Source organism: Podarcis erhardii (assembly GCF_964252035.2).
Source record: "Podarcis erhardii genome assembly, chromosome: 7".
Lineage (NCBI taxonomy): Eukaryota > Metazoa > Chordata > Lepidosauria > Squamata > Lacertidae > Podarcis > Podarcis erhardii.
The window spans coordinates 10,260,965-10,383,179 of record NC_138511.1 but is presented as its reverse complement, the minus strand read 5'-3'; the positions used below and the strand labels follow the sequence as shown (position 1 = coordinate 10,383,179).

The window sequence follows — 122,215 nt, the reverse complement described above, 5'->3', positions numbered from 1 at the left end:
GACTGATATGAAGGCAATAAAGGAGAATAAAAGTTTGAAGTGGAAAGTTTGGTTTAAGTTGAAAGCTGCAAAATTGAGAGATCCCCTTAGGTGGGGATCTGAAGACCTAAGGATTACAAACTTGACCAATTTGGAAGTTGGAGTTTGGGGAGCTTTTGGACTTGGGAGGAAGATGAAGCCAGGTTTGGAGTACCCCACAAGCGTCAATCTTAAGGGGTTCAACATCAAGGACTGTCAAAGAGGCCGGCAGAAAGGAACTGAGGGGGACTGGAGAGCCTCGGACGTGAGATTCCCCAGGCTAAGCAGTATATTAGACTGATGAACACTTGTTGGGGACTAAAACCGGGAAAGGGGGGGGGATAGAGTTTGGTAATCCAAAGGGTATATAAGCATAATTTATTTTGTTTTGACTGTTTGGTTATTTATATGGAAGTTGGGAGGGCCGTGGATGGGAAAATTCGGTCGACTTTAAGAAGTATGTTCAAGAATAAGTAAAGATGTATAAGTATTGATGTTTAGATAAGTTAAAATTGATTTTTAGAGTGGTTGAAATGAAATGAAAATAAGGCTGGCAAAAGTAAATTGAGGTTGAGAAATAAGTAACAAGGACTTGCTGGGTTAACAACGTGAATTGGAATACAAGAAGGGGAGGTGCGAGGAGGTCGATGAAAGAAGTTGTATGAAAATAAGCATTTGAATTTTTTGTGTTTTTAACTGTTTTCTTTTTAAGTTTTTGTTTTTGTAGTTTTGTTATCTTTTTTGTGTCTATTTTTGTTGTGTTTGTTATGGAAAATGCCAATAAATATTCATTTTTAAAAAAAACGAGATCAGGTTAGTCTGACATGACTTATTTTTCAGAAATCTATGCTGACTATTGGTGATCACCGTATTCCTTTCTAGGTGCTCACAGACTGTTTGCTTAATGATCTGCTCCAGAATCTTCCCTGGTATTGATGTCAGACTGACTGGGCGGTAATTATTTGGGTCCTCTCTTTTCCCCTTTTTGAAAATAGGGACAACATTTGCCCTCCTCCAGTCTGCCGGGACTTCGCCTGTTCTCCAGGAATTCTCAAAGATGAGTGCCAGTGGTTCTGAGATCACATCTGCCAGTTCTTTTAATACTCTTGGCTGCAGTTCATCTGGCCCTGGAGACTTGAATACATCTAAACTAGCCAAGTATTCTGTACTATCTCCTTAGTTATTCTGGGCTGTGTTTCCTCTGCTGAATCATTTGCTCCAAATTCTTCAGGTTGGGCATTGTTTTCTTTATCGGAGAAGACTGAGGCAAAGAAGGCATTGAGGAGTACAGCCCTTTCTGTGTCCCCTGTTTGCATTTCACCATCTTCTCCTCTGAGTGACCCCACTGTTTCTTTGTTCTTCCTTTTGCTATGAGCATACCCATAAAAGCCTTTTTTGTTGCTTTTAACCTCTCTAGCAAGCCTGAGTTCATTCTGTGCTTTAGCTTTTCTGACTTTGTGTCTACACGTGCTGGCTATTTGTTTGAATTCCTCTTTGGTGGTTTCCCCCCTTATGCATTTTTTGTACACATCCTTTTTTAATCTTAACTCAGTTAAAAGTTCTTTAGATAGCCACCCTGGCTTCTTTAGGCACCTTCCATGTTTCCGTCTCATTGGTATTGCCTGAAGTTGTGCTTTTACTATCTCCCTCTTAACAAACTCCCAGCCATCATGAACTCCCTTTCCTTTTAGTATTACTGTCCATGGGATCTCACCCAGCACTTCCCTAAGTTTTATGAAGTCGGCTTTCTTAAAGTCAAGAAATTGAGTCCTAGTATGCTTGGCTGCTCCTTTCCGCTGTATAGTAAACTTCAGAGGAGCATGATCACTCGCGCCTAATGATCCTTCCACTTCTACCCCACTAACCAGATCATCAACATTGGTTAGGACCAGATCTAAAATGGCTGTTCCTCTTGTTGCTTCTCCCACTTTCTGGACAACGAAGTTGTCTGCAAGGCCAGTGAGGAATCTGTTTGACCTTATGCTCTTGGCTGAGTTTGACATCCAGCAAATTTCCGGGTAATTGAAGTCCCCCATTACTACTATCTCCCTTCCTTTTGCATGCTTGGCCATCTGTTCCAGGAAGGCATCATCTATGTCCTCCGTTTGGCTTGGGGATCTATAGTAAACTCCCACAATGAGGTCCCTGTTATTCTTTTCTCCCTTAATTTTGACCCAAATGCTCTCACTTTGGCTTTGAGGTTCTCAATCTTGGATCTCTTCACAGGTATACGCATCCCTGACATATAACGCCACTCCTCCTCCTTTCTTGTCTGGTCTGTTTCTCTGAAATAGATTGTATCCCTCCATTATTACATTCTAGTCGTGGGACTTATCCCACCAGGTTTCAGTGATGCCTATTATGTCATATTTAGTTTGCTGTACCAAGAGCTCAAGCTCATCTTGTTTATTACCCATGCTTTGCGCATTAGTGTACAGACATTGAAGTCCATTAATCATTCCCCCGTGTCTCTTATTTAAGGATTTTTTCCTCCCACCACTAGGTCTGCATGCTGTTTGCTCCATTTGGTCTATGACATTTGGATGACCATCTTCATCAATTGATAGACTCCTACCTTCAGAAGCACTGTCTCCCTCCCCCACATTAGTCAGTTTAAAGCCCTCCTGATGAGGTTTCTGAGATTTTTGGCAAAAAAAATTCCTCCCAACCGTTGTGAGGTGCAGCCCATCGCTTGCCAGAAGTCCATCTTCAAGAAACTGCAATCCATGATCTAAGAATCCAAACCGTTCCTGTTTACACCATTTGCGAAGCCAGCTGTTCACTTCCACTATTTTTCTCTCTCTCCCTGGGCCACGTCGTTCAACTGGGAGGACAGATGAGATGACAATTTGTGCATTTAATTGCTTCAATTTCCTGCCCAGAGCCTCATAGTCTCTTTTGATCTTCTGGAGGCTATTGCTTGCAGTGTCATTGGTTCCCACATGAACCAAGAGGAAGGGGTATTTGTCAGTGGGTTTTATGATTCCTTGCAGTCGTTCAGTTACGGGGGAGACAGCACACTTCCCGAAACATGTCAGGCCCACAGATCACTGCTTCTGTTCCCCTCAGTAGGGAATCCCCTATCACCACTACACACCTCCTCTTAGGTTTGGTCGGGTTTCTTCCGCGATCTGTCCGTTCCAAGGTCGCCTGCACATTCCCTGAGGACTGACTTTGCTGCTCGTCTTCATATACCTGATCGACTGTAATGAGGGAGAGATCCTCAAATGGAGTCTGCTCTTCGTCTTCCATGCTAGGGGAGAGGAGCTCAAAGCGATTGTGTATTTCTAAACAATCAGAGCAAACCCTGGGCTTCCTACTTCTTTGAGTCACGTTTCTCCATATATCTGGCTCCTGTGTTGGTGAACTAGCCTCCTTCTCAGGGGAGTCCCCTGTCTCCTCCTTGGTGGAGACGGTGTGCTCTGTTGCTTCCAAGAAGAGCTCCAGCTCTCTAATTCTTTGGAGCGTAGCTACACGTTCCTCCAGTTGCTGGACTTTGTCTTTTAAGAGGGCAATCAACATGCAATTGCTGCAGGTAAAGCTGCCTGCAACCCTTGGCAAGATGGCAAACATTGTGCAGGAACCGCAGGCAACTGCAGCTGTTCCCTCACTCTCCATCTTGAGAACATGTCGTTGGCGGGGGCTACAGCGGTCCTCCATCATAAGAAGTGTGCAGAGGGGACTTCCGGAGGCAGCATGGCGGCTGCAGCAGCAGAAAAGAGCTCCTGAAGCCAGCCAGAGTGAAAGGCTCTGTCTGGCCGATTCCCGGGCTCCCAGGTCTGCTGCTGCCAACACTGCCAACGGAGAGGAATCGGGGGTGCCCGGGGCGTCTTTCAAGGGAGCCAAAACACCCCCCCACGACCTTGATTGAGCCGGAAAGGCACCCGACCCCCCCCCCAACAGCCGAGAGGAGCTCCAAATCCAGGAAGACAGTGGAGCTAACGCAGAGAGGGAGAAAAAGAGAAGGGGGAAGGAAGAAGGGGAAAAAAGAAAGAAAGAAAGAAAGAAAGAAAGAAAGAAAGAAAGAAAGAAAGAAAGAAAGAAAGAGGAGCCCTAGCTTTGCCGACAAGGAAGAGGGGAGGTAGGTGAACACGGGAAGGCAAAGGACGCTGCGAAAAAACACGTGGCTGAGCCGACCGGAGCCTACCCCTCCATGCAAAGCCGCATGACAAAGGAGATCACAGAAAGGAAGAAACTACCCCCTTCTTTTCTCCTTTTTTCTATAAAAAACAACAACCAACAAACAAAATCCTTTTTTAACCCCTTCCTACCCCTCTCCCCCCTTTTTTAAAAAAGAAATTCTTTTTTATTCCCCCCCCCCATATACCTACTTTTATCATTTTTCTTTTTAAAAGAGGGGCCACTGCTGCTGCAGCCACCCTTTATTTGAATCTTTATTTTTATTTCTATCTTTTCTACACACTATTTAAAGACACACTTTTCCACACACACACACCCTCAATTTAAACCTCATTTTATTTTCACCTCAAACTCCCCTCTTAAGAATTAAAATGGCAGTACCCAGAAAACAGCCCTGAACCATCACAGGCCATTTCCTGGGACTGCCACTTCGCCCCAGACTTTCCACTCTCTTTTACCTATCCTCCTTTACCTATACTTTACTCATTTTTATTTTCATTTTTAAATAAAAAGCTCTATCTATCTATCTAAAGACAACCCCCCCTTTTTTTTACCTTTAATTCTCATTTTTATCTTTTACCTGTACATTTTTAATTACTTTTCTACAAATAAAAAATAATAACAATAATTAGGGGGAAATATTATTATCTATTTTATTTTTATTTTATTTTTTTTAAAAAACCACACATTTTTTCCCCTCTCTCTTTTTAAAGCCCGTTCTTGTCTATTTGTTGGCTTGTTCTTGAGGGGGGGAATCTTTCGCCCCCAGCTACGACCACCACTCTCTTTTAAAACAAAAATTTCCTCTATATCACTGCTATTGTTACTGATACTCTCCCCCTCAACTCCCCCCTTTTATTTTTCTCTCCCTTTTTTCTCTCCCCTCTCTCTCTTCACCCCTCCTCATTTTTCCCCCTTATTCCACCTTTCATTTTCCATCCCCAATTTTTTTTTCTATCCCTTTTATTTTTAAAAATCAACCCCCCCTTTTTAGCCTGTCCGTCAGTTTGTTTTTGAGAGGGGAGCCCTTTCCCCCCCACCCCCTCTTTTAAAATAAGACTTTCCCCCATACCATTGCAGCAGCTCACCCTCCCTCCCTCCTCCCCTCTCCCCCTCTCTTTTCTTCTCCTTCCCTCCCCCACCCTTCCCCCTCCTCCTCTCATTCTCTCTCCCTCCTCCCTCTCTCCATCCCCCCCTTCCCCTAAAGGAAACACATACACACATTCATATCACCCTATCATAATTTGCCCCCTCATACTATAGCTAAAACTACTGCTGCAATCTAATACCTCTGATATTACTGTACTATCTCTCCTCTCTTTCAACTCTCTTTTTGTCTCTCTCTCTCTCTCTTACTCCAATCTCCCCTCCCCCCCGCCTCCCCCCTTCTTCTCTCTTTCTTCTTCTTCTTCTTCCCTTTTCTCCCTCCACCCTTTACATATAGCCTATCTGTCTGTCTCTGTTTCTAAGCGCACTCCCAACCCCAATTTGCACCTTAACTGGACCCCAGTACCCCTTTTGGGTATATACAACCCCCTCCTAAACACATATTCCCCCTGGCCCCACCCCTCTAATCTCTTGCATCTCTACCTGCTAACCCCCCTCCCTTTATATGAACTGTCTGTCCGTTAGTCTACCCACCTCTGCTTACCTGCCCTCCCCCCCAGCCTCGGCGGCACCGCTGAGGCAACTACAGAAAACCCAAGAGAAGTTCTTAAAACACAGGCTAGAAGTGACACAAATGACCGCCTAATCCAAACGCTCTGTAAAAGCCACCAGCCAACAAAGCCTGATCAGCTCAACAACCCAACAATACCCAGGAATCACCACTGGCACAACTCCTAACCACCACACGCCCTACCCCAAGTGGACGCCAAGCCAACCTCAAACCAAAACTATCAGGGAGACTGAGATGACACCAACCAGGGAGATGGCAAACAATGCTAAGATGGTAACTCCCCTTCAAGATGATGACCACCCAATAACGAAACGAGATCTGAGGGAAATGGAAGCAAGATTAGAAGAAACACTGAAGGCCACAATGGCTCCCATGCAGGGACTAATCAACAATCTAACCTCCAAAGTAGAAGCTCTAGAGAACAAAAACCAAATGCAAGAAAAAATAATAGAGCAATACCGGGAGGAGAACGCACGTGTGAACAAGAAACTGGACGAACTGGTAAACCAAATGGAAGCAGAACACAGAGAGATGAAAATTAAGCAAGCCGACCTTGAAGATCGCAATAGACGCTGTAACATCCGCTTCCGCAACTTTCCTGAAAAAGCAGAGGAGAAAAGCCCAACAGACCTAATTATACGCTGGCTGAAAAACACAATCCCAGGCCTGAAACTTGAGGCAGATGACTTGGAGAGGGCTCACAGAGCCCTAAAACCTATGCCAAAACCCAGCGCCCCCCCAAGAGACATCATTGTATGCTTCACGCGCTACAAAAAGAAGGAAGAGGTATGGAACAACCTCAGAAACTCAACCAACCTTCGATATGGAGAAACCCCCATTCTGGCCCTACAGGACCTATCTCAGGATACTCTAAACCGGAGGAAAAGCCTGCGCCCATGCACCCAGCGTCTCCAACAAGCAGGGATCAAATACCGATGGGGCTTCCCCTTCCGTCTCATTGTAACAACCAATACAACACAACACATGGTTACCAACATACCTGAGGCCCTGCAACTACTAAAGAACCTTGAACTCGACCTCCCACCGGAATGGCAACCAACAAACCCACCAAGTGACAGCCCCAACCACGAGGAAACAACAGGAAGCAACTGGACGACGGTACAGAGCAAAAAGAAACAACAGAAGCGGCAGAACAACGCAAACCAATACAGGCAAGCACAACGCTCAGAACCGTCCCGCCGGCCATACGACACAAGAAACCAGACCAAGATTAACCAAACCAATTCATCGCAGATGGACAACCCAACAACAACAACAACAACCGCAGCTGAATGAAGCAACCAGGAAAAAAAAACCCACAAACCGAAGGACTGGTGATTTCTCCCCCCCTTTCCCCCTCTCTCCCCCCCAAAACATAGATTTAGTTAACACCATCAACATCCCCCCCAGCCCCGCACCCCCACAGAAACCCCCACCCCAACACCAGTCCAGATGACCTCAACCACATTCCCCATCACCCACACCTTCAACATCCTCATACTCCATACTAAGGAAAAACAACTCCAACCTTAATAACACAACCCACAATCAGGCTAAAATCTGATACCCAACCAGCAATATGGTGGCACCAGAGCGTACCAGCACCCACATCCCCACCCCAACACACCAACAATGTTGCTTATAACATTGGCAACATTGCTTACGAACCTTATACCTGACAGCGACGTTACAAAGTCACTTCACTCTGTCTCGCTGATCACCCCCTATCGCAGACAACAGGGGGGATGGCCTGTCCTTGAACATGGCCTTCCACACCAGCTGAGACCTAGGACCAACCGGCTAAATGCCAGATGGCCTAAAATACCCCAAACAAACACCTATATGACTACATATAGGAAACTCCCTACAACTTACCCCCTACTCTTTAACCCAAATCTCACTCTACTCCCACTAGCCCCCCACCCACCACACCCTAGGTCAGCGCAACCCCATTGGTTCTTTAAACAACACGAAGAGAGAGACACAAGACAACCCGAACGGGTTGGCAGGGAATCGCCCCACATAATAGATAAGCAAGATGGCTAACCTAAAAGCAATTACATTAAATGTGAGGGGGCTGGGAAACCCCATCAAAAGAAAACGCATCACCTCATACATAAACACCATGAAACCACACATCACCTTCCTACAAGAAATACACAACCCACCCAAAGGCAGCAAACTCCTGAGCGACCCCCGCTTCAGTCAACAGTGGGTCGCACAAGGCTCAGGGAAAGCTCGTGGTGTAGCCATAATACTCAGTAGAGACCTGAACTTCACTGCCACAACAGTCCTCAAGGACAAAAAAGGCAGATTCATTTTCGCTAAAGGGACACTAGATGGCAAAATCAAACTGACAATCGGCTCCATATATGCCCCAAACATGAAACAATTAGAATTCTTCCAGAAGACACTAAACAAATTCCTCTCCTTCTCTGAAGGGGAAGCAATCCTAGGAGGGGACCTCAATCTAAATATGAAAGGTTTATCCCTGAAAGATATCCACCCCACAACCCCATGGGCAACCTTCCTCCGAAGGAAACCCCCAACAACTAGGAACTCTTACAAGTTACTAAAAATGCTAAAAAACAGGGGTCTCTACGACATTTGGGGTGAGCAAAACCCGGGAGACATCAGCCATACATTCCAATCAGGACGCCATGATACAGTGTCCAGACTGGACAGCATTCTACTCACACAGGGTCTGATCCCCTCAGTGGAATCAACAAACATAGGTAACATTAAAATCACAGATCATGCCCCAGTAGAAGTCATCGTTAAAATAGGAGAAGGAACACAAACCACCCCATCATGGTCCTTCAGTCCCATCCTAACTACAAACAAACAAATTAGAGAGAGTCTCACAAAAACCCTCCAAAACTACTTCAAGGAAAACGATGTAAACAATATAACAACCCCCCTCCTATGGGACGCAATGAAAGCGGTCACCAGAGGAGCTTGCATAAAAGAGAAAACATTCCTTAAAAAACAAACCTCCTCAAAAATTAGCAAAATAGAACAAGACATCACAGCCCTCTCATCACGCTACAAACAAACAGGATCTAAAAAACTCCTCAAACTTATAGAACAAAAAAGGAGAGAACTAGACTCCCTAGAAATTAACAAAACAATGATCAACATTCTATACTCTAAACAACGTTTCTACGAATATGGAGGGAAAAACTCCAGATTACTAGCAAATAGATGTAGGAAAAAAGCACTCAAAACAAGAATACACTGCATCACCAAAAAAGACGGCAACATAACATTCTCCCCCGAAGAAATAACCTCAGAATTTGCAGAATTCTACTCCAACCTATACACCTCCCATAACCCACCAGAGAAGGAAATCAGAACATTTCTAGCAGGACTGACCATGCCTACCCTAACTGATGAGGAACAGGAATTCATGGACAGCCCTATCACCCCAGAGGAAATAGATGCGGTCCTCAAAAACCTGAAACCACACAAAGCCCCAGGCCCAGATGGCTTCACAGCAGAATTCTATAGGAAATTCAAAGAACCCTTGATGCCCTACATGACCCGCCTATTCAACAACATCATAAAAGGGGCCCCCATCCCCAAAACCTGGACCCACTCCAAAATAGTCTCCATCCCAAAACCACTAAAAGACAGCCTCAAAGTAGAATCATACCGCCCAATCTCATTAATAAACCAAGACTACAAGATATTCACATCAATCTTGGCCAACCGCCTAAAAATCTTCCTACACAAGTTAATAGCCCCTGACCAGACTGGTTTTGTCCCTGGCCGCAATATAACAGACCCCATCAGGAAACTACTGAACCTGATCGAACACAGCAAGGCAACCAAACTCCCATTGACAATTATGTCCCTAGACATCCTCAAAGCCTTTGATTGCTTGGAGTGGAAATACATATTAGCAGTGCTAACTAACATGAAATTTGGCCCCAACTTCCTACAAATCCTCAAACAAATATACTCCCAAGCCTCAGCAAAATGCAGAACTAACAATATGGATTCTAATACTATAGCTATCCAAAGAGGCACGAAACAAGGATGCCCACTGTCTCCCTTCTTATTTATCCTGGCTCTGGAACCCTTAGCAATCCGCATCCGAGCAGCCACAGACATCAAGGGAGTGGAAATAAAAGGCAGAACCTATAAATTAGGGCTCTTTGCAGATGACCTAATGGTCACAACACCAGACCCCATAAGCACAGCAACCTCCCTAATCAGAGAACTCAACACATTTGCAATGGTGTCGGGCCTACAGGTAAATTTTACAAAGTCAGAAGCTATGTGCTTCAACACCCCTCCTCACACCCAAAAAGAACTCACGAAGGTCACCAAAATAAAACTTTGCCACACCAAGTTCAGATACCTAGGGGTACAAATAACCAGAAACCTCAATAAACTGTACCTCCACAACTACAAGCCCCTGTGGCGAAAAATTAACAAAGACCTAAAGAGATGGAATAACACGAATTTCACTCTCTCAGACAAAATAGCCATGATCAAAATGATCACACTCCCCAAACTAACCTACCTATTCCAAACCCTCCCAATCTGGATCCCCTCAACCCAACTTCGCAGTTGGCAGAGAAAACTACACTCTTTCATCTTCTCACATAAAAAACCAAGAATAAGCCCCAAATACCTGCACCTCCCCACCTCAGAAGGAGGATGGGGAATCCCCAACATAGAAGCATATTACAATGCCAACCAAATACGCCATATAATCCCATATATACTAGAAGATGAGACAAAACAATGGGTACACCTAGAGAGGGACACAATTGAAAACACCTGCACCACAACATACCCACTCCTCCCAAACAAACTAAAGAAAATTCCCACAACACTTAACAGGTACACACAAACCATGCTCAAAGCATGGAAAACACAAATAGGCAAACTATCCCCAACCCCATCCCCACTAATCCCCCTGGCGTACCACCCATTATTCTACCATGCAGCACAAAACCTCCAGACAAAAACCTGGCGAACCAAAGGCTTATATCGCCTAATAGACTTTTATAAAAATAACAAACCCTTGTCAACACAAGAAATACAAGACAAACTAGAAGACACCCAAATGACCTGGTTAACACAACACCAACTACATGCCTTCTTAAACAACCCAACAGTAAAATCAGCAGCAACTAGGCCCCTGACAACCTTCGAAAACCTCCTCCTAACAACAAAGGGAAACGGTAAAGGGACGGTATCCGCAATATACAAAATACTACTCCAAAATCCCGCAAATCCCCTAGACACAATCAAAAAACAATGGGAGAATGACATAGGCTATGAGATTAACCCCACTCAATGGACCAGAATGTGGTCTAAACCCCCCTTTAAATCCATATCAACAAAAAGAAAACTCACACTGAAACTCACCTACACGTGGTACCTAACACCAAGGAAACTAGCGCTAATACACCCAGGAACCTCACCAAAATGCTGGAGAGGGTGCACCTCCTCAGGCACATACCTCCACATGTGGTGGGAGTGTCCCAAAATTCAACTTTTCTGGACAACAGCCATACAAGAAATATGTAAAATAACTAAGCAAGTAATAGACATCACCCCAGAATTGGCCCTACTAAACATCTTCCAAGACAACAATGCCCATTTACACCACAAAGAACTTATAACCCACCTGCTCTCAGCAACCAGAAACATCATAACCAGACACTGGAGAGACCTGTCAGGAGTAAGCATGGACCAATGGTACCAAATAGTATGGGAAACAGCCCTACTAGAAAAATTAACCAATAAACTGAAACTGACACGGGGACAAACAGAAGAAGACGCCTTCACCCCGGTATGGCTCCCCTTTATCACATACACAGCCCAACAGGACAACGACAATAATCCACCAACAGCATACAAATCAATATGGCTAACCTGATCCAAAACACCCACCCACCTCACTCACACACGAAAACAAAGATCACCACAGCCAATCACAAGCAAACAATCACACCCTAAGCCAACCCCAACCTCTCTCACCACCAAAGGAACACAAGTGAACAACACAAGCAACGCTGACACCAAACTCTACATACATTAAACATAATAGAAACACCGCCACCCGACCCCACCCCCATCCATCCTCCCTCTCCCCACCCCCCCTTTCTTTTTTCTTTCTGTTTTCTTCTCCCCCTAATGCCTCAACAAATGAAACGGATTTGTAAAAACGTTACATGGAAGAAGAAGAAGAAGAAGAAGAAGAAGAAGAAGAAGAAGAAGAAGAAGAAGAAGAAGAAGAAGAACGAGGCACTACACTTCTGTAAAACAAGAAAATCCTTAATAAAAAATATTTTTAAAAAATAAAAAAAAATAAGAAGTGTGCAGACAGGACAAATAACTCCCCCCCCCCAAAAAAAACCCCTAGGTCTCCCCCAACAAACGTTTGAGAATAGCTCCCCTAAGTCTAAAAGATGGATCAAACTGTGCGCGCCGCTAGGCACGGGCCGCTGCCCTGCAAGCTCTGATAAGCTCCTCCCACAGCTCCTCACCTGCCTCAAGAGAAACCCTGCCGCCTCTGACCTTTGCACAGGGAGAGCTGCTAATCAGCCACCAAGAAACACACACAGGAGGAAACCCTTTTTGCTCCTTCTTCAGCTGCTGCCCTGCAAGCTCTGTGTTGTTATCAGTGTTGTTATCAGTCTTTTAATTACCTGGGAATGTGCATCTGTGAAACATCTGAGGAAAGGGGTGAGCCCTTTGATCCAGGTTCTGGGAACCTAATGAGCTCAGCTGTCACAAGTTAAAATTATTAGCCCATAAGCTGGTCATTGGTGAATTTGAATATAATCAAGAATGGGGATTGGGTCTGGGTTCTGGTTCCACGTGAGATTTGTGAGTAAAGATCCTAAGAATGGCTGAGAAAGCGCGCTCTGCAACCTGCGATTCGCCCGGCTGTTAGTGTACCACCTTTGCTGGCAGCCATCCTGTGTCTCCTTGTAATGGAGATTCCTGCTGACTTTGTAATGCGGATCTACTGAAGGACTTTGAAACTATCCTATCTCTGTCTTTGTCCTTAGATACAAAAGATGTGCCTGCTTTTTAAGCATGTTAACTTTGTGTTCTTTTAAATATTTTTTTTAAAAAGAAACTTTCTTTTGTCTTATGTGCCAATCTGAGGGGAAACCTAAGTCCAACGCCTGACTACCGTATTTTTCGCACCATAGGGCGCACCGGACCATAGGGCGCACCTAGTTTTGGGAGGCGGAAAACAAGAAAAATTATTCTGAACCCCAGAAGCCAGAACAGCAAGAGGGATCTGGCTTCTGGGATACCGTGCGGCTGTTCTGGCTTCTGGGATAACCGCGCCAAGCCTCTTCAGGGCAGGGGGATGAAGGCTCCCCCTGGCCAAAGAGGCTGCGCAGGGCTAAGGCAGAAGCCAGGACAGGCACGTCGCTGAAGGGGCGCTGCACCTTCACAGGAGAGGCGTTGCGCAGAGAGGCGTTGCGCAGCGCCCTTCAGCGAAGCTGGAGAAAGAACAGAAGGAGACCCTTCTGTTCCTCCTGGGGCTTCGCTGGACAGGCGCGTCGCTGCAAAGCGGGAGGAGGAACAGAAGGAGTCCCTTCTGTTCCTCCTCCGGCTTCCAGGACAGGTGTGTCGCTCAAGGGGCTCTGCGCCTTCTCTCTCTCTCAGGAGAGGCGCTGCGCAGAGAGGGAGAAGGCACAGCGCCCCTTTAGCAAAGCTGGAGGCCTCCGGCTTCCAGGTCAGGCACGCTGCCGCAAAGCCAAGGAGCCTACATTTGCTCCATAGGACGCACACACATTTCCCCTTCATTTTTGGAGGGGGGAAAGTGCTTCCTATAGAGCGAAAAATACGGTACTTGGTTACACTATACCTGATGAATTTCTGCCTGCAAGTTTGCGGAAGCAGCTTGCAGAGTGGGGCAACTGGTAACAAAGGAGCATAGTCTTCTCCCTTGGACTGTGCCTCCTGGTGCCCTGAGACGGAGTGGTGGCAGCATTACCATTTCTGTTGCGTTTTGTTTTGTCAAAAAGCAAATGGCTGCTGGCCTCCGTTCCAGAAACCTGACCCAGCTGGAGGGTAAGGGCAGGTGAGGGAGGGGCGAGTGGCCGGAGCCCCTTTACTACAACAAATTATTTCTCAATTTATTGTTGTACATTGTTTCAATTGTCTGTTTTAACCATATTTGCACAGCAGTTTCTAATGTTGCGAGTGTCCTCTATTTCAGAGGCTTCTACTCTGCAGCCTCTTACAGTTGTTTTAACTGCGTGTCTTTGTTTTTTAGTTCTTATCTGTTTTAATTATCAGTTTTTATCCATCCTTTATCCGTGTTTAATCTTGTATTTTATTCAGATGTTTTACCCTATGCCTATTTCTTTGTCCTCATTTGCTCTAACAATGATCGGTTTTAAAAAATAATAATTCTAACTGCTACTTTATTTATATGCTCTTTCTTTTTTTTTTTTATCCTGGTCTGTGACCATAATAAAGTTCATACTAGTAGGTTCCAGAGTTAAGTCCCCTGGCCATGGCAACCTACACTTACCTCCAGGAGTCTTCGGGACGCCATCCTCTCAGGCCACCTCTGCCAACTGTGAGATGCTGAGGAACCTCAAACGGTCACAAGCTCCGTTGCTAGGCAACAGCAGTTGGGATCATGGAATTCCCTGCCTCAGTGCCAAGGTTCTAGGAGAGGCCGTGTGGCCTAGTGGTTAGAACAATGTTAATGCCATGCAACGCTAGGTTGATATATATATATATATATATTCTTTGAAATGTACAGTTTAATACTTTTTCTATTATTTGTATCCTGCAGACTCTTGTTGTCTCCTAAAGAAGCTGACAGGATTGCTCCCCTGTACTTACTTATGTGTTTGCCGTGTACATTTATGAACGTTTATTTTATATTCGGGGCCTTTGAATTCTTAACTCTGAACTCTGGATTAATAACATTTTAGGAATCTTCCAGAACGGCTAATTCTATTGCTGGGAAGGACTCCGTGAGCCCGGTCTATTTTAGGAGAGAGGGTGGTATGGGGTTGGGGGCAGGTGAGATGGAGCTGCTTGGCAGTGGCTGTGTCGTATGCCGAAAGCGTACGCTTCAATTCCCATGACCCACCTCCTTCACTTACTAGTTTCTTGGGGTTGGGGCTAAATCCATGATGGGTCAGAGAAAAATGAGCTGCGGCAGGAACCAGTTCAAAGCAAGGCAGATCTTAATTTTACTGTTGCGACAGAGTTTCTCACCTTACATGTTGCATGGAGGTGAGGAGCCAAGACAAGTATGTGTAACAACTTTTAAAGACATGAGAAATTGCCCATAACAACAACAATAATAATTTGTTTTTTTATACCCCCCCCCCTTCAATCTGGCTGGGTTTCCCTTAGCCCAGAGGTTTTTGACTTTTTTGAGTCCACGGCTCCCTTGACCAACTACATTCTTTCTATGAGGCTCAGGAGCCCAGCTATGTCACCCCTTGCCAGCAGAGCTGGCAGCCTCTTGTCCTTTTTCTGACTCCTTCCTTTGTGGAGTGTTCCTTCTTCTCCTCTCCCCTCTCCTTCAGAGTCCTCTGGACAGCCGCAGCTGCCGCCCCTTCCCTAAAGAGAGGTGCCTCCTCATGCTGCCCCACAGGGGCCTGGGAAGTACCCCCTGGCCAGCTCCAGAGCCACCGTTCGCCTGGGGAGCTTGTAGCCAGGGGTGCTGCAACAAACAGCTGTGCAAACCTTTGGGAGGCAGAGATGCAAGAAGGCATGGGGGGGGGGAGAAAGAGGGACAGAGGCCAGTGTTGCTCCCAGCACCCTTGACCATCATTCAAGGCACCAAAGGGTGCCACAGCACCCTGGTTTGAAAACCACTGCCCACCCAACAAGCATCAGACATACATCACAGAAAGAGGCAGTCTTGTCTCCTGGCTTGTCTCTTGTCATGATACCTGACAATGTTTGCTGGTTGCCCTTTCCTGACCAGTCTGAGCCTTTCCCTTGAAATGGTAAATACCTCAGTTCTTGAATCCATTGTCACAGATCTACCCCTATTTGAGATGTTTATAGCTTTTGAAGGATTTGTAAGTGAAAAGAACTATTGGGAAAGGTTTTTCCTTCAACTGCAGAGTAAATATCTGGGGTCATTAAGAGGGCTTCAGGATTGCTCTGTGAACTCAAAGAAAGTGTCTTTTTTTTCAGGGAATATTTTATAATTTTTGAATGGTGAAGGATTGGTTTTTCTCTAGGGTGCATGTCTGCACCTTCAGATTTGTGTAACACTCATGCCCACTTCTGTTGCCCAGCGCCTGCAAGCCCCCTACTGTGACATCATAGAATGCTTGCAGTTGGGGGTTTTTTAAACCAGGCCAGCAACTGCTCATCAGGAGCAGAACTGAGCAGCTTCTGTGAGTGAAGAGCTGTTTCTCAGAAGAGGAAGCCCTGGGAGAGACTAGGGTTCAAATCCCTCCTTATTCAGCTATGCAGCTCACTGGGTGACCTGGGGCAGGTTGTGTGAGAACTATGTATGTCATCTTGAGCTCCTTGGAGTAAAAGATGGGATATCAGTGCAGACGCCCTCAGAAGGTGGTGGACTCTCCTTCTTTGGAGGCTTTTTATACACAGAGGTTGGGTGGCCATTTGCAAGGGATTCTTGAATTGGATTCCTGTTTTGCATGCAATTGGACTAGATGCACCTTGGGATTCTTTCCAAATCTACAATTCTATGATTTTGTTTAAGTGTCATAGGAAACCCTTTCGAGACTGCTCTGAGATCCCAGGTTGGATATAAGCACCATAAATGAGAAAAGAGAGAGACACGTCGGCCTGTGAATGACCCCAGGCAGCTGGCAGAAGGACTCGGACATAGAGGCAGAGGGAACCTGGAGGCTTCAGGACGAAGTTGCTGTTAAGCACTGGACGCAGTGCCGACTGGAAAGGTGAGTGGCCGTCTGCAAGATCTTTCAGAGCTCCTCATGCCACTGCTATTAAACCAACTAGATTTAGCAGGATTATGCGTAGGGTTTCCATGTTGGGTTGCAGCTAGCACTGTGGGCAGGGTAAAGTCCTGGCACTTATATGACCTCCCACTGCGGACATTGCTGGTGCTGGCAGGGTTGAGTAAGGTTGGCACAGTGCAAACACACCGGTGCAGCCAAACTCGTGCTCATGCCAGTGTGCACACCACATCAACCTCACCTCCTTCCTCCTCTACCTGTTCCCTTTTGAGATGCAGATGAGGACATGTTTGTGGATGAACCCAGCTTCATGGCCGAAGATTCCCTGTGGTTACAGCAAAGACAATCCTAACCCAAGAAGGACAACAGGAAATGATTAATTGCACGAACATGCAATTGCCCTGCCCATTTTCTCCCCTATCTTTATAGGTATCAGTTCCAGCCTGTGACCTGGTAAGAAGCGGAAAGGAAGCTTTACCATCCCAAACCTGTGGTGGACATTGAACCTCCAAACTCTCTGGGGATGCATGCACCAGAAGCCACCGGTCCCACAGAGGGAGATGTTCAACCGTGGATCTTACAATTTTTCGGTGGACCTGAAAATCCTATTCAGGAAACAACCAGTGGGAAGGGAATCCTCCTCCCAGGCCTTGGAAGAAACACATTCTGCTCAAGGGCCAAGTGACTGTTTCAGTACAGATAAAGTGACAGTTGCAGGTGAACCAGGAAACTGAGAAGTGGTATACGAAACTAAATATGCAGGAGAGTGTAAATGTAAAGGGACCCCTGACCATTAGGTCCAGTTGTGACCGACTCTGGGGTTGCGGCGCTCATCTTGCTTTATTGGCCGAGGGAGCCGACATACAGCTTCTGGGTCATGTGGCCAGCATGACTAAGCCGCTTCTGGCGAACCAGAGCAGTGCACGGAAATGCCGTTTACTTGCACTTTGACGTGCTTTCGAACTGCTAGGTTGGCAGGAGCAGGGACTGAGCAACGGGAGCTCACGCTGTCGCGGGGATTCGAACCGCTGACCTTCTGAGCGGCAAGTCCTAGGCTCTGTGGTTTAACCCACAGCGCCACCTGCATTCCGCAGGAGGTGTAGATAGTCTTTAAGAAACGATGCTCTTCAAAGGCTGGGGGGGGGGTGTAACAAAAATTGGCAGTATTGCAGACCCTTTTTCTGACCTGAGAAGTCAATTGTCTCTTATTTAATCAGCTGAATAAACCAAGTCTGACCCCCTTTCCTGGGGGGCCAGGAGTGAATCTGGAACATGTCTCCCAGGGAGGAGCAGCATAGATTTAGGCAACAGGTTGTAGGCTCCATTGCTCTTCCCCCAGCGCAGCAGCACTCTTCCTTTCCCAACGGGATTCCCCCCTCTTCTTCACAGTAGGGTGTGCTCCTCCCTGCACACCCTCCAAATCGGCCTTCCAATAGACAGCCTTGGATTCAAGCGTTGGTTTCCAGCAGGGCTGTGAAGTGCTGAAGGGGGACAATTTGCAAAAGTTTGGCACCATTTTTGAGTGAATCAGATTTTTACTGAAATTGTCGCGGGTTAGGGATTTTTTTTTCCAAAAAAATGTTTTTCTGCAGGTTAAGGCCTCGAGGGCTGATTGTTTGACCTATGATATACAGTGGTGCCTCGCAAGACGAAAAGAATCCGTTCCGCGAGTCTCTTCGTCTTGCGGTTTTTTCGTCTTGCAAAGCAAGCCCATTAGCGGCTTAGCGGATTAGCGCTATTAGCGGCTTAGCGGATCAGCTGATAAGTGGCTTAGTGGATCAGCTGATAAGCGGCTTAGCAGATCAGCTGATAAGCGGCTTAGCGGATCAGCTGATAAGCGGCTTAGCGCTTAGAAAAAGGGGGGGGAGGAAAAAAACCCCGCAGGAACTCGCAAGACATTTTCGTCTTGCGAAGCAAGCCCATAGGAAATTCGTTTTGCGAAGCGCCTCCAAAACGGAAAACACTTTCGTCTAGCGGGTTTTCCATCTTGCGAGGCATTCGTCTTGCAGGGCACCACTGTAAACCTTTCTCTTTCCACAGCCAAACCTTTCAGGGGACAATTTGCAACAGTTTGGAACCATTTTCGGGTGAATCGGATTAACGTCAGAGAACTGGCCAAGACTGGTTGGAAGTAGCTCAGACTGGTTGCAACAGGTCTAGGCTGGTTTGAACCGGTCCATGCTGATTTGTGCTGGTCCAAACTGGTTTGAACTAGTCTAGGCCGCTTTGAACTGGTCTAGTCCCTTTATTCCAACGCTTTGCAACATATATACATGCTTAAAATATTGGGGCAACTGACAAAACTGTGATGGAAAGAGCATTTAGACCAGGGATGGGAGATCTCTAAGACTCCAATTTCTATCATATACCTGCCCTTGCAGGTTGGGGTGGATAGGAACTGGGAGTCTACCAACATATGGAAATAACAGGTTCCCCACCTCTGATTTAGATCTGCACCCTCATAAGCCAAAGTGCCAATGTCAACAAGCTCTGCATGCATTACATGGGCAATGGGAAGCAACTGGCAGAGTTTAGCAACAGACCTCATTATTCTGCAAAATGCAGAAATACTTTTTACTCTGCCCAATTTTGCCATGCAGAAGATGGCTGGGGGGTGAGGAAACTGGCTATCTGGCCATGAGGGCACTCGACTGATCTTGAGACCATACCCGTTGCTAAAATGCTAATCTGCAATTTAATTTCTAAAACTTTTTTTAAAAAACAAAAACAACAAGAGCCAGATACTTTTAAAAGTTTTAGTAAAATTATTTATGTACACCAATGCATAATATTTACATTTATATAATAATACTGATGGGCAGGGGAAGAGAACCGAACTGAACCATGGTACAACAAAAAGACACACTGAAATGGTGAAGAAAGAAGATTTTGAGAGGACGATTGAATTTAGGATTCACAGCTACACCCATGCTGCCAGCCAGCCTCAGAACAAACTCCCTTTTCCTGGACAAGTCTCTGCTACTCTGAATAACAAACCAGACAAGCTCATATTAGCTAGTGGGAACATGATGCCCACCTTAGTGAGGGGTTGCTGAGAAAATTCCAACAGGGAAAATAAATGTGGAAAACATTGCATCAGAAAAAAAGAAACCCACCTGCATTTCCAGTTCCACAAATGATTGGCAGGTGCTGTTATGAATCTAGTACCTTTGCAAACAGGTTTTTTTCTGGCCAAAGGGAAAGTTGGAAGTTTTCCGTACACACAAATCCTCTATAGTTGCTGTCCCCAACTTGATGCCCTCCAGATTTGTTGGACTACAACTTGGGTCAGCCACACAGCATGGCCAGCTGTCAAGTTGGTTCGGCCAAACACTGGAAGTCAGCTGCAGGAGACTTGCAAGACTCCTGGTACCACCAGATCTGGACCACTGCTTTAACAAAATTATAACAAAATGCAGTTGAACCCTGCGCAATCTGAAAGCGAAGGACAGCTTTTCTAAAACCTTATATTGCATCATACTTTAAAGGAACACAACTGGCAGCTACCTCAGGGATTCCTTTGGATAATATGCTTATGAAGGACAATCGTCTGGAATTATAGTGCTGTTTTTGGAGTACTACCACTCCCTTCTCTCACCTCATAGCATTCCATTCCCTTTCTTGTTTAGATCACTTTTTCTCTGCTTCCTTTATTATTGCTATTACTGCTTTTTGCATATTAGAAAATGAAAACTATTTTTTTAAAAAAGGATGATACAAGTTGCAGTCCAAAAAATGTGGAGGACGTGGTTGGGGAAGGTGGCTCTAAACGCATTATCCCAGAAGCACTGCCAGGGTGGAAAAACAGAAGCTTGCACAACTCATTTTGTCCCATTTTGCTTACTGCTTTCTGTCCACCCAACTCAGAAAACAGCTACTGATGCAGAGGTTTCCTATGCATGTATGAAGCTCTCTTTCCTGCAAGGGCTCCCCTAGTTTACTTCAAAAGTGACGGCAAATCTGTGCGAGTATTCCTCTGAAGTAAACAAAATACCCATGCCTAAGTTCTACACATGCTTAGTGGTTGAGCTACTGAGTGGGCTGTTGGTCTTTTCAAGAATTCTTCCTCAGCAACCTACTCCCCATGGACTTGTCCGTTGAAAGCAAAACTCCTATCCAGTATCTGCCTTGCCTTGTATTGTATTATGAAACACATACTTAGAACCAAAACCAACCCAGAGATCTCAGTCATTTAACCTCCTTTAAAATAAGATATGCTGGAAGCATAACAAGGCATTTTTTAAAAAAAATAAACCCACTTAAAACAATTAAGGAAATAAAATTAATCTTTTGTAATAAAGGGGGTGGGATAACAGCATTTGATCTTCAACCTCAAGTTGCCATACTAACCTTAATCTAATCCATTTTTTCCTTATTGTTCAAAGTGACGGATCTGGCAAGAGTTGCCAGGTCTTGTTAACCAGAGTGGTGAAAGCAGAGCATTCTGGGAACTGCTTATGCTAGCGGGGAGGGGGTCAGCCACTGGAATTTACGAACAGCCTCAAAGCCACACTTGTTTCGCCACAGTCTACTCTTTGCACATGTAAGTTGTCACAGAATTTCTGCAGAAAATGGCAAGACAACCACTGTTGCGAGTTCTTCATCACACCACTGCAAGCCAGTCACTCTTAATGCCCTCCATGGGGAGAGAAATCGAGGAAAACAAAGGTGTGTGTCAAATTCTTGAAGAATACGGGTGCCAATTTTCAGAGCAGAACAATACTGAAAGGGAAGACGCTACTGTTTATTTCACTGAGAACAGGACCAGAGACATTGGCTTCTGGATAGTTTGATGTTCCCACACAGAAGTAAATTCCAGTTGACAAGCTGGTGGTAAAGATTCACCTCACCTGGAAATTTTGAAGAGCATCCAAGAGCCTTTTTTCCACTTCAGCATTGCTCTTGTAAGTAGAAGCCTCCATCTGCATTGCAGGAGGTTGGAATAGACGACCCTTTGGGCCAATTCTAATTCTATGAACCTCACTCTGCACAGCGTCAGTGAATATAATCCTGCTGTGAGCAAGACTTCAGAAGGCCCATCTTCTCTTGACATTTGGCTTATGGGTATGTCCAGAGAAGGGCTTCTCTAATAGTTTCCTGGTGCGTGCTCTTAGTGTCCAAGTCAGATCATGAAGAAGAAGAAGAGTTTGGATTTGTATATCCCGCCTTTCACTCCCTTTAAGGAGTCTCAAAGCGGCTAACATTCTCCTTTCCCTTCCTCCCCCACAACAAACGCTCTGTGAGGTGAGTGAGGCTGAGAGACTTCAAGGAAGTGTGACTGGCCCAAGGTCACCCAGCAGCTGCATGTGGAGGAGCGGAGACGCGAACCCGGTTCACCAGATTACAAGACTACCGCTCTTAACCACTACACCACACTGGCTCTCATGGTTTTGTACTTACGCCTTGCCCCAATTTATTAGCTGTGAAGAAGCATGGAGGGTGGCCTGTTGACGCACCTTCCTACCAGCCTGATCGCCCAGCTGTCAGCGCTGAAGACCGAAACCAAAAAACATAGGGCACCCACCTGAAAATTTACCAATCAGTTTAATACTTTCCACTGGGAATTGTTGGAAAGAACTAAGAAAAAGGCTGTTACACATTGAGACAGCATCCTTGTTAGGCAAGGGTTCCAGTCCTGACTTACACAATATTATGGCAGAGGCAGCTAGTGAGCAATGAGCTAAATAGCGGTAAAAGGACAAAAAAAGTCAACAGCTCCTAAGCCTTGAAGCGGCACTTTACAGGCTAAACGGCACAAGGGATTGTACCAAAATAATTCTATAAAACCGTCATCCGTCAAGTCGTAAAACGCAAACGTGTCGTAAGATAAAAAACTAGAAATATGTACAGATCTTTGTTAAATGAATTTGTTTAAAAAAAGGAAAGTAAGAAAACCAACCTATCCAGGTTAGAGGGCTGGTTTCTGTCCTTTTTCAGCTTCAGAAGTGGGGTGGGTGGGGAAGAGGGGAGACCCAGGAGCAGCAGGGCTACCTCTGCTAGAGGCTCTTTGGGTCCCCCTCCACAGCCAGCTCTTCTGCCATCAAAGCAGCTGCCTTGGAAGAAAAGTTGCAAAGGACAATCATGCTGTTTGTATCCTTCAGTGCTAAGTTCAAGTAATTTACTGAGCTGAATGCAAAGGGCAGAGATAGAACAAGGCTAAGTGATACAGGCTGTTAACTATTTGATACAGGCAGCTGGAGGGAGAGAAGACAGCATCTGGTTATTGAAAAGAAGACAATCATAATTTGCCCCGTCTAACAGTCATGTGTTAAAACGGTACATAAAAATTATATTTTATATATATATATATATATATATATATATTCTGAGGAACTGAGCTTTTAAAAAAATATTACAGTACCAATGATTCTCGTTATCTACATCTATACAGCATTTCTCAAGCTGCATGAAAATTTAAATGAAATAATTGTGATTTATTAATTTACATAAAAATACTTTTTTACATTTTAAAGGAGAAATCTCAAACGGTTAAAAAAAAGGAGGGGCGTTTTTGCTTTGTTAAGAATAGGCAGCTCCAGCTACTGAGAGTCATGGGAGTTTGTCTGTTCTTCAATAACTTGTTTCACAATTTCTGCAAGTTTTAGTCGGTCCACTTTGTCTGTGAATCCTCTGCCTAAAATAGAAGACATGACCTTGGTTAGTCTCAAACTGGTGAAATGGGCAAAACAAAATAAAAAAAATTCCTTCCAGTAGCACCTTAAAGACCAACTAAGTTAGTTCTTGGTATGAGCTTTCGTGTGCATGCACACTTCTTCAGATACACTGAAACAGAAGTCACCAGACCCTTCTATATAGTGAGAAGGTGGGGAGGGGTATTACTCAGAAGGGTGGTGGGATTGGGTGATTTGCAGATAGCTGTGATGAGCCTGTTGACGACTCTTAACGACTGCAATAGGTCTTACAGGAAAAAGCAAGGGGTGAGAAGGTGAAAAATGGCTTTGTCATGTATAATGAGATAAGAATCCAATGTCTTTGTTCAGACCAGGTCTCTCCATGGTTTTAAGTTTGGTAATGAGTTGCAGTTCAGCAGCTTCTCTTTCCAGTCTATTTCTGAAATTCCTTTGTAGTAGAACAGCTACTTTGAGACATTGAATTCTTATCTTCCAGGGGATTGTTTGCAAAAGATTGGCACCATTTTTGAATGAATTGCAGAACGTCAGATTTTTGCTGAAATTGTGACCGCGCGGCTTTGGGATTTTTTGAAAAAAAGTTGTTCGGACGTTGAGGGCTAATTCTGTTTCGATGATAAAAACCCATCTGTTTCCACCGAAAAACCTTTCAGGGGATCGTTTGCAACAGATTGGCAACATTTTTAAATGAATTGCAGAACGTCAGATTTTTGCTGAAATTGTGACGGCGCGGCTTAGGGATTTTTTAAAAAAAAAGTGGTTCAGACGTCGTCGGCTAATTCTCTTTCCGATAATAAAAACCCATTTGTTTCCACCGAAAAACCTTTGAGGGGATCGTTTGCAACAGATTGGCACCATTTTTGAAAGGAATTGTAGAACGTCAGATTTTTGCTGAAATTGTGACCGCGCGGCTTAGGGGTTTTTTTCAAAAAAAAGTTGTTCGGACGTTGAGGGTTAATTCTGTTTCAATGATAAAAACCCATCTGTTTCCACCGAAAAACCTTTGAGGGGATCGTTTGCAGCAGATTGGCACCATTTCTGTTTTTTGTTGTTGTTTTTTTATATATATTTTATTAGGATTTTTAAACATAAATGCAAAGATAAAAAACAGCATAACATATATCATAACATACTTTCTTAACATCTTTGAACTCCCTCACACCTCCCGCTCCCACTTGCATCATTGTCAATTCTTGCCCGCAATTTATCATCTTGTTTACAATCTTGTGTCACATTCATTTAAATATAGTCCGTTAATTCTCCAATAGGTTTGTAATTTTTCCTCAAACTTACTTATCATCTTAATTCCATCTAATTTAGTGGTGCATAATTATTTATGATCTAGCATCCTTTCTTAACATTCAACCAAATTGCAGTGTTTTTTTAAATAAATCTTGAATTTCTTCCAATCTTCTTCGACCCTCTCCTCTCCCAGGTCTCGGATTCTGCCAGTCATCTCGGCTAGTTCCATATAGTCCATCAGTTGAATCTGCCACTCTTCCAGTGTGGGTAGATCTTGAGTTTTCCAATTCTTAGCGATGAGTATCCTTGCTGCCGTTGTTGCATACATGAAAAATGTTCGGTCCTTCTTTAACACCTTCTGGCCGACAATGCCCAGAAGGAAGGCCTCTGGTTTCTTGGTGAAGGTATACTTAAATACCTTTTTCAGCTCATTATATATCATTTCCCAGAAGGCCTTCACCCTAGGGCAGGTCCACCAGAGGTGAAAGAATGTTCCTTCATTTTCTTTACATTTCCAACATTTATTATCAGACAAATGGTATATCTTGGCAAGTTTAACTGGGGTCATGTACCATCTATATATCATTTTCATTACATTTTCCTTCAAAGCATTGCATGCAGTGAAGTTCAACCCAGTGGTCCACATCCTTTCCCAATCCTCAAACATGATATTATACCCAATGTCCTGTGCCCACTTTATCATAGTTGATTTAACCATTTCATCTTGTGTGTTCCATTTTAACAGCAAGTTATACATTCTTGAAAGTACCTTAGTCTTTGGTTCTAACAATTCTGTTTCCAACTTCGATTTCTCCACCTGGAACCCTAACTTTTTGTCATTTTTGAAGACTTCTTTAATCTGAGCATAATGTAACCAGTCTCGCACTTTATCCTTCATTTTCTCCAAACTCTGCAATTTCCAATTGTCTCCATCTTTTTCTAGTATTTCCCAATATTTTGGCCATTTGGCCTCCATATTGGGTCTTTTTCGGGCCTTAGCTTCCAGAGGTGAAAGCCACCTTGGAGTTTTATTTTCCAATAAGTCTTTATATTTTGTCCAGACATTAAACACTGCTTTTCTGACAATATGGTTCTTAAAGGCCTTATTGATCTTAACCTTATCATACCATAAGTATGCATGCCAACCAAAAGCATTGTTAAAACCTTCCAGGTCCAGTACGTCAGTGTCTTCGAGAAGTAGCCAGTCTTTTAGCCAGCAGAAAGCTGCGGCTTCATAGTACAGCTTTAGGTCTGGCAGGGCAAAGCCCCCTCTTTCTTTCGCATCTGTTAATATCTTAAACTTAATTCTGGGCTTTTTGCCCTGCCAGACAAATTTAGAGATATCTCTCTGCCACTTCCGGAAGCACTCCGTCTTGTCCACAATCTGTAATGTTTGAAACAAAAACAACATTTTTGGCAATACATTCATCTTAATAGCAGCAATTCGGCCTAACAAAGAAAGCTTCAATTTTGTCCAACTGTCCAAGTCTCTCTTAATTTCAGACCAACATTTTTCATAGTTATCCTTAAATAGACTCAGATTTTTTGCTGTTATGTTTACCCCTAGGTACTTTACTTTTTTAACCACAGTTAGTTCTGTCTCTCTCTGAAACCGTTCTGACTCTGTATCTGTCAAGTTTTTTCCCAACACCTTAGTTTTCTGTTTATTTAATTTAAATCCCGCCACCCGACCAAAGTCTTGAATCAGTTGTAATACTCTTTTTGTACTAGATTCCGGCTCCTGCAAAGTCAAAACTAGGTCATCTGCAAAGGCTTTAAGTTTATATTGTTTCGCTCCGACCTGAATCCCTTCCACCAACCGGTCCCCTCTGATCATATTCAAGAGCACCTCCAGAACCGAAATAAACAACAAAGGGGAAATCGGGCAGCCTTGTCGTGTTCCTTTTTCAATTTTGAACTCTTCTGTAACCACATTGTTAACTATCAATTTAGCCTTTTGTTCTGAGTATATTGCATCAATCCCATTCTCAAAACCCCGTCCCACTCCCATTTCTTTTAGATTTCCCTTCATAAATTTCCAAGAGATATTATCAAAGGCCTTCTCTGCATCTATGAAGATTAACACTGCTTTTGTGTTTATGTCTGTTTGCAAAAGTTCCAAGATGTCAATAATGTTCCTTGTGTTAGCAAACATATGTCTACCTGGGAGAAAGCCTGCCTGGTCTTTATGAATTACTTCATTTAAAACTCTTTTAAGTCTACATGCCAAAACATCTGCAAATATTTTGTAATCCACATTTAAAAGGGAGATGGGACGATAGTTCTTGAGTTGTGTCTTTTCAGTTTCCGATTTTGGTATCAATGTGATAAAAGCTTCCTTCCACGATTCCGGCGCCCTCTTCCCCTCCATAATTTCGTTGCTGACCTCCATCAATGGTTGTATCAAATAGTCTTTTAATGTCTTATAATACTTGGAGGTCAGGCCATCTGGCCCTGGAGATTTGCCCAATTGCATGTTCTGAATGGCTTGTTCAATCTCTTGTCGTGTTATTTTGCTATTCAGGATTGATCTGTTTTCTTGTGACAATTTTGTTAGTCCATTTTTTTTCCAAAAATTGTTTAATCTCAACCTCGTCTTGCGGCCCTTGAGTATATAATTTTTTGAAATATCTCTGGAAGCACTTTCTAATCTCCGCGGGGTTCTGAATGTTTCTTCCTTCAATTTCTAGATTTGTGACTGTGTTTAATTTTTGTCTCTTCTTCAACTGCCAAGCTAGCAGTTTCCCACATTTATTTGCTGATTCAAAAGTATTTTGTTTCATTAATTTGATCTTCCACTCTATTTCCTGGTTTATCAGTTTAGAATATTGTGCTTGGTGAAGTTTAATTTCTCTCAAAATCGGCTGTGATTTCGGATTTGATCTTAACTTCTTCTCTAATTCTTTAATTTTCTCCAAAATCTTATCTTTCCTCTCATTTTGTGTCCTTTTCTTTACAGCATTCTGTTGTATCAAGAACCCCCTCATCACAGCTTTGCTTGCATCCCAGATAATTCTTTTTTCCACCGTAGTGTTCATGTTTATCTCAAAGTAATCCTTCAAAACTTTTTGGGCCTTCTTAGTAATCTCCTGATCTCTAAACAAATTGTCATTCATCTTCCATCTAAAGGAACCGGTTGGTAGTAGTGTCATGTCCATCTTCAGTGCGTTATGGTCGGAGCAGGTCTTTGGGCAGATTTCCACCTTTCTGACCTTGGGTGCCAGACCTCTAGTTATCCATATTTGGTCGATTCTTGTCCAAGTCAGCTGGGCTTCAGAGAAAAATGTTCCTTCTCTTCCCAAGGGGTTCTTAGTTCTCCAAATGTCAATCCAATCCATATTGTCTGTCATTTCGAAAAAAAGTCTTTGGTAGTCTGCCATCTTTTGTAATGTTTTGGCTTTGTGACTTATCCATGTTAGTTGATACGACCCCGTTCATATCTCCCATCATAATGATGTTGTTATAGTTCAGATAGTCCAGCATAATCTCATGCAACTTCTTGTAAAATTCCGATTTCCCCTCATTTGGTGCATAGATTCCTAATATCAAAATCTTCTCTCCTTGATGTTGTATCTCAATTGCTAAAATTCTTCCATGTTCATCTTTGAATAAAAATTTAGGTGACAGGCTCTCTTTTGCATATATCACCACGCCTCTCTTTTTTACTCTGTCCGAAGATATAAATTCCTGACCAAGTCTTTTGTTTATTAGCACTTTTCTGTGGAGCCTAGTCACATGTGTTTCTTGTAAGCAAATAATGTCCAATTGTTCCTTTTTTAATATATGAAAAATTTTCCTCCTTTTTCCGGGATGTTACAGCCATTTATATTCCAGCTCAAAAGTTGCAGAGACATCCTGAATGAATCTGGTTAATTTTCTGGGGGTGGTACCTTGTTCGCTGGATCTTCAGGGTCCAAGGGTGCAGGTACCCCTGGTGCTCCAGGCCCAGAAGGTAGTTCAATTCCTTTTTGAAGGTCCTCTCCGTATGTAGTCAGAAATTTATCTCTGTCTTCCAATGTTCTAATTTTAACCTTCTTCCCTCTAAAAGTAAAAGATAATCCTTGGGGGAATTCCCACCTGAAGATAATTGAGTTGCTCCTCAACAGTCTAACCAGTTCCAAATAGTCGGATCTAAGGTCAAGCAGTTGTTTAGGAATATCCTTGTAAAGTTCAATTCTTTTGTCCAAAATGTCCAGTGACTTTCCGTAGTGTAGGCCCAAAATCTTGTCCCTTTTCTCCTTTGATCTCAATATTATTAAACAGTCTCTGGGCTTCTCTTTCTTTATAAGTCTTCCAAGCCTAAAAGCTGATAGAATTTTAAAGTCCTTTTCCTCTAATTTCCAAAACTTGGAAAATTCTTTAGTCAAAAACTCAGCTAAGTTGCCTTCTTCCACTTCTGGTACGGACCTTATCCTTAAGTTACTCTCCCTGTTTCGCAGTTCTAACATAGAAAGATAGGTCTGGTGTTCGCCTACTTGTTTGCTGAGTGGTTTTACCTCTTGTTCTAACTTTCCAAGTCTTTGGCTGGTATCCTCAGCCAATTTCCGATTTTCGCCTGTGGCCTCCGTCAGTTCTCCTATTGCCAGTACGTTCTGTGCTACTTGTCCAGTTAATCTATTTAAACATTCTGTGTTTTGATCGATTTTGGCTGTTTGCTCATCAGCTTTTTTATCCAATGATTCCGCTTTTTTATCCAAAGATTCCAATTTTTCATAAATTTTCTCTAAAATAGAAGCAGTTGCTCCTGAGGCCATATCTTCCAGTTGTAATTCCTCAGTTTCTCCCTCCCCTGCCCGTGGCAGAGAGGCAGCTTCTTCCTCAGAAGGCAAAGTAGGCACAGATGATCTACGTGTCTGTGAGGCTGCAGTTAAAGTTGTTAGAGTTGTTTGTCTAGCTCTTCCCCTCTTTCTTGCGCCACTCATTCCAGAGTTATCTAAAAGTCAAGGTCAAGCTGAGTTGTTCCCATGAGAAAGCAACAGCCCAGATGGTAACAATCAAACAGGAGGCCGGGAAAAAGAAAGTAAAATAATGTCACTGCTGTAAATCCCAAATCTTCTAGGGGGAGCTTAAAATGTCTTTAGGGAAGAGATCAGTTCCAATAAGATTAATAAAGTCAAATTTAATGTCCAAGAACCTTCAATAATAGGTTTTAGCAGAGTTAGTTTTAGCAGCCACAATGTTTCAGTCAGTGCATACTGGTATTCCAAATGATGCTTCAAAGTAACAAGTCCAAACTCCTCAGATTGTTTCAAAGTTTAAAATCAAAGTATCCAAATCTGCAAACTGGGTGCTCAGTTACACAGGCAGCTCCAGCACCTGGGTTTCTTACTTAAATTATAAATCCAATAGAAGAAAGGTATCACCATACAGATAAAAAGCATAAAATCCAACGCTTAAAGTCCTTATTCAACTTGCAAAGAAGTTCAATTGGTGCTCAGATCCCTTGGGTTAAAAGTTCTCTCTTTGCCTCCACTCCTCCAGCTCTTTGCTTTGAAGTTCAGTGACAGCGGAAGACGGACTTCCTGTTTTTCGTCATTCCGCTTTCAGCCAAATTTACTGTTTTTAAGTCCCAAAATTTTATAGAATCCTTTATTTACTCACGGGTTGTTGCTTTTCCAAATCAAAAATTTCCAGGAAGAGAGGTCAGCGCTCACCGGCAGCAGCAGCGCGGCTTCACTCCGTTGACTGCGAAACGACCCACAACGCCGCTACCCCTTCCCCGTTCCGGAGCCCCTTACGGGGTTCCTTCCACGTTTCGGGGGTTGCTCCTGGCGCCCGCCGGGTCCCGAGACCACAGGCGTTTGCTGCCTGTGGATTTCCGATGTGGGTCTCCGCTTCGCCGTAGCGGACGACCCGTTCTCAACGGAGCTCCCTCTCCGCTGTTAGAAGAGGGCAGCCATTGCCGTTCGCGCCGCCTCCGGAAGTCCGATTGGCACCATTTCTGAATGAATTGCAGAACATCAGATTTTTGCTGAAATTGTGACCGCGCGGCTTAGGGATTTTTTTAAAAAAAGTTGTTCAGACGTCTTCGGCTAATTCTGTTTCAATGATAAAAACCCATCTGTTTCCACCGAAAATACCTTTGAGGGGATCATTTGCAACAGATTGGCACCATTTTTAAATGAATTGCAGAACGTCAGATTTTTGCTGAAATTGTGACCGCGCGGCTTAGGGATTTTTTTAAAACAAAGTGGTTCAAACGTCTTCGGCTAATTCTGTTTCAATGATAAAAACCAATCTATTTCCACCGAAAAACCTTTGAGGGGATCGTTTGCAACAGATTGGAACCATTTCTGAATGAATTGCAGAACGTCAGATTTTTGCTGAAATTGTGACCGCGCGGCTTAGGGATTTTTTTAAAACAAAGTGGTTCAGACGTCTTTGGCTGATTCTCTTTCCGATAATAAAAAACCTTTTGTTTCCACCGAAAAACTTTTGAGGGGATCGTTTGCAACAGATTGGCACCATTTTTGAATGAATTGCAGAACGTCAGATTTTTGCTGAAATTGTGACCGCGTGGCTTAGGGATTTTTTAAAAAAAAGTTGTTCGGACGTTGAGGGCTAATTCTGTTTCAATGATAACAACCCCCATCTGTTTCCACCGAAAAACCTTTGAGGGGATCGTATGCAACAGATTGGCACCATTTTTGAATGAATTGCAGAAAGTCAGATTTTTGCAGAAATTGTGACCGCTCGGCTTAGGGTTTTTTTCAAAAAAAGTTGTTCGGATGTTGAGGGCTAATTCTGTTTCAATGATAAAAACCCATTTGTTTCCACCGAAAAACCTTTCAGGGGATCGTTTGCAACAGATTGGCAACATTTTTGATGAATTGCAGAACGTCAGATTTTTGCTGAAATTGTGACTGCGCGGCTTAGGGATTTTTTCAAAAGAGCTAATTCTGATTTAATGATAAAAACCCTTCTGTTTCCACCGAAAAACCTTTGAGGGGATCGTTTTCCACAGATTGGCACCATTTTTGAATGAATTGCAGAACGTCAGATTTTTGCTGAAATTGTGCCCGCGCGGCTTAGGGATTTTTTCAAAAAAACGTTGTTCAGACGTCGTCGGCTAATTCTGTTTCAATGATAAAAACCCATCTGTTTCCACCGAAAAACCTTTGAGGGGATCGTTTGCAACAGATTGGCACCATTTTTAAATGAATTGCAGAACGTCAGATTTTTGCTGAAATTGTGACCGCGCGGCTTAGGGATTTTTTTTTAAAAAAAGTGGTTCAGATGTCATCGGCTAATTCTCTTTCCGATAATAAAAACCCATTTGTTTCCACCGGAAAACCTTTGAGGGGATCGTTTGCAACAGATTGGCACCATGTTTAAATGAATTGCCGAACGTTGAGGGCTAATTCTATTTCGATGATAAAAACCCAAAGCCTTCTGTTTCAACCCCCAAACCTTTCAGGGGAGCATTTGCAACCGTTGGGCACCATTTCTGAGTGAATTGCAAAAAGTCACATTTTTTCTGAAATTGTGACCCCGGGGCTTAGGGATTTTTTGACAAAAATCATCTTCCGCCGGTTAAATTGTCGAGGGCTGATTTCTTGTTCTGTGATAAAAAGCCTTCTGTTTCAACCCCCAAACCTTTCAGGGGAGCATTTGCAACCGTTGGGCACCATTTTTGAGGGAATTGCTTAAAGTCAGATTTTTTTCTGAAATTGTAACCCCGGGGTTTGGGATTTTTTCCAAAACATCTTCTTCCCCCAGTTAAGTTGTTGAGGGCTGATTTCTTTTCCTTTGTTAAAAAGCCTTCTGTTTCAACCGCCAAACCTTTCAGGGGAGCATTTGCAACCGTTGGGTAACACGTCTGAGTGAATTGCCGAAAGTCAGATTTTATCTGAAATTGTGACCCAGGGGCTTAGGGATATTTTCAAAAAAATATTTTTCCGCCGGTTAATTTGTCGAGGTCTGATTTCTTCTCCTGTGATAAAAAAGCCTTCTTTTTCGTCCGCCAAACCTTTCAGGGGAGCATTTGTAACCGTTGGGTACCATTTTTGAGTGAATTGCCGAAAGTCAGATTTTTTCTGAAATTGTGACCCCGGGGCTTAGGGATTTTTTCAAAAAAATATTTTTCTGCCGGTTAAGTTGTCGAGGGCTAATTACTTGTCCTGTGATAAAAAGCCTTCTGTTTCAATGGCCAAACTTTTCAGGGGAGCATTTGTAACCGTTGGGTACCATTTTTTAGTGAATTGCCGAAAGTCAGATTTTTTTCTGAAATTCTGACCCCGGGGCTTAGGGATTTTTTCAAAAAAATCTTCTTCCGCCGGTTAAGTTGTCAAGGTCTAATTTCTTTTCCTGTGATAAAAAGCCTTCTGTTTCAACCGCCAAACCTATCAGGGGAGCATTTGCAACTGTTGGGCACCATTTTTGAGTGAATTGCTGAAAGTCATATTTTTTCTGAAATTGTGACCCAAGTTGTCGAGGTGTGATTTGTTGTCCGGTGATAAAAAGCCTTCAGTTTCATTTTTTTTTATATAATATTTATTAAAGTTTTTAAATACAAATGCAAAAGTAATAAACAATATAACATGTGTCATAACATAGTTTCATAGCTTCTTTGGACTCCCTCGCGTCTCCCGCCCCCACTTACATCATTATAGATTTTTACCAGCAATTTATCATCTTGTTTACATTCTTGTGTCCCATTCATTTAAATATAATCCAATAATTCTCCAAAAAGTTTATATTTCCCTCAATCTCATTTATCATCCTAATTCCATCTAATTTAGTGGTGCATAATTATTTATGATCTAGCATCCTTCTTAACATTCAACCAAATTACAATATTTTTGTAAGTAAATCTTAAATTTCTTCCAGTCTTCTTCAACCCTCTCCTCTCCCAGGTCTCGGATTCTGCCGGTCATCTCAGCCAGTTCCATATAGTCTATCAGTTGCATCTGCCATTCTTCCAGTGTGGGTAGATCTTGAGTTTTCCAGTGCTTAGCGATGAGTATCCTTGCTGCCGTTGTTGCATACAGGAAAAAAGTTCTGTCCTTCTTTATCACCCTCTGGCCGACAATACCCAGAAGGAAGGCCTCTGGTTTCTTAGGGAAGGTATACTTAAATACCTTTTTCAGCTCGTTATATATCATTTCCCAAAAGGCCTTCACTTTAGGGCAAGTCCACCAGAGGTGAAAGAATGTTCCTTCATTTCCTTTACATTTCCAGCATTTATTATCAGACAAATGGTATATTTTGGCAAGTTTAACTGGGGTCATGTACCATCTATATATCATTTTCATTACATTTTCCTTCAAAGCATTACATGCAGTGAAGTTCAACCCAGTGGTCCACAACCTTTCCCAGTCCTCAAACATGATATTATACCCAATGTCCTGTGCCCACTTTATCATAGCCGATTTAACCATTTTATCTTGTGTATTCCATTTTAGCAGCAAGTTATACATTCTTGAAAGTGCCTTAGTTTTAGGTTCTAACAGTTCAGTTTCCAACTTTGATTTCTCCACCTGGAACCCTAACTTTTTGTCATTTTTGAAGACTTCTTTAATCTGAGCGTAGTGTAACCAGTCTCGCACTTTATCTTTCATTTTCTCCAAACTCTGCAATTTCCAATTGGCCATTTGGCCTCCATATTGGGTCTTTTTCGGGCCTTAGCTTCCAGAGGTGATAGCCACCTTGGAGTTTTGTTTTCCAATAAGTCTTTATATTTTGTCCAGACATTAAACACTGCTTTTCTGACAATATGGTTCTTAAAGGCCTTATTGATCTTAACCTTGTCATACCATAAGTATGCATGCCAACCAAAAGCATTGTTAAAACCTTCCAGATCCAGTACGTCAGTGTCTTCGAGAAGTAGCCAGTCTTTTAGCCAGCAGAAAGCTGCGGCCTCATAGTACAACTTTAGGTCTGGCAGGGCAAAGCCCCCTCTTTCTTTCGCATCAGTTAATATCTTAAACTTAATTCTGGGCTTTTTGCCCTGCCAGACGAACTTAGAGATGTCTCTCTGCCACTTCCGGAAGCACTCCGTCTTGTCCACAATCTGTAGTGTTTGGAACAAAAACAACATTTTTGGCAATACATTCATCTTAATAGCAGCAATTTGGCCTAACAAAGAAAGTTTCAATTTTGTCCAACTAAAAAAGCCTTCAGTTTCAACCGCCAAACCTTTCGGGGGAGCATTTGCAACCGTTGGGTTCCACTTTTAAGTGAATTGCCGAAAGTCATATTTTTTCCGAAATTGTGACCCCGGGGCTTAGGGATTTTTTCTAAAAAAACTTCTTCCGCCGGTTAAGTTGTCGAGGTCTGATTTCTTGTCCTGTAATAAAAAGCCTTCTCTTTTGAACGCCAAACCTTTCAGGGGAGCATCTGCAACCGTTGGGTACCATTTTTGAGTGAATTGCCGAAAGTCAGATTTTTTTCTGAAATTGCGACCTCGGGGCTTAGGGAATTTTTCTAAAAAAACTTCTTCCGCCGGTTAAGTTGTCGAGGTCTGATTTCTTGTCCTGTGATAAAAAGCCTTCTGTTTCAACCGCCAAACTTTTCAGGGGAGCATTTGTAACCGCTGGGTTCCACTTTTAAGTGAATTGCCGAACGTCAGATTTTTTCTAAAATTGTGACCCAAGTTGTCGAGGTGTGATTTCTTGTCCATTGATAAAAAGCCTTCAGTTTCAACCGTCAAACCTTTCAGGGGAGCATTTGCAACCGTTGGGTTCCACTTTTAAGTGAATTGCCGAACGTCAGATTTTTTCTGAAATTGCGACCTCGGGGCTTAGGGAATTTTTCAAAAACATATTTTTCTGCCGGTTAAGTTGTCGAGGTCTGATTTCATGTCCTGTGATAAAAAGCCTTCTGTTTCAACCGCCAAACCTTTCAGGGGAGCATTTGCAACCGTTTGGAACCATTTTTCAGTGAACGGCCGAAAGTCAGTTTTTTTCTGAAATTGTGACCCCGGGGCTTATGGATTTTTTAAAAAAAAATATTCTTCTGCCGGTTAAGTTGTCGAGGTCTAATTTCTTGTCCCGTGATAAAAAGCTTTCTGTTTCGACCGCCAAACCATTCAGGGGAGCATTTGCAACCGTTGGGCACCATTTTTGAGTGAATTGCCGAAAGTCAGATTTTTTCTAAAATTGTGACCCCGAGGCTTATGGTTTTTTTCAAAAAAATATTTTTCTGCCGTTTAAGTTGTCGAGGTCTGATTTATTGTCCTGTGATAAAAAGCCTTCTGTTTCGACTGCCAAACCTTTAAGGGGAGCATTAGCAACCTTTGGGTATCATTTTTGAATGAATTGCCGAAAGTCAGATTTTTTCTGAAATTGCGACCCCGGGGCTTAGGGATTTTTTCAAAAAAATATTTTTCTGCCGGTTAAGTTGTCAAGGTCTGATTTCTTGTCCCATGATAAAAAGCTTTCTGTTTAGACCGCCAAACCATTCAGGGGAGCATATGCAACCGTTGGGCACCATTTTTGATTGAATTGCCGAAAGTTTACCTTTTTTTCTGAAATTGTGAGCCCGGGGCTTAGGGATTTTTTCCAAAACATCTTCTTCCCCTGGTTAAGTTGTCGAGGTCTGATTTCTTGTCCTGTGATAAAAACCCTTCTATTTCAACCGCCAAACCTTTCAGGGGAGCATTTGCAACCGTTGGGCACCATTTTTGAGTGAATTGCTGAAAGTCAGATTTTTTCTGAAATTGCAACCCCGGGGCTTAGGGAATTTTTCAAAAAAATATTTTTCTGCCGGTTAAGTTGTCAAGGTCTGATTTCATGTCCTGTGATAAAAAGCCTTCTGTTTCAACCGCCAAACCTTTCAGGGGAGCATTTGCAACCGTTTGGAACCATTTTTCAGTGAACGGCCGAAAGTCAGTTTTTTTCTGAAATTGTGACCCCGGGGCTTATGGATTTTTTCAAAAAAAATATTCTTCTGCCGGTTAAGTTGTCGAGGTCTAATTTCTTGTCCCGTGATAAAAAGCTTTCTGTTTCGACCGCCAAACCATTCAGGGGAGCATTTGCAACCGTTGGGCACCATTTTTGAGTGAATTGCCGAAAGTCAGATTTTTTCTAAAATTGTAACCCCGAGGCTTATGGTTTTTTTCAAAAAAATATTTTTCTGCCGTTTAAGTTGTCGAGGTCTGATTTATTGTCCTGTGATAAAAAGCCTTCTGTTTCGACTGCCAAACCTTTCAGGGGAGCATTAGCAACCTTTGGGTATCATTTTTGAATGAATTGCCGAAAGTCAGATTTTTTCTGAAATTGCGGCCCCGGGGCTTATGGATTTTTTCAAAAAAATATTTTTCTGCCGGTTAAGTTGTCGAGGTCTGATTTCTTGTCCTGTGATAAAAACCCTTCTATTTCGACCACCAAACCTTTCAGGGGAGCATTTGCAACCGTTGGGCACCATTTTTGAGGGAATTGCTGAAAGTCAGATTTTTTCTGAAATTGCGACCCCGGGGCTTAGGGATTTTTTCAAAAAAATATTTTTCTGCCGGTTAAGTTGTCAAGGTCTGATTTCTTGTCCCGTGATAAAAAGCTTTCTGTTTAGACCGCCAAACCATTCAGGGGAGCATTTGCAACCGTTGGGCACCATTTTTGATTGAATTGCCGAAAGTTTACCTTTTTTTCTGAAATTGTGAGCCCGGGGCTTAGGGATTTTTTCCAAAACATCTTCTTCCCCTGGTTAAGTTGTCGAGGTCTGATTTCTTGTCCTGTGATAAAAACCCTTCTATTTCAACCGCCAAACCTTTCAGGGGAGCATTTGCAACCGTTGGGCACCATTTTTGAGTGAATTGCTGAAAGTCAGATTTTTTCTGAAATTGCAACCCCGGGGCTTAGGGAATTTTTCAAAAAAATATTTTTCTGCCGGTTAAGTTGTCGAGGTCTGATTTCATGTCCTGTGATAAAAAGCCTTCTGTTTCAACCGCCAAACCTTTCAGGGGAGCATTTGCAACCGTTTGGAACCATTTTTCAGTGAACGGCCGAAAGTCAGTTTTTTTCTGAAATTGTGACCCCGGGGCTTATGGATTTTTTCAAAAAAAATATTCTTCTGCCGGTTAAGTTGTCGAGGTCTAATTTCTTGTCCCGTGATAAAAAGCTTTCTGTTTCGACCGCCAAACCATTCAGGGGAGCATTTGCAACCGTTGGGCACCATTTTTGAGTGAATTGCCGAAAGTCAGATTTTTTCTAAAATTGTGACCCCGAGGCTTATGGATTTTTTCAAAAAAAATATTTTTCTGCCGTTTAAGTTGTCGAGGTCTGATTTATTGTCCTGTGATAAAAAGCCTTCTGTTTCGACTGCCAAACCTTTCAGGGGAGCATTAGCAACCTTTGGGTATCATTTTTGAATGAATTGCCGAAAGTCAGATTTTTTCTGAAATTGCGGCCCCGGGGCTTATGGATTTTTTCAAAAAAATATTTTTCTGCCGGTTAAGTTGTCGAGGTCTGATTTCATGTCCTGTGATAAAAAGCCTTCTGTTTCAACCGCCAAACCTTTCAGGGGAGCATTTGCAACCGTTTGGAACCATTTTTCAGTGAATGGCCGAAAGTCAGTTTTTTTCTGAAATTGTGACCCGCGGCTTATGGATTTTTTCCAAAAAATATTCTTCTGCCGGTTAAGTTGTCGAGGTCTGATTTCTTGTCCTGTGTTAAAAAGCCTTCTGTTTTGACCGCAAACGTTTCAGGGGAGCATCTGCAACCGTTGGGTACCATTTTTGAGTGAATTGCCAAAAGTCACATTTTTTCTGAAATTGCGGCCCCGGGGTTCGGGATTTTTTCAAAAAAATATTTTTCTGCCGGTTAAGTTGTCGAGGTCTGATTTCATGTCCTGTGATAAAAAGCCTTCTGTTTCAACCACCAAACCTTTCAGGGGAGCATTTGCAACCGTTTGGAACCATTTTTCAGTGAATGGCCGAAAGTCGTTGTCAGAGCCACCCTGGGTCCCAGCTCACAAGAGACCAAAGTCCAGTCCAAGCTATATACAAAAGGTTTTATTGAAGATCATTGTCGTCATTACATCCAAACTCCGTGGCTCCGCATCTGTTACCCTTAGATGTTAGAAGTCCCCTCTGAGTCCGTCCCTCCCCTGCACCAATTTAAGAGGCTTGTACTGCTCCACCTTTTCCTCTCTTTCCTTTTCCGCAGGGTCTTCCTGCCCCCCTGTCTTCCCTCTTTCCGGGACTCCCCAGAGGCTGAGTCTTCTCCCGCCTGCTCCCCCCTCCTTCGTGCTTTGGCACCAGGCTCCTCCTCAGAGCTCTCCTCATTTCCGCGCGCCTCTATATTTGAACTTGGCGCGCATACGTTGCCTCTGACCTTCCTTTCTACAGTTACGCTGCTCTCGGTACTACACTCCTCCCTTTCAGGCAGGACGTCTTGCTCCGAACTCCTCCCCCTTCCTCCTTCCTGTCCTGCTCTTTCTGACACACTGGCAACTCCCCCCCCTCTACTCCGTTCCGACGGGGGAGCTGGTCCCGCTTTGCCACTCCCACTGGGGATTCCCTCTTCGTTCCCCTCTCTCTGACTGATTCCCTCTCTATTGCCCCTTGGCCTGACCAGGGGGGCTCCCTTCTGGGAATCCTCTGATTCGCTAGACGGACTTTGGGACAACCTCGGCTCGTTGTCGTCCTCTTCCTCCTCGCCCTCGCTCTCTGTCTCCTCTCTCCCTAAAACCCTGACATCCATCCCCCCCTCGAAGCCCCCCCTTCCCCCCTTCCGCTCATCGGGTGCAGGTTGTGGAAGCTGCCGCTCTTCGGAGGCGGACGCAGGATACAGATTCTGCACCTCCATCTCCTCTGTTTGCAGTTCGTTGTACGAGTGTTCGAATTCGGGTTCTTGACCCAAGGTGTTCTCTTCTCCCTCCTCCATTGGTACCTGGTCCGGTGCTGCCTGCCAAGGTCCCGTCAGCCATTTCCTGCGCCAGTCCTCCTCTGGTTGCTCGTCCCACCAATAAGAGGGTTCTGTGTCCACCCCCGAACACGATCCCCTGGGCGAGTTGGAGTCCGGCGACCTTTCTTCAGCTGAAGAAAAGCCGTGGAAAGTGCTGCCTGAACATGTGGGCGTAAAGAGCCAGTCATCAAAGTACTCGGCTGGCATGGGTCTATGAGGGAAAAGGGCATGGAACTCGTCTTTTAAAAGAGGTTCGTCTAAGGCGTAGCCCGGCACCCAACCATTGGCACTGACTGGGGCACCCTCTCTGACTAGAAAATATTCTACTCCCTCTTGCCCCCATCTCGAGTCCAGGATCTCTGTGACCTCGTTGAGTGGTTCGGCCCTAGGCGCCCTCTCCCTCTCCTGTGACTTAGTGTGTTGTTGCGTGACTGTGTCAGACTCCTGAAACCTGTGCGGTGCCTTGTAGGGAGTGAGCACCGATCTATGAAAGACCGGGTGCACTCTGGAACCTTCGGGGAGGGCTAGTCGAAAGGCTACAGGGTTGATTTTAGCCTCCACCTGGTACGGCCCTAACTGCCTGTGCCCCAGCTTCTTCTTGGCCAACGACTTGGCTGGCATCGCTTGGGCCGCTAACCACACCCAGTCCCCCACCTGGATCTCCTCTCCCTCTCTCCTGTTTTTGTCAGCCTGCACCTTATATGCTTGCTTGGCCAGCTCTAAATGTCTCCGCAACTCTTCGTGCACCTCCTGCAGCTCCGCTGCAAACTGGTCGGCTCCTTGCGGCACCCCCTCTCCCGGTGCCACGAACCCCGGGAAGGTTCTGGGGTGACGACCATTGTTCGCGAAAAACGGCGTCACCCCCGTGGACGCGTGCTTCGTGTTGTTATAGGCAAACTCTGCCATCGGCAGGTAGTCCACCCAAACTGCTGGTCGCTGGTTGGCGTAACATCTCAGGTACTGCTGCATGATCGTGTTGACCCTCTCAGCTTGGCCGTTGGTTTGTGGGTGTCTCGCCGACGTGAGGTTGATCTTGACGTTCAGGATACCTAAAAGCTTCTGCCAAAAATTGGAAACAAACTGGCGCCCCCTGTCGGACAGGATGGACTGCGGCAGCCCATGCACCTTGAACACGTGATCGATGAAGAGTTTGGCAGTCTGTTCCGCCGTCGCCACCTTTGCGCATGGAATGAAGTGCGCCATCTTGGTGAACAGGTCCACAACCACCAGTACCGCCGTCTTCCCCCTGGAGCTGGGCAGGTCAGTAACGAAGTCCAGAGCTACCCTCTCCCACGGTTGCTGTGGCGTTTCCAGCGGTTCCAACAGCCCCACTGGCTTCTGGTGTACTGGCTTGAACCTCTGACAAGTGTCACACCTGGCGACGTAATCCGCTACCTCTCCACGCATCCGGGGCCACCAAAAGTCTCTTGCCACCAGTTCTATTGTCTTCTCCTTACCGAAGTGGCCCGCACTGGGGGCGTCGTGCAACTGCTGCAGAACCTTTGCACGAAGCTCGTCGCTTGGCACGTAGAGGGCACCTTTGCGAGTTAGCAGCCCGTCGCGTAGTTGGAACTCTTCGCCACTCTGCACACCTCTGCGCAATTCCTCCATCTTGGACTGTGCGAACTGATCCACTTGCAACGCGCGTCGCACCGCGTCCAGATCTACTGTGGCGGCAGCGCACGACCACGCCTGCGGTGCGAAAATGTGCTTGGCTGCTACAGGCGCCGCTTCATCGAGATATTGCGGTTTCCTGGATAGCGCATCGGCTATAACGTTGGAATCTCCTGGGACGTACTCTATCCGAAAGTCGAAATCCGCGAAGAATTCCGCCCAGCGCATGTGCCTCTGGCTTTGGAGCTTCGCCGTGCGCCAATACTCTAGGTTCTTGTGATCCGTGCGGACCTGTACTGTGTGCTTGGCTCCTATGAGGAAGTGTCGCCACGCTTTGAAAGCTGCGTGAATGGCTAACAGCTCCCTGTCCCATATGGTGTAGTTTTGCTCCGCTTTGCTGAGCTTTCTGGAGTAAAAGGCACCGGGTCTCCAGTTTCCATGTGGATCTTCTTGCAGGAGTACGGCTCCAACCGCTCTGTCTGACGCGTCGGTCTCTAGTCGTATGGGCTTGCCTGGATTCACGTGCAGCAGCTGCTCCTTGGAGGCGAAAAGGCTTTTAAGCTTCTGAAAAGAGCGCTCCGCCTGCTCCGTCCACACGAACCTCTTTTTCTTGGAACTGAGAGTGTCCGTGATCGCTGCCGTCTCCTTTGCAAAACCTCTGATGAATTTGCGGTAGAAGTTGGCGAAGCCGATGAATCTTTGGACTTCCTTCCGATTGCGAGGGCTCTTCCAGTCCAACACCGCGCGGACCTTGGCGCTGTCCATGGCCAGCCCCTTGTCGGACAGCTTGTAGCCTAGGAAATCCACGTCCGTCACATCAAACTGGCACTTCTCTAACTTGGCGTAGAGCTTGTTCTCCCGTAGTCTCTGCAGGACTTCCTTTACGTCCTTCTCATGGGCCTCCTCTGTTTCCGAAAAGATCAGGATGTCGTCGAGGAAACACACGCATTTCTTGTAGAGAAGTCCCGCTAGCACGTGATGCATAAATGCTTGGAAGACGTGAGATCCATTTTGGAGACCAAATGGCATAACTCTGTATTCGTACGTGCCCAGAGGCGTGAACATGGCCGTCTTCCACTCATCGCCCTCCCGGATGCGTATGAGGTTATACGCTCCACGCAGATCCAATTTGGTGAAGATCTTCCCCTTCCTTACGGTTGCCAGGAGATCATCTATCTTGGGCATGGGGAAGGCCTTGGGTTTGGTCTTACTGTTTATGAATCGATAGTCCACAATGAGTCTTTTCTGGGGCGTGTCTTTCTTCTTTACAAAGAAAACAGGACTGCCCCCCACTGCTTTCGATTCTCGGATGAATCCGCGCTTCAAATTGTGCTCTATGAACTCCCTGAGTTCTTGCATCTCGTCCTCAGACATGGAATACAGCTTTGCAGTCGGCAACTGCGCCCCTGGCACCAGGTCGATGGCACAATCATAAGGCCTGTGGGGCGGCAACTGGTCAGCTTCCTTCTCGCAGAAAACCTCCAGGAACCCCTCGTACTTGCGGGGTACTGCCTGCACCATGCCAAGTTGCAACTGCTGCCCAGCTCCCTCCTCCTGGCTGGACTGGATGCAATGTTGAGCACAGTACGATGAGCAAAAGGTGATCTGCCGTTGGTACCACGCTACAGCAGGACTGTGTCTCTCCAGCCAACTCATGCCTAATACTATAGGCGTGTCTGAAAGGCGGGTGACATTGAAGCTGATGACTTCTCGATGATTTCCAATCCTCATCACCATGGGAGGCGTCTGTTGCACAACTTGTCCTCCTAGCAATTTCCTGCCATCCACCGTGACTACGTTCAGAGGTGTTGTCGCTGGCAGAAGCGCTATGCGATGCTGCTTGACAAAGTGCGTCCCCACAAAATCTGCGTTGCTCCCAGAATCAATCGTGATGGGGACTTCCAGGGTGGTTCCATTCGGCAACTGAAGTGTTGCAGTGAGCTGCACCGCTGGCTTGGGTGGTAAAGGGTCTGTGCGTTGCAAAAGCGCTGGGGACTGCTCTACAGATTCGCCTGGCTGAGCCCCAGCAGCTCTGCTTCCAGCCAGGCACTGTCGTTTCCCTGAGGTTGCTCTGCTTGCATCATTTCTGCTGCAACAGTTGCTAAAGCTGCAGTGTGTTTCTGCAGCCTCTGGGGACACTCTTTCGCCATGTGCTGTGCACTGTCGCAAATGTAACACTTCCTGGTCCCTCTAGGAGGCTTTGCCTTCACTGCACCGGAAGCTGGGGCTCTGGCTGTTGCTTGAGCCTTAGCACCACCAAGTTCCATGGGCTCCTCCCCCTGCCTTCCCAGTGGCGAAGGATGTGACTGACTGAACTCCCTGGGGATGAAAGAAGACGTCCTCGCTGGTGGACGCACCTGACGTTCTTCCTCAGTGTGCCAAGGACGTCCCTCGTGCCGTATCCCAATCGCCAAAGCCCTCTGCACAAGCTCCTCCAGGGTCTGGGGTCTGTCTCCCCTGGCAAGTTCATCCTTAATGGGACCGCTGAGCCCCTCCCAGAACAAATCCCTCACAGGTGCACAATCCTTCTCCCAGCTTAGCGCAGTCAGTAAAGCAAAAAATCTAGAATGGTACTGACGCACAGTGGCTTTGCCTTGCCGCAATCCAAAAATTTCCCTGCGTGCAAGATCCACATCTACAGTAGACTGGAAGCAGGCATCCATCGCTTTAATGAATTCATCTGCATCGCGGCGGGCAGGGCCATCTTCACGCCACAAATTGCGCAACCAGTCTCTGGCCGGCCCATGCAAGTGAGAAACAATAAACCCCACTTTCTCCTCCTCATCTTTAAAGTCATGACGAAGCAAGTGCAATGCATACAAAACGTCTGCTCTGAAACTGGGGTAGTGCTTCAGGTTCCCATCGAAGTGGGTGACTAGGCTGCCCCCCCTCCGTCCAAGTCCAATCCCCTCTGATCTGGACCCTGGGAACCCTTCCCTGCTTGCACGTTCCCACCTTGTTTGCAGGTCCTGGCAGCGCTTCTCCATTTCGTCATGCTTCTTCTGAGACGCAAGGATTGCAGCAGTGAGTTCGGAAACTGTAGTTCGCAGCGCTGTCAACTGCTCCTCCGCAGTCATGGCTGTCACCGTTCGTGAGCTTTGCAAAAAAAAATTTTGCGTTCTTTGGAGGGGACTTTCTGTCAGAGCCACCCTGGGTCCCAGCTCACAAGAGACCAAAGTCCAGTCCAAGCTATATACAAAAGGTTTTATTGAAGATCATTGTCGTCATTACATCCAAACTCCGTGGCTCCGCATCTGTTACCCTTAGATGTTAGAAGTCCCCTCTGAGTCCGTCCCTCCCCTGCACCAATTTAAGAGGCTTGTACTGCTCCACCTTTTCCTCTCTTTCCTTTTCCGCAGGGTCTTCCTGCCCCCCTGTCTTCCCTCTTTCCGGGACTCCCCAGAGGCTGAGTCTTCTCCCGCCTGCTCCCCCCTCCTTCGTGCTTTGGCACCAGGCTCCTCCTCAGAGCTCTCCTCATTTCCGCGCGCCTCTATATTTGAACTTGGCGCGCGTACGTTGCCTCTGACCTTCCTTTCTACAGTTACGCTGCTCTCGGTACTACACTCCTCCCTTTCAGGCAGGACGTCTTGCTCCGAACTCCTCCCCCTTCCTCCTTCCTGTCCTGCTCTTTCTGACACACTGGCAACTCCCCCCCCTCTACTCCGTTCCGACGGGGGAGCTGGTCCCGCTTTGCCACTCCCACTGGGGATTCCCTCTTCGTTCCCTTCTCTCTGACTGATTCCCTCTCTATTGCCCCTTGGCCTGACCAGGGGGGCTCCCTTCTGGGAATCCTCTGATTCGCTAGACGGACTTTGGGACAACCTCGGCTCGTTGTCGTCCTCTTCCTCCTCGCCCTCGCTCTCTGTCTCCTCTCTCCCTAAAACCCTGACAGTCGTTTTTTTTCTGAAATTGTGACCCCGGGGCTTAGGGATTTTTTTAAAAAAAAAATATTCTGCCGGTTAAGTTGTGGAGGTCTGATTTCTTGTCCTGTGATAAAAAGCCTTATGTTTCAACCACCAAATCTTTCAGGGGAGCATTTGAAACCGTTGGGTTCCACTTTTAAGTGAATTGCCGAAAGTCAGATTTTTTCCGAAATTGTGACCCCGGGGCTTAGGGATTTTTTCAAAAAAAAAAAATTCTGCCAGTTAAGTTGTCGAGGTCTGATTTCTTGTCCTGTGATAAAAAGCCTTATGTTTCAACCACCAAACCTTTCAGGGGAGCATTTGAAACCGTTGGGCACCATTTTTGAGTGAATTGCTTAAAGTCAGATTTTTTCTGAAAGTGTGACCCAAGTTATCGAGGGCTAGTTTCTTTTCCTGTGATAAAAATCGTTCTGTTTCGACTGCCAAAACTTTCAGGGGAGCATTTGCAACCGTTTGGAACCATTTTTCAGTGAACGGCCGAAAGTCAGTTTTTTTCTGAAATTGTGACGCCGGGGCTTATGGATTTTTTCAAAAAAAATATTCTTCTGCCGGTTAAGTTGTCGAGGTCTAATTTCTTGTCCCGTGATAAAAAGCTTTCTGTTTCGACTGCCATACCTTTCAGGGGAGCATTTGCAACCGTTGGGCACCATTTTTGAATGAATTGCCGAAAGTCAGATTTTTTCTGAAATTGCGGCCCCGGAGCTTATGGATTTTTTCCAAAAAATATTCTTCTGCCGGTTAAGTTGTCGAGGTCTGATTTCTTGTCCTGTGATAAAAAGCCTTCTGTTTCAACCGCCAAACCTTTCATGGGAGCATTTGAAACCGTTGGGCACCATTTTTGAGTGAATTGCTTAAAGTCAGATTTTTTCTGAAAGTGTGACCCAAGTTATCGAGGGCTGGTTTCTTTTCCTGTGATAAAAATCCTTCTGTTTCGACTGCCAAAACTTTCAGGGGAGCATTTGCAACCGTTGGGCACCATTTTCGAGTGAATTGCCGATAGTCAGATTTTTTCTGAGATTGTGACCCCGGGGCTTAGGGTTATTTTCAAAAAAACTTCTTCCGTCGGTTAAGTTGTCGAGGTCTGATTTCTTGTCCTGTGATAAAAAGCCTTCTGTTTCAACCGCCAAACCTTTCAGGGGAGCATTTGCAACCGTTTGGAATCATTTTTCACTGAATGGCCGAAAGTCAGTTTTTGTCTGAAATTGTGACCCCGGGGCTTATGGATTTTTTCAAAAAAATATTATTCTGCCGGTTAAGTTGTCGAGGTCTGATTTCTTGTCCTGTGTTAAAAAGCTTTCTGTTTAGACCGCCAAACCTTTCAGGGGAGCATTTGCAAGTGACCCCGGGGCTTAGGGATTTTTTCAAAAAAGAAAAAAAATTCCGCCAGTTAACTTTTCAAGGTCTGATTTCTTGTCCCGTGATAAAAAGCTTTCTGTTTCGACCGCCAAACCTTTCAGGGGAGCATTTGCAACCGTTGGGCACCATTTTTGAGTGAATTGCCGAAAGTCAGATTTTTTCTGAAATTGTGACCCAAGTTGTCAAGGTCTGATTTCTTGTCCCGTGATAAAAAGCTTTCTGTTTCAACCGTCAAACCTTTCAGGGGAGCATTTGCAACCGTTGGGTTCCACTTTTAAGTGAGTTGCCAAACGTCAGATTTTTTCTGAAATTGCGACCTCGGGGCTTAGGGATTTTTTCAAAAAAATATTTTTTTGCCGGTTAAGTTGTCGAGGTCTGATTTCTTGTCCTGTGATAAAAACCCTTCTATTTCGACAACCAAACCTTTCAGGGGAGCATTTGCAACCGTTGGGCACCATTTTTGATTGAATTGCTGAAAGTCAGATTTTTTCTGAAATTGTGACCCCGGGGCTTAGGGATTTTTTCAAAAAAATATTTTTCTGCCGGTTAAGTTGTCGAGGTCTGATTTCTTCTCCCGTGATAAAAAGCTTTCTGTTTAGACCGCCAAACCATTCAGGGGAGCATTTGCAACCGTTGGGCACCATTTTTGATTGAATTGCCGAAAGTCACATTTTTTTCTGAAATTGTGACCCCGGGGCTTAGGGATTTTTTCCAAAACATCTTCTTCCCCCGGTTAAGTTGTCTAGGTCTGATTTCTTGTCCTGTGATAAAAACCCTTCTATTTCAACCGCCAAACCTTTCAGGGGAGCATTTGCAACCGTTGGGCACCATTTTTGAGTGAATTGCTGAAAATCAGATTTTTTCTGAAATTGCAACCCCGGGGCTTAGGGAATTTTTCAAAAAAATATTTTTCTGCCGGTTAAGTTGTCGAGGTCTGATTTCATGTCCTGTGATAAAAAGCCTTCTGTTTCAACCGCCAAACCTTTCAGGGGAGCATTTGCAACCGTTTGGAACCATTGTTCAGTGAACGGCCGAAAGTCAGATTTTTTCTAAAATTGTGACCCCGAGGCTTATGGATTTTTTCAAAAAAATATTTTTCTGCCGTTTAAGTTGTCGAGGTCTGATTTATTGTCCTGTGATAAAAAGCCTGCTGTTTCGACTGCCAAATCTTTCAGGTGAGCATTTGAAACCGTTGGGTTCCACTTTTGAGTGAATTGCTTAAAGTCAGATTTTTTCTGAAAGTGTGACCCAAGTTATCGAGGGCTGGTTTCTTTTCCTGTGATAAAAATCCTTCTGTTCATTTTTGAGTGAATTGCCGAAAGTCAGATTTTTTCTGAAATTGTGACCCCGGGGCATATGGATTTTTTCAAAAAAATTATTTTCTGCTGGTTAAGTTGTCGAGGTCTGATTTCTTGTCCCGTGATACAAAGCCTTCTGTTACGACTGCCAAACCTTTCAGGGGAGCATTTGCAATCGTTTAGAACCATTGTTGAGTGAATTGCCGAAAGTCATATTTTTTCTGAAATTGTGACCCCAGGCGGGGCTTAGGGATTTTTTCAAAAAAGTCTTCTTCCGCCTGTTAAGTTGTCAAGGTTTGATTTCTTGTCCGGTGATAAAAAGCCTTCGGTTTCGACCGCCAAACATTTCAGGGGAACATTTGCAACCGTTGGGTACCATTTTTGAGTGAACTGGAGAACGTGAGATTTTTGCTGAAATTGTGACCCCGGGGTTTGGGGTGTTTTTCAGAAAAGTATTTTTTTGCAGATAAAGTTGTCGAGGGTAGATTTCCTGTCCTGTGATAAAAAGCCTTCTGTCTCGATCGCCAAACCTTTCAGGGGAGCATTTGCAACCGTTTGGCAACATTTTGGAGCGCGTCAGTTTTTTTCTGAAATTGTGACCCCGGGTTTAGGGATTTTTTTTGAAAAAAATCGTTTTCCGCCGTTTAGGTTGTCGAGGGCTGATTTCTTGTCCTGTGATAAAATGCCTACTGTTTCGACTGCCAAACCGTTCAGGGGAGCATTTGCAACCGTTTGGCACCATTTTTGAGTGAATTGGAGAACGTCAGATTTTTTTCTGACTTAGGGCTTTGGGATTTTTTCAAAAAAATATTTTTCCGCAGACAATATCGCTTCTCATGAAGACAAGTGCTCCTGATGATGGATTTGAACTAAACAAACCATTGGTTGCACCTTCAGCACTAGCCCTTGAAAATGCAAGCCATGATGTACAGGGATTGGAGCAGACAAATGCTTGCAGCTTTAAAGAATATAGACAGGGTGATAGTCCTGACTTCTCTCTTAAGCCTTTTCATCTTTCCCCTCTGTCCAGTTCTTCTCACTCTATTAGTTGTTTCCAATCTGATACTTCTGGCTGTAATAGAGCAAAACCTACGAAGAAAGCTACAGCAGAGGGCTTGGTTTCCAAAGTGGATCCCTCTGGCAAGAAGAAGCTGCTCCAGGCATGGGTTTCACCCTCTGGAACACATCCCAGTCAGAATCTGCAGAGTGACGCAACTTATCCTGCTGAGCTCCGACTTCATCCTGTGAAACCAATGCATACTACAACAAGCAAATCATCTGCAAAAAAACCAGAGCATAACATCGAAGATCCTTCAGATCCCGCCTACATTTATGGTCAGCTGACACACAGCGAGCTGATCCAGCTGGTCTTGAAGCAGAAAGATGTGATTGCAAAGCGAGATCAGCAGGTGCAGGAGCTGGAAGACAACATTGATAACTTGCTTGTCAGAGTTATGGAGGAAACCCCTAACATTCTTTGAGCTCAAGCTCATGCGACTAAGAAAGCTGGAAAGATGTGAAGGAACCAATTTAACCCAATTAGTGGCTTTCTTACTCAAACTTTGGAAGTAGTGAATGTGGAAAAGCTGCTTGTACCGAAACACATTATTATTTACTTGTCTTAGGATAGAGTTGACTTACCTAGGAGACTGCCTTATATAATCTACAAAGTCAATAGTCAGTGAATTGGAGAACGTCAGATTTTTGCTGAAATTTTTTCAAAAAAATCATTTTCCGCCGGTTAAGTTGTCAAGGGCTGATTTCTTGTCCTGTGAGAAACAGTCTTCTGTTTCGACCGCCAAAGCTTTCAGGGGAGCATTTGCAACCGTTGGGACCATTTTTGAGTGAATTGCCGAAAGTCAGGTTTTTGCTGAAATTGTCACCCCTGCAGCTTAGGGATTGTGTGCTGGTCCCGGGGGAAAGGTTACCTTTGGCCTGGGTCAATAGCCTGGAAACAGTCCACAAGGTGCTGGGTCAATAGCCAGTCAAAATAGTCAAAAGTCCGGTCCTGGGTCAATAGCCTGGAAACAGTCCACAAGGAGCCGGGCGAGGTCCGAAGCAGGAAGCCGGGCGGGGACAGGGGCACTGGAGAGTCAGGTCTGGGTCCGGGGAGGAACAGGTACTCAACAACGACGTTGCTCCCACAACCTGGGACCGGGCCGACTGGCCTTTATCTGTTCTGAGGCCAGGGGCGGTCCCAGCCCCCAGGAGACCCGCCTCTCTTGGCCTTAAGGCGAGCACTCCTCCTGGGAGCAACCAGTTCCCTTCGCCTCTCTGCCCTGAGCCTCTGCAGTTCAGGAGAGGCTAAAGGGTTACTGGGCCCAGGGGAGACTCACCTGCAGGCACTGAGTCCTCAACCACCTCTGGAGCCAGAGTGGAATCACCTGGTGCCTGCTGCTGAGGATCCGGCACAGGTGCAGGCACTTCAGAATCAAGGCCCTGCCCCAGTTTAGCCGGCCCTGGAGGCGGGGACTCCTGTGCAGGCTGGGATTCCTCTGGTTCAGCCTCTGAATCGGAATCCCAGGCCATCACAGATGGTTTCAGAAAAATGTTTTTCCGCAGGTTAAGTCGTCGAGGGCTGATTTCTTGGCCTATAATAAAAACCCTTTCCGGGGGAATTTGCAACAGTTTGGCACCATTTTTGAGTGAATTGAAGAATTGTAGATTGTTGCTGAAATTGTGACCCCGGGGCTTAGATTTTTTTTTTCACAGGTTAAGTCATCGAGGGCTGATTTCTTGGCCTAGGATAAAAACCCTTCTGCTTTCACCGCAAAACCTTGCAGGGGAGCATTTGCAACAGTTTGGCACCAGAGTGAATTGCAGAATGTCAGATTTTTTTGTGAAATTATGACCCAGCGGGTTAGGGCACAGACAGTTTGGAGCAGATCCAAGCCAGTTGGAGCAGGTGCAGGTCATTTGAAACTGGCCAAGTTGGATGGAACAGGTCCAGGCTGGTCAGAACTGGTCCAAGCCAGTTGGAACCTGTTGAGATCGGTTGGAACCGGTCCAAGCCCGTTTGAACAAGTCTAGGCTGGTTTGAACTTGTCCAAGCTGGTTTGAACCGGTCTAGGTTGGTTTGAACCGGTCTAGGCCCGTTTGTGCTGGTCCTAGCCAGTTTGAACAGGTCCAAGTGGGTTGGAACCGGCCCAGACGGGTTGGAGCAGGTCCGGGCCAGTTGGAGCAGGTGCAGGTCATTTGAAACTGGCCCAAGCTGGTTAGAAAAGGTCCAGGCCGGATGGAACAGGTCCATGTCACTTGCAACCAGCCCATCCCAGTTGGAACAAGTTCATACCAGTTGGATATGGTCCAAGCCAGTTGGAACCAGCACAAACCAGTTGGAAAATGTCCTGGCGGGTTCCAACTTGCCCAGACCAATTTGAACTCATCCAGACTGGTTGGAACTGGTCTAGGTTGGTTTGAACCAGTCCAAGCCGGTTGGAACATGTTCAGACCGGTTTGAACCTTTCCATGCCGGTTTGAATAGGTCTAGGCCTGTTTGAGCCCGTCCAAGCCGGTTTCAACCCGCTCAAACCAATTGGAAAAAGTCCAGTCTGGTTCTAACTTGCTCAGACCAGTTTGAACTGGCCCAGACTGGTTTGAACTAACTCAGACTGCTTGGAACAGATCTAGGCTGGTTTGTGCTGGTCTCAGCTGGTTTGTGGTGGTCCAAGCAGGTTTGAACTGGTTGAGGCTGTTTTGACCTGATTCAAGCAGTTTGGATCCTTTTGAGACTGGCTGGAAGCGGTTCAAGCCGGTTTGAACATGTCAAGCCTGGTTTGAACCGGTTTAGGCCAGTTTGTGCTGGTCCATGCCGGTTTGTGCTCTTCCAAGCCGGTTTGAACAGGTCTAGACTGGTTTGAGATGGCCAAAGTCAGTTTGAACAGTTCCAGACTGCTTCAAGCAGGACCAGGACAGTTGGAGTAGGTCAGGTCATTTGACACTGGCCCACGCTGTTTCAAACAGGTCTAGGCTGGTTGGAACCGGTCCAAGCCGGTTCGAACCTGTTGAAACCTGTTCGAACCAGTCTAAGCCAGCTCAAACCTGTTGAGACCTGTTTGAACTGATCCAAGCCGGATTGAACAAGTTCAGGCCAGTTTGTGCTGGTCCAGGTCAGTTTGAGCTGGCCCAAACCAGTTTGAAGAGCTCTAGACAGCTTTGAGCAGGTCCAGGCCAGTTGGAGCAGGTGCAGGTCATTTGAATCCTGCACAAGCTGATTAGGCAAGGTCCAAGCCAGTTGGAACAGGTCTATGTCGCTTGGAACCAGCCCAGACCAGTTGGAATCTATTCATACCAATTGGATCTGGTCCAAGCCGGTTGGAACCAGCACAAACCACTTGGAAAAGGTTCAGGTGGGTTCCAACTTGCCCAGACCAGTTTGAACTGGTCTAGATTGGTTGGAACCAGTCCAAACTGGTTGGAACCAGTCTAGGATGGCTTGAACCAGCCCAAGCCAGTTTGAACAGTTCCAAGTGGGTTGGAACTGGCCCAGACAGTTTGGAGTCGGTCCAAGCCAGTTGGAGCAGGTACAGGTCATTTGAAACTGGCCCAAGCTGGTTGGAACAGGTCGTGGCCGTTTGGAACCGGTCCAAGCCGGTTTGAACCTGTTGAGACCAGTTGGAACTGGTCCAAGCCAGTTTGAACAAGTCTAGGCCGGTTTGTGCTGGTCCAAGCCTGTTTGAACAGGTCCAAGTGGATTGGAACAGGCCCAGACGGGTTGGAGCAGGTCTGGGCCAGTTGGAGCAGGTGCAGGTCATTTGAAACTGGCCCAAGCTGGTTGGAACAGGTCCAGGCTGGATGGAACAGATCTATGTCGCTTGCAACCAGCCCAGACCAGTTGAAATTATTTGATACCAGTTGGATGCAGTCCAAGCCGGTTGGAATCAGCACAAACCAGTTGGAAAAGGTCCCAGCGGGTTCCAACTTGCCTAGACCAGTTTGAACTTGTCCAGACTGGTTGGAACCTGTCTAGGTTGGTTTGAACTAGTCCAAGCTGGTTGGAAGCTGTTCAGACCGGTCGAGGCCAGTTTGAACTGGTTTTGGCCAGTTTCAACCGGGCTAGGATGGTTTGAACCGGCCCAGGCCACTAGGAACCAGCCCAAACCAGTTAGAAAAGGTCCAGGCGGGTTCCAGCTTGGCCAGACTAGTTTGAACTAGCCCAAACTGGTTGGAACTAGCTTACACAGGAACAGGTCTAGACAGTTTTGAACCAGTCCAAGCAGGTTGGAACTGGTCCAGGCAGTTAGATCCTGTTCAAACCGGGTGGAACTGGTGCAAGCCAGTTTGAAAAGGTCTAGGCTGGCATGAACCGGTCTAGGCCGGTTTTTGCCAGTTCAAGCCGGTTTGAACAGGACTAGGCCGGCGTGTGCTGGTCCAATCCGGTTTGAGCCAGTCGAGGCCAGTATGTGCCGGTCCAAAATTTGAACTGGCCCAGACCGGTTGGAACTAGCTCAGACTGGTTGGAACAGGTCCAGGTAGGTGGAACAGGAGTATGTCTCTTGAAACCAGCCCTGATCTGTTGGAAACAGTTGATAACAGTTGGATCCGATCCAAGATGGCTGGAACCAGACCAAACGAGTTGAAAAAGTCCAGGCGGGTTCCAACTTGCCCAGACCGGTTTGAACTGGCCCAGACTGGTTGGAACAGAGCCAAGCTGGTTGGAACAGGTTTATGTCACTTGGAACCAGCCCAGACCTGTTGGAACCAGTTCATACTGGTTGGATCTGGTACAAGCCGGTAGGAACAAGCCCAAACCAGATTGAAAAAGTCCAGGCAGATTCCAAGCTCTCCAGACCAATTTGAACTGGTCCAACTTCCCCAGACCAGTTTGAAGTGGTTGGAACAGGTCTAGGCTGGTTTTAACCAGTCGAAGCCGAGTACAACAGGTCCCAGCCGGTTGGAACTAGTCCAAGCCGGTTTAAACCATCTCAAACTAGTTGGAGAAAAGTCCAGGCATGTTCCAACATACCCAGACTAGTTTAAACTGGGCCAGACTGGTTGGAACCGGTCGAGGCTGGGTTGAACCAGTCCAAGTTGGTTGAAACCGGTCTAGGCCGTTTGAACCAGTCCAAGCCAGTTGGAGCCTGTTGAGTCCAGTTTGAACCAGTCCAAGCTGGTTTGAACCAGTCAAGGCCGGTTTGAAATAGCCCAAGGCAGTTTGAGCAGTTCTAAGTGGTTTGGAACTGGCCCATACAGGTTGGAGCAGGTCCAGGCCAGTTGGAGCAGGTGCAGGTCATTTGAAAATAGCCCAAGCTGGTTAGAACAGGTCCAGGCCAGTTGGAACAGGACTATGTCACTCCGAACCAGCCCAGACCAGTCACAACCAGTTCATACAAGTTGGGTCTCGTCCAAGCCAGTTGGAACCAGCCCAACCCAGGTTGGAAGCAATCGAGGCCGGTTTGAACCGGTCGAGGCCGGTTTGTGTTGGTCCAAGCTGGTTGGAACCTGTTGAGAACGGTTGGAACCGGTCCAAACTGGTTGGAACCGGTCCAGGCCGGTTGGTGCGGGTCCAAGGAGGTTTGAATCTGCAAGGGTGTACCAAATACAGACCCTTCCATCGGGGTTTGGCTCTGCTGGTGGCACCTCCCGTTTCGCTCTGAGGTGGCATCTATTCTCCTACTTTCCCCAGTGGTGAAGAGGATCATTAAAAGATGCCTGCAATCTTGCCACGTGGGCAGATGGGTTACCACGATTGAGGCCATTAGGTCCTGCATAGCTTGAGGCTTTTCAGAAAAAGGCAGGGTATGGGTTTGCCAGTTTAGCAGGTCAGGAGTAGTGAATGGCACATATTGCATGGTAACAGGCCTAGACCAGTACAAACCTGCCTAAACTGGTTCACACTGGCCTAGACCAATTCCAACCAGCTTGAACCTGTTTCAAACAACTTGGCCTGGTTTAAACCAGCCTAGACCTGTTCCAACCAGTCTGGGCCAGTTCCAACTGGTCTGGGCAAGTTGGAACCTGCCTGGGCATATTCCACCCTCTACCACAAGGATGGCATGCATCTTTCCAATGCGGGAAACAATGTTTGGTTGGCTGACATATCTGCGGGGATTAGGGATTGATTGCAGGTCTGAGGGTACTGGCGGCGAGCTTGCTCCCCCGGATATTGAAGGGTAGTCCGACAAAGAATTCTGGTTTTTTTTAAAATAATGTTTATCGAGCCTTGAATGTCCTACTGTATGTGGACGATGCCGCCCTATTAGCTACCTCCCCCATCGGATTAAGGAGGATGCTTCAAGCTCTTCATGAATATGAGACCCAACACGAGCTCCAACTAAATTATGCCAAGACCAAAATAATGGTCTTTGCTGCTCAACTGAAACCTAATTTATGGTCAATTAATGGTATTCCTTTAGAGCAGGTCAGTTGCTTCAAATACCTGGGTCAAGCCTTTAGGTATGTGGCCCTGAAAGCGAAGTTATGGCTATGGCTCAAGCTCTGTTTCAGACCGGTGGGTTTGGCCCCCTTGATTCTGAGGGATAACCTTAAATCTCCATGGGAAGGGGAGATAGTGGAGGAAGTGCAGAAGTGCGGGTTGTCCTCCCTTTATATAGAGTCCATGACATATAGCCACGCAAAGGCAGTGATCGCCCAAAGATTAAGGGATATTGTCAGACAGGAGGACATAGCCTGTGTGAAACCTGGGTTGTTTCTTGGGGAGCAGATGTATCGGGCTGCTCCAGCTCGCTACCTGGCGGATATCCACTACGTGGAATACCGCAGACTATTTACTGCGGCGAGGCTGAATGTTCTTGACTCGGCGGTTCTGAAGGGAAGATATGGAGGAGTCCCATATGACCAGAGATTATGCCATTGTGCGTTGGGTGAGGTAGAATCCACAGAGCACATTTTACTGAGTTGCCCCTTCTACGACGATTTAAGACAGTATCTTATAACTCCATACTTACCCCAGCTCAGTCCCCGACAAAGAGGAAAGCAGACAGCATATCTGCTAAATAAGTCTTCTGGGGAAACAACTTTGTCAGTGGCTAAATTTCTTTTCCTGGCACTCAAGTGTCGGAAACGTATAACTGAATGCTTTGATGTGGGTTATCTGAGAGAGGTTTAGTACTGTGGCCCTATCTTATTTATGTACCCCTATGATGTTTTAGTCTATAATTCTGTATTGTGTTTTATCTCTGACTATCGGTCGAATAAAGGAAATTGATTGATTGACTGAAGCAATAATGTTTATTCAGAATTTAAGAATTACAAAAAGAAAGAAGAAAAATACAAAAAAACAAAAAATAAATACAAAGAAAAAATATAATCATTAAAAAAAGGGAAGAAAACCAGATTAAACCTTAACTTAACTTTCTTCCTTTACTTATTTCCTTGACCTCCTCACACCTCCCATTTTTGTATTCTAGTTCAAATTGTTATTTCAGCAAATCCTTCCAACCTTGTTTTTAACTTAATAATTTATCTTAATATATTATTATTTTACATTCTCTCTTTCATCAATTTCATCAATTCATTTTTACTTAATCCTTTATATCATTTCTACCAAAACCATATAATTTTCTTTTTCCAGCATCCTTCTAACAATCCTTAATTTTACAATATTTTTGAAGATATACTTTAAATTTTTTCCAATCTTCTTCCACCGACTCTTCTCCTTGGTCCCGGATTCTGGGGGGCATGGCCCCGTCCGAAGCCTATGGCGGCCAGGATCCAAGGCACGCCCCCAAGCGGTGACCCTGGGGGAGTGCCTAGTTGATGTGCATCAGCAGGGCTCCCCCTGCTGGTGTTAACCTTTCTGGATTTTCAAACAAGCAGGCTGAAGCCAGATGGTGGGATAGGATTAATGCCTAAGCCAATAGCACTCATCACCTGTAACCAATAAAGTTGTGGCCAATTTTAGCCCATTAACCTTAAAATAATGGTGTCATGTGTCTTTATTCCTACTGCTGGGAGGCGGGAACTCGCCACGCAACCTGGCTTGGCCAATTCAGCTCACAATGGTTCTCAAAGTCTCTGGGGTCAGTTTGACACCATAGTCCCCTGAGAAAGCCCTTTTGAAATTTGCTATCATACAGCCTGGTGGAGTGCTTGAATTACAAGCTGTTGAACACTCCTCCCACATCGCTATGTCCCTTGTGAAGTGCTTCTCACCAGATTATCAGAGATTCGCTTCCCTTTGTTCCCGATCAAAATGCAGTCACCTGATTTGGAAATGCGGTACTGAAAGGTCCACATTCAGTGCCCTGGCGCCCTGTTGCCATCAATTCTGTTGGAACCAGTTCAGATCGGTTGGAACCAGTCCAAGCCAGTTGGAACCACCTGAAACCAGTTGGGAAAAGTCCATGCGGATTCTAACTTGCCCAGACCAGTTTGAACTGGCCCAGACTGGTTGGAACTGGCTCAGATTGCTTGGAACAGGTCTAGGCTGGTTTGAACTGGTCCAAGTCAGTTGGAACAGGTCCAAGCCGGTTGGAACCAGTCTAGGCCAGTATGAACCGGTCTAGGCAGGTTTCTGCCGGTCCAAGCCAATTTGAACCGGTCTAGGCAGGTTTGTACCGGGTCTAGGCTGGTTTGAACCGGTCCAAGCCAGTTGGAACTGGTCTAGGCCAGTTTGAACCGGTCCAGGCTGGTTTCTGCTGGTCCGAGCCAGTTTGAAGAGGTCTAGGCCGGTTGGAACAGCTCTGTGTCACTTGGAAGCAGCCCAGACCTGCTGGGTGTTGGAAAACAAGCCCCCTCGAGAGAGGCTGGGCCCCCTCGTTGGTTCCCGGAACTTGTTTACCGGTGAACTTGTTTATCTGCCCTGGCTGGCATCCCTGCAGTCAAGGAAGATCTTGATAGGCGACATTTCCCAGCGTGGAAAAAGGACACCCCCTCCCTCCTTGCTTCCCTAGCAGGGAAAGGAGACAGTCAGAAAGTCTATTTACATCTCTTTATTTCTGACTTTGCAGCACTACAGAAAACATGTCCGAAGAGTTCAGTGTTCAGCAAGCAAGTGACAAAGACGTCCTTCACATACGCAACTGGAAGGTCTCATATTACACACTGCACAAATCTTTGTGAAGCCTGTGAACTTCCGGGAAGATTCTTTCCCACAGCTAGCCACATCATGTGATGTTTTCACCAAGCTGCAAGTTTGCAGCTGCATTGCTCTCATATCGTACCATCCTCTCCCATATGAATCAACGTTAGCTGCAAACAAAGCTTGATCCAGAGAAGAAAACAAACAGTTGTTATACACGTAACAATCCCCTGTTGTTTCAGTTCCACCATTGGAACTACCCGCCACTGTTTTCACCAATGTAACTCTCTGGTTGTCTGTTTTCCAAGGAATGAGTGCATCTGCATTACCTTGGCTAGGGAAGGTAGTGTTACGCTTAGCAACCCCCTGTCGTGTCTTTGTCTCTGACTTAGACACACTTTATTATTATTATTATTATTATTATTATTATTATTATTATTATTATTAGGCTTGAGTTGTCAACAATAGTAACACATGCAACAGCTGAATTAGCAAACTCTTGAGAATACCTCTTGGGTGGTACGCCCTTTGTGATTCTCTCAGACCTGCGAATGAGGTGCTGATCCTCTCTGCTGACTGGTTCATCTTCAGGATCTTTTGGAGAACCAGTTCCAACAGTAAACCGTGGTTCAACCTTAACGTGTGAAGGTCTAGCCGTTGTGTGTGAACCTCTCTCAATGACTGTGTCAACAGAACTTCCTGAGCTTTCTGTGTCACTCTCAGTACCAGAATAATCATAATCATCATAATCATCATCTGAATTGTCATCAGTGGGAAATGTGTGAAAAACCTCTGTCTCCTGTCTCGGAGTGCTCTCTAGAAACTTTGTGAGAATCACCTGACCAGATTCAGACAAAATTACTCTGTAGAGACCCTTTTCATAACCCACAAAAAATGCCTCTGGCATTCTTTATCCCATCTGGAGTTTCTGTCTGGATGTGAGATCCAAAAACCTTAAAATGCGTTACAGAAGGTTTCCTGTGGAATAGCCTCTCAAAAGGAGAACTTTCCATACCTTTTGAAACCTTTCTCACCCAAGTATAACAAAATGCCAATAAAGATTCAGCCCAATACTCACGTGGCAAATGTGAACTCAGCAATTGTGCATCCATGCCATTTTTCAACTCTTTGTTCACCTTTACACACACACTTTTGTTCCATGCAGCTCCTGAGACAGCAATCTTATGCTCTATCCCTTGTCTTTTGAGGAAATCCTGAAAATCCTGTGAAAGAAAAATTGGCTTCTCATCTGTGAAAAGATAATCAATATTAGCATCATGAACACTCTTAACCTTATCACAAAAATCCTTAAACCTTGCTAAGGTTTCTCTGGGTGATTCCAATATATATAGCCATACATATTGAGAATAGTGATCAACCAATACAAGGTAGTATTTTGCATTGCCTCTAGATGGTGCTAGAGGACCAATTACATCAGCATACACTCACTGAAAAACACTGGTAATCTTAGGTGCCTTTTTATCCATGGCTCCGTCCGATATACCTACAAGAGAAAGCATTTTAGACTCACATGCAGTACAACTTTTGTAATCATTCTTATCAAAAGTTAAGAGATACAGTCCGTCTTTCTCTCTGGCAGAAAGATACAGTTCTCCATCTTTAAAGATTTTGCAACTCTGCTTATCATAGGACAACAGTCCTTTCTTTGTCATCTGAGATACACTCAACATATTGAACTTTAAATCAGGAACAAAATACACATTGTTTATAGTCAAGTTTAGGCTTTCCAAATATACAGTCCCGATCCCTGTCGCTTCCATCTCCTGGCCATTGGCCTGTTTCACAGTGAAGCATTGCTTCTCAAACGTAGAAAACAATTCCCGGCGCAATGCCATGTGCTGGGTCGCTCCCGTGTCCAAAACAAATGCGTTTTCCACCGAAAATGCGGCTTTTGTCGACAGCAAAGCCTTAGCTGGTTCTGCCTGGGACTCGGCTTGACCTTTGCCTGAAGCCTCAGGCTTTGCAGAGCTCCCTCTAGCTCCTTTCTGTTGACATGGCTTCTTACAGTTCCTCCAAATATGCCCAGTCTGGTCACAATTGTAACAATGAACAGCGTTCAGAGCTACAGCTTGCTGCTCTGTAGCAAAAGTAGTGGGGGTGCTTGATTTCTGAGCTTCACTCCCCCCATCAGCAACAGCTATTGCAGCAAGAACAGGAACAGCAACAGCAACAGCAGCAACAGTCCCTTCACTCCCTCTTGGGGGCTCAAAGCTCCTCCCAGCTTTTGATGAGCTCTCAAGAATCTGGCCAGCGCCATCTTGGCTCTCCCCCTCTGGTGCAACCAACTCTCGGCCCTTGCTTCCCACTCCAGGTTCACAAGCTTTCCGGAGGGATTCCCAAGCAACCCTTGGTTCTTTGGCACCCTGTAGGACTGGCACAAGATAAGCTTCCACACTTTCAGTCAGAATTCTGATCATACGCTCCTCCAGCTCACTTTGAACTGCAGCCTTCTTCCCCTGTGCTTGCACAGCAACAGGCTGTGGGGGTTGCACTAAGTGCCAAAGCTGCTCTCCCACCAGCAGGTATTCCATTGCAAAACACCATTCTTCCCAGTTTTGCCCACTCAGTTTCTGAGAGAACAGAGCCATCTTAATTCCAAGCTTCAGCTTTCAGCTACGAGCTGGAAAATCCAAAAGTCTATAAGCTGTTTTCAAACTGCAAGCATCTGGCAGCTAGCTCAGCTTGGAAAGTCTCTTCCAACAGTTCTTTGCAGCCTCTGAGCTAATTTTACTGCTCCGGCTTGTTTCCCTTTGCCTTTGAAGCTAACGAGCTCATAAATCAGCCCCAGAAAGTACTCACGTCGTCGCTAGGCAACGGCAGTTATCAGCTCTCCCCTGGAATGCTTGGTATGTGGCTTTCTCTGGCTCCGTTTTAATCCAAAAACAGCATCCCTTTTGAGTGAACTGGAGAATTTTTAATCCGCGTACACCATCCAGCCATCAAACAGCAACCGTCAGGGGTCCGTGGAACATTGTAAATCATCAAAACACGTTTCCACCAGCCGTCCTTAGTCGTTGCTTTGTAGCCACCATCCGCGTGCTACCACATTCTTTGCAGAGGATGTTTACGATCCATCGACCATCCTCTGCTACCACATGTTGGAAAACAAGCCCCCTTGAGAGAGGCTGGCCCCCCTCGTCGGTTCCCGGAACTTGTTTACTGGTGATCTGCCCTGGCTGGCATCCCCGCAGTCAAGGAAGATCTTGATAGGCGACATTTCCCAGCGTGGAAAAAGGACACCCCCTCCCTCCTTGCTTCCCTAGCAGGGAAAGGAGATAGTCAGAAAGTCTATTTACATCTCTTTATTTCTGACTTTGCAGCACTACAGAAAACATGTCCGAAGAGTTCAGTGTTCAGCAAGCAAGTGACAAAGACGTCCTTCACATACGCAACAGGAAGGTCTCATATTACACACTGCACAAATCTTTGTGAAGCCTGTGAACTTCCGGGAAGATTCTTTCCCACAGCTAGCCACATCATGTGATGTTTTCACCAAGCTGCAAGTTTGCAGCTGCGTTGCTCTCATATCGTAACACTGGGACCCATTCATACTGGTTGGTTCCAGTCCAAGCCAGTAGGAACCAGCCCAAAGCAGTTTGAAAAAGTCCAGGCGGATTCCAAGTTCCCAAGACTGGTTTGAATGGGTGGAACAGATCCAAGCCGGTTTGAACCAGCTGAAACCAATTGGGGAAAGTCCAGGCAGGTTCCAACTTGCCCACACCAGTTTGAAATACCCCAGACTCGTTGGAACTGGCTCAGACTGCTTGGAATAGGTCTAGGCTGGTTTGAACCGGTCCAGATCGGTTGAAACAGGTCCAAGTCGGTTGGTTTAGGCCACTTTGAACAGGTCTAAGCCGGTTTGTGCTGGTACAAGCCAGTTTGAACCGGTCTTGGCTGGTTTGAATAGGTCTAGGCCAGTTTGAAATGGCCCAAGCCAGTTTGAGCAGTTCTAAGTGGGTTGGAACTGGCCTAGACCTGTTCAAACGGGCCTAGACTGGTACAAACTAGCCAAGACCGGTTCAAACTGGCTTGGACCAGCACAAACTGGCTTAGACAGGTTCAAACGGGCCAAGACCGGTTTTAACCGGCTTGGACCTGTTTCAACCGACTTGGACCGGTTCAAACCAGCCCAGACCTGTTACTAGGCAGCAAGGTGACCCTCTACCACGAGGATGGCGTGCATCCTTCCAATGCGGGAAACGATGTTTGGTTGGTTGACAGATCTGCAGGGATTAGGGATTGGTTGCAGGTCTGAGGGTACTGGCGGCGAGCTTTGCTCCCCCGGATATTGAAGGGTAGTCTGATAAAGGATTCCAGGGGCATGGCCCTATCTGAAGCCTATGGAGGCTAGTGCCTAAGGCACGCCCCCGAGCAGTGACCCTGCGGGAGTGCCTAGTTGATGTGCATCAGCAGGGCTCCCCCTGCTGGTGTTAACCCTTTCGGATTTGCAAGCAAGCAGGCTGAAGCCGGATAGTCGGATAGGTGGGAGGTGGAAACTCGCCAAACAACCTGGCTTGGCCAATTCAGCTCACAATCCGTTCTCACAATCCGGTCCAGCTCACAATCCGGTCCAGCTCGGTTGAAACAGGTCCAAGCCAGTTGGAACCGGTCTAGGCCGGTTTGAGCCGGTACAAGCCAGTTTGAACCAGTCTTGGCTGGTTTGAATAGGTCTAGGCCAGTTTGAAACAGCCCAAGCCAGTTTGAGCAGTTCCAAGTGGGTTGGAACTGGCCTGTTCAAACTGGCCTAGAACGGTACAAAACAGCCAAGACCAGTTCAAACCAGCATGGACCGGCACAAACTGGCTTAGATAGGTTCAAACGGGCCAAGACCGGTTTTAACCGGCACTGGTTCAAACTAGCCTAGACCTGTTTCAACCAGTCTGAGGTCTAGGCTGGTTTGAACAGGCCCAAGCAAGTTTGAACAGTTCCAGACAGCTTCAAGCAGGTCCAGGCCAGTTGGAACAGATGGATGCCATTTGAAACTGGCCCAGGCTAGTTAGATTTGGCCTACCGGAAGGGCGTGGACTTAATGTGGAACATTTTCAATGATTTTGATGATCTGAGGATTTCTTTCCCAAATTTAGTCATAATTTGGTCACCACTGTTGGAAAGGCGCACTTGGAGGGACTGCCAATGTCCTATTGCTATAAACAAATCCAGAAAGATCCTGGAACGCTCAGTGGCTCGAAGAGTGGCAGCACTGGGGGGGGGGCGGGACATTGACCAGCCCAACATCCAGTTCAGCAAGGTGACCCTCTACCATGGCGTGCATCTTTCCAATGCGGGAAACGATGTTTGGTTGGCTGACAGATCTGCGGGGATTAGGGATTGGTTGCAGGTCTGAGGGTATTGGCGGTGAGCTTTGCTCGAGTGGTGGTTAGGCACTGGTATGTGTATTATTATGTAGATGTATGGGGGGGAGCGCCATCACCTCCCCCGGATATTGAAGGCTAGTCCGGTAAAGGATTCGGGGGGGTGGCCCCATCCAAAGCCTATGGAGGCCAGGGCCCAAGGCACGCCCCCGAGCGGTGACCCCGGGGGAGTGCCTAGTTGATGTGCATCAGCAGGGCTCCCCCTGCTGGTGTTAACCCTTCCGGATCTTCAAGCAAGCAGGCTGAAGCTGGATAGTCAGATAGGACCAATGCCTAAGCCAATACTGCTCATCACCTGTAATCGATAAAGTTGCAGGCAATTTTACAAGTACTATTACAAATATTGTATCAGAAGGAAAGTCTGTAGAGAACCCTGTGGACATAAGAAGATGCTTTCAGAACTGTATAAAAAGGGTAAAGAAGATAAAGCTAAAATTGAGCAATTTATCAGAACTAATGGTTTGCAGAAGATTCCCAAAGGTAAAAGGATCCTACTAAATGGTTTAATCACAAGACAGGAGGTGGAAAGCGCAATAAATTTAATGCAACTTGGCAAGGCCCCAGGACCAGATGGTTTATCAGCAAAATACTATAAGACATTGAAAGACTGGCTTATCCAGCCATTGTTAGAAGTTTGCAATAAGATTATAGGAGGGGACAAAGCACCCGAAACCTGGAAGGAAGCCTATATTACTCTGATTGCAAAACAAGATCAAGATAGATTGAACGTCAAAAATTATAGACCAATTTCCCTACTTAATGTGGATTACAAAATCTTTGCCAATATATTGGCCAACAAGCTTAAGAAGGTCTTATACATGAGAACCCGACAGGTTTTCTACCTGGAAGACATATCAAAGATAATATCAGGAATATAGTAGATATTATGGGAAAATTGGAAGCAAAAAAATCTGTAAAGCAATGTTAATGTTCATTGATGCGGAGAAGGCCTTTGACAATGTATCTTGGAATTTTATGACACAAAATTAAGAAAGTATTGGGGTGGGTCGGGAATTCTTAAATGGTATCAATGAAATTTATCATGAACAAAAAGTTAAAATTAAAATAAATAATGTGGTATAGGAGGAAATTAAAATTGAGAAGGGAACCAGGCAAGGGTGCCCACTTTCCCCTCTGCTTTTTATCTCGGTCCTTGAGGTCTTGTTAAGTATGATAAGGACAGAAGAACAAATTAAAGGTATAGTAGTAGGATCCTAACAATATAAATTAAAAGCCTTTGCTGATGACTTGGTGTTGACGCTTCAGTATCCAGACTCCAGTGCAGTAAAAGCACTGGAGATGATACAGGAGTTCAGACAGGTAGCAGGATTTAAGTTAAATGAGAGCAAAACCAAAGTATTAGAGAAAAGTCTGGACAATGAGGAAAGAAAATTATTACAAAAAAAGACAGGCCTAGTCTTTGTGAAAAAAGTTTAATATCTGGGGGTTAATTTGTCGGTGAAAAATTTGAACTTCTACAAAGATAATTATGAGAAATTATGGAATGAAATCAAGAGAGATCTGGAGATTTGGTCAAATGTAAAATTGTCATTAATAGGTCGGATTTCTGTGGTTAAGATGGATGTATTGCCAAAGATGCTGTTTTTGTTTCAAGTCCTCCCAATTATTGAGAATGTGAAATGTTTTAAAGAATGGCAGAAAATTTTATCTAGGTTTATCTGGCGGGGGGGAAACCCAGAATTAAGTATAAACTACTAACGGACTCAAAAGAAAGAGGGAGATTCTCCCTGCCAGATTTGAAGATTTACTTTGAAGCTGCAGCTCTTTGTTGGGTTAAGGAATGGATACAACTGGTCGAGGCCAGTTTGTGCCGGTCCAAAGTTTAAACTGGCCCAGACTGCTTGGAACAGGTCCAGGTCAGTTTGAACAGGAGTCTCTTGGAACCAGCCCAGACCTGTTGGAAACAGTTGATAATAGTTAGATCCCATCCAAGACGTTTGGAACCAGACCAAACGAGTTGAAAAATTCCAGGCGGGTTGCAACTTGCCCAGACTGGTATGAACTGGCCCAGATTGGTTGGAACAGGGCCAAGCCGGTTGGAACAGGTTTATGTCACTTGGAACCAGCCCAGACCTGTTGGAACCAGGTCATACTGGTTGGATCCGGTACAAGCCGGTAGGAACCAGCCCAAACCAGTTTGAAAAAGTCCAGGCAGACTCCAACTTCCCCAGACCGTTTGAAGTGGTTGAAACAGGTCTAGGCTGGTTTGAACCGGTCAAAGTTGAGTGCAACAGGTCCAAGCCAGTTAAAACCGGTCCAAGCCAGTTTGAACCAGCTCAAACTAGTTGGAGAAAAGTCCAGGCAGGTTCCAACATGCCCAGACCAATTGGAACTGGCTCAGACTGGTTGGAACTGGTCTAGGCTGTTTTGAACCGGTCCAAGTTGGTTGAAACAGGTCCAAGCTGGTTGGAACCAGTCTAGGCCAGTTTGAACCGGTCTAGGCCGGTTTGTGCCTGTAAAAGCCAACATCCAGTTCAGCAAGGTGTCCCTCTACTGCGAGGGCGGCGTGCATCTTTCCAATGCGAGAAACGATGTTTGGTTGGCTGACATATCTGCGGGGATTAGGGATTGGTTGCAGGTCTGAGGGTATTGGCAGCAAGCTTTGCTCGAGTGGTGGTTAGGCACTGGTATGGGTATTGTTATGTAGATGTCTGGGGAGAGGAGCGCCATCACCTCCCCCAGATATTGAAGGGTAGTCCAGTAAAGGATTCTGGGGGTGGGGGGTGGCCCCGTCCAAAGCCTCTGGAGGCCAGGGCCCAAGGTACATCCCCGAGCGGTGACCCTGGGGGAATGTCTAGTTGATGTGCATCAGCAGGGCTCCCCCTGCTGGTGTTAACCCTTCCGGGTCTTCAAGCAAGCAGGCTGAAGCTGGATAGTCGGATAGGACCAATGCCTAAGCCAATAGCACTCATCACCTGTAACTAATAAAGTTGCGGGCTATTTTAGCCCATTAACCTTCAAATAACGGTGTCATGTGTCTTTATTCCTACTGGTGGGAGGCGGGAAATCGCCACGAAACCTGGCTTGGCCAATTCAGCTCACAATGCGTTCTCAGTCAGTTTGACACCATAGTCCCCTGAGAAAGCCCTTTTGAAATTTGCTATCATACAGCCTAGTGGAGTGCTTGAATTACAAGCTGTTGAACACTCCCCCCGCATCGCTATGTCCCTTGCGAAGTGCTTCTCAACAGATTCTCAGAGATTCGCTTCCCTTTGTTCCCAATCAAAATGCAGTCGCCTGATTTGGAAATGCGGTACTGAAAGGTCCACATTCAGTGCCCTGGCGCCCTGGTACCATCAATTCTGTTGGAACCGGTTCAGACCGGTTGGAACCGGTCCAAGACAGTTTGAACCAGCTGAAACCAGTTGGGGAAAGTCCATGCGGGTTCCAACATGCCCAGACCAGTTTGAACTGACTCAGATGGGTTGGAACTGGTTCAGACTGCTTGGAACAGGTCTAGACTGGTTTGAACCGGTCCAAGTCGGTTGAAACAGGTCCAAGCCGGTTGGAACCAGTCTAGGCCAGTATGAACCGGTCTAGGCAGGTTTGTGCTGATCCAAGCCAGTTTGAACTGGTCAAGGCAGGTTTGTACCGGTCTAGGCTGGTTTGAACCGGTCCAAGCCGGTTGGAATTGGTCTGGGCCAGTTTGAACCGGACTAGGCCAGTTGGTGCTGGTCCAAGCCAGTTTGAACAGGTCCAGGCTGGTTTCTGCTGGTCTGAGCTGGTTTGAAGAGGTCTAGGCCGGTTGGAACAGCTCTGTGCCACTTGGAAGCAGCCAAGACCTGCTTGTGCCTGTAAAAGCCAACATCCAGTTCAGCAAGGTGACCCTCTACTGCGAGGGCGGCGTGCATCTTTCCAATGCGAGAAACGATGTTTGGTTGGCTGACATATCTGCGGGGATTAGGGATTGGTTGCAGGTCTGAGGGTATTGGCGGCAAGCTTTGCTCGAGTGGTGGTTAGGCACTGGTATGGGTATTGTTATGTAGATGTATGGGTGGGAGCGCTATCACCTCCCCCCGGATATTGAAGGCTAGTCCGGTAAAGGATTCGGGGGGGGGTGGCCCCGTCCAAAGCCTATGGAGGCCAGGGCCCAAGGCACGCCCCCGAGCGGTGACCCTGGGGGAGTGCCTAGTTGATGTGCATCAGCAGGGCTCCCCCTGCTGGTGTCAACCCTTCCGGGTCTTCAAGCAAGCAGGCTGAAGTTGGATAGTCGGATAGGACCAATGCCTAAGCCAATAGCACTCATCACCTGTAACCAATAAAGTTGCGGGCTATTTTAGCCCATTAACCTTCAAATAACGGTGTCATGTGTCTTTATTCCTACTACAATTGGTGGTAATTTCAATTCTGCCCCTTTATTCGTGAAGGCTATTTGAGCTTGAATTTTAGATAGAAAATCACACCCCAAAAGGGAAATTGGACATTCTAGTACATAAAGAAACTGATGAGTGAGGGACCTCCCTCCAATCTGGCACTCTTGGGGTTGCAGAAAGGGTTTTAGAGTTTTATTGCCAGCTCAGACTGGTTTGAACAGGTCTAGGTTGGTTTGAACCGGTCCAAGCTGGGTGGTACAGGTCCAAAACTGGTTGGAAGTGGTTCAGACCGGTTAGAAGTGGTTCAGACCGGCCCAGACTGGTTGGAACAGGTCTAGATGGGTTTGAACCGGTCCAGGTTGGTTGAAACAGGTCCAAGCCAGTTCGAACCAGTCTAGGCCAGTTTGAACCGGTCTAGGTCGATTTATGCCGGTACAAGCCAGTTTGAACCGGTCTTGGCCGGTTTGAACAGGTCTAGGTTTGAAATGGCCTAAGCCAGTTTGAACAGTTCCAAGTGGGTTGGAACTGGCCCAGACAGGTAGGAGCAGGTCCAGACCAGTTGGAGCAGGTGCAGGTCTTTTGAAACTGAATTTGACCGGTTCAAACCAGCCTAGACCTGTTCAAACCAGTCTGAGCTGGCAATAAAACCCTAAAACCCTTTCTGGAACCTCAAGAGTGCCAGATTGGAGGGAGGTCCCTCACTCATCAGTTTCTTTATGTACCAGAATGTCCCATTCCCCTTTTGGGACGTGATTTTCTATCTAAAAATCAAGCTCAAATAGCCTTCACGCCTAAAGGGGCAGAATTGAAATTACCACCAACTGTAGTAGCTCTAAAGCCAGGTGCAAGCAGAACTGTGCATGCGTCGGCGTGGGTCTCGCTCTTGGAACTTTACTAATTAGAAGCCTGAAAAACAAATAACTCTGCAAACTGATAGCTGAACTAACTCACTGAAAACTGGTCTTAGGTCCAAGTCCTGGATTGGGGTGATTTAGTGTTTAAAGCGGTGGTTTATCTATTTATTTGGGAAAGACTTGAGAAGAACTTAACAAGATGGCCAAGTCTTTGAAAAAGCTGGGTGAAATGATTCAGCGTTCGGAAGCAAATGTCCGCACTGATATGCAAGACTTGAAAGGAGAGATGAGAAGAATGACTGCTACAGTAGAAAAAGTTATGAAAATAGCAGAGTATGCAAAAGAGGTAGCTGATGCAAACGTAAACAAAATAGAATCTCTGACAAAAAGGATTTCACAAATGAACGATAGACAGCGCAGAAGGAATTTAAAATTCTCTGGTATTTCTGAAGATATTGGGAATACAGACCTGGAAAAGCTCTCTACAATCATAAAATCCTCTTTACCTGGGCCTACCCTGCTACACTGTTGGTTTTTAAAGACAGCAGGAAATATTCTGCTAAGAACCCTGGTGAAGCAAAAAAATGCTAGCTGATTTAGGAGTTGGATTACAATGACAGACTGAGCAAGAACTCTCATGTTCGGAAGAATTACAGGTAGACCAACAGGGAGAGTCGAGTGAAGAATCTCAAGAATCTCCAGTGCAGAGACAAGAGAATAAAAGAAGACAGAAGTCAAGAGGGGAAGGAAACAGCAAGAAATAATATATACTAGCGACATCTAAAATGGTCTTTTGTAAATATATATATGTTGCTTTTTCTGATTTAAACTTTCCAAGAGCGAAGGGAGAGGAGTGTGGTTCTCCAAGATACCATGAGACAGGGATCATGGAGATCCCTAACTGAGTCTCAGTGGGGAGTTGAATGGGCCAGAATTGAAAATATAATATATGTACACAGAGGGATTCAAAAAACAATCAGTAGCTGGGATAATGGATAGATCTTTAAAGGTTTTATCTTTAAATGTTAACGGGCTGGCCTCAAACACCAAACGCTACAGGGTACTGACATTGTCAAAGAAAATGAAAGTGGATATACTATGCCTTCTGGAGACTCATAGAGCCGAAGCAAACAACCGACCTTTGTTATGCTCTCAGCAATGGGGCCTAATAGCAGAATCGAAAGCAACGAACAAGGCTAGAGGGGTCGCTATACTATGTAATGCAAATCTTAAGCCGGAGGTTCTGAGCCAGAAAAAAGATAACGATGGTAGATTTATATTCTTAAAAATTAAAGACACAAGACTTTCTCTTATATTGACTACGAGCTAATTAAAGAAGGGAATGAAATCAGTGTTAGAACAGCAAAGACTATGGGAATATGGATTTCAGACCATACTCCATTATTTGTGGAGCTGGGACTGGAAGAGGATGGAAAAAGTAGGAGATGGCGGTACAATAACCTAATAATGGCAAAAGAGATTGACAGGGAATATATTAGGAAACAGATTGGTTGGTATTTTAAAGAAAACAATGCTTCAGCCGAGATCCCGGTAGTATGGGACGCTTTCAAAGCTGTTGTAAGAGGACATTGTATCCTGAAAGAGATTGCGATTAAGAAGGATTGGTACTTGGGGAGACAAGAAAAAATTAAATCTTGCAACAGCAACAGGTTAAATTTCTAAGGAGAAGACAGGAGCAGTTAAGAAAGTTAAAACAGGAATTGGATGAGCTGGATATAGCTGGAAGAGAGATAATATGATCCAAAATTATTTTCAGAGAACCTCAATAGGATCATATAAGAGACTGGCAAACTATTTAAAGAAAAGGAGGGATAAACAGAGGGTGAAGGCCATTAAGACCAGAAGGAAAATACTTACACAAAGCTCTAGAGAAATAAAGAAAGAATTTGCAGAATTCTATCAATCTTTATATAAAGAAGAAAATAAAAATATAAGTAGGGAAAGTTTAGGGTTTAAAATCGAAGAAACTGATAGATGAAGACTGAAGGAGGAAATTTCTCTGGAAGAAATAGAGAATGTAGTTAAATCATTTAAAAGTAAGAAATCCCCAGGATTAGATGGAATTACGGCAGACCTTTATAAAGAAACAATTGATATCCTGGGCTCAAAACTGAAAAAAAGTATTTCATAATATCTTAGAAGGGGGGAAAGCCCCAGATACTTGGAAACTAGTGGAAATAGTAGTAATTGAAAAACTACAAAAGGACCCTACAGAGGTGGGGTCATACAGACCAATTAGCCTATTAAATCAAGACTATAAGATATTTACAAAGATCCTGGCAAGGCGACTGGAAAAGGTACTACCTAAAATAATTAAGGAAGATCAATATGGATTTGTTAAGGGAAGATACATAGGCCATCATATAAGAAATGTGTTTTAATAAATACATTTAATAAATATATTTTTTTATTTTTTTGTTTTTTGTTTTTTTTGTTTTTTTGTTTTTTTATTGTTTTTTTGTTTTAATAAATAAATTTATTAACAAGCAGGGTAAAAGGAAAATTGGTGGTCTTAAAATTGGATGTGTATAAGGCCTTCGACACAATTAGACATAAATTCTTATGGAATATTATGCAGGAGGTAGGATTAGAAGAGAACTCTGTCGAAGCAATCCGGGAATTGTATAGAAAACGGAAGGCTGTGGTCAGAGTGAATGAGGGGGTTCCAGATCAATTCAATATACAAAGAGGAGTTAAACAAGGATGCTCACTCTCACCACTACTATTTGCATTGGGTATGCAGTACTTGGCAGACAGAATACAAAACTCAGTAAGGATAAAAGGATATAAGGAAGGAAAGGAAGAAAATAAGTTAAACATGTATGCAGCTGCTATCCTATTATTATTTACAAACCCCTTAGAGGGTGTAAGAGAACTTATGATAATCCTGAAGGACTTTAAAGAGGAGTCGGGGAGTAAATTTGGAGAAGTCTGAAATTTTATTTTGGGATGTAAAGAAAGAGGAGAAGAAGGAAATTGCAAAAATGACAAAGATGGATATCAATAGGAAAAAAATTGAATACTTGGGGTAAATGTTATTAAAAATAGTGCTAGGATTCCAGATGTAAATTACAAAGAAGCGTGGAGAAAGATCAAGAAGGATATAAAACCATGGAATAATAAGAATTTATTTATTCTAGGTAGGGTTAGAGCAGTTAAAATGTTTTTGGTACCGAAATTATTATATTGAAATAAATATAGTAATAAGGTATAAAGTAATTACACTACCCATTAGGAAAATATGGTTCAAAACATGGAATAAGGTATTTTAAAATTGGATTTTTGGAAGTAAAAGAGTTAGAACCCCAGACATAGTAAATTATTCATCTCAAGAAGAGATGGGATGGGGAATACTGAACTTAGAATTTTACTATGAAACGTTCCAATTGAAAAATCGAATAGATATTGGATATAAGGAAGGGATTAAATGGATAAGACTGGAGAATGAAATAAATGAAAGAATAGGAAGAGAAGGGCTATTTAACAGAGATATTAACACAGCTTTTAAGAAGACAATAGGACCAAGGAAAACTGTGTTAGGAATCTGGAAGAACTGGAATACAAAATGGATGCCAACATACTCAAGGTGGATGCCGTTAAAATATATGCAGGAGGGTCAAAGGGAGCCTAGTTGGTGGAAGAAATTAGAAGATCAGGGATTTTATAAATTAAAAGATATGTTTGATGAAGAGGGGTGCGGCTGAACAGAGGGTTGGCTCACTCTCCAGGATGGCTCTGATCTTGGTTACCTCCAGTTCTTCTTACAGTAATAATAGCTGTTCTCCTTCTTATCTTCTTTTACTACCCAGGAGGAATTGTTGGTATCCTTGGGCTCCTTGAACCCATGGAGTTCCTTGATCATGATGAAGTTGATGTTAACCCTGATGTGACCTTGAGGAGACCAATGACAAAAGAAAATGTTTTTGTAAAGAATGCTAAGCAGATGCTTCAAATATATGGAGAAAATGTCACCCTTTATTATGAACACCCTAGAAAGGTAGCTGACATATCCCAGGACTAATCAGGGACCCTGACATTGTCTTGGCAGGCCTACTGTATAATCAAAGTGGCCTTTTCGTGACACCTCCTTCTGAAATGAATGATACCTCCTACCAATATTTCCGGTTCTCCAGAACCACCCAGGGCTTGTGCTTTTGTTGTTATGCCTCTGGATCATGGAACGCCAAATGGAAAGATTGGTCGCATGTCCAGCACCACCAACATAAAGGTTGGCTGGGAAATTACACACAGTGCACTGCTAAGTTTTGGTTGTGGGGTTCCTTCAACGCCTCTTACCAAAGCAACACCACATCCTCAGATCTGTATCCATACTTTCCCCAATATGCAGTCAACTTCACCGGACAGGGATCCATCTGCTCTGGCTGGCTGATCAAGGACCCCAATCATTGGTTCTTGTATAGTGGACTAGCCACTAATTACCACCCTAGTAATTATCAGTGTGTGGGAATAGGTGCCTTTACTTTCCCTGTAACTGTGGAGGCTTTTCCTCCTCTACCCTCTCTTAGAAACAGAAAGAGGAGAGGTCCAAGGGGAACAGTGCAGTGATGAGATTTTCCTGGCCTGGTCTGTGGGTGCTGTTGGTGGAGGCTTCGTTAGCATCCTCACCATCGGCATACATCCGGGAGTTGTGGCTGAACAAAACCGTGAAGCACTATTTGCCCTAACATGCAGGTTGGAGAAAACCATCAATGCCACTACACATATCCTCCGACAGTTGCAGTCTGAGATTGAGGATTTGAACCAGATAGCAGCAGCTAATAGACTTGCTCCTGACTATCTTCTCGCCAAATCAAGAGGTTTTTGTAAAATAGTCCCGGAAGGCAAATGCAGAGTGAAGTTTCATGACCTCAACAACACTACTGAGGACGAGTTGCCAAAATTACAGGCCCTTATAAATGATAACCATTGCTGCGTCTGTCGATTCTTGAGCATATTTTAAATGGGTAACAGGTATTCCTTATAGGTTTGCAACATACGCTTCTGGTTTCTTATTGAATGGTTTTTAAAAAAATCTTAATGATTTCTTCATGAACTTTGTTCCAAAAGCTTTTTATCTCCTTACAGCCCACCATATATAGTACATTGTTCCTATCTCGGTGTTACATCTCCAGCACACATTGTTTTTTTGCTTATAGTTTTTTGCCGATTCCTTGGGGCAGGGGTTAGGTATCATCGGTAGATCATTTTCATTAGATTCTCCCTTATTGTATAGCATGCTGTGAACTTGATGTCAAATTTCCACAGCTAACATTATGTTGTGGCCAAAATCCTGTGCCCACTTTATCATAACGTCCTTTAGCATCTCATCCTTGAGTTCCCATTCCAGAAGTAGATCATACATCCTAGATAGGGTCTTTTTATTAGTTTGTACTAATAATACAAGTCATTTTGTAATAATGACTTCTTTTCTCTAAAACCAATTTTCTTATCCTGATTAAATATATGCACTATTTGGTGATACTGAATCCAGCCGTTACAATACTGTTTAATTTCTTCATACGATTTTTAATTGGCCCAGTTCTACCTTTATTAATTGTTGGTAAGTTGCCCAATTTGTGTCCATGTTTGTCTTTTTTACCGTTATCATCTCCACTGGGGATACCCACCAGGGTATTTGGGGCTCTAATAGTCTGTGGTACTTATCCCAGACCTTGTATAATGAAATTCTGACTATATGATTTTAAAAGTCCTTATGCACTGCCACTTTGTTGTATGATAGGTAGGCGTGCCATGTAAACCTCGTATTCCAACCTTCTAAATCTAATATATCAGCCTTCTTCAAGAAGGTGGGGTTGGTTGTTAAATGTGTTATGTTGATTTAGATTTTGTATTGGTGGGCTGGAGTGTTGTTTCAGGACTCTTGTATTGTTTATTAGTGTGCATACATTAGTCTTGTGGCTCTTTTTAGTATGTTTTTATTATTTTAATTTATATTATGTTCTGATATTTTTATTATGAATTTTGTGCAGTGATTATTCTTATTATGTATTTTGTGCTTCGTATACTTGGTGTTGTGAACCACCCTGAGATTCAAAATCAAAAAAATCAACAATCCAAAACAACATCAACCAGAAATACAACAACAACAAAAAGGTTTCCTACCGCTGTGTACGGAAGGTCGTGAGGGCAGCACCACTCCTCTTGGGCCATCCTGATGGCGCTGATGTTCCTGGCGCTGGTCCAGACTGGATCCCGCGGAGAGCAGAAGATGGTATCACTGCAGCACAACTCTCATGTCACGTTGCCTTGGCCTGGCGCTACTCCGGATGTTCTGTCAGGAGGAGAAAGAGGCTCCTTGAGAAACGTCCCCTCCAGACATTCCACCAGGTGTCCCAATAGCCCACCAGATGCCTCACTCACCTGGCATGCAGCTCAGGAAGTCCTGCGGGTAAGGCTCCCTGTGAACGCAGTGGAGCAGCCTCCTCAAAAAGCGCTGGACCCTGCCTTTCTTCCGATGTTTATAGGCCCGCTGCATGATGTTCAGGCAGCTCCTCCCTGTCTGCCTGAGCCCTTCTTCCTCGTGCTGCTGCATCTCTTCCAGCCCTGAGGGGCAAGGGAGAAAGGTTGAGCAAGGCAGAGATACACAGGAAAAGAGCCATCCATCAACAATATGAAAACAGCCGTCAGGTGTGTTTGGGTGTGAGAGAGAGCAGTGAAGTCACATGCCAATTCTCTTTGCATGTTCATCTTGTGGCACCTCTGTCTGAACATACATCTGAGAATTTGCCTTCCCCTGAAGACCTTTCTCAGCAGAAGCATCCCTCCCTGCCCTCCGTACGTCTCACTCACATGTTCCATAGGATGCCATGTCGTGATGGTGGATGAAACTGGCATCCCGGAAAGCCAGATGACCTAGAGAGAGAAAGAGGCAAGAAAAGGGACGTCATCTCGGTGCAAAGCAAGTGGAGACAGAGGCAGCTCGGCAGGAGGACAGGTATGCTCTAGAGGTCTCCACGCTCACTCAGAGCAAGATCTGGGCGCAGATGGAGGCCTACCTAGCAGGTGGCCTGGGGACATGTCCATCCTCCCAGCCATCGTTACCAAGATGTTTCTGTCCATCCCTACCAGGGAAGAACATTGCTTGACTTACCCAGAAGCAGAGCTGCCACCCTGGAGACTGATGGCAGCCTGTTGGCGGACGGCTTCGTACATGTCAAGGCAGCACTCCGAAGGATGTCCTTGCTGAAGGTCTTGCTCTGTGGGCAAAGACAAAGGAGAATTGGCATCAGAGAGGCTTGAGAGTGTGGCAGAAGAGCCTTGCAGTCCCAGAGACATGCCTGGGCAAAGCTGCAAACAAAGCAGAGGGACCTTACCAGATGCTTGGCAGCCTGGTGGAGAGCAAAGTGGAGGCTAAATTTGTTGGAACGAGCCCACCACTTCACTTGTGGGGCTAGATGGCAAAGAGCCCTCCTTGCGGCCTGCAACACAAGAAGAGAAGAGGGTTACAAATTGCGGTACATAGTCTTGTAAGCTCCTGAGAACAATCCCTCCCTCCTACTGTGTAAGTCCACCTCTTTGGCCCTCACCTTGGCCACCACGTCCTCGTCTTCGAGGTGAATGAGGACCACAACCAGTTCGTGAATGGCTTCCTCTTCTGTTGTTCTTATGGGAAGACTTTGGTCTCTCACCCAGCCCCGAAGCAGCCCCAGATGTTCGATGGCTGATGCCCGGACGGAGGCTTCCTCCTGTAGGCAGAAAATATCAGAGGTTATGTTTCTCAGCAGATCACCTTCCTTTCTCCTGCCCACTGGGTGTTTTGAGGCTGCTCAGCCCCCTATCCTCCTCCTGGGGGAGACTGGGGGCAGGGGTGGCTCTCCCCCTGCGTTTTCCAGGCAGGCTTCCAAGAGAAGGTGCTCCAGAGGAACACCCTCCTGAAGCCAGAACATCTCCGCTGCATGCCAGTCTAAACCCCACCCTTCCTCTTCCAAAGCATTCCTCCTCCACCGGGTGTGATGTCATGTTTTCCCTAACACTCACATGGGCAGCCAGACCGCAGTAAGTTGCCGCCAGCATCTTCAGGTCTTCCTCTCCCAGCTCCCTGGAATGGTAGGCTTGGTCTACTAGCTCTATCAACTCTGGGAGGACATCGGCTTCTGCAGAAGGGAGGGAATCCAGCAGCAACAGCCGCAGAAGCGAAGGGTCCTACACAAAAGAGAGAATCTTTTCAAAGGTCTGAAAGGCCTCACGCCTTTTAGCACAGGCCCTTCAGTATTGTGCCAGCAAAAGAGTGCTGGACCATGATTAGAATCGAGATCTGTACCCCCCCTCCCTCCCTCCCTCCCTCCCTCTGAGCATCACTTGCCATGTCAGAGTCCAGAAGCAGGGATATCCCTCTGACGCTGAGCTTCCGGACTTGCAGGTGGTCGTGTTCCAGCCAGTTGAGGAGCTGCTCCAGTGTATCTTCACAGGGATAGACCTCCAGACGGCAGCTGAGCAGCTAAAGAGGCCCAAAGAGAAAGAAACTCTTCAGGGATGAGAGGCTGAGGCAGGTTCTCCTTTTACCCACCATTTGCAATTCTGCACAGAGCAAACCCACTGAAGTGAATGTACCAAAGTTTGTCATGTACATCAAATCCAATGGGTCTACTCTGAGGAGCACTAAAACAGGAAACAGTCCTTAGGCTCAAAGTAGCCCAACACTCGGCAGAAACCAAGCCAGGGCCTCCTTGCTGCACCCATTTCCTCCCGCGTCCGTCCCCCTCACCTCGATGTAGATAGCTGCCGCGACTTGTGGCATTCCGGCAAAATCCTGGTCCTCGAGAGCAGCGATGATGCTTTCCACCATGGGAGGGATCCACCAGCGTCGCTTTCCGACAGCTCTGAAATGGAGAAACAGATCTTGGTAAGGAAGGCAAAGACACCGCAGGAAGCAAACAGGGGCACAGTCCGATCCCGTGCCTTCAGCTCCGTTTGCCAGACCACTGGGGAAGGTCACCGCGTTCTTCCTCTTACCTCACCATGGCAGACAACCCCTGGCTGAAAGTCTCCCGGCAGAAAAGTTGGTCAACGATGGCCGCCTCCACTTGCTCTCCAGTGGTGCCAAGAAGGAGGTGCAGAACTTCCTTAGCCCCTCTGCAACAAAAGCAAGGCCAGTTTTACCAGGAGGGTCATTGCCACACACTCAAATTCCTTCCCCATCCCTCCTCCCTAGCAGCCGCCTGAAGGAGAGCCTCCCTTGCAAAACCAAGCTGGACAGGAAACGCCCCCCCCCCGAGGCTGAAGGGGAAAGGACTCCATTGGTCCCTTTGCAACACACTACTCACCCGAGGAATTCCAGGTCGTAATGGAAGTTGACAACCATCCCCAGGAGAGCGATGAGCAGCTGTGGGAAGTTCTGGCGCACAGCTGCCTTGTAGTCCTCCATCCTGAGGATGGCGTGCAACAGGCTGGTGAGATGTTGCTGGAAGAGAGAGGGGTGCAAGTCACTTTATCTGCTTTCCTGCAGAATACAGGAATCCCTAGATATTACCCTGGGAGGAAGGAAGCCAGAAAGCAGGTGGTCCTTACCACTTGGGTGGCAGATTCCGCCAAGGGGCTTTCGTAAAGCTGCTTGGCCGTAAGATGGATCAGTTGTTCTGGGTCGGCCGATGCTAACACCTCCTTCCACACTCTCTCGCAGTCTCTGTGAATGCAAAAACAAGAGCAATGGTCAGCTTCAAGTCTTCTGCTTGCTGCCATGCTCCAGAGAGAGGAAATGGCAGCAAGGGCTTTCTGAGCAAGCCCTGCAGCTTGCCAACCTCCCCCTTAGCCCAGTAGAACCTGGAGGGCTCCATACCCGAAAGGAAACTGGAGGAGATATTCAACCACTGTCGCCAGGTGGTGGTGCGACAAGATGGACAAAGCGAAGACGGCCATGCTTCTGCCTTGCACTGTAGGCCCCTGGCTGATCTTATAGAAGGCCTCCAGCAGCACCTTCACCTGTCAGAGAAAAGGAGAGAGTTGCTTGGAGAGTACAAGGAAGTGGGGCTGTCTGCAGGTGGATCCCTCCATCGCTCATTGAAAGAGGGACCCTTGACCTGTGCCACCACAGCCATCTTCCTTCCAAGGTACCACTCAGGGTCCTTGGAAGTATTGAACCCAGGCAGCTCCAGGGCACCAGTTCCCCTATCCATTGTGGGCCAAGAGAAGAAGCTTGCCAGTCTACTCCCAGAAGGAGGAGGATTCCCCATCCCTGAATCCATGTTTCTCAGGACCCTTGGCTGCGGTTCTTGTCCTGACATTGCCAGGCCCCTCTCAACTAACATGTGTCCTGGCCACCCAATGGCATGAGGTGGCCTCCCCTACACCAAAGCAGAGAATCTTCTTCTCTCCTACCTTTGCAGATGCCTTACCTCCACTTTTGTGCCGCCAAACTGCTTGATGAATTCTTGCAGTAAGTGGGAGATATCCAGTGGGTTGAAGCTGCTCTCGACAACCAGGTCTCTGGCCAGGAAGCACATGGCCTCCAAGAGCTGCTCCGCGGGGAGAAAAGCGCCAAAGACCTGAAGCAAGAGAGGGAGGTCAGAGATGCCCACAGGGCAGGGCTGGGGAGCAGAAAGCCCAGGTGCTGCCTCTGCGGAACCTAGAACACGTGGCTTGAGAGACAGCGACTTACCCTGGCAAGAGAGTAACAATTATTCACGAACAGTTCAGGAACCGGTCCTCCGGTGGATCTGAGGACCTTCTCAGCTCTGGTGATAAGTGTTCGGTTCCATGACGTTCGTGGCAGCATCTCTGCAAAGGAAAGCCAAAGGGTTAGTTTGGGTCTTGCTCACCCCCACCCCATGCTGGGATACATTCTTCTAGACTTACCTTCGTTGTGCCGCAGGATGGGCAGAAGATGGCAGAGAGCCTCTGCTGCCCGCTGCCTGCTCTCCGGGTCCGGATCCAATGCACAAAGGCAGGAAATCGCCACCAGTTGGCCACAGGAGGATGCATGAACCGCTACCGATGGCTGAGAAGAAACCCAGAGAAGGGACTGATAAGCAACCCATCACCGTTTTTCCTATAACATTTTTATTAAATCTTCCAAACATTCCAAAACATTTAGCATCCTCTACAGAAAAAAATCCAATTCTTTTTGACTTCCCACCCCTCTTTTCCTAATGTTTGCTTTTTTCTTCTTTTCTCAGCCATTTTACTCACTATGGCCCAGCTCTGTTCTCCAAATTGAGTATGTGCTGGGATGCCTGATTGTCCCTTGGGCACCTTGCAGGGTGGGCCTAGAAGCAGCAGCCTGAAGGCCTTGACAGCCCTTCATGGTTGCAATGCTTCCCTTCAGTAACGCCACTTCTGAGCTGGAGAGGAGGTGGGGTTGTGGGCTTCATGCCCTCCCCCTACGTACTCGGGGGCTGGCTTGCAGCCCCCGCAAGAGCAGGGAATCCTCGGGCACGTCACCTCCCTTGCCAGCCAATCGGCTGGCCTGGGAGGTGTGGCCAGCGCTATTTAGGGCCGGCGTGCCTGAGGATTTCCCTTTTTCTCCCAGTGCCCCAGCAGCTCCGGTTTTCCCACCCTTTAGGTTTGGCTCTTTGACATTGCTATGGACTTCGGTTGGTCGCCGTCAAGGGGCCTGGTAGGAATTTTTCCCGCTTGGCAAATTGGCACCAGCCATTTGGATTTTTGCCTACCTCATAGCAAATCATCACAACTTCCTCAGCATTGGTGGTTAGGCATTGGTAAGGGTATTGTTATGCAAATGAGTGGGGGGCGTAGTCCGGTAAAGGATTCCGTGGGGCATTGCCCTGTCCGAAGCCTATGGAGGTGAGGGCCTAAGGCACGCCCTCGAGGGGTGACCCCGGGGGAGCTCCTAGTTGATGTACATCAGCAGGACTCCCCCTCCTGGTGGTTAACCCTTGCCGGTCTTCTAGCAATCGGGCTGAAGCCGGTTAGTCGATAGGACCAATGCCTAAGCCAATACCGCTCAGTTCCTGTAATCAATAAAGTTGTGGCCTAATTTTGCCCATTAACCTAAAATACTGGTGTCCTGTGTCTTTATTTCTGTGGGGGAGGCGGGAACTCGTCACGCAACTCACATATTCCTGGATCTTCTTCAGGAGGGCGGAAAGATCTTGGAGCGCCTTCCTTCGGATCTTCCCATTCTTCATCGTTGCGACGACATCCGTAAATCTGTTCTTCAGCTGGTCCTTGCTGACGCTTTCAGGAGGAAGATCAGCCGCATCCGGAGAAGCTGTGGTTGGGATGCTGAGGGGAGAGAGGAGTAGCACTTTTGTCAAAAGGGTTTATTGCCTCCCGTCCTTCAAAGACCCCAAGCACCACACCATAGAAATGGACCGGGTTGTTTTTTAAAAGGAATTGATTATGGGGGAGGGGATTAGCACAGGATTACCTTGGAGGAAGATCCTCCCCATCTTCCAGGCTGATTTCCGATATTTGATCTTCATCAAAATCAATTCCCTGTCCATGAGAAAAGAGAAACAGGAACGTCAGAATGTGAAGAATGGATCAGACCCATTCATGATTTTGTATTGAGCAGGAAAGCACAGACGAGGTAGGTTGGGAAACAAACTGAAAATCTCTGGCCTCCATTTCCTTAGAGACCTTATTCATCCTTCTATTCATTTAAGCCTTCGGTTAAGAGTTTGGGTGTAATCCTTGACACCTCCCTTTCCATGGAGGCGCAGGTTACAACAGCCAAGGCGACATTTTTCCACCTTCGCCGCATCAAGCAGTTGGTCCCTTACCTTTCCCGACCCAACCTGGCCACAGTGATCCATGCGATGATCACCTCCAGGCTTGACTACTGTAATTCGCTCTACACGGGGCTGCCCTTGAAGCTGTCCCAGAAACTCCAGCGGGGGCAGAATGCTGCAGCGAGGCTCCTCACGGGGTCTCTGCCATGGGAGCATATTCACCCAGTGCTTTTCAAGCTGCACTGGCTCCCGGTGGAGTACAGGGTCAGATTTAAGGTGCTGGTTTTGACCTTTAAAGCCCTTCATGGCCTAGGACCCTCGTTCCTATGGGACCGCCTCTCCCGGTATGCCCCACGGAGGACCTTAAGGTCCATATATAGCAACACCCTAGAGGTCTCAGGCCCTAAGGAAGTTAGATTAGCCTCAGCCAGAGCCAGGGCCTTTTCAACACTGGCTCCGGCCTGGTGGAACACTCTGCCTCATGAGACCAGGGCCCTGCAGGATCTGATTTCTTTCCGCAGGGCCAAAAAGACAGAGTTGTTCCACCTGACCTTTGGCTTAGAATCAGTTTGATTCCCTCTTCTTAGAGCTCTCCTCCAAGTTCCCAGATTTTGTCTCAAATGCATGGATTAGATTGGAAACGGGGATGATGAGAGTGGAGGCTAGCATCTGCCTAACATCAATCTACAAATGGCTGACAATGAATCTGCTCCCCCGAGGGATAGCCCCTTTGATCCTCTCTGACCAATTCTAGTCGGGCTCGCAGACTGCAGTCCTGAACACCCTCCGGAAACTGGGTTTTGCCCCTCAAGCCCTTCTAAGTCTGGGCTTGGGCCAGGCAAATGCTACTGTGATAGGAATTGTATGGTCTTAGATATATGGCAACGTTCATAACCACACGTACATAGATCAGCACAGGAAAGCCAACCTGGAACCATTTTGATTCCTAAACTGAGCAAATGTTTCTCTGCATGGTCAAAATGGAAAAGCCTCCCCATTGTCTCTTCCTTCACAAATCCTGTCTTAATCTGTGTTTGAATAAAGGTGTGAGCCTGTGACCTGGCCCAGGAAATAAGTATTTTACCACTACAAAAGAATGGCCAGGCTCCCCAGGAAATCCAATCAAGTAACCTGCCAGACAGGAGATAAACAAGGACAAGAGAAAAACAACATTTAAATTTCTGTGATGTAGGTGGGATGTATCTGAGGGGTGGTCTTAGGTTACACCCCTTCCGTGATGTATGCATAATGTTTCTGGGGGTGGTCTTGATCTAGAGGATGGGAATTTCAAAAGTCTTTATAAGCCCTTGCACAGCATTTTGGGGGGTCCTCCTCCTTTCCTGTGTGTGAGGGGAGCACCCTGTTGCAACAGATCAATAAAGATCAAGCTTACTAGCTGCTTTGCTTCTCAATATTCTCTGGTTGGCCTCTTATTTTCTCCTACCAATAGGGAACCTATGTAAGGACTCTATATGGGCTCTCGGATACCCCATAAGGGAAAAGGGCATATTTTTATTTACAACACTACGGTCAGGCAAAGAATATTAGACACCGAGAGACAGCAGGACTGTGCAAGGTGCCCCAACTATAGAATTGGAGAAATCGAGAGAGATATAGCCGCACCGGCAGCATATCTCTTCTTTCTTGTATCTAGGGATGCAAGAAGGGCCTTTACACTCGCCAGAAGCGCGGCTCTTCCCTCGCCGGTCCTGGATGGAGCCTTTAGAAGGGTCCCATATGCTCAGAGACTTTGCACCTGTCCATTGGGAGAGATAGGAAGCCCAGAACACTTGTTCTTTAGATGTCCCTTTTATGAAGAGGCACGTAGTAAGATCATGGATCCCCTACTGGTGAGGCTCACCGACCTCCCACAAAAGCAAAAATTTGACCTTTTGCTGTTAGGCAAAGAGCAGAAGATGACCTGAATGGTCGCCAGATTCTGTGTACAGATCTGTAGGTGCAGACCATCGCCCAACTCAAAATAGTCCGGCATGAAAAGCCCCGTCTCTGAGTCAACTCCCTGGGATAGTCTATTGTTGCACATTTGTAATGAAGTTAAGGATTTCAAACTTTGGTCAAGAAAGGAGCAGAGTATGGTGGGTAATCAAAAAGCCACAAGAGTTATGGGAAAGAGGTCTGTTGCTTTAACCCTGCAGACCGACAGTCTCCAAATGTGTAAATTGTTATCTTAGGAAGGAAGTTCTCTAGTTTGATTTGGGGGCTTGACACCTGGGGCTTCAGCTATTCACACCCACCTAGTAGAATCATAGAATCATAGAATCATAGAGTTGGAAGAGACCACAAGGGCCATCGAGTCCAACCCCCTGCCAAGCAGGAAACACCATCAGAGCTGACATATGGTTGTCAAGCCTCTGCTTAAAGACCTCCAAAGAGGGAGACTCCACCACACTCCTTGGCAGGAAATTCCACTGTCGAACAGCTCTTACTGTCAGGAAGTTCTTCCTAATGTTTAGGTGGAATCTTCTTTCTTGTAGTTTGGATCCATTGCTCCGTGTCCGCTTCTCTGGAGCAGCAGAAAACAACCTTTCTCCCTCCTCCATGTTACATCCTTTTATATATTTGAACATGGCTATCATATCACCCCTTAACCTCCTCTTCTCCAGGCTAAACATGCCCAGCTCCCTTAGCCGTTCCTCATAAGGCATCGTTTCCAGGCCTTTGACCATTTTGGTTGCCCTCCTCTGGACACGTTCCAGTTTGTCAGTGTCCTTCTTGAACTGTGGTGCCCAGAACTGGACACAGTACTCCAGGTGAGGTCTGACCAGAGCAGAATACAGTGGCACTATTACTTCCCTTGATCTAGATGCTATACTCCTATTGATGCAGGCCAGAATTGCATTGGCTTTTTTAGCTGCCGCGTCACACTGTTGGCTCATGTCAAGTTTGTGGTCAACCAAGACTCCTAGATCCTTTTCACATGTACTGCTCTCAAGCCAGGTGTCACCCATCTTGTATTTGTGCCTCTCTCTCTCTCTCTCTCTCTCTCTCTCTCTCTCTCTCTCTCTCTTTTTTGCCAAAGTGCAATACTTTACATTTCTCCCTGTTAAAATTCATCTTGTTTGTTTTGGCCCAGTTCTCTAATCTGTCAAGGTCGTTTTGAAGTGTGATCCTGTCCTCTGGGGTGTTAGCCACCCCTCCCAGTTTAGTGTCATCTGCAAATTTGATCAGGATGCCCTTGAGTCCATCATCCAAGTCATTGATAAAGATGTTGAATAAGACCGGGCCCAAGACAGAACCCTGTGGCACCCCACTAGTCACTCTTCTCCAGGATGAAGAGGAACCATTGATGAGCACCCTTTGGGTCAGTCAGCCAGTTACAAATCCATTACAAATCCACTGAGTGGTAGCATAGTCAAGTCCGCACTTTACCAGCTTCTTTACAAGAATATCATGGGGCACCTTGTCAAATGCCTTGCTGAAATCAAGGTAGGCTACATCCACTGCGTTCCCTTCATCTACCAGGCTTGTAATTCTGTCAAAAAACGAGATCAGGTTATACTTCCGGGTTGGCGCCATCGACTAATGGCGGATTCCCTCCGAGCTCCGGAGGGAATCGGCTCCGCAGGATCGGGTCTTGTCCGCGGCAGCGACGCGGGGACCCTTAAAAATCACAGGCGCGGATGCCTGTGAGCGTGGTGACTCGGCGGGCACCATTTGCGCCCCCCAAACTGCGAAAGAGCCTTTTTAAAGGCTCCGGAACGGGGATGGGGTACGGCGTGGTGCTGTGAGTAGACTGCTCCTTCTGCGGAGCGAAGCCGCAAGCCATTGTCGGAGAAGCGCTGACTTTTTCCTTGGAACATTCGGACTTAAAGTAAGAACCCGTGAGTTAATAGGGAATTTGAAATTTAAAGAAATTTTGCTGAATTAGGCACGAGCGGGGAAGGGTCAAAAAGGAAGTCCCCCCCCCCCCTTTGTAAATATTTTAAAGCAAAGAGCTTGCTATTTAATGTCGAGAAAATCTCTTCTTTTTTCTAAAAGTGTTTAACCTTCATGGTTTGACGTTAAAAGAATCTTACCGGAGGATAAAAGTAACTTTGGGAGCTAAAGTTTTACCCCCCCGAACCCGGGTGTGTCCCGCGAGACAGCCTGTGGAGGAAGTATCGAAGAACTTGACAGCTGTCAAATTAGCTGTCAAAAAGAAAGGAAAGGGGAACTTTGTTTCTGCCGCTTCTGTTGGACACATTGGTTGCAATTTCTTGATACAAACTAATTTGTTTACTTGATTTAAACGGAAAGGCATTAAAGAACTAAAAATCCCCCTGGTGGGGGGGTAGAGACATTACAAGAATGACATTACAAGGAAGTAAAACTCATACTGAACTTAACAGAATACTTGTTCTCTTGGGAAAGTTACAAGACCAAACCAATGTTTTGACTACAAGTGTGAACACTTTGGCCTTGACATTAAATAACATTGTGGAAGCTGATAAAGATTTGAAGCGAGAAGTTCTAACTGAACAGTTAGGGAAATTTGAGAGCCTTGAGATTGTGGAGAAAGAGACATATGATGCCGAAGAAAAGGAGGGAGAAGTTGCAACCTTGCAGATGTCAAAGGAGAGTTACAATTTGGGGACTGATATGAAGGCAATAAAGGAGAATAAAAGTTTGAAGTGGAAAGTTTGGTTTAAGTTGGAAGCTGCAAAATTGAGAGATCCCCTTAGGTGGGGATCTGAAGACCTAAGGATTACAAACTTGACCAATTTGGAAGTTGGAGTTTGGGGAGCTTTTGGACTTGGGAGGAAGATGAAGCCAGGTTTGGAGTACCCCACAAGCGTCAATCTTAAGGGGTTCAACATCAAGGACTGTCAAAGAGGCCGGCAGAAAGGAACTGAGGGGGACTGGAGAGCCTCGGACGTGAGATTCCCCAGGCTAAGCAGTATATTAGACTGATGAACACTTGTTGGGGACTAAAACCGGGAAAGGGGGGGGATAGAGTTTGGTAATCCAAAGGGTATATAAGCATAATTTATTTTGTTTTGACTGTTTGGTTATTTATATGGAAGTTGGGAGGGCCGTGGATGGGAAAATTCGGTCGACTTTAAGAAGTATGTTCAAGAATAAGTAAAGATGTATAAGTATTGATGTTTAGATAAGTTAAAATTGATTTTTAGAGTGGTTGAAATGAAATGAAAATAAGGCTGGCAAAAGTAAATTGAGGAAATGGAAAAAATTTAAAATAAGATTTGCAAAGATAAATTGAGGAAATGGAGAGAGAGGTAAAATAAAATTACAGTATGAAAAAATAAGATTATTACGTTAAGGTTGAGAAATAAGTAACAAGGACTTGCTGGGTTAACAACGTGAATTGGAAGGGGAGGTGCGAGGAGGTCGATGAAAGAAGTTGTATGAAAATAAGCATTTGAATTTTTTTGTGTTTTTAACTGTTTTCTTTTTAAGTTTTTGTTTTTGTAGTTTTGTTATCTTTTTTGTGTCTATTTTTGTTGTGTTTGTTATGGAAAATGCCAATAAATATTCATTTAAAAAAAAAACGAGATCAGGTTAGTCTGACATGACTTATTTTTCAGAAATCCATGCTGACTATTGGTGATCACCGTATTCCTTTCTAGGTGCTCACAGACTGTTTGCTTAATGATCTGCTCCAGAATCTTCCCTGGTATTGATGTCAGACTGACTGGGCGGTAATTATTTGGGTCCTCTCTTTTCCCCTTTTTGAAAATAGGGACAACATTTGCCCTCCTCCAGTCTGCCGGGACTTCGCCTGTTCTCCAGGAATTCTCAAAGATGAGTGCCAGTGGTTCTGAGATCACATCTGCCAGTTCTTTTAATACTCTTGGATGCAGTTCATCTGGCCCTGGAGACTTGAATACATCTAAACTAGCCAAGTATTCTGTACTTTCTCCTTAGTTATTCTGGGCTGTGTTTCCTCTGCTGAATCATTTGCTCCAAATTCTTCAGGTTGGGCATTGTTTTCTTTATCGGAGAAGACTGAGGCAAAGAAGGCATTGAGGAGTACAGCCCTTTCTGTGTCCCCTGTTTGCATTTCACCATCTTCTCCTCTGAGTGACCCCACTGTTTCTTTGTTCTTCCTTTTGCTATGAGCATACCCATAAAAGCCTTTTTTGTTGCTTTTAACCTCTCTAGCAAGCCTGAGTTCATTCTGTGCTTTAGCTTTTCTGACTTTGTGTCTACACGTGCTGGCTATTTGTTTGAATTCCTCTTTGGTGGTTTCCCCCCTTATGCATTTTTTGTACACATCCTTTTTTAATCTTAACTCAGTTAAAAGTTCTTTAGATAGCCACCCTGGCTTCTTTAGGCACCTTCCATGTTTCCGTCTCATTGGTATTGCCTGAAGTTGTGCTTTTACTATCTCCCTCTTAACAAACTCCCAGCCATCATGAACTCCCTTTCCTTTTAGTATTACTGTCCATGGGATCTCACCCAGCACTTCCCTAAGTTTTATGAAGTCGGCTTTCTTAAAGTCAAGAAATTGAGTCCTAGTATGCTTGGCTGCTCCTTTCCGCTGTATAGTAAACTTCAGAGGAGCATGATCACTCGCGCCTAATGATCCTTCCACTTCTACCCCACTAACCAGGTCATCAACATTGGTTAGGACCAGATCTAAAATGGCTGTTCCTCTTGTTGCTTCTCCCACTTTCTGGACAACGAAGTTGTCTGCAAGGCCAGTGAGGAATCTGTTTGACCTTATGCTCTTGGCTGAGTTTGACATCCAGCAAATTTCCGGGTAATTGAAGTCCCCCATTACTACTATCTCCCTTCCTTTTGCATGCTTGGCCATCTGTTCCAGGAAGGCATCATCTATGTCCTCCGTTTGGCTTGGGGATCTATAGTAAACTCCCACAATGAGGTCCCTGTTATTCTTTTCTCCCTTAATTTTGACCCAAATGCTCTCACTTTGGCTTTGAGGTTCTAAATCTTGGATCTCTTCACAGGTATACGCATCCCTGACATATAACGCCACTCCTCCTCCTTTCTTGTCTGGTCTGTTTCTCTGAAATAGATTGTATCCCTCCATTATTACATTCCAGTCGTGGGACTTATCCCACCAGGTTTCAGTGATGCCTATTATGTCATATTTAGTTTGCTGTACCAAGAGCTCAAGCTCATCTTGTTTATTACCCATGCTTTGCGCATTAGTGTACAGACATTGAAGTCCATTAATCATTCCCCCGTGTCTCTTATTTAAGGATTTTTTCCTCCCACCACTAGGTCTGCATGCTGTTTGCTCCATTTGGTCTATGACATTTGGATGACCATCTTCATCAATTGATAGACTCCTACCTTCAGAAGCACTGTCTCCCTCCCCCACATTAGTCAGTTTAAAGCCCTCCTGATGAGGTTTCTGAGATTTTTGGCAAAAAAAATTCCTCCCAACCGTTGTGAGGTGCAGCCCATCGCTTGCCAGAAGTCCATCTTCAAGAAACTGCAGTCCATGATCTAAGAATCCAAACCGTTCCTGTTTACACCATTTGCGAAGCCAGCTGTTCACTTCCACTATTTTTCTCTCTCTCCCTGGGCCACGTCGTTCAACTGGGAGGACAGATGAGATGACAATTTGTGCATTTAATTGCTTCAATTTCCTGCCCAGAGCCTCATAGTCTCTTTTGATCTTCTGGAGGCTATTGCTTGCAGTGTCATTGGTTCCCACATGAACCAAGAGGAAGGGGTATTTGTCAGTGGGTTTTATGATTCCTTGCAGTCGTTCAGTTACGGGGGAGACAGCACACTTCCCGAAACATGTCAGGCCCACAGATCACTGCTTCTGTTCCCCTCAGTAGGGAATCCCCTATCACCACTACACACCTCCTCTTAGGTTTGGTCGGGTTTCTTCCGCGATCTGTCCGTTCCAAGATCGCCTGCACATTCCCTGAGGACTGACTTTGCTGCTCGTCTTCATATACCTGATCGACTGTAATGAGGGAGAGATCCTCAAATGGAGTCTGCTCTTCGTCTTCCATGCTAGGGGAGAGGAGCTCAAAGCGATTGTGTATTTCTAAACAATCAGAGCAAACCCTGGGCTTCCTACTTCTTTGAGTCACGTTTCTCCATATATCTGGCTCCTGTGTTGGTGAACTAGCCTCCTTCTCAGGGGAGTCCCCTGTCTCCTCCTTGGTGGAGACGGTGTGCTCTGTTGCTTCCAAGAAGAGCTCCAGCTCTCTAATTCTTTGGAGCGTAGCTACACGTTCCTCCAGTTGCTGGACTTTGTCTTTTAAGAGGGCAATCAACATGCAATTGCTGCAGGTAAAGCTGCCTGCAACCTTTGGCAAGATGGCAAACATTGTGCAGGAACCGCAGGCAACTGCAGCTGTTCCCTCACTCTCCATCTTGAGAACGTGTCGTTGGCGGGGGCTACAGCGGTCCTCCATCATAAGAAGTGTGCAGAGGGGACTTCCGGAGGCAGCATGGCGGCTGCAGCAGCAGAAAAGAGCTCCTGAAGCCAGCCAGAGTGAAAGGCTCTGTCTGGCCGATTCCCGGGCTCCCAGGTCTGCTGCTGCCAACACTGCCAACGGAGAGGAATCGGGGGTGCCCGGGGCGTCTTTCAAGGGAGCCAAAACACCCCCCCACGACCTTGATTGAGCCGGAAAGGCACCCGACCCCCCCCCCCAACAGCCGAGAGGAGCTCCAAATCCAGGAAGACAGTGGAGCTAACGCAGAGAGGGAGAAAAAGAGAAGGGGGAAGGAAGAAGGGGAAAAAAGAAAGAAAGAAAGAAAGAAAGAAAGAAAGAAAGAAAGAAAGAAAGAAAGAGGAGCCCTAGCTTTGCCGACAAGGAAGAGGGGAGGTAGGTGAACACGGGAAGGCAAAGGACGCTGCGAAAAAACACGTGGCTGAGCCGACCGGAGCCTACCCCTCCATGCAAAGCCGCATGACAAAGGAGATCACAGAAAGGAAGAAACTACCCCGTTCTTTTCTCCTTTTTTCTATAAAAAACAACAACCAACAAACAAAATCCTTTTTAACCCCTTCCTACCCCTCTCCCCCCTTTTTTAAAAAAGAAATTCTTTTTTATTCCCCCCCCCCCATATACCTACTTTTATCATTTTTCTTTTTAAAAGAGGGGCCACTGCTGCTGCAGCCACCCTTTATTTGAATCTTTATTTTTATTTCTATCTTTTCTACACACTATTTAAAGACACACTTTTCCACACACACACACCCTCAATTTAAACCTCATTTTATTTTCACCTCAAACTCCCCTCTTAAGAATTAAAATGGCAGTACCCAGAAAACAGCCCTGAACCATCACAGGCCATTTCCTGGGACTGCCACTTCGCCCCAGACTTTCCACTCTCTTTTACCTATCCTCCTTTACCTATACTTTACTCATTTTTATTTTCATTTTTAAATAAAAAGCTCTATCTATCTATCTAAAGACAACCCCCCCTTTTTTTTTTACCTTTAATTCTCATTTTTATCTTTTACCTGTACATTTTTAATTACTTTTCTACAAATAAAAAATAATAACAATAATTAGGGGGAAATATTATTATCTATTTTATTTTTATTTTATTTTTTTAAAAAAACCACACATTTTTTCCCCTCTCTCTTTTTAAAGCCCGTTCTTGTCTATTTGTTGGCTTGTTCTTGAGGGGGGAATCTTTCGCCCCCAGCTACGACCACCACTCTCTTTTAAAACAAAAATTTCCTCTATATCACTGCTATTGTTACTGATACTCTCCCCCTCAACTCCCCCCTTTTATTTTTCTCTCCCTTTTTGCTCTCCCCTCTCTCTCTTCACCCCTCCTCATTTTTCCCCCTTATTCCACCTTTCATTTTCCATCCCCAATTTTTTTTTCTATCCCTTTTATTTTTTAAAATCCACCCCCCCTTTTTAGCCTGTCCGTCAGTTTGTTTTTGAGAGGGGAGCCCTTTCCCCCCCACCCCCTCTTTTAAAATAAGACTTTCCCCCATACCATTGCAGCAGCTCACCCTCCCTCCCTCCTCCCCTCTCCCCCTCTCTTTTCTTCTCCTTCCCTCCCCCACCCTTCCCCCTCCTCTCATTCTCTCTCCCTCCTCCCTCTCTCCATCCCCCCCCTTCCCCTAAAGGAAACACATACACACATTCATATCACCCTATCATAATTTGCCCCCTCATACTATAGCTAAAACTACTGCTGCAATCTAATACCTCTGATATTACTGTACTATCTCTCCTCTCTTTCAACTCTCTTTTTGTCTCTCTCTGTCTCTTACTCCAATCTCCCCTCCCCCCCGCCTCCCCCCTTCTTCTCTCTTTCTTCTTCTTCTTCTTCTTCCCTTTTCTCCCTCCACCCTTTACATATAGCCTATCTGTCTGTCTCTGTTTCTAAGCGCACTCCCAACCCCAATTTCCACCTTAACTGGACCCCAGTACCCCTTTTGGGTATATACAACCCCCTCCTAAACACATATTCCCCCTGGCCCCACCCCTCTAATCTCTTGCATCTCTACCTGCTAACCCCCCTCCCTTTATATGAACTGTCTGTCCGTTAGTCTACCCACCTCTGCTTACCTGCCCTCCCCCCCAGCCTCGGCGGCACCGCTGAGGCAACTACAGAAAACCCAAGAGAAGTTCTTAAAACACAGGCTAGAAGTGACACAAATGACCGCCTAATCCAAACGCTCTGTAAAAGCCACCAGCCAACAAAGCCTGATCAGCTCAACAACCCAACAATACCCAGGAATCACCACTGGCACAACTCCTAACCACCACACGCCCTACCCCAATGGACGCCAAGCCAACCTCAAACCAAAACTATCAGGGAGACTGAGATGACACCAACCAGGGAGATGGCAAACAATGCTAAGATGGTAACTCCCCTTCAAGATGATGACCACCCAATAACGAAACGAGATCTGAGGGAAATGGAAGCAAGATTAGAAGAAACACTGAAGGCCACAATGGCTCCCATGCAGGGACTAATCAACAATCTAACCTCCAAAGTGGAAGCTCTAGAGAACAAAAACCAAATGCAAGAAAAAATAATAGAGCAATACCGGGAGGAGAACGCACGTGTGAACAAGAAACTGGACGAACTGGTAAACCAAATGGAAGCAGAACACAGAGAGATGAAAATTAAGCAAGCCGACCTTGAAGATCGCAATAGATGCTGTAACATCCGCTTCCGCAACTTTCCTGAAAAAGCAGAGGAGAAAAGCCCAACAGACCTAATTATACGCTGGCTGAAAAACACAATCCCAGGCCTGAAACTTGAGGCAGATGACTTGGAGAGGGCTCACAGAGCCCTAAAACCTATGCCAAAACCCAGCGCCCCCCCAAGAGACATCATTGTATGCTTCACGCGCTACGAAAAGAAGGAAGAGGTATGGAACAACCTCAGAAACTCAACCAACCTACGATATGGAGAAACCCCCAATCTGGCCCTACAGGACCTATCTCAGGATACTCTAAACCGGAGGAAAAGCCTGCGCCCATGCACCCAGCGTCTCCAACAAGCAGGGATCAAATACCGATGGGGCTTCCCCTTCCGTCTCATTGTAACAACCAATACAACACAACACATGGTTACCAACATACCTGAGGCCCTGCAACTACTAAAGAACCTTGAACTCGACCTCCCACCGGAATGGCAACCGACAAACCCACCAAGTGACAGCCCCAACCACGAGGAAACAACAGCAAGCAACTGGACGACGGTACAGAGCAAAAAGAAACAACAGAAGCGGCAGAACAACGCAAACCAATACAGGCAAGCACAACGCTCAGAACCGTCCCGCCGGCCATACGACACAAGAAACCAGACCAAGATTAACCAAACCAATTCATCGCAGATGGACAACCCTACAACAACAACAACAACAACAACCGCAGCTGAATGAAGCAACCAGGAAAAAAAAAACCCACAAACCGAAGGACTGGTGATTTCTCCCCCCCTTTCCCCCTCTCTCCCCCCCAAAACATAGATTTAGGTAACACCATCAACATCCCCCCCAGCCCCGCACCCCCACAGAAACCCCTACCCCAACACCAGTCCAGACGACCTCAACCACATTCCCCATCACCCACACCTTCAACATCCTCATACTCCATACTAAGGAAAAACAACTCCAACCTTAATAACACAACCCACAATCAGGCTAAAATCTGATACCCAACCAGCAATATGGTGGCACCAGAGCGTACCAGCACCCACATCCCCACCCCAACACACCAACAATGTTGCTTATAACATTGGCAACATTGCTTACGAACCTTATACCTGACAGCGACGTTACAAAGTCACTTCACACTGTCTCGCTGATCACCCCCTATCGCAGACAACAGGGGGGATGGCCTGTCCTTGAACATGGCCTTCCACACCAGCTGAGACCTAGGACCAACCGGCTAAATGCCAGATGGCCCAAAATACCCCAAACAAACACCTATATGACTACATATAGGAAACTCCCTACAACTTACCCCCTACTCTTTAACCCAAATCTCACTCTACTCCCACTAGCCCCCCACCCACCACACCCTAGGTCAGCGCAACCCCATTGGTTCTTTAAACAACACGAAGAGAGAGACACAAGACAACCCGAACGGGTTGGCAGGGAATCGCCCCACATAATAGATAAGCAAGATGGCTAACCTAAAAGCAATTACATTAAATGTGAGGGGGCTGGGAAACCCCATCAAAAGAAAACGCATCACCTCATACATAAACACCATGAAACCACACATCACCTTCCTACAAGAAATACACAACCCACCCAAAGGCAGCAAACTCCTGAGCGACCCCCGCTTCAGTCAACAGTGGGTCGCACAAGGCTCAGGGAAAGCTCGTGGTGTAGCCATAATACTCAGTAGAGACCTGAACTTCACTGCCACAACAGTCCTCAAGGACAAAAAAGGCAGATTCATTTTCGCTAAAGGGACACTAGATGGCAAAATCAAACTGACAATCGGCTCCATATATGCCCCAAACATGAAACAATTAGAATTCTTCCAGAAGACACTAAACAAATTCCTCTCCTTCTCTGAAGGGGAAGCAATCCTAGGAGGGGACCTCAATCTAAATATGAAAGGTTTATCCCTGAAAGATATCCACCCCACAACCCCATGGGCAACCTTCCTCCGAAGGAAACCCCCAACAACTAGGAACTCTTACAAGTTACTAAAAATGCTAAAAAACAGGGGTCTCTACGACATTTGGGGTGAGCAAAACCCGGGAGACATCAGCCATACATTCCAATCAGGACGCCATGATACAGTGTCCAGACTGGACAGCATTCTACTCACACAGGGTCTGATCCCCTCAGTGGAATCAACAAACATAGGTAACATTAAAATCACAGATCATGCCCCAGTAGAAGTCATCGTTAAAATAGGAGAAGGAACACAAACCACCCCATCATGGTCCTTCAGTCCCATCCTAACTACAAACAAACAAATTAGAGAGAGTCTCACAAAAACCCTCCAAAACTACTTCAAGGAAAACGATGTAAACAATATAACAACCCCCCTCCTATGGGACGCAATGAAAGCGGTCACCAGAGGAGCTTGCATAAAAGAGAAAACATTCCTTAAAAAACAAACCTCCTCAAAAATTAGCAAAATAGAACAAGACATCACAGCCCTCTCATCACGCTACAAACAAACAGGATCTAAAAAACTCCTCAAACTTATAGAACAAAAAAGGAGAGAACTAGACTCCCTAGAAATTAACAAAACAATGATCAACATTCTATACTCTAAACAACGTTTCTACGAATATGGAGGGAAAAACTCCAGATTACTAGCAAATAGATGTAGGAAAAAAGCACTCAAAACAAGAATACACTGCATCACCAAAAAAGACGGCAACATAACATTCTCCCCCGAAGAAATAACCTCAGAATTTGCAGAATTCTACTCCAACCTATACACCTCCCATAACCCACCAGAGAAGGAAATCAGAACATTTCTAGCAGGACTGACCATGCCTACCCTAACTGATGAGGAACAGGAATTCATGGACAGCCCTATCACCCCAGAGGAAATAGATGCGGTCCTCAAAAACCTGAAACCACACAAAGCCCCAGGCCCAGATGGCTTCACAGCAGAATTCTATAGGAAATTCAAAGAACCCTTGATGCCCTACATGACCCGCCTATTCAACGACATCATAAAAGGGGCCCCCATCCCCAAAACCTGGACCCACTCCAAAATAGTCTCCATCCCAAAACCACTAAAAGACAGCCTCAAAGTAGAATCATACCGCCCAATCTCATTAATAAACCAAGACTACAAGATATTCACATCAATCTTGGCCAACCGCCTAAAAATCTTCCTGCACAAGTTAATAGCCCCAGACCAGACTGGTTTTGTCCCTGGCCGCAATATAACAGACCCCATCAGGAAACTACTGAACCTGATCGAACACAGCAAGGCAACCAAACTCCCATTGACAATTATGTCCCTAGACATCCTCAAAGCCTTTGATTGCTTGGAGTGGAAATACATATTAGCAGTACTAACTAACATGAAATTTGGCCCCAACTTCCTACAAATCCTCAAACAAATATACTCCCAAGCCTCAGCAAAATGCAGAACTAACAATATGGATTCTAATACTATAGCTATCCAAAGAGGCACGAAACAAGGATGCCCACTGTCTCCCTTCTTATTTATCCTGGCTCTGGAACCCTTAGCAATCTGCATCCGAGCAGCCACAGACATCAAGGGAGTGGAAATAAAAGGCAGAACCTATAAATTAGGGCTCTTTGCAGATGACCTAATGGTCACAACACCAGACCCCATAAGCACAGCAACCTCCCTAATCAGAGAACTCAACACATTTGCAATGGTGTCGGGCCTACAGGTAAATTTTACAAAGTCAGAAGCTATGTGCTTCAACACCCCTCCTCACACCCAAAAAGAACTCACGAAGGTCACCAAAATAAAACTTTGCCACACCAAGTTCAGATACCTAGGGGTACAAATAACCAGAAACCTCAATAAACTGTACCTCCACAACTACAAGCCCCTGTGGCGACAAATTAACAAAGACCTAAAGAGATGGAATAACACGAATTTCACTCTCTCAGACAAAATAGCCATGATCAAAATGATCACACTCCCCAAACTAACCTACCTATTCCAAACCCTCCCAATCTGGATCCCCTCAACCCAACTTCGCAGTTGGCAGAGAAAACTACACTCTTTCATCTTCTCACATAAAAAACCAAGAATAAGCCCCAAATACCTGCACCTCCCCACCTCAGAAGGAGGATGGGGAATCCCCAACATAGAAGCATATTACAATGCCAACCAAATACGCCATATAATCCCATATATACTAGAAGATGAGACAAAACAATGGGTACACCTAGAGAGGGACACAATTGAAAACACCTGCACCACAACATACCCACTCCTCCCAAACAAACTAAAGAAAATTCCCACAACACTTAACAGGTACACACAGACCATGCTCAAAGCATGGAAAACACAAATAGGCAAACTATCCCCAACCCCATCCCCACTAATCCCCCTGGCGTACCACCCATTATTCTACCATGCAGCACAAAACCTCCAGACAAAAACCTGGCGAACCAAAGGCTTATATCGCCTAATAGACTTTTATAAAAATAACAAACCCTTGTCAACACAAGAAATACAAGACAAACTAGAAGACACCCAAATGACCTGGTTAACACAACACCAACTACATGCCTTCTTAAACAACCCAACAGTAAAATCAGCAGCAACTAGGCCCCTGACAACCTTCGAAAACCTCCTCCTAACAACAAAGGGAAACGGTAAAGGGACGGTATCCGCAATATACAAAATACTACTCCAAAATCCCGCAAATCCCCTAGACACAATCAAAAAACAATGGGAGAATGACATAGGCTATGAGATTAACCCCACTCAATGGACCAGAATGTGGTCTAAACCCCCCTTTAAATCCATATCAACAAAAAGAAAAGAACTCACACTGAAACTCACCTACAGGTGGTACCTAACACCAAGGAAACTAGCGCTAATACACCCAGGAACCTCACCAAAATGCTGGAGAGGGTGCACCTCCTCAGGCACATACCTCCACATGTGGTGGGAGTGTCCCAAAATCCAACTATTCTGGACAACAGCCATACAAGAAATATGTAAAATAACTAAGCAAGTATTAGACTTCACCCCAGAATTGGCCCTACTAAACATCTTCCAAGACAACAATGCCCATTTACACCACAAAGAACTTATAACCCACCTGCTCTCAGCAACCAGAAACATCATAACCAGACACTGGAGAGACCTGTCAGGAGTAAGCATGGACCAATGGTACCAAATAGTATGGGAAACAGCCCTGCTAGAAAAATTAACTAATAAACTGAAACTGACACGGGGACAAACAGAAGAAGACGCCTTCACCCCGGTATGGCTCCCCTTTATCACATACACAGCCCAACAGGACAACGACAATAATCCACCAACAGCATACAAATCAATATGGCTAACCTGATCCAAAACACCCACCCACCTCACTCACACACGAAAACAAAGATCACCACAGCCAATCACAAGCAAACAATCACACCCTAAGCCAACCCCAACCTCTCTCACCACCAAAGGAACACAAGTGAACAACACAAGCAACGCTGACACCAAACTCTACATACATTAAACATAATAGAAACACCGCCACCTGACCCCACCCCCATCCATCCTCCCTCTCCCCACCCCCCCTTTCTTTTTTCTTTCTGTTTTCTTCTCCCCCTAATGCCTCAACAAATGAAACGGATTTGTAAAAACGTTACATGGAAGAAGAAGAAGAAGAAGAAGAAGAAGAAGAAGAAGAAGAAGAAGAAGAAGAAGAAGAAGAACGAGGCACTACACTTCTGTAAAACAAGAAAATCCTTAATAAAAAATATTTTTAAAAAATTAAAAAAAAAAAGAAGTGTGCAGACAGGACAAATAACTCCCCCCCAAAAAACCCCCTAGGTCTCCCCCAACAAACGTTTGAGACTAGCTCCCCTAAGTCTAAAAGATGGATCAAACTGTGCGCGCCGCTAGGCACGGGCCGCTGCCCTGCAAGCTCTGATAAGCTCCTCCCACAGCTCCTCACCTGCCTCAACAGAAACCCTGCCGCCTCTGACCTTTGCACAGGGAGAGCTGCTAATCAGCCACCAAGAAACACACACAGGAGGAAACCCTTTTTGCTCCTTCTTCAGCTGCTGCCCTGCAAGCTCTGTGTTGTTATCAGTGTTGTTATCAGTCTTTGAATTACCTGGGAATGTGCATCTGTGAAACATCTGAGGAAAGGGGTGAGCCCTTTGATCCAGGTTCTGGGAACCTAATGAGCTCAGCTGTCACAAGTTAAAATTATTAGCCCATAAGCTGGTCATTGGTGAATTTGAATATAATCAAGAATTGGGATTGGGTCTGGGTTCTGGTTCCACGTGAGATTTGTGAGTAAAGATCCTAAGAATGGCTGAGAAAGCGCGCTCTGCAACCTGCGATTCGCCCGGCTGTTAGTGTACCACCTTTGCTGGCAGCCATCCTGTGTCTCCTTGTAATGGAGATCCCTGCTGACTTTGTAATGCGGATCTACTGAAGGACTTTGAAACTATCCTATCTCTGTCTTTGTCCTTAGATACAAAAGATGTGCCTGCTTTTTAAGCATGTTAACTTTGTGTTCTTTTAAATAAATTTTTTAAAAAGAAACTTTCTTTTGTCTTATGTGCCAATCTGAGGGGAAATCTAAGTCCAACGCCTGACTACCGTATTTTTCGCACCATAGGGCGCACCGGACCATAGGGCGCACCTAGTTTTGGGAGGCGGAAAACAAGAAAAAATTATTCTGAACCCCAGAAGCCAGAACAGCAAGGGGGATCTGGCTTCTGGGATACTGTGCGGCTGTTCTGGCTTCTGGGATAACCGCGCCAAGCCTCTTCAGGGCAGGGGGATGAAGGCTCCCCCTGCCCAAAGAGGCTGCGCAGGGCTAAGGCAGAAGCCAGGATAGGCACGTCGCTGAAGGGGCGCTGCGCCTTCACAGGAGAGGCGTTGCGCAGAGAGGCGTTGCGCAGCGCCCTTCAGCGAAGCTGGAGAAAGAACAGAAGGAGACCCTTCTGTTCCTCCTGGGGCTTCGCTGGACAGGCGCGTCGCTGCAAAGCGGGAGGAGGAACAGAAGGAGTCCCTTCTGTTCCTCCTCCGGCTTCCAGGACAGGTGTGTCGCTCAAGGGGCGCTTCGCCTTCTCTCTCTCTCAGGAGAGGCGCTGCACAGAGAGGGAGAAGGCGCAGCGCCCCTTTAGCAAAGCTGGAGGCCTCCGGCTTCCAGGTCAGGCACGCTGCCGCAAAGCCAAGGAGCCTACATTCGCTCCATAGGACGCACACACATTTCCCCTTCATTTTTGGAGGGGGAAAAGTGCTTCCTATAGAGCGAAAAATACGGTACTTGGTTACGCTATACCTGATGAATTTCTGCCTGCAAGTTTGCGGAAGCAGCTTGCAGAGTGGGGCAACTGGTAACAAAGGAGCATAGTCTTCTCCCTTGGACTGTGCCTCCTGGTGCCCTGAGACGGAGTGGTGGCAGCATTACCATTTCTGTTGCGTTTTGTTTTGTCAAAAAGCAAATGGCTGCCGGCCTCCGTTCCAGAAACCTGACCCAGCTGGAGGGTAAGGGCAGGTGAGGGAGGGGCGAGTGGCCGGAGCCCCTTTACTACAACAAATTATTTCTCAATTTATTGTTGTACATTGTTTCAATTGTCTGTTTTAACCATATTTGCGCAGCAGTTTCTAATGTTGTGAGTGTCCTCTATTTCAGAGGCTTCTACTCTGCAGCCTCTTACAGTTGTTTTAACTGCGTGTCTTTGTTTTTTAGTTCTTATCTGTTTTAATTATCAGTTTTTATCCATCCTTTATCCGTGTTTAATCTTGTATTTTATTCAGATGTTTTACCCTATGCCTATTTCTTTGTCCTCATTTGCTCTAACAATGATCGGTTTAAAAAATAATAATTCTAACTGCTACTTTATTTATATGCTCTTTCTTTTTTTTTTATCCTGGTCTGTGACCATAATAAAGTTCATACTAGTAGGTTCCAGAGTTAAGTCCCCTGGCCATGGCAACCTACACTTACCTCCAGGAGTCTTCGGGACGCCATCCTCTCAGGCCACCTCTGCCAACCGTGAGATGCTGAGGAACCTCAAACGGTCACAAGCTCCGTTGCTAGGCAACAGCAGTTGGGATCATGGAATTCCCGGCCTCAGTGCCAAGGTTCTAGGAGAGGCCGTGTGGCCTAGTGGTTAGAGCAATGTTAATGCCATGCAACGCTAGGGTGATATATATATTTATATTCTTTGAAATGTACAGTTTAATACTTTTTCTATTATTTGTATCCTGCAGACTCTTGTTGTCTCCTAAAGAAGCTGACAGGATTGCTCCCCTGTACTTACTTATGTGTTTGCCGTGTACATTTATGAACGTTTATTTTATATTTGGGGCCTTTGAATTCTTAACTCTGAACTCTGGATTAATAACATTTTAGGAATCTTCCAGAACGGCTAATTCTATTGCTGGGAAGGACTCCGTGAGCCCGGTCTATTTTAGGAGAGAGGGTGGTATGGGGTTGGGGCAGGTGAGATGGAGCTGCTTGGCAGTGGCTGTGTCGTATGCCGAAAGCGTACGCTTCAATTCCCGTGACCCACCTCCTTCACTTACTAGTTTCTTGGGGTTGGGGCTAAATCCATGATGGGTCAGAGAAAAATGAGCAGTGGCAGGAACCAGTCAAAGCAAGGCAGATCTTAATTTTACTGTTGTGACAGAGTTTCTCACCTTACATGTTGCATGGAGGTGAGGAGCCAAGACAAGTGTGTGTAACAACTTTTAAAGACTTGAGAAATTGCCCATAATAACAATAATAATAATAATTTATTTTTAATACCCCCCCACTCTGGCTGGGTTTCCCTTAGCCCAGATGTTTTGGACTTTTTTGAGTCCACGGCTCCCTTGACCAACTACATTCTTTCTGCGGCAGCCCTGTGAGGCTCAGGAGCCCAGCTATGCCACCCCTTGCCAGCAGAGCTGGCAGCCTCTCGTTCTTTTTCTGACTCCTTCCTTTGTGGAGTGTCCCCTCTTCTCCTCTCCTTCGGAGTCCTCTGGACAGCCGCAGCTGCCGCCCCTTCCCTAAAGAGAGGTGCCTCCTCATGCCGCCCCACAGGGGCCTGGGAAGTACCCCCTGGCCAGCTCCAGAGCCACTGTTCGCCTGGGGAGCTTGTAGCCAACAAACAGCTGTGCAAGCCTTTGGGAGGCAGAGATGCAAGAAGGCATGGGGGGGGAGGGTTGCTCCCAGCACCCTTGACCATCATTTAAGGCACCAAAGGGTGCCACAGCACCCTGGTTGAAAACCCCCGCCCACCCAACAAGCATCATACATGCATCACAGAAAGAGGCAGTCTTGTCTCCTGGCTTGTCTCTTGTCATGATACCTGGCAATGCTTGCTGGTTGCCCTTTCCTGACCAGTCTGAGCCTTTCCCTTGAAATGGTAAATACCTCAGTTCTTGAACCCATTGTCACAGATCTGCCCCTATTTATGTGAGATGTTTATAGCTTTTGAAGGATTTGTAAGTGAAAAGAACTATTGGAAAAGGTTTTTCCTTCAACTGCAGAGTAAATATCTGGGGTCATTAAGAGGGCTTCAGGATTGCTCTGTGAACTCAAAGAAAGTGTCTTTTTTTTTCAGGGAATATTTTATAATTTTTGAATGGTGAAGGATTGGTTTTTCTCTAGGGTGCATGTCTGCTATGTGTGCACCTTCAGATTTGTGTAACACTCATGCCCACTTCTGTTGCCCAGCGCTTGCAAGCCCCCTACTGTGACATCATAGAATGCTTGCAGTTGGGTTTCTTTTAAACCACACCAGCAACTGCTCATCAGGAGCAGAACCGAGCAGCTTCTGTGAGTGAAGTGAAGAGCTGTTTCTCAGAAGGGGAAACCCTGGGCGAGACTAGGGTTCAAATCCCTCCTTACTCAGCTATGCAGCTCACTGGGTGACCTGGGGCCAGGTTGTGGGGATTAAATGAGAATGTAAGAACTATGTATGTCATCTTGAGCTCCTTGGAGTAAAAGATGGGATATCAATTCAGACGCCCTCAGAAGGTGGTGGACTCTCCTTCTTTGGAGGTTTTTTATACACAGAGTTTGGGTGGCCATTTGCAAGGGATTCTTGAATTGGATTCCTGTTTTGCATGCAATTGGACTAGATGCACCTTGGGATTCTTTCCAAATCTACAATTCTATGATTTTGTTTAAGTGTCATTTTATTGATTAGATAGGAAACCCTTTCGAGACTGCTCTGAGATCCCAGGTTGGATATAAGCACCATAAATGAGAAAAGAGAGAGACACGTCAGCCTGTGAATGACCCCAGGCAGCTGGCAGAAGGACTCGGACATAGAGGCAGAGGGAACTTGGAGGCTTCAGGACGAAGTTGCTGTTAAGCACTGGACGCAGTGCTGACTAGAAAGGTGAGTGGCCGTCTGCAAGATCTTTCAGAGCTCAAGAGATCTTGTGAGATTTCAGGAAGATCTCACAAGATTTTGCTAGCCTAATACTGCTATTAAACCAACTAGATTTAGTAGGATTATGCGTAGGGTTTCCATGTTGGGTTGCAGCTAGCACTGTGGGCAGGGTAAAGTCCTGGCACTTATATGACCTCCCACTACGGACATTGCTGGTGCTGGCAGGGTTGAGTAAGGTTGGCACAGTGCAAACACACCGGTGCAGCCAAACTCGTGCTCATGCCAGTGTGTTCACACCACATCAGCCTCACCTCCTTCCTCCTCTACCTGTTCCCTTTTGAGATGCAGATGAGGACATGTTTGTGGATGAACCCAGCTTCACGGCCGAAGATTCCCTGTGGTTACAGCAAAGACAATCCTAACCCAAGAAGGACAACAGGAAATGATTAATTGCATGAACATGCAATTGCCCTGCCCATTTTCTCCCCTATCTTTATAGGTATCGGTTCCAGCCTGTGACCTGGTAAGAAGTGGAAAGGAAGCCTTACCATCCCAAACCTGTGGTGGACATTGAACCTCCAAACTCTCTGGGAAGCCACTGGTCCCACAGAGGAAGATGTTCGACCGTGGATCTTACAATTTTTTGTCGGACCTGAAAATCCTATTCAGGAAACAACCAGTGGGAAGGGAATCCTCCTCCCAGGCCTTGGAAGAAACACATTCTGCTCAAGGGTCAAGTGACTGTTTCAGTACAGATAAAGTGACAGTTGCAGGTGAACCAGGAAACTGAGAAGTGGTATACAAAACTAAATATGCAGGAGAGTGTAAATGTAAAGGGACCCCTGACCATTAGGTCCAGTCGTGACCGACTCTGGGGTTGCAGCGCTCATCTTGCTTTATTGGCTGAGGGAGCCGACATACAGCTTCTGGGTCATGTGGCCAGCATGACTAAGCCGCTTCTGGCGAACCAGAGCAGTGCACGGAAACGCCGTTTACTTGCACTTTGACGTGCTTTCGAACTGCTAGGTTGGCAGGAGCAGGGACTGAGCAACGGGAGCTCACGCCGTCGCGGGGATTCGAACCGCTGACCTTCTGAGCGGCAAGTCCTAGGCTCTGTGGTTTAACCCACAGCGCCACCTGCATTCCGCAGGAGGTGTAGATAGTCTTTAAGAAAGGATGCTCTTCAAAGGCTGGGGGGGGGGGTGTAACAAAAATTGGCAGTATTGCAGACCCTTTTTCTGACCTGAGAAGTCAATTGTCTCTTATTTAATCAGCTGAATAAACCAAGTCTGACCCCCTTTCCTGGGGGGCCAGGAGTGAATCTGGAACATGTCTCCCAGGGAGGAGCAGCATAGATTTAGGCAACAGGTTGTAGGCTCCATTGCTCTTCCCCCAGCGCAGCAGCACTCTTCCTTTCCCAACGGGATTCCCCCCTCTTCTTCACAGTAGGGTGTGCTCCTCCCTGCACACCCTCCAAATCGGCCTTCCAATAGACAGCCTTGGATTCAAGCGTTGGTTTCCAGCAGGGCTGTGAAGTGCTGAAGGGGGACAATTTGCAAAAGTTTGGCACCATTTTTGAGTGAATCAGATTTTTACTGAAATTGTCGCGGGTTAGGGATTTTTTTTTCCAAAAAAAATGTTTTTCTGCAGGTTAAGGCCTCGAGGGCTGATTGTTTGACCTATGATATAAACCTTTCTCTTTCCACAGCCAAACCTTTCAGGGGACAATTTGCAACAGTTTGGAACCATTTTCGAGTGAATCGGATTAACGTCAGAGAACTGGCCAAGACTGGTTGGAAGTAGCTCAGACTGGTTGCAACAGGTCTAGGCTGGTTTGAACCGGTCCATGCTGATTTGTGCTGGTCCAAACTGGTTTGAACTAGTCTAGGCCGCTTTGAACTGGTCTAGTCCTTTATTCCAACGCTTTGCAACATATATACATGCTTAAAATATTGGGGCAACTGACAAAACTGTGATGGAAAGAGCATTTAGACCAGGGATGGGAGATCTCTAAGACTCCAATTTCTATCATATACCTGCCCTTGCAGCTTGGGGTGGATAGGAACTGGGAGTCTACCAACATATGGAAATAACAGGTTCCCCACCTCTGATTTAGATCTGCACCCTCATAAGCCAAAGTGCCAATGTCAACAAGCTCTGCATGCATTACATGGGCAATGGGAAGCAACTGGCAGAGTTTAGCAACAGACCTCATTATTCTGCAAAATGCAGAAATACTTTTTACTCTGCCCAATTTTGCCATGCAGAAGATGGCTGGGGGGTGAGGAAACTGGCTATCTGGCCATGAGGGCACTCGACTGATCTTGAGACCATACCCGTTGCTAAAATGCTAATCTGCAATTTAATTTCTAAAACTTTTTTTAAAAAACAAAAACAACAAGAGCCAGATACTTTTAAAAGTTTTAGTAAAATTATTTATGTACACCAATGCATAATATTTACATTTATATAATAATACTGATGGGCAGGGGAAGAGAACCGAACTGAACCATGGTACAACAAAAAGACACACTGAAATGGTGAAGAAAGAAGATTTTGAGAGAACGACAATTGAATTTAGGATTCACAGCTACACCCATGCTGCCAGCCAGCCTCAGAACAAACTCCCTTTTCCTGGACAAGTCTCTGCTACTCTGAATAACAAACCAGACAAGCTCATATTAGCTAGTGGGAACATGATGCCCACCTTAGTGAGGGGTTGCTGAGAAAATTCCAACAGGGAAAATAAATGTGGAAAACATTGCATCAGAAAAAAAGAAACCCACCTGGCATTTCCAGTTCCACGAATGATTGGCAGGTGCTGCTTTGAATCTGGTACCTTTGCAAACAGGTTTTTTCTGGCCAAAGGGAAAGTTGGAAGTTTTCCGTACACACAAATCCTCTATAGTTGCCTTCCCCAACTTGATGCCCTCCAGATTTGTTGGACTACAACTTGGGTCAGCCACACAGCATGGCCAGCTGTCAAGTTGGTTCGGCCAAACGCTGGAAGTCAGCTGCAGGAGACTTGCAAGACTCCTGGTACCACCAGATCTGGACCACTGCTTTAACAAAATTATAACAAAATGCAGTTGAACCCTGCGCAATCCGAAAGCGAAGGACAGCTTTTCTAAAACCTTATATTGCATCATACTTTAAAGGAACACAACTGGCAGCTACCTCAGGGATTCCTTTGGATAATATGCTTATGAAGGACAATCGTCTGGAATTATAGTGCTGTTTTTGGAGTACTACCACTCCCTTCTCTCACCTCATAGCATTCCATTCCCTTTCTTGTTTAGATCACTTTTTCTCTGCTTCCTTTATTATTGCTATTACTGCTTTTTGCATATTAGAAAATGAAAACTATTTTTTTAAAAAAGGATGATACAAGTTGCAGTCCAAAAAATGTGGAGGACGTGGTTGGGGAAGGTGGCTCTAAACGCATTATCCCAGAAGCACTGCCAGGGTGGAAAAACAGAAGGTTGCACAACTCATTTTGTCCCATTTTGCTTACTGCTTTCTGTCCACCCAACTCAGAAAACAGCTACTGATGCAGAGGTTTCCTATGCATGTATGAAGCTCTCTTTCCTGCAAGGGCTCCCCTAGTTTACTTCAAAAGTGACGGCAAATCTGTGCGAGTATTCCTCTGAAGTAAACAAAATACCCATGCCTAAGTTCTACACATGCTTAGTGGTTGAGCTACTGAGTGGGCTGTTGGTATTTTCAAGAATTCTTCCTCAGCAACCTACTCCCCATGGACTTGTCCGTTGAAAGCAAAACTCCTATCCAGTATCTGCCTTGCCTTGTATTGTATTATGAAACACATACTTAGAACCAAAACCAACCCAGAGATCTCAGTCATTTAACCTCCTTTAAAATAAGATATGCTGGAAGCATAACAAGGCATTTTTTTAAAAAAATAAACCCACTTAAAAGAATTAAGGAAATAAAATTAATCTTTTGTAATAAAGGGGGTGGGATAACAGCATTTGATCTTCAACCTCAAGTTGCCATACTAACCTTAATCTAATCCATTTTTTCCTTATTGTTCAAAGTGACGGATCTGGCAAGAGTTGCCAGGTCTTGTTAACCAGAGTGGTGAAAGCAGAGCATTCTGGGAACTGCTTATGCTAGCGGGGAGGGGGTCAGCCACTGGAATTTACGAACAGCCTCAAAGCCACACTTGTTTCGCCACAATCTACTCTTTGCACATGTAAGTTGTCACAGAATTTCTGCAGAAAATGGCAAGACAACCACTGTTGCGAGTTCTTCATCACACCACTGCAAGCCAGTCACTCTTAATGCCCTCCATGGGGAGAGAAATCGAGGAAAACAAAGGTGTGTGTCAAATTCTTGAAGAATACGGGTGCCAATTTTCAGAGCAGAACAATACTGAAAGGGAAGACGCTACTGTTTATTTCACTGAGAACAGGACCAGAGACATTGGCTTCTGGATAGTTTGATGTTCCCACACAGAAGTAAATTCCAGTTGACAAGCTGGTGGTAAAGATTCACCTCACCTGGAAATTTTGAAGAGCATCCAAGAGCCTTTTTTCCACTTCAGCATTGCTCTTGTAAGTAGAAGCCTCCATCTGCATTGCAGGAGGTTGGAACAGACGACCCTTTGGGCCAATTCTAATTCTATGAACCTCACTCTGCACAGCGTCAGTGAATATAATCCTGCTGTGAGCAAGACTTCAGAAGGCCCATCTTCTCTTGACATTTGGCTTGTGGGTATGTCCAGAGAAGGGCTTCTCCAATAGTTTCCTGGTGCGTGCTCTTAGTGTCCAAGTCAGATCATGAAGAAGAAGAAGAGTTTGGATTTGTATATCCCGCCTTTCACTCCCTTTAAGGAGTCTCAAAGCGGCTAACATTCTCCTTTCCCTTTCTCCCCCACAACAAACGCTCTGTGAGGTGAGTGGGGCTGAGAGACTTCAAGGAAGTGTGACTGGCCCAAGGTCACCCATCAGCTGCATGTGGAGGAGCGGAGACGCGAACCCGGTTCACCAGATTACAAGACTACCGCTCTTAACCACTACACCACACTGGCTCTCATGGTTTTGTACTTACGCCTTGCCCCAATTTATTAGCTGTGAAGAAGCATGGAGGGTGGCCTGTTGACGCACCTTCCTACCAGCCTGATCGCCCAGCTGTCAGCGCTGAAGACCGAAACCAAAAAACATAGGGCACCCACCTGAAAATTTACCAATCAGTTTAATACTTTCCACTGGGAATTGTTGGAAAGAACTAAGAAAAAGGCTGTTACACATTGAGACAGCATCCTTGTTAGGCAAGGGTTCCAGTCCTGACTTACACAAAATTATGGCAGAGGCAGCTAGTGAGCAATGAGCTAAATAGCGGTCAAAGGACAAAAAATGGAGCATAGCAACTGATGAGGCAATATGGCTCAGGAAACCAAGTGTAAACAATCCCAGAAGTAAGTGAGCAATGAAAAAGTAACCACGTGAAAAGTCAACAGCTCCTAAGAAGCCTTGAAGCGGCACTTTACAGGCTAAACGGCACAAGGGATTGTACCAAAATAATTCTATAAAACCGTCATCCGTCAAGTCGTAAAACGCAAACGTGTCGTAAGATAAAAAACTAGAAATATGTACAGATCTTTGTTAAATGAATTTGTTTAAAAAAAGGAAAGGAAGAAAACCAACCTATCCAGGTTAGAGGGCCGGTTTCTGTCCTTTTTCAGCTTCAGAAGTGGGGTGGGTAGGGAAGAGGGGAGACCCAGGAGCAGCAGGGCTACCTCTGCTAGAGGCTCTTTGGGTCCCCCTCCACAGCCAGCTCTTCTGCCATCAAAGCAGCTGCCTTGGAAGAAAAGTTGCAAAGGACAATCATGCTGTTTGTATCCTTCAGTGCTAAGTTCAAGTAATTTACTGAGCTGAATGCAAAGGGCAGAGATAGAACAAGGCTAAGTGATACAGGCTGTTAACTATTTGATACAGGCAGCTGGAGGGAGAGAAGACAGCATCTGGTTATTGAAAAGAAGACAATCATAATTTGCCCCGTCTAACAGTCATGTGTTAAAACGGTACATAAAAATTATATTATATATATATATATATTCTGAGGAACTGAGTTTTAAAAAAATATTACAGTACCAATGATTCTCGTTATCTACATCTATACAGCATTTCTCAAGCTGCATGAAAATTTAAATGAAATAGTTGTGATTTATTAATTTACATAAAAATACTTTTTTACATTTTAAAGGAGAAATCTCAAATGGTTAAAAAAAAGGAGGGGCGTTTTTGCTTTGTTAAGAATAGGCAGCTCCAGCTACTGAGAGTCATGGGAGTTTGTCTGTTCTTCAATAACTTGTTTCACAATTTCTGCAAGTTTTAGTCGGTCCACTTTGTCTGTGAATCCTCTGCCTAAAATAGAAGACATGACCTTGGTTAGTCTCAAACTGGTGAAATGGGCAAAACAAAATAAAAAAATTCCTTCCAGTAGCACCTTAAAGACCAACTAAGTTAGTTCTTGGTATGAGCTTTCGTGTGCATGCACACTTCTTCAGATACACTGAAACAGAAGTCACCAGACCCTTCTATATAGTGAGAAGGTGGGGAGGGGTATTACTCAGAAGGGTGGTGGGATTGGGTGATTGGCAGATAGCTGTGATGAGCCTGTTGACGACTCTTAACGACTGCAATAGGTCTTACAGGAAAAAGCAAGGGGTGAGAAGGTGAAAAATGGCTTTGTCGTGTATAATGAGATAAGAATCCAATGTCTTTGTTCAGACCAGGTCTCTCCATGGTTTTAAGTTTGGTAATGAGTTGCAATTCAGCAGCTTCTCTTTCCAGTCTATTTCTGAAATTCCTTTGTAGTAGAACAGCTACTTTGAGACACTGAATTCTTATCTTTCAGGGGATTGTTTGCAAAAGATTGGCACCATTTTTGAATGAATTGCAGAACGTCAGATTTTTGCTGAAATTGTGACCGCGCGGCTTTGGGATTTTTTGAAAAAAAGTTGTTCGGACGTTGAGGGCTAATTCTGTTTCGATGATAAAAACCCATCTGTTTCCACCGAAAAACCTTTCAGGGGATCGTTTGCAACAGATTGGCAACATTTTTAAATGAATTGCAGAACGTCAGATTTTTGCTGAAATTGTGACGGCGCGACTTAGGGATTTTTTCAAAAAAAAGTGGTTCAGACGTCGTCGGCTAATTCTCTTTCCGATAATAAAAACCCATTTGTTTCCACCGAAAAACCTTTGAGGGGATCGTTTGCAACAGATTGGCACCATTTTTGAAAGGAATTGTAGAACGTCAGATTTTTGCTGAAATTGTGACCGCGCGGCTTAGGGGTTTTTTTCAAAAAAAAGTTGTTCGGACGTTGAGGGTTAATTCTGTTTCAATGATAAAAACCCATCTGTTTCCACCGAAAAACCTTTGAGGGGATCGTTTGCAGCAGATTGGCACCATTTCTGTTTTGTTGTTGTTGTTTTTTTATATATATTTTATTAGGATTTTTAAACATAAATGCAAAGATAAAAAACAGTATAACATATATCATAACATACTTTCTTAACATCTTTGAACTCCCTCACACCTCCCGCTCCCACTTGCATCATTGTCAATTCTTGCCTGCAATTTATCATCTTGTTTACAATCTTGTGTCACATTCATTTAAATATAGTCCGTTAATTCTCCAATAGGTTTGTAATTTTTCCTCAAACTTACTTATCATCTTAATTCCATCTAATTTAGTGGTGCATGATTATTTATGATCTAGCATCCTTTCTTAACATTCAACCAAATTGCAGTGTTTTTTTAAATAAATCTTGAATTTCTTCCAATCTTCTTCGACCCTCTCCTCTCCCAGGTCTCGGATTCTGCCAGTCATCTCGGCTAGTTCCATATAGTCCATCAGTTGCATCTGCCACTCTTCCAGTGTGGGTAGATCTTGAGTTTTCCAATTCTTAGCGATGAGTATCCTTGCTGCCGTTGTTGCATACATGAAAAATGTTCAGTCCTTCTTTAACACCTTCTGGCCGACAATGCCCAGAAGGAAGGCCTCTGGTTTCTTGGTGAAGGTATACTTAAATACCTTTTTCAGCTCATTATATATCATTTCCCAGAAGGCCTTCACCCTAGGGCAGGTCCACCAGAGGTGAAAGAATGTTCCTTCATTTTCTTTACATTTCCAACATTTATTATCAGACAAATGGTATATCTTGGCAAGTTTAACTGGGGTCATGTACCATCTATATATCATTTTCATTACATTTTCCTTCAAAGCATTGCATGCAGTGAAGTTCAACCCAGTGGTCCACAACCTTTCCCAATCCTCAAACATGATATTATACCCAATGTCCTGTGCCCACTTTATCATAGCTGATTTAACCATTTCATCTTGTGTGTTCCATTTTAACAGCAAGTTATACATTCTTGAAAGTACCTTAGTCTTTGGTTCTAACAATTCTGTTTCCAACTTCGATTTCTCCACCTGGAACCCTAACTTTTTGTCATTTTTGAAGACTTCTTTAATCTGAGCATAATGTAACCAGTCTCGCACTTTATCCTTCATTTTCTCCAAACTCTGCAATTTCCAATTGTCTCCATCTTTTTCTAGTATTTCCCAATTTTTTGGCCATTTGGCCTCCATATTGGGTCTTTTTCGGGCCTTAGCTTCCAGAGGTGAAAGCCACCTTGGAGTTTTATTTTCCAATAAGTCTTTATATTTTGTCCAGACATTAAACACTGCTTTTCTGACAATATGGTTCTTAAAGGCCTTATTGATCTTAACCTTATCATACCATAAGTATGCATGCCAACCAAAAGCATTGTTAAAACCTTCCAGGTCCAGTACGTCAATGTCTTCGAGAAGTAGCCAGTCTTTTAGCCAGCAGAAAGCTGCAGCTTCATAGTACAGCTTTAGGTCTGGCAGGGCAAAGCCCCCTCTTTCTTTCGCATCTGTTAATATCTTAAACTTAATTCTGGGCTTTTTGCCCTGCCAGACAAATTTAGAGATATCTCTCTGCCACTTCCGGAAGCACTCCGTCTTGTCCACAATCTGTAATGTTTGAAACAAAAACAACATTTTTGGCAATACATTCATCTTAATAGCAGCAATTCGGCCTAACAAAGAAAGCTTCAATTTTGTCCAACTGTCCAAGTCTCTCTTAATTTCAGACCAACATTTTTCATAGTTATCCTTAAATAGACTCAGATTTTTTGCTGTTATGTTTACCCCTAGGTACTTTACTTTTTTAACCACAGTTAGTTCTGTCTCTCTCTGAAACCGTTCTGACTCTGTATCTGTCAAGTTTTTTCCCAACACCTTAGTTTTCTGTTTATTTAATTTAAATCCCGCCACCCGACCAAAGTCTTGAATCAGTTGTAATACTCTTTTTGTACTAGATTCCGGCTCCTGCAAAGTCAAAACTAGGTCATCTGCAAAGGCTTTAAGTTTATATTGTTTCGCTCCGACCTGAATCCCTTCCACCAACCGGTCCCCTCTGATCATATTCAAGAGCACCTCCAGAACCGAAATAAACAACAAAGGGGAAATCGGGCAGCCTTGTCGTGTTCCTTTTTCAATTTTGAACTCTTCTGTAACCACATTATTAACTATCAATTTAGCCTTTTGTTCTGAGTATATTGCATCAATCCCATTCTCAAAACCCCGTCCCACTCCCATTTCTTTTAGATTTCCCTTCATAAATTTCCAAGAAATATTATCAAAGGCCTTCTCCGCATCTATGAAGATTAACACTGCTTTTGTGTTTATGTCTGTTTGCAAAAGTTCCAAGATGTCAATAATGTTCCTTGTGTTAGCAAACATATGTCTACCTGGGAGAAAGCCTGCCTGGTCTTTATGAATTACTTCATTTAAAACTCTTTTAAGTCTACATGCCAAAACATCTGCAAATATTTTGTAATCCACATTTAAAAGGGAGATGGGACGATAGTTCTTGAGTTGTGTCTTTTCAGTTTCCGATTTTGGTATCAATGTGATAAAAGCTTCCTTCCACGATTCCGGCGCCCTCTTCCCCTCCATAATTTCGTTGCTGACCTCCATCAATGGTTGTATCAAATAGTCTTTTAATGTCTTATAATACTTGGAGGTCAGGCCATCTGGCCCTGGAGATTTGCCCAATTGCATGTTCTGAATGGCTTGTTCAATCTCTTGTCGTGTTATTTTGCTATTCAGGATTGATCTGTTTTCTTGTGACAATTTTGTTAGTCCATTTTTTTCCAAAAATTGTTTAATCTCAACCTCGTCTTGCGGCCCTTGAGTATATAATTTTTTGAAATATCTCTGGAAGCACTTTCTAATCTCCGCGGGGTTCTGAATGTTTCTTCCTTCAATTTCTAGATTTGTGACTGTGTTTAATTTTTGTCTCTTCTTCAACTGCCAAGCTAGCAGTTTCCCACATTTATTTGCCGATTCAAAAGTATTTTGTTTCATTAATTTGATCTTCCACTCTATTTCCTGGTTTATCAGTTTAGAATATTGTGCTTGGTGAAGTTTAATTTCTCTCAAAATCGGCTGTGATTTCGGATTTGATCTTAACTTCTTCTCTAATTCTTTAATTTTCTCCAAAATCTTATCTTTCCTCTCATTTTGTGTCCTTTTCTTTACAGCATTCTGTTGTATCAAGAATCCCCTCATCACAGCTTTGCTTGCATGCCAGATAATTCTTTTTTCCACCGTAGTGTTCATGTTTATCTCAAAGTAATCCTTCAAAACTTTTTGGGCCTTCTTAGTAATCTCCTGATCTCTAAACAAATTGTCATTCATCTTCCATCTAAAGGAACCGGTTGGTAGTAGTGTCATGTCCATCTTCAGTGCGTTATGGTCGGAGCAGGTCTTTGGGCAGATTTCCACCTTTCTGACCTTGGGTGCCAGACCTCTAGTTATCCATATTTGGTCGATTCTTGTCCAAGTCAGCTGGGCTTCAGAGAAAAATGTTCCTTCTCTTCCCAAGGGGTTCTTAGTTCTCCAAATGTCAATCCAATCCATATTGTCTGTCTGTGATGGCCTGGGATTCCGATTCAGAGGATGAACCAGAGGAATCCCAGCCTGCACAGGAGTCCCCGCCTCCAGGGCCGGCTGAACTGGGGCAAGGCCTAGATGCTGAAGAGCCTGCACCTGTGACAGAGCATCAGGAGCTGGCCCCAGGTGAAGCCCTTCTGGCCCCAGAGGGGCTTGACGACTCAGTGGCCACAGGTGAGCCTCCTCCAGGGCCCAGTAACCCTTCGGCCTCTCCTGATCTGCAGAGGCTTAGGGCAGAGAGGCGAAGGGAACTGGTTGCCCCCAGGAGGAGTGCTCGCCTTAAGGCCAGAGGAGGCGGGGCTCCTGGGGGTCGGGACCGCCCCCGGCCTTAGAAGAGGATAAAAGCCCAGTCAGCCTGGCCCCAGGTTGCGGGAGCAACGTCGTTGTTGGCTTTGGACCTTCCTGTGTTCCTGATCCCTGCTTGGCCTCCTGTTCCTGTCTATCCGGTGTTCCAGTTCCCAGCTCGGCCTCCTGTTCCAGCGTACCTGTTCCCCGCCCGGCTCCCCGTCTTGGACCTCGCCCCTCTTTCGTGTGGACTCTGCTTACACCCACGGTACCTTCCCCCGGGACCAGCACAGTTTGCTCCCGCCACACCCGCACTCCCCCTTCGTTGGGGTGCGTTCGGGAAGAGCCAGAGGCCATGGCTGACCAGGCGGCTGCGCTGGTGGCATTGGCCCAGGAAAACCAGGCCTTGACCCACACCGTTCAGCAGCTAAGCGATGTGGTTGCGGCGCTTCAGCAGCGGTTGGAAGCCTTTCCAGATCCTGGGGCCGACGCCCTAGCTCCAGGCAAGTACCCAGTGGCCTTGCCAGAGAAATTTGATGGGACCCAGGCCAGTTTTCCCATGTTCCTCGCCCAGGCCAAGTTGTACATTCAGGGGCGAGCCCGGAACTTCCCTGACGACCGCACCAAGGTGCATTTTTTAATCAGTTTGTTAAAGGACCAGGCGGCCAAGTGGGCTTTGCCACTGCTCCGGCAAGACTCTCCTTTGCTAACGGACTATGTGGGGTTTTGTAACCACTTAGAGACTGCGTTTGGTAACCCACTGAAGGAGAGCCAAGCCAATCGGGCGATTCGTCGGTTGAGACAGGACAAGTCCACAGCCGCCGCCTACGCCACAGAATTTCGGCTGTTGGCACAAGACTTGTCTTGGAATGACTCTGCACTACGGGACCAGTATCTTGAGGGACTGTCGGACGAGATACTGGACCAGTTGGCCATGATGGATCATCCCATCACACTGGATACCCTCATTCAGCGGAGCCTGCAGATAGACGATCGGTTGGAGGACCGTCGCCAGACCCGGGACCGCCAGCACTCCCGACTCCTGGCGCCAGTCCTTCCCAGCAGGTCCACGCCCACAGCCGAGTTGCCAGTCGAGCCAACGCCGCTCGGGGCTGCGCGACCTCGGCTCTCCCCCTCGGAGAAGTCGCGGCGTCGGGAGGGGAACCTGTGCCTTTACTGCGGTGGGGGTGGACATTACGCCCGTTCCTGTCCCGAGAAGCTACCAGTCGCAGGGAAACCGCCAACCTCGGTAGCCGAAGGCCCTAGCAACGTGGGGTCCCAAACCATGCAAGAAGGGCCCTCACCAGTAGAATTGCGACATCTCATGGTACCGGTGCGTCTCTACCCTCCAGGTGGGCCCTGGATTCTTACCCACGCTTTGGTAGATTCGGGGGCAACCCGCTCCTATATGGACGCTGCCTTTGCCGCGCATCATCAGGTGCCACTTCAGAACAAACCAGAACCGGTACAGGTGGAGGCAATTGACGGACGGCTCCTGCGTTCGGGTGCCGTCACTCGGGAGACCCAGCCCTTGGTCCTGTGTCTCCAGCAGCACCGGGAGGTGCGAACCTTGGACATTGCCTCCATGCCCCGGTTCCCCCTGGTGCTCGGAATGGACTGGCTAGAGGCTCACAACGTTCAGATTGACTGGGTCAAACGGACCGTACACTTCCCAGATCCATGTTCCCATGCTCAGTCGCAGATGCTAGCGGCCGCACCCACGGAGGAGGCAGCACCCACGCTCCCAGCCGTGTACCGGGACTACCAAGACGTGTTCGAGGAACGGGGGGCAGACCAGCTGCCGCCGCATCGGTCTTTTGACTGCGGCATAGACCTCCAGCCCGGAGCGCCCCTACCGGTGAGTCGCTTATACTCTCTAACAGAGCCAGAGCGCGAGGCTTTGCAGGACTTCTTGCGCAAGAACCTGGAGCGTGGGTTCATTAGGCCTTCCACCTCGCCTACTGCGGCACCAGTGCTCTTTGTTAAGAAGAAATGTGGGGAACTCCGTCCTTGCCATGATTACCGAGCCCTGAACAAAATCACCATCCCAGACCGGTACCCCTTGCCCCTTATTTTGGAGTTGCTGGAGCGGGTGCAAGGGGCACAGGTGTTCACCAAGCTGGACCTCCGGGGGGCCTACAACTTGATTCGGATCCGAGCCGGGGATGAGTGGAAGACAGCGTTTGGGACCCGGTACGGGCAGTTCGAATACTTGGTTATGCCTTTTGGTTTATGCAACGCGCCTGCTGTGTTCCAACGCTACATCAACCACGTGTTCCAGGATTTGTTAGATAAGTACGTGGTGGTGTACTTGGATGACATACTGGTTTACTCCCGTGACCCGGCTCGCCATGAGGGACATGTCCGGACCGTGCTGCAGCGCTTGCGTGAGCACCGTTTGTACGCAAAGCTCAGCAAGTGCGAGTTCCATCAGCGGACTGTGGACTTCCTTGGTCACCGGCTCTCTCCAGATGGGGTGCAGATGGACCCTGGGAAGGTGGCAGCGGTTCGAGAATGGGCGGCACCCCGGAACCGCAAGGACCTACAGCGTTTCCTGGGGTTCGCCAACTACTACCGAACCTTCATCGCAGATTATGCTCATCGCACCACCCCGTTGACCCGGCTACTGCGCCCAAAGACGCCGTTTTCCTGGGACGAGGAGGCAGAGGAGGCGTTCCAGGGGTTGAAGGCCTGTTTCCAGAGGGCGCCGATCTTACAACATCCTGACCCCTCTCGACCCTTTGTGGTGGAGACCGACGCCTCCAGTACGGCTCTCGGTGCCGTCTTGTCTCAACAGAATGGACCTGAAGCGCCACTCTTGCCCTGTGCCTTCTATTCCCGCCAGCTCCTACCAGCGGAGCGTAACTATACTGTGTGGGAGCGGGAACTACTGGCCATCAAGGTGGCCTTTGAGGTCTGGCGCCACCATCTTGAGGGGGCACGACATCCGGTGGAGGTGAGAACTGACCACCGGAATCTGGAGTACCTCCAGACCACCCGCAAGCTGAACCAAAGACAGATCCGGTGGGCGTTGTTCTTTTCCCGGTTCCAGTTCCGGATCCGCTATATCCCTAGCTCTCAGAACCAGAAGGCAGATGCCCTGTCCCGGAAACCTGAAGACAACGCAGACACGGTACAGCAAGCAGAACCCACCACGATCCTACCTCCAGCTGCGTTCCTGGCCACCCAGGAGGCGGAACCACTGCAGGCTCGGGTGCGGGAACAGCAGCGGGTCGACGCTTGGGCCCAGGAACGACTCCGGGAGCTGGCTGAAGGGTCCAGCCCACAGTATCCGGGGCTGGTCCTGCATCAGGGCCTTCTGCTGCACCACGGCCGTCTGTATATCCCGCCAGGGCCACTGCGGCTGGAGGTTCTCCGGATGGCCCATGATGCCCCAGCAGCGGGGCACTTTGGACGGTATCGGACCACCCATCTGGTCAGTCGTGAGTTTTGGTGGCCCCGCCTGAAGGCCGACGTGGCTCGCTACGTTGCTGGTTGTGATGTCTGCCGGCGCGCCAAGGGTCCTACCGGGCGACCCCCCGGCCTACTTCAGCCATTGCCAGTTCCACCGCGCCCTTGGCACACGGTTTCGTTGGACTTTGTAGTGAACTTACCCCCGTCTCGTGGCTGTACCTGCCTTCTAGTGTTCTCCGACCATTTCACCAAGATGGTGCACTGCACCCCCTGCCCATCTGTACCCACAGCCAAGGAAACCGCTCAGCTGTACCTTCAGCATGTCTTCCGCCTGCATGGCCTACCAGAGCGCGTGGTGTCCGACCGGGGCGTTCAGTTCACATCCCGGTTCTGGCGAGCATTACACCAGACCCTCGGGACAGAGGTCTGCCTCTCGTCAGCCTACCACCCACAGACCGATGGCCAGACGGAACGGGCGAACGCGGTGCTGGAGCAGTACCTCCGGTGTTACTGCAGCTACCAGCAGGATGACTGGGTCGACCACCTGGCATTGGCGGAGTTCGCCTACAACAACGCGGTGAATGCATCCACCCAGCAGACCCCGTTCCAGGCCAGTTACGGTTATCATCCACGGCTGTTTCCAGATGTGCTGCCGGCATCCGCGGTCCCGGCGGTGACGGAGTGGCTTCAAGAGCTCCAGTCCCAGCAACAGCTTTTGGTGGAGCAACTGCACCAGGCCAAGGAAGCGTACAAAGCCCAGGCCGACCGCCACCGCCAGGTGGGGCCGGAACTTCGCGTCGGTGACCTGGTTTGGCTCTCCACTCGCCACCTCCACCCCTCTCGACCTTCGCGGAAGTTGGACGCCCGCTTCACCGGCCCGTTCCCTATCGTGGACCAAGTCTCTCCTGTAGCATTCCGTCTCCGGTTACCCGCAACCCTGAAGGTTCACCCGGTCTTCCACAGGTCCCTGCTGAGTCCGGTGGCCCCACCCGACGAGTTCCACCCGAACCGTCCCCGTCCGCAGCCAGTGTTGGTTCAGGGAGAGCCTGAGTATGAGGTGGAACGCATCCTGGACTCCCGATACCGCAGGGGAAAGCTGCAGTATCTCATTGACTGGAAGGGGTATGGACCGGAGGACCGTTCCTGGGAACCAGCGGCCAATGTCCACGCACCTGCCTGCCTCCGAGAGTTCCATGCGACGTACCCCGGCAAGCCGGGTCCGGACCCTCGGTTGAGGGGGGGGCCTGGGAGGGGGGATGGTGTGATGGCCTGGGATTCCGATTCAGAGGATGAACCAGAGGAATCCCAGCCTGCACAGGAGTCCCCGCCTCCAGGGCCGGCTGAACTGGGGCAAGGCCTAGATGCTGAAGAGCCTGCACCTGTGACAGAGCATCAGGAGCTGGCCCCAGGTGAAGCCCTTCTGGCCCCAGAGGGGCTTGACGACTCAGTGGCCACAGGTGAGCCTCCTCCAGGGCCCAGTAACCCTTCGGCCTCTCCTGATCTGCAGAGGCTTAGGGCAGAGAGGCGAAGGGAACTGGTTGCCCCCAGGAGGAGTGCTCGCCTTAAGGCCAGAGGAGGCGGGGCTCCTGGGGGTCGGGACCGCCCCCGGCCTTAGAAGAGGATAAAAGCCCAGTCAGCCTGGCCCCAGGTTGCGGGAGCAACGTCGTTGTTGGCTTTGGACCTTCCTGTGTTCCTGATCCCTGCTTGGCCTCCTGTTCCTGTCTATCCGGTGTTCCAGTTCCCAGCTCGGCCTCCTGTTCCAGCGTACCTGTTCCCCGCCCGGCTCCCCGTCTTGGACCTCGCCCCTCTTTCGTGTGGACTCTGCTTACACCCACGGTACCTTCCCCCGGGACCAGCACACTGTCATTTCGAAAAAAGTCTTTGGTAGTCTGCCATCTTTTGTAATGTTTTGGCTTTGTGACTTATCCATGTTAGTTGATACGACCCCGTTCATATCTCCCATCATAATGATGTTGTTATAGTCCAGATAGTCCAGCATAATCTCATGCAACTTCTTGTAAAATTCCGATTTCCCCTCATTTGGTGCATAGATTCCTAATATCAAAATCTTCTCTCCTTGATGTTGTATCTCAATTGCTAAAATTCTTCCATGTTCATCTTTGAATAAAAATTTAGGTGACAGGCTCTCTTTTGCATATATCACCACGCCTCTCTTTTTTACTCTGTCCGAAGATATAAATTCCTGACCAAGTCTTTTGTTTATTAGCACTTTTCTGTGGAGCCTAGTCACATGTGTTTCTTGTAAGCAAATAATGTCCAATTGTTCCTTTTTTAATATATGAAAAATTTTCCTCCTTTTTTCCGGGATGTTACAGCCATTTATATTCCAGCTCAAAAGTTGCAGAGACATCCTGAATGAATCTGGTTAATTTTCTGGGGGTGGTACCTTGTTCGCTGGATCTTCAGGGTCCAAGGGTGCAGGTACCCCTGGTGCTCCAGGCCCAGAAGGTAGTTCAATTCCTTTTTGAAGGTCCTCTCCGTATGTAGTCAGAAATTTATCTCTGTCTTCCAATGTTCTAATTTTAACCTTCTTCCCTCTAAAAGTAAAAGATAATCCTTGGGGGAATTCCCACCTGAAGATAATTGAGTTGCTCCTCAACAGTCTAACCAGTTCCAAATAGTCGGATCTAAGGTCAAGCAGTTGTTTAGGAATATCCTTGTAAAGTTCAATTCTTTTGTCCAAAATGTCCAGTGACTTTCCGTAGTGTAGGCCCAAAATCTTGTCCCTTTCCTCCTTTGATCTCAATATTATTAAACAGTCTCTGGGCTTCTCTTTCTTTATAAGTCTTCCAAGCCTAAAAGCTGATAGAATTTTAAAGTCCTTTTCCTCTAATTTCCAAAACTTGGAAAATTCTTTCGTCAAAAACTCAGCTAAGTTGCCTTCTTCCACTTCTGGTACGCACCTTATCCTTAAGTTACTCTCCCTGTTTCGCAGTTCTAACATAGAAAGATAGGTCTGGTGTTCGCCTACTTGTTTGCTGAGTGGTTTTACCTCTTGTTCTAACTTTCCAAGTCTTTGGCTGGTATCCTCAGCCAATTTCCGATTTTCGCCTGTGGCCTCCGTCAGTTCTCCTATTGCCAGTACGTTCTGTGCTACTTGTCCAGTTAATCTATTTAAACATTCTGTGTTTTGATCGATTTTGGCTGTTTGCTCATCAGCTTTTTTATCCAATGATTCCACTTTTTTATCCAAAGATTCCAATTTTTCATAGATTTTCTCTAAAATAGAAGCAGTTGCTCCTGAGGCCATATCTTCCAGTTGTAATTCCTCAGTTTCTCCCTCCCCTGCCCATGGCAGAGAGGCAGCTTCTTCCTCAGAAGGCAAAGTAGGCACAGATGATCTACGTGTCTGTGAGGCTGCAGTTAAAGTTGTTAGAGTTGTTTGTCTAGCTCTTCCCCTCTTTCTTGCGCCACTCATTCCAGAGTTATCTAAAAGTCAAGGTCAAGCTGAGTTGTTCCCATGAGAAAGCAACAGCCCAGATGGTAACAATCAAACAGGAGGCCGGGAAAAAGAAAGTAAAATAATGTCACTGCTGTAAATCCCAAATCCTCTAGGGGGAGCTTAAAATGTCTTTAGGGAAGAGATCAGTTCCAATAAGATTAATAAAGTCAAATTTAATGTCCAAGAACCTTCAATAATAGGTTTTAGCAGAGTTAGTTTTAGCAGCCACAATGTTTCAGTCAGTGCATACTGGTATTCCAAATGATGCTTCAAAGTAACAAGTCCAAACTTCTCAGATTGTTTCAAAGTTTAAAATCAAAGTATCCAAATCTGCAAACTGGGTGCTCAGTTACACAGGCAGCTCCAGCACCTGGGTTTCTTACTTAAATTATAAATCCAATAGAAGAAAGGTATCACCATACAGATAAAAAGCATAAAATCCAACGCTTAAAGTCCTTATTCAACTTGCAAAGAAGTTCAATTGGTGCTCAGATCCCTTGGGTTAAAAGTTCTCTCTTTGCCTCCACTCCTCCAGCTCTTTGCTTTGAAGTTCAGTGACAGCGGAAGACGGACTTCCTGTTTTTCGTCACTCCGCTTTCAGCCAAATTTACTGTTTTTAAGTCCCAAAATTTTAGAGAATCCTTTATTTACTCACGGGTTGTTGCTTTTCCGAATCAAAAATTTCCAGGAAGAGAGGTCAGCGCTCACCGGCAGCAGCAGCGCGGCTTCACTCCGTTGACTGCGAAACGACCCACAGCGCCGCAAAGCCCCCTCTTTCTTTCGCATCAGTTAATATCTTAAACGTAATTCTGGGCTTTTTGCCCTGCCAGACGAACTTAGAGATGTCTCTCTGCCACTTCTGGAAGCACTCCGTCTTGTCCACAATCTGTAGTGTTTGGAACAAAAACAACATTTTTGGCAATACATTCATCTTAATAGCAGCATTTTGGCCTAACAAAGAAAGTTTCAATTTTGTCCAACTAAAAAAGCCTTCAGTTTCAACCGCCAAACCTTTCGGGGGAGCATTTGCAACCGTTGGGTTCCACTTTTAAGTGAATTGCCGAAAGTCAGATTTTTTCCGAAATTGTGACCCCGGGGCTTAGGGATTTTTTCTAAAAAAACTTCTTCCGCCGGTTAAGTTGTCGAGGTCTGATTTCTTGTCCTGTGATAAAAAGCCTTCTGTTTCAACCGCCAAACCTAGCAGGGGAGCATTTGCAACTGTTGGGCACCATTTTTGAGTGAATTGCCGAAAGTCAGATTTTTTCTGAAATTGTGACCCAAGTTGTCGAGGTGTGATTTCTTGTCCGGTGATAAAAAGCCTTCAGTTTCAACCGTCAAACCTTTCAGGGGAGCATTTGCAACCGTTGGGTTCCACTTTTAAGTGAATTGCCTTATGTCAGATTTTTTCTGAAATTGTGACCCCGGGGCTTAGGGATTTTTTCCAAAACATCTTCTTCCCCCGGTTAAGTTGTCGAGGTCTGATTTCTTGTCCTGTAATAAAAAGCCTTCTCTTTTGAACGCCAAACCTTTCTGGGGAGCATCTGCAACCGTTGGGTACCATTTTTGAGTGAATTGCCGAAAGTCAGATTTTTTTCTGAAATTGCGACCTCGGGGCTTAGGGAATTTTTCTAAAAAAACTTCTTCCGCCGGTTAAGTTGTCGAGGTCTGATTTCTTGTCCTGTGATAAAAAGCCTTCTGTTTCAACC

General features: G+C 45.9%; 1 protein-coding gene and 1 long non-coding RNA gene across 2 annotated transcripts; both read right to left on the bottom strand.

The window, feature by feature from the left end:
- Positions 1 to 19,494: 19,494 nt before the first annotated feature.
- On the bottom strand, positions 19,495 to 106,669 carry LOC309347770. Its single transcript, XR_014159030.1, has 2 exons — positions 104,939 to 106,669; positions 19,495 to 19,695 (listed from the first exon to the last, which is right to left on the bottom strand). It is a non-coding gene; the product is annotated as an uncharacterized lncRNA (long non-coding RNA).
- On the bottom strand, positions 74,521 to 99,977 carry LOC309347768 (maestro heat-like repeat family member 5; the record flags this gene model as incomplete). The annotated part of the gene is made up of 19 exons (XM_081872539.1): positions 74,521 to 74,554; positions 74,644 to 74,826; positions 75,073 to 75,135; positions 75,374 to 75,479; positions 75,597 to 75,701; positions 75,810 to 75,968; positions 76,261 to 76,425; positions 76,586 to 76,720; positions 76,988 to 77,102; positions 77,236 to 77,355; positions 77,547 to 77,683; positions 77,791 to 77,905; positions 78,059 to 78,201; positions 78,615 to 78,764; positions 78,878 to 78,996; positions 79,075 to 79,216; positions 80,295 to 80,463; positions 80,609 to 80,676; positions 99,954 to 99,977. The coding sequence occupies 19 exons, from the start codon at positions 99,975 to 99,977 to the stop codon at positions 74,541 to 74,543; spliced, it is 2,232 nt and encodes a 743-aa protein (XP_081728665.1). The 3' UTR covers positions 74,521 to 74,540.
- Positions 106,670 to 122,215: the final 15,546 nt, after the last annotated feature.